This window comes from Aphelocoma coerulescens (assembly GCF_041296385.1).
Source record: "Aphelocoma coerulescens isolate FSJ_1873_10779 chromosome Z unlocalized genomic scaffold, UR_Acoe_1.0 ChrZ, whole genome shotgun sequence".
NCBI classification, from domain to species: Eukaryota; Metazoa; Chordata; class Aves; order Passeriformes; family Corvidae; genus Aphelocoma; species Aphelocoma coerulescens.
The window spans coordinates 50619933-50764111 of NW_027184085.1; positions in this window are offsets into that span (position 1 = coordinate 50619933).

The following is a 144179-nucleotide window of genomic DNA, read 5'->3' on the forward strand; positions in this document are numbered from 1 at the left end:
CTACTTTTACTGTCAAATAAAATACATCAATTTTTTGGCATCGACATTTAATCTCGTTTGGTTTTAATCTCATATCTGGCAATATTTTGAACCTTCTAAGTTCTTTCTGGTTTATGCTCAGAGACTTCGCCTGCTTTGCTTTTCTGGGTCTGAACCGGATCGTAACACTTTATTGGCATAGTCAGCAGGATCCCCGTAAAATGAGAGTGTTGTTTCCAAAAAATGCATGAATTGCTAATTCTTATGATTGGGTCATTTTAGGAAAATAAAACAACGTACCTTTCTACATTTCCTAACACCTCTCTACCTTTCTTACTCTGTCTTACTCTTTTGTTTGTTTGTTTGTTTGCTTGCTTGTGTGTTTGCACATGCACCTGAGCTAAAACGGTGCTCCCGAGGCCCAGGGTCTGGGAAATTGGCACTCCTGTAGGTAAAAGACCCGGGAGTTTGGAAAGTAATTTTGAGACTTGTAACTTTGGTAAACACTAGGTGCTCTCGAGGTGTAAGGAGTAGGACCTCAGAAACCATTTTGTAAGGGGTGTCCCTCAAGAGAGACTACTCCAGTGTTTGTAACTTTCTTTGGTTTGGCAGAAGAGGAACCTTCCCAGAGTGCAGGGGTGAGACTTCTGTAAATTTACTTTACGCTGGGCATCCTCTAGGAATGATCACTCCGACATTTGTAAGTAACATGGGACATCATACACAAGCTTTGTTTACTTTGTTGGATGAATTTGGTGCCAGGCCATCTCCTCCAGGGACGGACTGGGCACAAAACTATTGGTATAATATCCAAGCACTCGTTGATCGAGTCTCTGTCCTGCGCACAGGAGCGAGACTCAAAAAAGGTAAAGCACAACCAGTGGTATGTTCTGTCTTAGCTGCTGCTGTGCTAGCTGCAGTAGAACACAGAGAGCACCAGCAGAAAGCTGATATGGAAATTACTGCTTCATTACAGCATTTGGTTAAAGCATTGCAATTTCAGCTGGAGCTAACACCCACCTCCTCCAGGAAGAGATAAGGAATGAAAAGGCTACTGTCTGTGTGCTCCGAGAGGAGCTGTTTGCAAGATCAGCAAATGAGGGAAAAAAGGAGTCAGAGCTGGAACTATCTAAAGAAGCGTACCCCCTCTCGGACTTAGAATCCTTGCGTAATCACTCAGAAAAGCCCTCAGCCTCGCTCCGTCCCTTCATTAAAACAGAATACACCCATGAGGCTTCAGACGACGACACACCTGACATAACCACAAAAGAAATCCCATCTACAGCTACTGAATTGGCCAAACTAAAGGAAGGATAGAGCCAAAGTCCCAAAGAATCTGAAACTGAATGTGTTTGGAGACTCTCTCTCACACGGGCTGACCAAATTCTGTTCTCAGAAAAAGAGGCAGAAGGGTACTGGAGGGGCAGGAGTCTTCCTTACCACAGGAGATAACCGTGCTCCTTGGTCCCTCCCCAGAGAGCTGCTGATTGGGCTGGCAGACTCAGTCCTGCAGAAAGAGGAGATCCCCTGGCTATAGTAAGGAATGTCAATCAGACTGTAGAAAGTGTACAGAAAGCGGCTCGTTTACAAATGATGCATGATAGGAAATTAACACCACGAGGTGAATCTCCAGTGATGGTGCCTGTGGATCCTGAGAGAATGATACCTCTTATCAGAGGCCTCCCTGAAGCTGTGAAACCCATAGGCATGCAGCTAAAAGGACAAATAGAAAGTCTCCCAATTGCAGAAAGAGCTGTAGCCACCTTGGAGGCAGCAGCTATTTCCCTCAGTCTTAACCGGGCAAAAGGGAAGGTTTGGACCTGGGGGGGAAGGTGGCACAAGAATTAATTAATTACGGGAGAAAATATGGCCCAATTCCTTCAAATACAACTGATTCTAGATCAATTCGGCGCACAGAGTGCAGAACCCTGTCCCCAGCAAAACTCCAAAAGGTAAGGTTCTCCCCTGGGCTGGGTAGACAAACAAATACAGGGGAAGAACGCAAGGAGAAAAGAAATGCCCTGTGGATTGCGGGCTTACAAAAGGGAGTCCCAAGGACCCTAATGGATGGCCAGCCCACTAATAAATTAGAACTATTCATCCAAGAGTGGCCAGCAAAAGAGGAACCATTAAAAGCTGTCCCTGCTACAGCCCCTCCCCTGGAGGAACCACAAGAAAGGGAAGGTGACAGAAAACCCTTATCTTTGCAGAAGGTAAGCCAGGGGGCGAAGGGTGGATTCACATCAGGCGCCTTTCTAACAATTCCAGAGGAGACCCGTTAATAACCTGTCCTACTGGTCCCCACAAAGCCCCGGTAACTTTTTTAGTAGATACTGGTGCTCAGGTGTCTGCCCTTAAAATTGAAGATGCCTCCTCACGTGGAATCACTCCCTCACGTAAGAGTATACGTGTCACAGATGTTTTTGAGAATAGCCAAGCCCAGATGACAGCAAAGGTAAGACGCTGGTTACCGGCAGAAGAGAAAGCAGTTGACACCCTAATGATTACAGGTGAATTTCCTACAAATTCACTGGGTCTGGACCTCCTAAAGGGAAGGCCTTGGACCAATGAAGAAGGAAAAATAGGGACTTTGGGGCAGGAAACCTCCCATTTGTGTTTGTTAAGTTCTGCTCCTGCTCTTCCCCCCCTCCCTAGTAACCAATGTCAAACCTTACCCCTTGCCTTTAGGAGCCAGAGAAGGAATCACACCAATTATTGCACATTTGAAAGAAAAAGGAATAGTGATTGCAACACGTTCCCCTTACAATGCTCCTGTGTGGCCAGTCCGCAAGCCTAATGGCAACTGGAGACTGACAGGAGACTATCGGCGGCTTAACTCAAATACAGGGCCTCTCACTGCTGCAGTCCCAAACATTGCTGAGCTGAGAGCTACTAGACAAGAACAAGCTCATCAAATTATGGCCACTATTGATGTCAAGGACATGTTTTTTATGGTCCCCTCGCAGGAACAAGATCAGGAGCGTTTTGCTTTCACGGGGGAGGGCCAGCAATATACTTTCACTCGCCTCCCACAAGGATTCAAACACTCACCCACTCTAGCACATCATGCACTAGCACAAGAATTGTCACTCATTCCTCCTGCACCAGGAGTAAGAGTATACCAATACATTGATGGCATTTTGGTGGCAGGAGATGAGATTACACCTGTACAAACAACACAAACAAACATCATTAAACATCTAGAATCCCCGGGCTTACGTATTCCTCCTGAAAAAGTACAACTCCCTTCCCTAGAAGTAAAATTCTTGGGAATCTGGTGGAAAGGAGGAATGGTGTGTATAGCCCCATTCACCCTCAGCCACCTAGACCAAATTGAAACCCCAGAGACTAAAAAAGACCTGCAGCATGCTTTAGGCCTGCTAATTTTTTGGAGGAAACACATTCCTGACTTTTCAATAATTGCAAGGCCCCTGTATGATTTGCTAGGAAAAAAAGCAAAGTGGGATTGGACTCCCTTGCACGATGAGGCCCTACAACTCCTAATTTTTGAAGCTAACACATACCAATCCCTAGCTCCTATACATCCCACTGATCCAGTACACATGGAATGGCGATTTGCAAGCTCTGGACTGTCTATACATTTATGGCAGAAAGGACCCGATGGTCCTACCAGACCCATAGGCTTTTACTCACGCAGTTTTAAAGATGCAGAAAAACGATATTCTACCTGGGAAAAAAGTTTATTCGTGGTCAGCACTGCTTTTCAGGAAGCAGAGAAAACTACCCACAAACAACCCCTGATTTTAAGGGAACCTTTTCAAGTCATCAAGTCAGTTTTGGCAGGAATCCCACCCCCTGACGGGGTGGCCCAACGTGCCTCTGTTTGCAAACGGTATGCTCAAATGGAACATTATTGCACCATTTTTCAAGTAACAGAAGGAGCTCGCAAAAATCTTCCTCTACAAGATGAGGTAACCCTAAATAGCACCACTGACTTTTCACCTTCTATGATCCAAGTTGCTCCCCCCGTACTCAGAACGATTGCAGAATGCGTGGTTTACGGATGCATCAGCAAAGCGAGAAGGTAAGGTTTGGAAATGTGGTGCTGTAGCCTTACAAATAAATACAGGCAAGCAAATTGTAACAGAAGGGGAAGGTAGTGCACAAGTGGGAGAACTGGCAGCAGTCTGGAGTGTATTTAACCATGCATCTGAAACCTCAGACTCTGTATATGTTTACACTGATTCTTTTGCTGTGTTCAAAGGGTGTACTGAATGGCTCCCCTTCTGGGACAAAAAGGACTGGGAAGTAAACAGGGTCCCTGCTTGGCAAAAGGAAAAATGGCAAGAAATTCTTGCTGTAGCAAAAAAGGGGAATTTTTTAGTTGGCTGGGTAGCCTCTCATCAAGAAAAGGAAACCCCAACTAGCCACTGGAATCACAAAGTAGATGAGAGGGCCAGATTAGCCCCACTAAGTAGAAAACCTCCAAGAGAAAACTGGGATCCATTATTAGAATGGTTGCACTTAAAGCGACAGCACACCGGGGCACAAGACCTATACAAGGAAGCAGCGAGCAGAGGATGGCCGGGGACTCGGGAAATGTGCCGTACCTGCAGATCTTCATGCGAGCAGTGCCGGACCCGATCAGAGCGTCACCCTTTAGAACAACCCCCCTCACATATCAGAGACAGGAAAGGGACTGTGGGACACATGGCAAGTAGATGATATTGGACCTTTTGGAAAGTCTGAGGGCAAACAACACGTGTCGGTAGAAGCCAGGTCAGGACTAGTCCAAGCAGGAGCCTTCTCTCGGGCAACTAGTGCAAACACATTAGAAGCCCTTAAAATGTGGTTCAGTTTCTTTCCAAAACCTGTACCTATCCAATCCGACAACGGGGCACATTTCACAGCGACCATCGTCCAAAAATGGGCCAAAGAAGAAGGCATCCAGTGGATATTTCACACACCCCATTATCCACAAGCAAATGGCATCGTCGAGAGAACAAATGGCCTGCTTAAGCGATTTCTGAAACCTCAACATTCTAATTGGACTGAACGACTATGGGATGCTGTGAAAACAGTACATGAGCAATGGGGAGTAAATGGATGTCCCAGACTCACAGCTTTTTATCTGCAGCCTCCCTCCTTGATACCAGCAACATCTAAACCTACAGGTAATCAAAAACCCGCACGCTTCCCAGGACAGCCTGTATGGGTGGAACTGCCTACCGCAGGAGCTGTACCCATGGTACTCACTACTCCTTTGAACATGCATACCTGGAAAGCAAACGATGCTTATGGCAAAGAACACAAAATAAGCTCTCGCTGGCTTATTCCTACATTTTAATATTAGCCCTGAAAGGGGCTGGACAGACTTTTTCTTGTCTTTCACAGGTAACTGAACAACAGGAGAAAAAAATATTCAGGACTGTGCATGAAAAACCTCAGCTACGAACTATGCTTCGGTTTACTGGTAATTGTGATTGTAACATGTTAGCTCTATTTTTATGCTTATTTACCTTGTGCATGTGCTCAGCAGAGCTAGCTAGCAGAGCTAGATCAAAGGAACCTTGCCTGGAAATTAGGAAAAGGGTTTGCAAAAATATGGAATCCTACTGATCAAGGTGTATGTGTAACATTACCTGATTCTGCTGAACCAGGATTGCCATCTTACATAGTACCCTTGAATTTATCTTTTGTCCTCAATATGACTAGTGTGGCAGCTCCATTGCCTCTACCTGAACAGTGGACAAGTAAGAAAAATGGAGCCCAAGTTGAGTGCAGAGGTACCCCTATAGTACATAACCTTTACCAAACATATGACCCACCTTCTGATGCACCTCATGAAGGACAGTTGCACCAGAAATATTGTAGAACTAGGCGTCCAAAGGTAAATAGAACCATCTTATCTCAAATTGAATCCCCTCACCCAGCCATCAAATTAGATAAAAGTAAATTCAGCCCTGAGACAATAACCTTTGAGGAATATAATGCTAAACAGCCCTGCCTTGTTTACCCATGGGATCCACGGTTTGACCCACTCTACACACCAGATGTAGATGAAGGCAAATATAGCACAGTTTTTAACCCTTCCTGCTGTGGTCAACTTCCGAACATAACGAATAGAACCCCAATCGACTGACAACATTTAATGTGGGCATGCTCTGTACAAACAGTTCTTAAAGGTAAATTTAGAGACTAAAAAAAAAGACTACAAAAGAAGATAGTCCTCTATTCAATTGCTCAAAGGTGATAACATGCAAAGAAGGACCAGGAGATCCTCCAGAAACATGGTTTTCACTTAGAATTTGAACATTAGGAACTGATGTGTGTACTTGCTGGGGATACCTCTCAAAAGGCTGGAGAAATCAAGATGAGTCCTGTAACTCCTCCTACAAATACCTTCTCAACCCATGTGGAGTTCCTTTTAGCCACTACCCAGTCCGTGGGACTCCAATCAATACTAAGCCAAAAATCACCGTCCTTGATTATGCAGATGCAACTAAGTGGAAAACTGCAAAATATATAGCCCCTCTTGGAATGGCTTGGGGATGCTCTGATGAGATATTTTATTCACATTTGTCATTAGAACAACATGCTGGACTTAGGTGTGGAATTGGAATTCCCTCCCTTTGCCCCAGACGTATTTTTACTTTCACCAAAGTGTCTAAAGAACGTCACTGTCGTAGTGTTCCCTCTTCAAAGGCAACACAAAGAGCAGAATGGGCAATTCAAGGAGTTGACATTCCAGATTACTATACCACTGGACAAAAAGTATCTCTATTTCTGGAAAATTTCTTTACTCCCTATGTTACCTTTAAAAGACACCAGTTCGTATTAGAAGATATTACCTGGCAATTAAGTATATGAAGCAATTGGACACAAGATGCATTTGGAGAATTATACACCCAAGTCCAGCAAAATACTAAAATGACTCTGCAAAATAGATTAGCTTTAGATATGGTATTGTTAAAAGAACAAGGAGTTTGTGGGATGTTCAATAGAACAGAAACTGAGGGTTGTATTACAATTCATAATGCCTCTAGCTCCGCTGAGGAGGCATGAGCTAAGATGAGAGAAATAAGTAATCATACTAGAAATTTGTTTCATGCAATGCAACCGCGAGAAGTATTTGATAGTTCATGGGTCACTACCATCCTAAAGTATTTTGGGCTCACAGGGTGGGGAAAATGGTTAGCACAACTTGCAATAACAATTGCTACTGGAATTGCATTGCTAATCGTTGGTATTGGCTGCGTTAAATGCATGATACAACACTTACTCCTTTCCTTCTCCCCCTCTGTACGCTGTATTCAAATCACCACCACCGAAGAAGGCTGACCCTTGCCTCTCCCCCCCCCCCCCCCCCCACCACCACCACCGCTGCCTGCTGCGAGACACTCTGAGGCCTCCTGGAGCTGACGCCGCCCGCCTGAGGAGAACCCCCCGAACCTGCAGCCCTGGAGCGGAACCACGAGTGAGTTGTGGAACCCCTCCCCTGCTGCTGCGTGCCGTGCTGAGAGCACCGGGAGTGGGCCAAGGCTCGGCTGCAGCGACCGGGCACCGCGCCTGCAACTCGGAGGACGGGCGGCCGCCTTGCAGCCAAACTGCTCCCAAGATCAGAGGAGGCAGATAAGACGCTTCCAACTGCTTCGCTCCCCCCACCCCATCTCGGCGGCACTAAAGGTAGCACAGTGAGCTGCTGCTCAGACGGACCTTCCCTTCTCTTTTTTTTTTTTTCTTTTTCCTTTTTTGTAATTGGGAGACATTGCCAGCATGGGCGCAGAGTTTCAGCACCAGAAGACCCCGTACTACAGGTATGGACTTGCTTTTTAACAAAAAAAGGCATAAAATACGACCAACAGGCTTTAACAGCCTTAAGCACATGGTGTAAGAGCCACAGACTAGACGGCTCCGAGGGGACTGCCCTGGGCTTGGAAAGGCTGAAGCAGGCTGCTAAAATTCGAATCGAAGTGGCTCCCACAGGAGATGAGACAGCTATGAATGTGCTAAAGCCTTGGAGGCTCCTTTAAAAAGGAGAATAATGCAAGGATGACGGTGGGAACACGGCGGGCGCCGCCCACTGAGGCCGGCAGCGAGGAGAGGGCGCCGGGAGAGGCAGCGGGAGGCGTGGCCGCAGCACCGGGCGCGCAAGAGAGCACCGCGGCCGAGCAGCCTTTCCGCCAACTGCACATCCCGGTCCCTCTCGCCCTGGGAAATGCGTGTGGGGGCTGGGGCCAGGGGGGCTCCGTCCCTCTCAGCCCTGGGGTGACCGCCCCGAGTATCTCCCGCCATGACTTGGACAGAGATCCCCCCAGTCCCGATCGTTCCCCGACAGGAGAGGCCTGAAGACACCACAGGACCCCCCAGGATGCAGAGGGACGGAGACAGCCCCGGGCCATGCGTGCTCCTCACCCCAGCTGAGGCCGGGGGGGCTCCGGCCTCCTCTCCCACGGGGAAGGCGGGGGCTTTGGGATTTGTTTGCATCGCAAGCCACTCGCTGGGAGAGCAAAGATCACTCAAGGCATTTGATGTGTTTTTTGCCAATTTTATTTTGTTTTACCGTGTTTTACCTGGCATTACCTGATTTTACCTGGTATTACCTGATTTTACCGTGTTTTACCTGTATTAGATAATATTAGATGGTATTAGCTGGTATTACCGTGTTTTACCTGGTATTACCGTGTTTTACCTGGTATTACATGGTATTACCTGATTTTACCTTTGGTGGGCTTCGGGTGGTGTCCGAACTCTTCCGATTTTGTCCCTCGTTGCCCCGGCGCTGCTGGGGCCCTGCCTTTGCCGAGCCGGGCTTGCTGTCCCTCGTTGCCCCGGCAGTTGCCCGTCCCTGCCTTTGCCGAGCTGGGGTGCGGTCCCTCGTTGCCCCGGTAGTTGCCCGTCCCTGCCTTTGCCGAGCTGGGGTGCGGTCCCTCGTTGCCGCGGTAGTTGCCCGTCCCTGCCTTTGCCGAGCCGGGGTTGCTGGCGCTCCCACTGCCATCTGGAGGGGCCGGCGCAGGTACCTGAGAAAAGTGGCAGAGAGAAAAGGCGCATTGGCGGCGAGAAGCGGCGCAGCGAACCATCCCATCTCCCTCCCAGCCACCCCCTCACACCCGCCCCGGCCCGGGGCTCCAGGGCCGCGGCGCTGAGGGCCGGGCCGCTCCCAGAGCTCCGGCCTCGGGGCTTCCGCTCCTCTCCGCCCGCTCCGCTCCGCTGCTGCCGCCTCCACGCCGGGACTGCAACTGAAGCCCCGCCACCGCCGCCGCCTTATATAGGCAGCCTAAGCCCCGCCCCCCCGGGCGGCAGCCAATGGGAATCGAGCGCCAAGGTTCCTCATTGTGAGGAAACAATGAGCGGCGGGGCCAGAACGTAGCGGAGCGATCTGATTGGTCGAGAGGCAGCGGGTCAATGACATCACACCCCGGGCATTACCAAAGCTTAGCAAAAATGAAACCCTATAAAATAGAAAAATTACATTTAAAACGCCACTGGAGTGTGGCATTCAGCAGCGGCCGCTCTTTATTGGGGCCAGGTGCACCAGGGGATTTCTCCTCTGAAATATCCTGTGTGCCGAGGGCTCCAAAGCTCCTGTTCACACGCTGTGCTTTGCATCCTTTTGCATTGCTATCATTCGATTCAACGCTGCCCTTAACTCCCCGCTGGACGCTGCAAAGAGCGGTCTCAGAGCTGCTGAGCCACTACTAGCAGGCATCCTGTGACCATGCCTGGCAGTGCTGGCCGCAAATTTTCTGTGGAAACAGAGCGTCCTGCAGCTGTATCCAACGCGCCTGCACAGCCATCACAAAAACGCTCGCCCAAGACAGACACGCTATCAGAAGCGGCCGATCCATGCTTAAGCATCGTGCCTGGAAATAGCGGCTGGCCAGGAAGTCCTAATGTCGCCGCTGCCCTTTGTGACAACTCTGCGGCCCAGGCGGCGGGGCCACGACGTCTCCGGGCGACGACACTGCCCCAGAGGCAGGGGGCTCGGGGACGGCCAGTGCCAGCACCGCACCGAGCCCGCTGATTGCTCCACAGGCCGCGGCCTCTGTGACACGCGGGGACAGCGCCTGGCTCGCAGCGCAGGGAGGCAGGGCCGGCATCAGGGCGGGCTGGGGGAGGGGTCGGCGTTGAAGCCCCACTTGGGCTGCCTTTGGCTGCCATTGCGGCTCAGGCCGGCCTTAGGGCTGGCCCTGCCCTTAGGGCTAACGGTGGCCTTGAGCTTGGAGCCTGCCTTGGGCTAGGGAGTGCACCTGGGGCACTGGCCTTAACTCCATGAATGGTTGGCCTTAGGGCAGCAGTTGGGGCTGAGTTTGGGAGTTAGAGCTAAAGGCGGCATTGGAGTGTGGGCTGGGGCTGGGCTCGAAGCTGGACTTAGGGCTTCAGTTGGGATTGGTGTTGGGCTTGATCTTAAGAGTTGCAGTTGGGGCTGGCTTTGGCCTTCGAGCTCACCGTTGTTATAAACGAGGCTGAGACTTTTTTTAAAAGAGAAAAGCCAACTCGTTTGTTTATTCATTAACAACTGAGAGCGAGAACCCAGGATAAGCCCAGGCTCCGCACGACAAGCCAGAGTAAAGCAGCACACAAAAAGGACAGTGTGACCCACTGGGTGCAACCTTGGACCCCAAGTTCCGCAGGAGCTCCCCGGATAAAGTCCCAGGTCCGTTCTTATGCCCTCGGTCCGTTCACAATTGGTGGATTTTGGATTCTTCTTCTGATTGGCTTGCTTCCAGGGGTTCTATTGGTCTTTATCAAGATGCATTTTTGTCCAATCATTTCCCGAGGGTGTCGAATGATTGGCTAAGCGATCCAAGATGTTGACATCACCTGCATGAGGTCATTTTCTAGTCCATCACGTCATCACATCCCCAACTGCGTCTCCACCTAGTGCTCACACTCCAATATTACACCCAGACAGTCTCGCAATATCCTCCGTTAACATGCCCATGTATCCAACTATCAACTCCCCTCTTTTCTATCTCATCCAAACAGTAAAAATCAACACCCTGAAACCAATTCATTTATTACACCGTTGCATTTGGTTTAGGGCTGAGCATTTAGCAAGGGGCTGGAATTAGGAGAGGCCTCGGCGTTAGGGCTGGGTTTTACATTACAGCTACCATTGGCGTGAAGGCTAAATGTGGCGTTTGCCTTCAGCCTGGCCTTGGTATTGGCTCTGGGGCTGCACGGGTCTGCCACTGGCATGGGATGAAATCCAGGACTGTGAGCGTGTCTAAACATGGAGTGAGACTGAGATCAGAATGGGCGTCCGCTTTGGGACCGAGCGCACGCCCAGTGGAAAAGAGAAGACGTCACTGCGGGATGTCCCTGGCATCGTCCCCGCCCTGCTCAGGCACCACCAAACCTGGCGGCAGCTGCCTTGGCCAAGATGCAGGTGCTCCCAGCTCTGGCTGCTCCCGCTTCCGGGTGCTCCCAGCCCCCCTCCAGCTCTGCTGGAGCCCCTTTAGGCACTGCAAGGGTGATTGGCCCCAAACTGGGCCCTACTTTTACTGTCAAATAAAATACATCAATTTTTTGGCATCGACATTTAATCTCGTTTGGTTTTAATCTCATATCTGGCAATATTTTGAACCTTCTAAGTTCTTTCTGGTTTATGCTCAGAGACTTCGCCTGCTTTGCTTTTCTGGGTCTGAACCGGATCGTAACACTTTATTGGCATAGTCGGCAGGATCCCCGTAAAATGAGAGTGTTGTTTCCAAAAAATGCATGAATTGCTAATTCTTATGATTGGGTCATTTTAGGAAAATAAAACAACGTACCTTTCTACATTTCCTAACACCTCTCTACCTTTCTTACTCTGTCTTACTCTTTTGTTTGTTTGTTTGTTTGCTTGCTTGTGTGTTTGCACATGCACCTGAGCTAAAACGGTGCTCCCGAGGCCCAGGGTCTGGGAAATTGGCACTCCTGTAGGTAAAAGACCCGGGAGTTTGGAAAGTAATTTTGAGACTTGTAACTTTGGTAAACACTAGGTGCTCTCGAGGTGTAAGGAGTAGGACCTCAGAAACCATTTTGTAAGGGGTGTCCCTCAAGAGAGACTACTCCAGTGTTTGTAACTTTCTTTGGTTTGGCAGAAGAGGAACCTTCCCAGAGTGCAGGGGTGAGACTTCTGTAAATTTACTTTACGCTGGGCATCCTCTAGGAATGATCACTCCGACATTTGTAAGTAACATGGGACATCATACACAAGCTTTGTTTACTTTGTTGGATGAATTTGGTGCCAGGCCATCTCCTCCAGGGACGGACTGGGCACAAAACTATTGGTATAATATCCAAGCACTCGTTGATCGAGTCTCTGTCCTGCGCACAGGAGCGAGACTCAAAAAAGGTAAAGCACAACCAGTGGTATGTTCTGTCTTAGCTGCTGCTGTGCTAGCTGCAGTAGAACACAGAGAGCACCAGCAGAAAGCTGATATGGAAATTACTGCTTCATTACAGCATTTGGTTAAAGCATTGCAATTTCAGCTGGAGCTAACACCCACCTCCTCCAGGAAGAGATAAGGAATGAAAAGGCTACTGTCTGTGTGCTCCGAGAGGAGCTGTTTGCAAGATCAGCAAATGAGGGAAAAAAGGAGTCAGAGCTGGAACTATCTAAAGAAGCGTACCCCCTCTCGGACTTAGAATCCTTGCGTAATCACTCAGAAAAGCCCTCAGCCTCGCTCCGTCCCTTCATTAAAACAGAATACACCCATGAGGCTTCAGACGACGACACACCTGACATAACCACAAAAGAAATCCCATCTACAGCTACTGAATTGGCCAAACTAAAGGAAGGATAGAGCCAAAGTCCCAAAGAATCTGAAACTGAATGTGTTTGGAGACTCTCTCTCACACGGGCTGACCAAATTCTGTTCTCAGAAAAAGAGGCAGAAGGGTACTGGAGGGGCAGGAGTCTTCCTTACCACAGGAGATAACCGTGCTCCTTGGTCCCTCCCCAGAGAGCTGCTGATTGGGCTGGCAGACTCAGTCCTTCAGAAAGAGGAGATCCCCTGGCTATAGTAAGGAATGTCAATCAGACTGTAGAAAGTGTACAGAAAGCGGCTCGTTTACAAATGATGCATGATAGGAAATTAACACCACGAGGTGAATCTCCAGTGATGGTGCCTGTGGATCCTGAGAGAATGATACCTCTTATCAGAGGCCTCCCTGAAGCTGTGAAACCCATAGGCATGCAGCTAAAAGGACAAATAGAAAGTCTCCCAATTGCAGAAAGAGCTGTAGCCACCTTGGAGGCAGCAGCTATTTCCCTCAGTCTTAACCGGGCAAAAGGGAAGGTTTGGACCTGGGGGGGAAGGTGGCACAAGAATTAATTAATTACGGGAGAAAATATGGCCCAATTCCTTCAAATACAACTGATTCTAGATCAATTCGGCGCACAGAGTGCAGAACCCTGTCCCCAGCAAAACTCCAAAAGGTAAGGTTCTCCCCTGGGCTGGGTAGACAAACAAATACAGGGGAAGAACGCAAGGAGAAAAGAAATGCCCTGTGGATTGCGGGCTTACAAAAGGGAGTCCCAAGGACCCTAATGGATGGCCAGCCCACTAATAAATTAGAACTATTCATCCAAGAGTGGCCAGCAAAAGAGGAACCATTAAAAGCTGTCCCTGCTACAGCCCCTCCCCTGGAGGAACCACAAGAAAGGGAAGGTGACAGAAAACCCTTATCTTTGCAGAAGGTAAGCCAGGGGGCGAAGGGTGGATTCACATCAGGCGCCTTTCTAACAATTCCAGAGGAGACCCGTTAATAACCTGTCCTACTGGTCCCCACAAAGCCCCGGTAACTTTTTTAGTAGATACTGGTGCTCAGGTGTCTGCCCTTAAAATTGAAGATGCCTCCTCACGTGGAATCACTCCCTCACGTAAGAGTATACGTGTCACAGATGTTTTTGAGAATAGCCAAGCCCAGATGACAGCAAAGGTAAGACGCTGGTTACCGGCAGAAGAGAAAGCAGTTGACACCCTAATGATTACAGGTGAATTTCCTACAAATTCACTGGGTCTGGACCTCCTAAAGGGAAGGCCTTGGACCAATGAAGAAGGAAAAATAGGGACTTTGGGGCAGGAAACCTCCCATTTGTGTTTGTTAAGTTCTGCTCCTGCTCTTCCCCCCCTCCCTAGTAACCAATGACAAACCTTACCCCTTGCCTTTAGGAGCCAGAGAAGGAATCACACCAATTATTGCACATTTGAAAGAAAAAGGAATAGTGATTGCAACACGTTCCCCTTACAATGCTCCTGTGTGGCCAGTCCGCAAGCCTAATGGCAACTGGAGACTGACAGGAGACTATCGGCGGCTTAACTCAAATACAGGGCCTCTCACTGCTGCAGTCCCAAACATTGCTGAGCTGAGAGCTACTAGACAAGAACAAGCTCATCAAATTATGGCCACTATTGATGTCAAGGACATGTTTTTTATGGTCCCCTCGCAGGAACAAGATCAGGAGCGTTTTGCTTTCACGGGGGAGGGCCAGCAATATACTTTCACTCGCCTCCCACAAGGATTCAAACACTCACCCACTCTAGCACATCATGCACTAGCACAAGAATTGTCACTCATTCCTCCTGCACCAGGAGTAAGAGTATACCAATACATTGATGGCATTTTGGTGGCAGGAGATGAGATTACACCTGTACAAACAACACAAACAAACATCATTAAACATCTAGAATCCCCGGGCTTACGTATTCCTCCTGAAAAAGTACAACTCCCTTCCCTAGAAGTAAAATTCTTGGGAATCTGGTGGAAAGGAGGAATGGTGTGTATAGCCCCATTCACCCTCAGCCACCTAGACCAAATTGAAACCCCAGAGACTAAAAAAGACCTGCAGCATGCTTTAGGCCTGCTAATTTTTTGGAGGAAACACATTCCTGACTTTTCAATAATTGCAAGGCCCCTGTATGATTTGCTAGGAAAAAAAGCAAAGTGGGATTGGACTCCCTTGCACGATGAGGCCCTACAACTCCTAATTTTTGAAGCTAACACATACCAATCCCTAGCTCCTATACATCCCACTGATCCAGTACACATGGAATGGCGATTTGCAAGCTCTGGACTGTCTATACATTTATGGCAGAAAGGACCCGATGGTCCTACCAGACCCATAGGCTTTTACTCACGCAGTTTTAAAGATGCAGAAAAACGATATTCTACCTGGGAAAAAAGTTTATTCGTGGTCAGCACTGCTTTTCAGGAAGCAGAGAAAACTACCCACAAACAACCCCTGATTTTAAGGGAACCTTTTCAAGTCATCAAGTCAGTTTTGGCAGGAATCCCACCCCCTGACGGGGTGGCCCAACGTGCCTCTGTTTGCAAACGGTATGCTCAAATGGAACATTATTGCACCATTTTTCAAGTAACAGAAGGAGCTCGCAAAAATCTTCCTCTACAAGATGAGGTAACCCTAAATAGCACCACTGACTTTTCACCTTCTATGATCCAAGTTGCTCCCCCCGTACTCAGAACGATTGCAGAATGCGTGGTTTACGGATGCATCAGCAAAGCGAGAAGGTAAGGTTTGGAAATGTGGTGCTGTAGCCTTACAAATAAATACAGGCAAGCAAATTGTAACAGAAGGGGAAGGTAGTGCACAAGTGGGAGAACTGGCAGCAGTCTGGAGTGTATTTAACCATGCATCTGAAACCTCAGACTCTGTATATGTTTACACTGATTCTTTTGCTGTGTTCAAAGGGTGTACTGAATGGCTCCCCTTCTGGGACAAAAAGGACTGGGAAGTAAACAGGGTCCCTGCTTGGCAAAAGGAAAAATGGCAAGAAATTCTTGCTGTAGCAAAAAAGGGGAATTTTTTAGTTGGCTGGGTAGCCTCTCATCAAGAAAAGGAAACCCCAACTAGCCACTGGAATCACAAAGTAGATGAGAGGGCCAGATTAGCCCCACTAAGTAGAAAACCTCCAAGAGAAAACTGGGATCCATTATTAGAATGGTTGCACTTAAAGCGACAGCACACCGGGGCACAAGACCTATACAAGGAAGCAGCGAGCAGAGGATGGCCGGGGACTCGGGAAATGTGCCGTACCTGCAGATCTTCATGCGAGCAGTGCCGGACCCGATCAGAGCGTCACCCTTTAGAACAACCCCCCTCACATATCAGAGACAGGAAAGGGACTGTGGGACACATGGCAAGTAGATGATATTGGACCTTTTGGAAAGTCTGAGGGCAAACAACACGTGTCGGTAGAAGCCAGGTCAGGACTAGTCCAAGCAGGAGCCTTCTCTCGGGCAACTAGTGCAAACACATTAGAAGCCCTTAAAATGTGGTTCAGTTTCTTTCCAAAACCTGTACCTATCCAATCCGACAACGGGGCACATTTCACAGCGACCATCGTCCAAAAATGGGCCAAAGAAGAAGGCATCCAGTGGATATTTCACACACCCCATTATCCACAAGCAAATGGCATCGTCGAGAGAACAAATGGCCTGCTTAAGCGATTTCTGAAACCTCAACATTCTAATTGGACTGAACGACTATGGGATGCTGTGAAAACAGTACATGAGCAATGGGGAGTAAATGGATGTCCCAGACTCACAGCTTTTTATCTGCAGCCTCCCTCCTTGATACCAGCAACATCTAAACCTACAGGTAATCAAAAACCCGCACGCTTCCCAGGACAGCCTGTATGGGTGGAACTGCCTACCGCAGGAGCTGTACCCATGGTACTCACTACTCCTTTGAACATGCATACCTGGAAAGCAAACGATGCTTATGGCAAAGAACACAAAATAAGCTCTCGCTGGCTTATTCCTACATTTTAATATTAGCCCTGAAAGGGGCTGGACAGACTTTTTCTTGTCTTTCACAGGTAACTGAACAACAGGAGAAAAAAATATTCAGGACTGTGCATGAAAAACCTCAGCTACGAACTATGCTTCGGTTTACTGGTAATTGTGATTGTAACATGTTAGCTCTATTTTTATGCTTATTTACCTTGTGCATGTGCTCAGCAGAGCTAGCTAGCAGAGCTAGATCAAAGGAACCTTGCCTGGAAATTAGGAAAAGGGTTTGCAAAAATATGGAATCCTACTGATCAAGGTGTATGTGTAACATTACCTGATTCTGCTGAACCAGGATTGCCATCTTACATAGTACCCTTGAATTTATCTTTTGTCCTCAATATGACTAGTGTGGCAGCTCCATTGCCTCTACCTGAACAGTGGACAAGTAAGAAAAATGGAGCCCAAGTTGAGTGCAGAGGTACCCCTATAGTACATAACCTTTACCAAACATATGACCCACCTTCTGATGCACCTCATGAAGGACAGTTGCACCAGAAATATTGTAGAACTAGGCGTCCAAAGGTAAATAGAACCATCTTATCTCAAATTGAATCCCCTCACCCAGCCATCAAATTAGATAAAAGTAAATTCAGCCCTGAGACAATAACCTTTGAGGAATATAATGCTAAACAGCCCTGCCTTGTTTACCCATGGGATCCACGGTTTGACCCACTCTACACACCAGATGTAGATGAAGGCAAATATAGCACAGTTTTTAACCCTTCCTGCTGTGGTCAACTTCCGAACATAACGAATAGAACCCCAATCGACTGACAACATTTAATGTGGGCATGCTCTGTACAAACAGTTCTTAAAGGTAAATTTAGAGACTAAAAAAAAAGACTACAAAAGAAGATAGTCCTCTATTCAATTGCTCAAAGGTGATAACATGCAAAGAAGGACCAGGAGATCCTCCAGAAACATGGTTTTCACTTAGAATTTGAACATTAGGAACTGATGTGTGTACTTGCTGGGGATACCTCTCAAAAGGCTGGAGAAATCAAGATGAGTCCTGTAACTCCTCCTACAAATACCTTCTCAACCCATGTGGAGTTCCTTTTAGCCACTACCCAGTCCGTGGGACTCCAATCAATACTAAGCCAAAAATCACCGTCCTTGATTATGCAGATGCAACTAAGTGGAAAACTGCAAAATATATAGCCCCTCTTGGAATGGCTTGGGGATGCTCTGATGAGATATTTTATTCACATTTGTCATTAGAACAACATGCTGGACTTAGGTGTGGAATTGGAATTCCCTCCCTTTGCCCCAGACGTATTTTTACTTTCACCAAAGTGTCTAAAGAACGTCACTGTCGTAGTGTTCCCTCTTCAAAGGCAACACAAAGAGCAGAATGGGCAATTCAAGGAGTTGACATTCCAGATTACTATACCACTGGACAAAAAGTATCTCTATTTCTGGAAAATTTCTTTACTCCCTATGTTACCTTTAAAAGACACCAGTTCGTATTAGAAGATATTACCTGGCAATTAAGTATATGAAGCAATTGGACACAAGATGCATTTGGAGAATTATACACCCAAGTCCAGCAAAATACTAAAATGACTCTGCAAAATAGATTAGCTTTAGATATGGTATTGTTAAAAGAACAAGGAGTTTGTGGGATGTTCAATAGAACAGAAACTGAGGGTTGTATTACAATTCATAATGCCTCTAGCTCCGCTGAGGAGGCATGAGCTAAGATGAGAGAAATAAGTAATCATACTAGAAATTTGTTTCATGCAATGCAACCGCGAGAAGTATTTGATAGTTCATGGGTCACTACCATCCTAAAGTATTTTGGGCTCACAGGGTGGGGAAAATGGTTAGCACAACTTGCAATAACAATTGCTACTGGAATTGCATTGCTAATCGTTGGTATTGGCTGCGTTAAATGCATGATACAACACTTACTCCTTTCCTTCTCCCCCTCTGTACGCTGTATTCAAATCACCACCACCGAAGAAGGCTGACCCTTGCCTCTCCCCCCCCCCCCCCCCCCACCACCACCACCGCTGCCTGCTGCGAGACACTCTGAGGCCTCCTGGAGCTGACGCCGCCCGCCTGAGGAGAACCCCCCGAACCTGCAGCCCTGGAGCGGAACCACGAGTGAGTTGTGGAACCCCTCCCCTGCTGCTGCGTGCCGTGCTGAGAGCACCGGGAGTGGGCCAAGGCTCGGCTGCAGCGACCGGGCACCGCGCCTGCAACTCGGAGGACGGGCGGCCGCCTTGCAGCCAAACTGCTCCCAAGATCAGAGGAGGCAGATAAGACGCTTCCAACTGCTTCGCTCCCCCCACCCCATCTCGGCGGCACTAAAGGTAGCACAGTGAGCTGCTGCTCAGACGGACCTTCCCTTCTCTTTTTTTTTTTTTCTTTTTCCTTTTTTGTAATTGGGAGACATTGCCAGCATGGGCGCAGAGTTTCAGCACCAGAAGACCCCGTACTACAGGTATGGACTTGCTTTTTAACAAAAAAAGGCATAAAATACGACCAACAGGCTTTAACAGCCTTAAGCACATGGTGTAAGAGCCACAGACTAGACGGCTCCGAGGGGACTGCCCTGGGCTTGGAAAGGCTGAAGCAGGCTGCTAAAATTCGAATCGAAGTGGCTCCCACAGGAGATGAGACAGCTATGAATGTGCTAAAGCCTTGGAGGCTCCTTTAAAAAGGAGAATAATGCAAGGATGACGGTGGGAACACGGCGGGCGCCGCCCACTGAGGCCGGCAGCGAGGAGAGGGCGCCGGGAGAGGCAGCGGGAGGCGTGGCCGCAGCACCGGGCGCGCAAGAGAGCACCGCGGCCGAGCAGCCTTTCCGCCAACTGCACATCCCGGTCCCTCTCGCCCTGGGAAATGCGTGTGGGGGCTGGGGCCAGGGGGGCTCCGTCCCTCTCAGCCCTGGGGTGACCGCCCCGAGTATCTCCCGCCATGACTTGGACAGAGATCCCCCCAGTCCCGATCGTTCCCCGACAGGAGAGGCCTGAAGACACCACAGGACCCCCCAGGATGCAGAGGGACGGAGACAGCCCCGGGCCATGCGTGCTCCTCACCCCAGCTGAGGCCGGGGGGGCTCCGGCCTCCTCTCCCACGGGGAAGGCGGGGGCTTTGGGATTTGTTTGCATCGCAAGCCACTCGCTGGGAGAGCAAAGATCACTCAAGGCATTTGATGTGTTTTTTGCCAATTTTATTTTGTTTTACCGTGTTTTACCTGGCATTACCTGATTTTACCTGGTATTACCTGATTTTACCGTGTTTTACCTGTATTAGATAATATTAGATGGTATTAGCTGGTATTACCGTGTTTTACCTGGTATTACCGTGTTTTACCTGGTATTACATGGTATTACCTGATTTTACCTTTGGTGGGCTTCGGGTGGTGTCCGAACTCTTCCGATTTTGTCCCTCGTTGCCCCGGCGCTGCTGGGGCCCTGCCTTTGCCGAGCCGGGCTTGCTGTCCCTCGTTGCCCCGGCAGTTGCCCGTCCCTGCCTTTGCCGAGCTGGGGTGCGGTCCCTCGTTGCCCCGGTAGTTGCCCGTCCCTGCCTTTGCCGAGCTGGGGTGCGGTCCCTCGTTGCCGCGGTAGTTGCCCGTCCCTGCCTTTGCCGAGCCGGGGTTGCTGGCGCTCCCACTGCCATCTGGAGGGGCCGGCGCAGGTACCTGAGAAAAGTGGCAGAGAGAAAAGGCGCATTGGCGGCGAGAAGCGGCGCAGCGAACCATCCCATCTCCCTCCCAGCCACCCCCTCACACCCGCCCCGGCCCGGGGCTCCAGGGCCGCGGCGCTGAGGGCCGGGCCGCTCCCAGAGCTCCGGCCTCGGGGCTTCCGCTCCTCTCCGCCCGCTCCGCTCCGCTGCTGCCGCCTCCACGCCGGGACTGCAACTGAAGCCCCGCCACCGCCGCCGCCTTATATAGGCAGCCTAAGCCCCGCCCCCCCGGGCGGCAGCCAATGGGAATCGAGCGCCAAGGTTCCTCATTGTGAGGAAACAATGAGCGGCGGGGCCAGAACGTAGCGGAGCGATCTGATTGGTCGAGAGGCAGCGGGTCAATGACATCACACCCCGGGCATTACCAAAGCTTAGCAAAAATGAAACCCTATAAAATAGAAAAATTACATTTAAAACGCCACTGGAGTGTGGCATTCAGCAGCGGCCGCTCTTTATTGGGGCCAGGTGCACCAGGGGATTTCTCCTCTGAAATATCCTGTGTGCCGAGGGCTCCAAAGCTCCTGTTCACACGCTGTGCTTTGCATCCTTTTGCATTGCTATCATTCGATTCAACGCTGCCCTTAACTCCCCGCTGGATGCTGCAAAGAGCGGTCTCAGAGCTGCTGAGCCACTACTAGCAGGCATCCTGTGACCATGCCTGGCAGTGCTGGCCGCAAATTTTCTGTGGAAACAGAGCGTCCTGCAGCTGTATCCAACGCGCCTGCACAGCCATCACAAAAACGCTCGCCCAAGACAGACACGCTATCAGAAGCGGCCGATCCATGCTTAAGCATCATGCCTGGAAATAGCGGCTGGCCAGGAAGTCCTAATGTCGCCGCTGCCCTTTGTGACAACTCTGCGGCCCAGGCGGCGGGGCCACGACGTCTCCGGGCGACGACACTGCCCCAGAGGCAGGGGGCTCGGGGACGGCCAGTGCCAGCACCGCACCGAGCCCGCTGATTGCTCCACAGGCCGCGGCCTCTGTGACACGCGGGGACAGCGCCTGGCTCGCAGCGCAGGGAGGCAGGGCCGGCATCAGGGCGGGCTGGGGGAGGGGTCGGCGTTGAAGCCCCACTTGGGCTGCCTTTGGCTGCCATTGCGGCTCAGGCCGGCCTTAGGGCTGGCCCTGCCCTTAGGGCTAACGGTGGCCTTGAGCTTGGAGCCTGCCTTGGGCTAGGGAGTGCACCTGGGGCACTGGCCTTAACTCCATGAATGGTTGGCCTTAGGGCAGCAGTTGGGGCTGAGTTTGGGAGTTAGAGCTAAAGGCGGCATTGGAGTGTGGGCTGGGGCTGGGCTCGAAGCTGGACTTAGGGCTTCAGTTGGGATTGGTGTTGGGCTTGATCTTAAGAGTTGCAGTTGGGGCTGGCTTTGGCCTTCGAGCTCACCGTTGTTATAAACGAGGCTGAGACTTTTTTTAAAAGAGAAAAGCCAACTCGTTTGTTTATTCATTAACAACTGAGAGCGAGAACCCAGGATAAGCCCAGGCTCCGCACGACAAGCCAGAGTAAAGCAGCACACAAAAAGGACAGTGTGACCCACTGGGTGCAACCTTGGACCCCAAGTTCCGCAGGAGCTCCCCGGATAAAGTCCCAGGTCCGTTCTTATGCCCTCGGTCCGTTCACAATTGGTGGATTTTGGATTCTTCTTCTGATTGGCTTGCTTCCAGGGGTTCTATTGGTCTTTATCAAGATGCATTTTTGTCCAATCATTTCCCGAGGGTGTCGAATGATTGGCTAAGCGGTCCAAGATGTTGACATCACCTGCATGAGGTCATTTTCTAGTCCATCACGTCATCACATCCCCAACTGCGTCTCCACCTAGTGCTCACACTCCAATATTACACCCAGACAGTCTCGCAATATCCTCCGTTAACATGCCCATGTATCCAACTATCAACTCCCCTCTTTTCTATCTCATCCAAACAGTAAAAATCAACACCCTGAAACCAATTCATTTATTACACCGTTGCATTTGGTTTAGGGCTGAGCATTTAGCAAGGGGCTGGAATTAGGAGAGGCCTCGGCGTTAGGGCTGGGTTTTACATTACAGCTACCATTGGCGTGAAGGCTAAATGTGGCGTTTGCCTTCAGCCTGGCCTTGGTATTGGCTCTGGGGCTGCACGGGTCTGCCACTGGCATGGGATGAAATCCAGGACTGTGAGCGTGTCTAAACATGGAGTGAGACTGAGATCAGAATGGGCGTCCGCTTTGGGACCGAGCGCACGCCCAGTGGAAAAGAGAAGACGTCACTGCGGGATGTCCCTGGCATCGTCCCCGCCCTGCTCAGGCACCACCAAACCTGGCGGCAGCTGCCTTGGCCAAGATGCAGGTGCTCCCAGCTCTGGCTGCTCCCGCTTCCGGGTGCTCCCAGCCCCCCTCCAGCTCTGCTGGAGCCCCTTTAGGCACTGCAAGGGTGATTGGCCCCAAACTGGGCCCTACTTTTACTGTCAAATAAAATACATCAATTTTTTGGCATCGACATTTAATCTCGTTTGGTTTTAATCTCATATCTGGCAATATTTTGAACCTTCTAAGTTCTTTCTGGTTTATGCTCAGAGACTTCGCCTGCTTTGCTTTTCTGGGTCTGAACCGGATCGTAACACTTTATTGGCATAGTCAGCAGGATCCCCGTAAAATGAGAGTGTTGTTTCCAAAAAATGCATGAATTGCTAATTCTTATGATTGGGTCATTTTAGGAAAATAAAACAACGTACCTTTCTACATTTCCTAACACCTCTCTACCTTTCTTACTCTGTCTTACTCTTTTGTTTGTTTGTTTGTTTGCTTGCTTGTGTGTTTGCACATGCACCTGAGCTAAAACGGTGCTCCCGAGGCCCAGGGTCTGGGAAATTGGCACTCCTGTAGGTAAAAGACCCGGGAGTTTGGAAAGTAATTTTGAGACTTGTAACTTTGGTAAACACTAGGTGCTCTCGAGGTGTAAGGAGTAGGACCTCAGAAACCATTTTGTAAGGGGTGTCCCTCAAGAGAGACTACTCCAGTGTTTGTAACTTTCTTTGGTTTGGCAGAAGAGGAACCTTCCCAGAGTGCAGGGGTGAGACTTCTGTAAATTTACTTTACGCTGGGCATCCTCTAGGAATGATCACTCCGACATTTGTAAGTAACATGGGACATCATACACAAGCTTTGTTTACTTTGTTGGATGAATTTGGTGCCAGGCCATCTCCTCCAGGGACGGACTGGGCACAAAACTATTGGTATAATATCCAAGCACTCGTTGATCGAGTCTCTGTCCTGCGCACAGGAGCGAGACTCAAAAAAGGTAAAGCACAACCAGTGGTATGTTCTGTCTTAGCTGCTGCTGTGCTAGCTGCAGTAGAACACAGAGAGCACCAGCAGAAAGCTGATATGGAAATTACTGCTTCATTACAGCATTTGGTTAAAGCATTGCAATTTCAGCTGGAGCTAACACCCACCTCCTCCAGGAAGAGATAAGGAATGAAAAGGCTACTGTCTGTGTGCTCCGAGAGGAGCTGTTTGCAAGATCAGCAAATGAGGGAAAAAAGGAGTCAGAGCTGGAACTATCTAAAGAAGCGTACCCCCTCTCGGACTTAGAATCCTTGCGTAATCACTCAGAAAAGCCCTCAGCCTCGCTCCGTCCCTTCATTAAAACAGAATACACCCATGAGGCTTCAGACGACGACACACCTGACATAACCACAAAAGAAATCCCATCTACAGCTACTGAATTGGCCAAACTAAAGGAAGGATAGAGCCAAAGTCCCAAAGAATCTGAAACTGAATGTGTTTGGAGACTCTCTCTCACACGGGCTGACCAAATTCTGTTCTCAGAAAAAGAGGCAGAAGGGTACTGGAGGGGCAGGAGTCTTCCTTACCACAGGAGATAACCGTGCTCCTTGGTCCCTCCCCAGAGAGCTGCTGATTGGGCTGGCAGACTCAGTCCTGCAGAAAGAGGAGATCCCCTGGCTATAGTAAGGAATGTCAATCAGACTGTAGAAAGTGTACAGAAAGCGGCTCGTTTACAAATGATGCATGATAGGAAATTAACACCACGAGGTGAATCTCCAGTGATGGTGCCTGTGGATCCTGAGAGAATGATACCTCTTATCAGAGGCCTCCCTGAAGCTGTGAAACCCATAGGCATGCAGCTAAAAGGACAAATAGAAAGTCTCCCAATTGCAGAAAGAGCTGTAGCCACCTTGGAGGCAGCAGCTATTTCCCTCAGTCTTAACCGGGCAAAAGGGAAGGTTTGGACCTGGGGGGGAAGGTGGCACAAGAATTAATTAATTACGGGAGAAAATATGGCCCAATTCCTTCAAATACAACTGATTCTAGATCAATTCGGCGCACAGAGTGCAGAACCCTGTCCCCAGCAAAACTCCAAAAGGTAAGGTTCTCCCCTGGGCTGGGTAGACAAACAAATACAGGGGAAGAACGCAAGGAGAAAAGAAATGCCCTGTGGATTGCGGGCTTACAAAAGGGAGTCCCAAGGACCCTAATGGATGGCCAGCCCACTAATAAATTAGAACTATTCATCCAAGAGTGGCCAGCAAAAGAGGAACCATTAAAAGCTGTCCCTGCTACAGCCCCTCCCCTGGAGGAACCACAAGAAAGGGAAGGTGACAGAAAACCCTTATCTTTGCAGAAGGTAAGCCAGGGGGCGAAGGGTGGATTCACATCAGGCGCCTTTCTAACAATTCCAGAGGAGACCCGTTAATAACCTGTCCTACTGGTCCCCACAAAGCCCCGGTAACTTTTTTAGTAGATACTGGTGCTCAGGTGTCTGCCCTTAAAATTGAAGATGCCTCCTCACGTGGAATCACTCCCTCACGTAAGAGTATACGTGTCACAGATGTTTTTGAGAATAGCCAAGCCCAGATGACAGCAAAGGTAAGACGCTGGTTACCGGCAGAAGAGAAAGCAGTTGACACCCTAATGATTACAGGTGAATTTCCTACAAATTCACTGGGTCTGGACCTCCTAAAGGGAAGGCCTTGGACCAATGAAGAAGGAAAAATAGGGACTTTGGGGCAGGAAACCTCCCATTTGTGTTTGTTAAGTTCTGCTCCTGCTCTTCCCCCCCTCCCTAGTAACCAATGTCAAACCTTACCCCTTGCCTTTAGGAGCCAGAGAAGGAATCACACCAATTATTGCACATTTGAAAGAAAAAGGAATAGTGATTGCAACACGTTCCCCTTACAATGCTCCTGTGTGGCCAGTCCGCAAGCCTAATGGCAACTGGAGACTGACAGGAGACTATCGGCGGCTTAACTCAAATACAGGGCCTCTCACTGCTGCAGTCCCAAACATTGCTGAGCTGAGAGCTACTAGACAAGAACAAGCTCATCAAATTATGGCCACTATTGATGTCAAGGACATGTTTTTTATGGTCCCCTCGCAGGAACAAGATCAGGAGCGTTTTGCTTTCACGGGGGAGGGCCAGCAATATACTTTCACTCGCCTCCCACAAGGATTCAAACACTCACCCACTCTAGCACATCATGCACTAGCACAAGAATTGTCACTCATTCCTCCTGCACCAGGAGTAAGAGTATACCAATACATTGATGGCATTTTGGTGGCAGGAGATGAGATTACACCTGTACAAACAACACAAACAAACATCATTAAACATCTAGAATCCCCGGGCTTACGTATTCCTCCTGAAAAAGTACAACTCCCTTCCCTAGAAGTAAAATTCTTGGGAATCTGGTGGAAAGGAGGAATGGTGTGTATAGCCCCATTCACCCTCAGCCACCTAGACCAAATTGAAACCCCAGAGACTAAAAAAGACCTGCAGCATGCTTTAGGCCTGCTAATTTTTTGGAGGAAACACATTCCTGACTTTTCAATAATTGCAAGGCCCCTGTATGATTTGCTAGGAAAAAAAGCAAAGTGGGATTGGACTCCCTTGCACGATGAGGCCCTACAACTCCTAATTTTTGAAGCTAACACATACCAATCCCTAGCTCCTATACATCCCACTGATCCAGTACACATGGAATGGCGATTTGCAAGCTCTGGACTGTCTATACATTTATGGCAGAAAGGACCCGATGGTCCTACCAGACCCATAGGCTTTTACTCACGCAGTTTTAAAGATGCAGAAAAACGATATTCTACCTGGGAAAAAAGTTTATTCGTGGTCAGCACTGCTTTTCAGGAAGCAGAGAAAACTACCCACAAACAACCCCTGATTTTAAGGGAACCTTTTCAAGTCATCAAGTCAGTTTTGGCAGGAATCCCACCCCCTGACGGGGTGGCCCAACGTGCCTCTGTTTGCAAACGGTATGCTCAAATGGAACATTATTGCACCATTTTTCAAGTAACAGAAGGAGCTCGCAAAAATCTTCCTCTACAAGATGAGGTAACCCTAAATAGCACCACTGACTTTTCACCTTCTATGATCCAAGTTGCTCCCCCCGTACTCAGAACGATTGCAGAATGCGTGGTTTACGGATGCATCAGCAAAGCGAGAAGGTAAGGTTTGGAAATGTGGTGCTGTAGCCTTACAAATAAATACAGGCAAGCAAATTGTAACAGAAGGGGAAGGTAGTGCACAAGTGGGAGAACTGGCAGCAGTCTGGAGTGTATTTAACCATGCATCTGAAACCTCAGACTCTGTATATGTTTACACTGATTCTTTTGCTGTGTTCAAAGGGTGTACTGAATGGCTCCCCTTCTGGGACAAAAAGGACTGGGAAGTAAACAGGGTCCCTGCTTGGCAAAAGGAAAAATGGCAAGAAATTCTTGCTGTAGCAAAAAAGGGGAATTTTTTAGTTGGCTGGGTAGCCTCTCATCAAGAAAAGGAAACCCCAACTAGCCACTGGAATCACAAAGTAGATGAGAGGGCCAGATTAGCCCCACTAAGTAGAAAACCTCCAAGAGAAAACTGGGATCCATTATTAGAATGGTTGCACTTAAAGCGACAGCACACCGGGGCACAAGACCTATACAAGGAAGCAGCGAGCAGAGGATGGCCGGGGACTCGGGAAATGTGCCGTACCTGCAGATCTTCATGCGAGCAGTGCCGGACCCGATCAGAGCGTCACCCTTTAGAACAACCCCCCTCACATATCAGAGACAGGAAAGGGACTGTGGGACACATGGCAAGTAGATGATATTGGACCTTTTGGAAAGTCTGAGGGCAAACAACACGTGTCGGTAGAAGCCAGGTCAGGACTAGTCCAAGCAGGAGCCTTCTCTCGGGCAACTAGTGCAAACACATTAGAAGCCCTTAAAATGTGGTTCAGTTTCTTTCCAAAACCTGTACCTATCCAATCCGACAACGGGGCACATTTCACAGCGACCATCGTCCAAAAATGGGCCAAAGAAGAAGGCATCCAGTGGATATTTCACACACCCCATTATCCACAAGCAAATGGCATCGTCGAGAGAACAAATGGCCTGCTTAAGCGATTTCTGAAACCTCAACATTCTAATTGGACTGAACGACTATGGGATGCTGTGAAAACAGTACATGAGCAATGGGGAGTAAATGGATGTCCCAGACTCACAGCTTTTTATCTGCAGCCTCCCTCCTTGATACCAGCAACATCTAAACCTACAGGTAATCAAAAACCCGCACGCTTCCCAGGACAGCCTGTATGGGTGGAACTGCCTACCGCAGGAGCTGTACCCATGGTACTCACTACTCCTTTGAACATGCATACCTGGAAAGCAAACGATGCTTATGGCAAAGAACACAAAATAAGCTCTCGCTGGCTTATTCCTACATTTTAATATTAGCCCTGAAAGGGGCTGGACAGACTTTTTCTTGTCTTTCACAGGTAACTGAACAACAGGAGAAAAAAATATTCAGGACTGTGCATGAAAAACCTCAGCTACGAACTATGCTTCGGTTTACTGGTAATTGTGATTGTAACATGTTAGCTCTATTTTTATGCTTATTTACCTTGTGCATGTGCTCAGCAGAGCTAGCTAGCAGAGCTAGATCAAAGGAACCTTGCCTGGAAATTAGGAAAAGGGTTTGCAAAAATATGGAATCCTACTGATCAAGGTGTATGTGTAACATTACCTGATTCTGCTGAACCAGGATTGCCATCTTACATAGTACCCTTGAATTTATCTTTTGTCCTCAATATGACTAGTGTGGCAGCTCCATTGCCTCTACCTGAACAGTGGACAAGTAAGAAAAATGGAGCCCAAGTTGAGTGCAGAGGTACCCCTATAGTACATAACCTTTACCAAACATATGACCCACCTTCTGATGCACCTCATGAAGGACAGTTGCACCAGAAATATTGTAGAACTAGGCGTCCAAAGGTAAATAGAACCATCTTATCTCAAATTGAATCCCCTCACCCAGCCATCAAATTAGATAAAAGTAAATTCAGCCCTGAGACAATAACCTTTGAGGAATATAATGCTAAACAGCCCTGCCTTGTTTACCCATGGGATCCACGGTTTGACCCACTCTACACACCAGATGTAGATGAAGGCAAATATAGCACAGTTTTTAACCCTTCCTGCTGTGGTCAACTTCCGAACATAACGAATAGAACCCCAATCGACTGACAACATTTAATGTGGGCATGCTCTGTACAAACAGTTCTTAAAGGTAAATTTAGAGACTAAAAAAAAAGACTACAAAAGAAGATAGTCCTCTATTCAATTGCTCAAAGGTGATAACATGCAAAGAAGGACCAGGAGATCCTCCAGAAACATGGTTTTCACTTAGAATTTGAACATTAGGAACTGATGTGTGTACTTGCTGGGGATACCTCTCAAAAGGCTGGAGAAATCAAGATGAGTCCTGTAACTCCTCCTACAAATACCTTCTCAACCCATGTGGAGTTCCTTTTAGCCACTACCCAGTCCGTGGGACTCCAATCAATACTAAGCCAAAAATCACCGTCCTTGATTATGCAGATGCAACTAAGTGGAAAACTGCAAAATATATAGCCCCTCTTGGAATGGCTTGGGGATGCTCTGATGAGATATTTTATTCACATTTGTCATTAGAACAACATGCTGGACTTAGGTGTGGAATTGGAATTCCCTCCCTTTGCCCCAGACGTATTTTTACTTTCACCAAAGTGTCTAAAGAACGTCACTGTCGTAGTGTTCCCTCTTCAAAGGCAACACAAAGAGCAGAATGGGCAATTCAAGGAGTTGACATTCCAGATTACTATACCACTGGACAAAAAGTATCTCTATTTCTGGAAAATTTCTTTACTCCCTATGTTACCTTTAAAAGACACCAGTTCGTATTAGAAGATATTACCTGGCAATTAAGTATATGAAGCAATTGGACACAAGATGCATTTGGAGAATTATACACCCAAGTCCAGCAAAATACTAAAATGACTCTGCAAAATAGATTAGCTTTAGATATGGTATTGTTAAAAGAACAAGGAGTTTGTGGGATGTTCAATAGAACAGAAACTGAGGGTTGTATTACAATTCATAATGCCTCTAGCTCCGCTGAGGAGGCATGAGCTAAGATGAGAGAAATAAGTAATCATACTAGAAATTTGTTTCATGCAATGCAACCGCGAGAAGTATTTGATAGTTCATGGGTCACTACCATCCTAAAGTATTTTGGGCTCACAGGGTGGGGAAAATGGTTAGCACAACTTGCAATAACAATTGCTACTGGAATTGCATTGCTAATCGTTGGTATTGGCTGCGTTAAATGCATGATACAACACTTACTCCTTTCCTTCTCCCCCTCTGTACGCTGTATTCAAATCACCACCACCGAAGAAGGCTGACCCTTGCCTCTCCCCCCCCCCCCCCCCCCCCCCACCACCACCGCTGCCTGCTGCGAGACACTCTGAGGCCTCCTGGAGCTGACGCCGCCCGCCTGAGGAGAACCCCCCGAACCTGCAGCCCTGGAGCGGAACCACGAGTGAGTTGTGGAACCCCTCCCCTGCTGCTGCGTGCCGTGCTGAGAGCACCGGGAGTGGGCCAAGGCTCGGCTGCAGCGACCGGGCACTGCGCCTGCAACTCGGAGGACGGGCGGCCGCCTTGCAGCCAAACTGCTCCCAAGATCAGAGGAGGCAGATAAGACGCTTCCAACTGCTTCGCTCCCCCCACCCCATCTCGGCGGCACTAAAGGTAGCACAGTGAGCTGCTGCTCAGACGGACCTTCCCTTCTCTTTTTTTTTTTTTCTTTTTCCTTTTTTGTAATTGGGAGACATTGCCAGCATGGGCGCAGAGTTTCAGCACCAGAAGACCCCGTACTACAGGTATGGACTTGCTTTTTAACAAAAAAAGGCATAAAATACGACCAACAGGCTTTAACAGCCTTAAGCACATGGTGTAAGAGCCACAGACTAGACGGCTCCGAGGGGACTGCCCTGGGCTTGGAAAGGCTGAAGCAGGCTGCTAAAATTCGAATCGAAGTGGCTCCCACAGGAGATGAGACAGCTATGAATGTGCTAAAGCCTTGGAGGCTCCTTTAAAAAGGAGAATAATGCAAGGATGACGGTGGGAACACGGCGGGCGCCGCCCACTGAGGCCGGCAGCGAGGAGAGGGCGCCGGGAGAGGCAGCGGGAGGCGTGGCCGCAGCACCGGGCGCGCAAGAGAGCACCGCGGCCGAGCAGCCTTTCCGCCAACTGCACATCCCGGTCCCTCTCGCCCTGGGAAATGCGTGTGGGGGCTGGGGCCAGGGGGGCTCCGTCCCTCTCAGCCCTGGGGTGACCGCCCCGAGTATCTCCCGCCATGACTTGGACAGAGATCCCCCCAGTCCCGATCGTTCCCCGACAGGAGAGGCCTGAAGACACCACAGGACCCCCCAGGATGCAGAGGGACGGAGACAGCCCCGGGCCATGCGTGCTCCTCACCCCAGCTGAGGCCGGGGGGGCTCCGGCCTCCTCTCCCACGGGGAAGGCGGGGGCTTTGGGATTTGTTTGCATCGCAAGCCACTCGCTGGGAGAGCAAAGATCACTCAAGGCATTTGATGTGTTTTTTGCCAATTTTATTTTGTTTTACCGTGTTTTACCTGGCATTACCTGATTTTACCTGGTATTACCTGATTTTACCGTGTTTTACCTGTATTAGATAATATTAGATGGTATTAGCTGGTATTACCGTGTTTTACCTGGTATTACCGTGTTTTACCTGGTATTACATGGTATTACCTGATTTTACCTTTGGTGGGCTTCGGGTGGTGTCCGAACTCTTCCGATTTTGTCCCTCGTTGCCCCGGCGCTGCTGGGGCCCTGCCTTTGCCGAGCCGGGCTTGCTGTCCCTCGTTGCCCCGGCAGTTGCCCGTCCCTGCCTTTGCCGAGCTGGGGTGCGGTCCCTCGTTGCCCCGGTAGTTGCCCGTCCCTGCCTTTGCCGAGCTGGGGTGCGGTCCCTCGTTGCCGCGGTAGTTGCCCGTCCCTGCCTTTGCCGAGCCGGGGTTGCTGGCGCTCCCACTGCCATCTGGAGGGGCCGGCGCAGGTACCTGAGAAAAGTGGCAGAGAGAAAAGGCGCATTGGCGGCGAGAAGCGGCGCAGCGAACCATCCCATCTCCCTCCCAGCCACCCCCTCACACCCGCCCCGGCCCGGGGCTCCAGGGCCGCGGCGCTGAGGGCCGGGCCGCTCCCAGAGCTCCGGCCTCGGGGCTTCCGCTCCTCTCCGCCCGCTCCGCTCCGCTGCTGCCGCCTCCACGCCGGGACTGCAACTGAAGCCCCGCCACCGCCGCCGCCTTATATAGGCAGCCTAAGCCCCGCCCCCCCGGGCGGCAGCCAATGGGAATCGAGCGCCAAGGTTCCTCATTGTGAGGAAACAATGAGCGGCGGGGCCAGAACGTAGCGGAGCGATCTGATTGGTCGAGAGGCAGCGGGTCAATGACATCACACCCCGGGCATTACCAAAGCTTAGCAAAAATGAAACCCTATAAAATAGAAAAATTACATTTAAAACGCCACTGGAGTGTGGCATTCAGCAGCGGCCGCTCTTTATTGGGGCCAGGTGCACCAGGGGATTTCTCCTCTGAAATATCCTGTGTGCCGAGGGCTCCAAAGCTCCTGTTCACACGCTGTGCTTTGCATCCTTTTGCATTGCTATCATTCGATTCAACGCTGCCCTTAACTCCCCGCTGGACGCTGCAAAGAGCGGTCTCAGAGCTGCTGAGCCACTACTAGCAGGCATCCTGTGACCATGCCTGGCAGTGCTGGCCGCAAATTTTCTGTGGAAACAGAGCGTCCTGCAGCTGTATCCAACGCGCCTGCACAGCCATCACAAAAACGCTCGCCCAAGACAGACACGCTATCAGAAGCGGCCGATCCATGCTTAAGCATCATGCCTGGAAATAGCGGCTGGCCAGGAAGTCCTAATGTCGCCGCTGCCCTTTGTGACAACTCTGCGGCCCAGGCGGCGGGGCCACGACGTCTCCGGGCGACGACACTGCCCCAGAGGCAGGGGGCTCGGGGACGGCCAGTGCCAGCACCGCACCGAGCCCGCTGATTGCTCCACAGGCCGCGGCCTCTGTGACACGCGGGGACAGCGCCTGGCTCGCAGCGCAGGGAGGCAGGGCCGGCATCAGGGCGGGCTGGGGGAGGGGTCGGCGTTGAAGCCCCACTTGGGCTGCCTTTGGCTGCCATTGCGGCTCAGGCCGGCCTTAGGGCTGGCCCTGCCCTTAGGGCTAACGGTGGCCTTGAGCTTGGAGCCTGCCTTGGGCTAGGGAGTGCACCTGGGGCACTGGCCTTAACTCCATGAATGGTTGGCCTTAGGGCAGCAGTTGGGGCTGAGTTTGGGAGTTAGAGCTAAAGGCGGCATTGGAGTGTGGGCTGGGGCTGGGCTCGAAGCTGGACTTAGGGCTTCAGTTGGGATTGGTGTTGGGCTTGATCTTAAGAGTTGCAGTTGGGGCTGGCTTTGGCCTTCGAGCTCACCGTTGTTATAAACGAGGCTGAGACTTTTTTTAAAAGAGAAAAGCCAACTCGTTTGTTTATTCATTAACAACTGAGAGCGAGAACCCAGGATAAGCCCAGGCTCCGCACGACAAGCCAGAGTAAAGCAGCACACAAAAAGGACAGTGTGACCCACTGGGTGCAACCTTGGACCCCAAGTTCCGCAGGAGCTCCCCGGATAAAGTCCCAGGTCCGTTCTTATGCCCTCGGTCCGTTCACAATTGGTGGATTTTGGATTCTTCTTCTGATTGGCTTGCTTCCAGGGGTTCTATTGGTCTTTATCAAGATGCATTTTTGTCCAATCATTTCCCGAGGGTGTCGAATGATTGGCTAAGCGGTCCAAGATGTTGACATCACCTGCATGAGGTCATTTTCTAGTCCATCACGTCATCACATCCCCAACTGCGTCTCCACCTAGTGCTCACACTCCGATATTACACCCAGACAGTCTCGCAATATCCTCCGTTAACATGCCCATTTATCCAACTGTCAACTCCCCTCTTTTCTATCTCATCCAAACAGTAAAAATCAACACCCTGAAACCAATTCATTTATTACACCGTTGCATTTGGTTTAGGGCTGAGCATTTAGCAAGGGGCTGGAATTAGGAGAGGCCTCGGCGTTAGGGCTGGGTTTTACATTACAGCTACCATTGGCGTGAAGGCTAAATGTGGCGTTTGCCTTCAGCCTGGCCTTGGTATTGGCTCTGGGGCTGCACGGGTCTGCCACTGGCATGGGATGAAATCCAGGACTGTGAGCGTGTCTAAACATGGAGTGAGACTGAGATCAGAATGGGCGTCCGCTTTGGGACCGAGCGCACGCCCAGTGGAAAAGAGAAGACGTCACTGCGGGATGTCCCTGGCATCGTCCCCGCCCTGCTCAGGCACCACCAAACCTGGCGGCAGCTGCCTTGGCCAAGATGCAGGTGCTCCCAGCTCTGGCTGCTCCCGCTTCCGGGTGCTCCCAGCCCCCCTCCAGCTCTGCTGGAGCCCCTTTAGGCACTGCAAGGGTGATTGGCCCCAAACTGGGCCCTACTTTTACTGTCAAATAAAATACATCAATTTTTTGGCATCGACATTTAATCTCGTTTGGTTTTAATCTCATATCTGGCAATATTTTGAACCTTCTAAGTTCTTTCTGGTTTATGCTCAGAGACTTCGCCTGCTTTGCTTTTCTGGGTCTGAACCGGATCGTAACACTTTATTGGCATAGTCGGCAGGATCCCCGTAAAATGAGAGTGTTGTTTCCAAAAAATGCATGAATTGCTAATTCTTATGATTGGGTCATTTTAGGAAAATAAAACAACGTACCTTTCTACATTTCCTAACACCTCTCTACCTTTCTTACTCTGTCTTACTCTTTTGTTTGTTTGTTTGTTTGCTTGCTTGTGTGTTTGCACATGCACCTGAGCTAAAACGGTGCTCCCGAGGCCCAGGGTCTGGGAAATTGGCACTCCTGTAGGTAAAAGACCCGGGAGTTTGGAAAGTAATTTTGAGACTTGTAACTTTGGTAAACACTAGGTGCTCTCGAGGTGTAAGGAGTAGGACCTCAGAAACCATTTTGTAAGGGGTGTCCCTCAAGAGAGACTACTCCAGTGTTTGTAACTTTCTTTGGTTTGGCAGAAGAGGAACCTTCCCAGAGTGCAGGGGTGAGACTTCTGTAAATTTACTTTACGCTGGGCATCCTCTAGGAATGATCACTCCGACATTTGTAAGTAACATGGGACATCATACACAAGCTTTGTTTACTTTGTTGGATGAATTTGGTGCCAGGCCATCTCCTCCAGGGACGGACTGGGCACAAAACTATTGGTATAATATCCAAGCACTCGTTGATCGAGTCTCTGTCCTGCGCACAGGAGCGAGACTCAAAAAAGGTAAAGCACAACCAGTGGTATGTTCTGTCTTAGCTGCTGCTGTGCTAGCTGCAGTAGAACACAGAGAGCACCAGCAGAAAGCTGATATGGAAATTACTGCTTCATTACAGCATTTGGTTAAAGCATTGCAATTTCAGCTGGAGCTAACACCCACCTCCTCCAGGAAGAGATAAGGAATGAAAAGGCTACTGTCTGTGTGCTCCGAGAGGAGCTGTTTGCAAGATCAGCAAATGAGGGAAAAAAGGAGTCAGAGCTGGAACTATCTAAAGAAGCGTACCCCCTCTCGGACTTAGAATCCTTGCGTAATCACTCAGAAAAGCCCTCAGCCTCGCTCCGTCCCTTCATTAAAACAGAATACACCCATGAGGCTTCAGACGACGACACACCTGACATAACCACAAAAGAAATCCCATCTACAGCTACTGAATTGGCCAAACTAAAGGAAGGATAGAGCCAAAGTCCCAAAGAATCTGAAACTGAATGTGTTTGGAGACTCTCTCTCACACGGGCTGACCAAATTCTGTTCTCAGAAAAAGAGGCAGAAGGGTACTGGAGGGGCAGGAGTCTTCCTTACCACAGGAGATAACCGTGCTCCTTGGTCCCTCCCCAGAGAGCTGCTGATTGGGCTGGCAGACTCAGTCCTTCAGAAAGAGGAGATCCCCTGGCTATAGTAAGGAATGTCAATCAGACTGTAGAAAGTGTACAGAAAGCGGCTCGTTTACAAATGATGCATGATAGGAAATTAACACCACGAGGTGAATCTCCAGTGATGGTGCCTGTGGATCCTGAGAGAATGATACCTCTTATCAGAGGCCTCCCTGAAGCTGTGAAACCCATAGGCATGCAGCTAAAAGGACAAATAGAAAGTCTCCCAATTGCAGAAAGAGCTGTAGCCACCTTGGAGGCAGCAGCTATTTCCCTCAGTCTTAACCGGGCAAAAGGGAAGGTTTGGACCTGGGGGGGAAGGTGGCACAAGAATTAATTAATTACGGGAGAAAATATGGCCCAATTCCTTCAAATACAACTGATTCTAGATCAATTCGGCGCACAGAGTGCAGAACCCTGTCCCCAGCAAAACTCCAAAAGGTAAGGTTCTCCCCTGGGCTGGGTAGACAAACAAATACAGGGGAAGAACGCAAGGAGAAAAGAAATGCCCTGTGGATTGCGGGCTTACAAAAGGGAGTCCCAAGGACCCTAATGGATGGCCAGCCCACTAATAAATTAGAACTATTCATCCAAGAGTGGCCAGCAAAAGAGGAACCATTAAAAGCTGTCCCTGCTACAGCCCCTCCCCTGGAGGAACCACAAGAAAGGGAAGGTGACAGAAAACCCTTATCTTTGCAGAAGGTAAGCCAGGGGGCGAAGGGTGGATTCACATCAGGCGCCTTTCTAACAATTCCAGAGGAGACCCGTTAATAACCTGTCCTACTGGTCCCCACAAAGCCCCGGTAACTTTTTTAGTAGATACTGGTGCTCAGGTGTCTGCCCTTAAAATTGAAGATGCCTCCTCACGTGGAATCACTCCCTCACGTAAGAGTATACGTGTCACAGATGTTTTTGAGAATAGCCAAGCCCAGATGACAGCAAAGGTAAGACGCTGGTTACCGGCAGAAGAGAAAGCAGTTGACACCCTAATGATTACAGGTGAATTTCCTACAAATTCACTGGGTCTGGACCTCCTAAAGGGAAGGCCTTGGACCAATGAAGAAGGAAAAATAGGGACTTTGGGGCAGGAAACCTCCCATTTGTGTTTGTTAAGTTCTGCTCCTGCTCTTCCCCCCCTCCCTAGTAACCAATGTCAAACCTTACCCCTTGCCTTTAGGAGCCAGAGAAGGAATCACACCAATTATTGCACATTTGAAAGAAAAAGGAATAGTGATTGCAACACGTTCCCCTTACAATGCTCCTGTGTGGCCAGTCCGCAAGCCTAATGGCAACTGGAGACTGACAGGAGACTATCGGCGGCTTAACTCAAATACAGGGCCTCTCACTGCTGCAGTCCCAAACATTGCTGAGCTGAGAGCTACTAGACAAGAACAAGCTCATCAAATTATGGCCACTATTGATGTCAAGGACATGTTTTTTATGGTCCCCTCGCAGGAACAAGATCAGGAGCGTTTTGCTTTCACGGGGGAGGGCCAGCAATATACTTTCACTCGCCTCCCACAAGGATTCAAACACTCACCCACTCTAGCACATCATGCACTAGCACAAGAATTGTCACTCATTCCTCCTGCACCAGGAGTAAGAGTATACCAATACATTGATGGCATTTTGGTGGCAGGAGATGAGATTACACCTGTACAAACAACACAAACAAACATCATTAAACATCTAGAATCCCCGGGCTTACGTATTCCTCCTGAAAAAGTACAACTCCCTTCCCTAGAAGTAAAATTCTTGGGAATCTGGTGGAAAGGAGGAATGGTGTGTATAGCCCCATTCACCCTCAGCCACCTAGACCAAATTGAAACCCCAGAGACTAAAAAAGACCTGCAGCATGCTTTAGGCCTGCTAATTTTTTGGAGGAAACACATTCCTGACTTTTCAATAATTGCAAGGCCCCTGTATGATTTGCTAGGAAAAAAAGCAAAGTGGGATTGGACTCCCTTGCACGATGAGGCCCTACAACTCCTAATTTTTGAAGCTAACACATACCAATCCCTAGCTCCTATACATCCCACTGATCCAGTACACATGGAATGGCGATTTGCAAGCTCTGGACTGTCTATACATTTATGGCAGAAAGGACCCGATGGTCCTACCAGACCCATAGGCTTTTACTCACGCAGTTTTAAAGATGCAGAAAAACGATATTCTACCTGGGAAAAAAGTTTATTCGTGGTCAGCACTGCTTTTCAGGAAGCAGAGAAAACTACCCACAAACAACCCCTGATTTTAAGGGAACCTTTTCAAGTCATCAAGTCAGTTTTGGCAGGAATCCCACCCCCTGACGGGGTGGCCCAACGTGCCTCTGTTTGCAAACGGTATGCTCAAATGGAACATTATTGCACCATTTTTCAAGTAACAGAAGGAGCTCGCAAAAATCTTCCTCTACAAGATGAGGTAACCCTAAATAGCACCACTGACTTTTCACCTTCTCTGATCCAAGTTGCTCCCCCCGTACTCAGAACGATTGCAGAATGCGTGGTTTACGGATGCATCAGCAAAGCGAGAAGGTAAGGTTTGGAAATGTGGTGCTGTAGCCTTACAAATAAATACAGGCAAGCAAATTGTAACAGAAGGGGAAGGTAGTGCACAAGTGGGAGAACTGGCAGCAGTCTGGAGTGTATTTAACCATGCATCTGAAACCTCAGACTCTGTATATGTTTACACTGATTCTTTTGCTGTGTTCAAAGGGTGTACTGAATGGCTCCCCTTCTGGGACAAAAAGGACTGGGAAGTAAACAGGGTCCCTGCTTGGCAAAAGGAAAAATGGCAAGAAATTCTTGCTGTAGCAAAAAAGGGGAATTTTTTAATTGGCTGGGTAGCCTCTCATCAAGAAAAGGAAACCCCAACTAGCCACTGGAATCACAAAGTAGATGAGAGGGCCAGATTAGCCCCACTAAGTAGAAAACCTCCAAGAGAAAACTGGGATCCATTATTAGAATGGTTGCACTTAAAGCGACAGCACACCGGGGCACAAGACCTATACAAGGAAGCAGCGAGCAGAGGATGGCCGGGGACTCGGGAAATGTGCCGTACCTGCAGATCTTCATGCGAGCAGTGCCGGACCCGATCAGAGCGTCACCCTTTAGAACAACCCCCCTCACATATCAGAGACAGGAAAGGGACTGTGGGACACATGGCAAGTAGATGATATTGGACCTTTTGGAAAGTCTGAGGGCAAACAACACGTGTCGGTAGAAGCCAGGTCAGGACTAGTCCAAGCAGGAGCCTTCTCTCGGGCAACTAGTGCAAACACATTAGAAGCCCTTAAAATGTGGTTCAGTTTCTTTCCAAAACCTGTACCTATCCAATCCGACAACGGGGCACATTTCACAGCGACCATCGTCCAAAAATGGGCCAAAGAAGAAGGCATCCAGTGGATATTTCACACACCCCATTATCCACAAGCAAATGGCATCGTCGAGAGAACAAATGGCCTGCTTAAGCGATTTCTGAAACCTCAACATTCTAATTGGACTGAACGACTATGGGATGCTGTGAAAACAGTACATGAGCAATGGGGAGTAAATGGATGTCCCAGACTCACAGCTTTTTATCTGCAGCCTCCCTCCTTGATACCAGCAACATCTAAACCTACAGGTAATCAAAAACCCGCACGCTTCCCAGGACAGCCTGTATGGGTGGAACTGCCTACCGCAGGAGCTGTACCCATGGTACTCACTACTCCTTTGAACATGCATACCTGGAAAGCAAACGATGCTTATGGCAAAGAACACAAAATAAGCTCTCGCTGGCTTATTCCTACATTTTAATATTAGCCCTGAAAGGGGCTGGACAGACTTTTTCTTGTCTTTCACAGGTAACTGAACAACAGGAGAAAAAAATATTCAGGACTGTGCATGAAAAACCTCAGCTACGAACTATGCTTCGGTTTACTGGTAATTGTGATTGTAACATGTTAGCTCTATTTTTATGCTTATTTACCTTGTGCATGTGCTCAGCAGAGCTAGCTAGCAGAGCTAGATCAAAGGAACCTTGCCTGGAAATTAGGAAAAGGGTTTGCAAAAATATGGAATCCTACTGATCAAGGTGTATGTGTAACATTACCTGATTCTGCTGAACCAGGATTGCCATCTTACATAGTACCCTTGAATTTATCTTTTGTCCTCAATATGACTAGTGTGGCAGCTCCATTGCCTCTACCTGAACAGTGGACAAGTAAGAAAAATGGAGCCCAAGTTGAGTGCAGAGGTACCCCTATAGTACATAACCTTTACCAAACATATGACCCACCTTCTGATGCACCTCATGAAGGACAGTTGCACCAGAAATATTGTAGAACTAGGCGTCCAAAGGTAAATAGAACCATCTTATCTCAAATTGAATCCCCTCACCCAGCCATCAAATTAGATAAAAGTAAATTCATCCCTGAGACAATAACCTTTGAGGAATATAATGCTAAACAGCCCTGCCTTGTTTACCCATGGGATCCACGGTTTGACCCACTCTACACACCAGATGTAGATGAAGGCAAATATAGCACAGTTTTTAACCCTTCCTGCTGTGGTCAACTTCCGAACATAACGAATAGAACCCCAATCGACTGACAACATTTAATGTGGGCATGCTCTGTACAAACAGTTCTTAAAGGTAAATTTAGAGACTAAAAAAAAAGACTACAAAAGAAGATAGTCCTCTATTCAATTGCTCAAAGGTGATAACATGCAAAGAAGGACCAGGAGATCCTCCAGAAACATGGTTTTCACTTAGAATTTGAACATTAGGAACTGATGTGTGTACTTGCTGGGGATACCTCTCAAAAGGCTGGAGAAATCAAGATGAGTCCTGTAACTCCTCCTACAAATACCTTCTCAACCCATGTGGAGTTCCTTTTAGCCACTACCCAGTCCGTGGGACTCCAATCAATACTAAGCCAAAAATCACCGTCCTTGATTATGCAGATGCAACTAAGTGGAAAACTGCAAAATATATAGCCCCTCTTGGAATGGCTTGGGGATGCTCTGATGAGATATTTTATTCACATTTGTCATTAGAACAACATGCTGGACTTAGGTGTGGAATTGGAATTCCCTCCCTTTGCCCCAGATGTATTTTTACTTTCACCAAAGTGTCTAAAGAACGTCACTGTCGTAGTGTTCCCTCTTCAAAGGCAACACAAAGAGCAGAATGGGCAATTCAAGGAGTTGACATTCCAGATTACTATACCACTGGACAAAAAGTATCTCTATTTCTGGAAAATTTCTTTACTCCCTATGTTACCTTTAAAAGACACCAGTTCGTATTAGAAGATATTACCTGGCAATTAAGTATATGAAGCAATTGGACACAAGATGCATTTGGAGAATTATACACCCAAGTCCAGCAAAATACTAAAATGACTCTGCAAAATAGATTAGCTTTAGATATGGTATTGTTAAAAGAACAAGGAGTTTGTGGGATGTTCAATAGAACAGAAACTGAGGGTTGTATTACAATTCATAATGCCTCTAGCTCCGCTGAGGAGGCATGAGCTAAGATGAGAGAAATAAGTAATCATACTAGAAATTTGTTTCATGCAATGCAACCGCGAGAAGTATTTGATAGTTCATGGGTCACTACCATCCTAAAGTATTTTGGGCTCACAGGGTGGGGAAAATGGTTAGCACAACTTGCAATAACAATTGCTACTGGAATTGCATTGCTAATCGTTGGTATTGGCTGCGTTAAATGCATGATACAACACTTACTCCTTTCCTTCTCCCCCTCTGTACGCTGTATTCAAATCACCACCACCGAAGAAGGCTGACCCTTGCCTCTCCCCCCCCCCCCCCCCCCCACCACCACCACCGCTGCCTGCTGCGAGACACTCTGAGGCCTCCTGGAGCTGACGCCGCCCGCCTGAGGAGAACCCCCCGAACCTGCAGCCCTGGAGCGGAACCACGAGTGAGTTGTGGAACCCCTCCCCTGCTGCTGCGTGCCGTGCTGAGAGCACCGGGAGTGGGCCAAGGCTCGGCTGCAGCGACCGGGCACCGCGCCTGCAACTCGGAGGACGGGCGGCCGCCTTGCAGCCAAACTGCTCCCAAGATCAGAGGAGGCAGATAAGACGCTTCCAACTGCTTCGCTCCCCCCACCCCATCTCGGCGGCACTAAAGGTAGCACAGTGAGCTGCTGCTCAGACGGACCTTCCCTTCTCTTTTTTTTTTTTTCTTTTTCCTTTTTTGTAATTGGGAGACATTGCCAGCATGGGCGCAGAGTTTCAGCACCAGAAGACCCCGTACTACAGGTATGGACTTGCTTTTTAACAAAAAAAGGCATAAAATACGACCAACAGGCTTTAACAGCCTTAAGCACATGGTGTAAGAGCCACAGACTAGACGGCTCCGAGGGGACTGCCCTGGGCTTGGAAAGGCTGAAGCAGGCTGCTAAAATTCGAATCGAAGTGGCTCCCACAGGAGATGAGACAGCTATGAATGTGCTAAAGCCTTGGAGGCTCCTTTAAAAAGGAGAATAATGCAAGGATGACGGTGGGAACACGGCGGGCGCCGCCCACTGAGGCCGGCAGCGAGGAGAGGGCGCCGGGAGAGGCAGCGGGAGGCGTGGCCGCAGCACCGGGCGCGCAAGAGAGCACCGCGGCCGAGCAGCCTTTCCGCCAACTGCACATCCCGGTCCCTCTCGCCCTGGGAAATGCGTGTGGGGGCTGGGGCCAGGGGGGCTCCGTCCCTCTCAGCCCTGGGGTGACCGCCCCGAGTATCTCCCGCCATGACTTGGACAGAGATCCCCCCAGTCCCGATCGTTCCCCGACAGGAGAGGCCTGAAGACACCACAGGACCCCCCAGGATGCAGAGGGACGGAGACAGCCCCGGGCCATGCGTGCTCCTCACCCCAGCTGAGGCCGGGGGGGCTCCGGCCTCCTCTCCCACGGGGAAGGCGGGGGCTTTGGGATTTGTTTGCATCGCAAGCCACTCGCTGGGAGAGCAAAGATCACTCAAGGCATTTGATGTGTTTTTTGCCAATTTTATTTTGTTTTACCGTGTTTTACCTGGCATTACCTGATTTTACCTGGTATTACCTGATTTTACCGTGTTTTACCTGTATTAGATAATATTAGATGGTATTAGCTGGTATTACCGTGTTTTACCTGGTATTACCGTGTTTTACCTGGTATTACATGGTATTACCTGATTTTACCTTTGGTGGGCTTCGGGTGGTGTCCGAACTCTTCCGATTTTGTCCCTCGTTGCCCCGGCGCTGCTGGGGCCCTGCCTTTGCCGAGCCGGGCTTGCTGTCCCTCGTTGCCCCGGCAGTTGCCCGTCCCTGCCTTTGCCGAGCTGGGGTGCGGTCCCTCGTTGCCCCGGTAGTTGCCCGTCCCTGCCTTTGCCGAGCTGGGGTGCGGTCCCTCGTTGCCGCGGTAGTTGCCCGTCCCTGCCTTTGCCGAGCCGGGGTTGCTGGCGCTCCCACTGCCATCTGGAGGGGCCGGCGCAGGTACCTGAGAAAAGTGGCAGAGAGAAAAGGCGCATTGGCGGCGAGAAGCGGCGCAGCGAACCATCCCATCTCCCTCCCAGCCACCCCCTCACACCCGCCCCGGCCCGGGGCTCCAGGGCCGCGGCGCTGAGGGCCGGGCCGCTCCCAGAGCTCCGGCCTCGGGGCTTCCGCTCCTCTCCGCCCGCTCCGCTCCGCTGCTGCCGCCTCCACGCCGGGACTGCAACTGAAGCCCCGCCACCGCCGCCGCCTTATATAGGCAACCTAAGCCCCGCCCCCCCGGGCGGCAGCCAATGGGAATCGAGCGCCAAGGTTCCTCATTGTGAGGAAACAATGAGCGGCGGGGCCAGAACGTAGCGGAGCGATCTGATTGGTCGAGAGGCAGCGGGTCAATGACATCACACCCCGGGCATTACCAAAGCTTAGCAAAAATGAAACCCTATAAAATAGAAAAATTACATTTAAAACGCCACTGGAGTGTGGCATTCAGCAGCGGCCGCTCTTTATTGGGGCCAGGTGCACCAGGGGATTTCTCCTCTGAAATATCCTGTGTGCCGAGGGCTCCAAAGCTCCTGTTCACACGCTGTGCTTTGCATCCTTTTGCATTGCTATCATTCGATTCAACGCTGCCCTTAACTCCCCGCTGGACGCTGCAAAGAGCGGTCTCAGAGCTGCTGAGCCACTACTAGCAGGCATCCTGTGACCATGCCTGGCAGTGCTGGCCGCAAATTTTCTGTGGAAACAGAGCGTCCTGCAGCTGTATCCAACGCGCCTGCACAGCCATCACAAAAACGCTCGCCCAAGACAGACACGCTATCAGAAGCGGCCGATCCATGCTTAAGCATCATGCCTGGAAATAGCGGCTGGCCAGGAAGTCCTAATGTCGCCGCTGCCCTTTGTGACAACTCTGCGGCCCAGGCGGCGGGGCCACGACGTCTCCGGGCGACGACACTGCCCCAGAGGCAGGGGGCTCGGGGACGGCCAGTGCCAGCACCGCACCGAGCCCGCTGATTGCTCCACAGGCCGCGGCCTCTGTGACACGCGGGGACAGCGCCTGGCTCGCAGCGCAGGGAGGCAGGGCCGGCATCAGGGCGGGCTGGGGGAGGGGTCGGCGTTGAAGCCCCACTTGGGCTGCCTTTGGCTGCCATTGCGGCTCAGGCCGGCCTTAGGGCTGGCCCTGCCCTTAGGGCTAACGGTGGCCTTGAGCTTGGAGCCTGCCTTGGGCTAGGGAGTGCACCTGGGGCACTGGCCTTAACTCCATGAATGGTTGGCCTTAGGGCAGCAGTTGGGGCTGAGTTTGGGAGTTAGAGCTAAAGGCGGCATTGGAGTGTGGGCTGGGGCTGGGCTCGAAGCTGGACTTAGGGCTTCAGTTGGGATTGGTGTTGGGCTTGATCTTAAGAGTTGCAGTTGGGGCTGGCTTTGGCCTTCGAGCTCACCGTTGTTATAAACGAGGCTGAGACTTTTTTTAAAAGAGAAAAGCCAACTCGTTTGTTTATTCATTAACAACTGAGAGCGAGAACCCAGGATAAGCCCAGGCTCCGCACGACAAGCCAGAGTAAAGCAGCACACAAAAAGGACAGTGTGACCCACTGGGTGCAACCTTGGACCCCAAGTTCCGCAGGAGCTCCCCGGATAAAGTCCCAGGTCCGTTCTTATGCCCTCGGTCCGTTCACAATTGGTGGATTTTGGATTCTTCTTCTGATTGGCTTGCTTCCAGGGGTTCTATTGGTCTTTATCAAGATGCATTTTTGTCCAATCATTTCCCGAGGGTGTCGAATGATTGGCTAAGCGGTCCAAGATGTTGACATCACCTGCATGAGGTCATTTTCTAGTCCACCACGTCATCACATCCCCAACTGCGTCTCCACCTAGTGCTCACACTCCAATATTACACCCAGACAGTCTCGCAATATCCTCCGTTAACATGCCCATGTATCCAACTATCAACTCCCCTCTTTTCTATCTCATCCAAACAGTAAAAATCAACACCCTGAAACCAATTCATTTATTACACCGTTGCATTTGGTTTAGGGCTGAGCATTTAGCAAGGGGCTGGAATTAGGAGAGGCCTCGGCGTTAGGGCTGGGTTTTACATTACAGCTACCATTGGCGTGAAGGCTAAATGTGGCGTTTGCCTTCAGCCTGGCCTTGGTATTGGCTCTGGGGCTGCACGGGTCTGCCACTGGCATGGGATGAAATCCAGGACTGTGAGCGTGTCTAAACATGGAGTGAGACTGAGATCAGAATGGGCGTCCGCTTTGGGACCGAGCGCACGCCCAGTGGAAAAGAGAAGACGTCACTGCGGGATGTCCCTGGCATCGTCCCCGCCCTGCTCAGGCACCACCAAACCTGGCGGCAGCTGCCTTGGCCAAGATGCAGGTGCTCCCAGCTCTGGCTGCTCCCGCTTCCGGGTGCTCCCAGCCCCCCTCCAGCTCTGCTGGAGCCCCTTTAGGCACTGCAAGGGTGATTGGCCCCAAACTGGGCCCTACTTTTACTGTCAAATAAAATACATCAATTTTTTGGCATCGACATTTAATCTCGTTTGGTTTTAATCTCATATCTGGCAATATTTTGAACCTTCTAAGTTCTTTCTGGTTTATGCTCAGAGACTTCGCCTGCTTTGCTTTTCTGGGTCTGAACCGGATCGTAACACTTTATTGGCATAGTCGGCAGGATCCCCGTAAAATGAGAGTGTTGTTTCCAAAAAATGCATGAATTGCTAATTCTTATGATTGGGTCATTTTAGGAAAATAAAACAACGTACCTTTCTACATTTCCTAACACCTCTCTACCTTTCTTACTCTGTCTTACTCTTTTGTTTGTTTGTTTGTTTGCTTGCTTGTGTGTTTGCACATGCACCTGAGCTAAAACGGTGCTCCCGAGGCCCAGGGTCTGGGAAATTGGCACTCCTGTAGGTAAAAGACCCGGGAGTTTGGAAAGTAATTTTGAGACTTGTAACTTTGGTAAACACTAGGTGCTCTCGAGGTGTAAGGAGTAGGACCTCAGAAACCATTTTGTAAGGGGTGTCCCTCAAGAGAGACTACTCCAGTGTTTGTAACTTTCTTTGGTTTGGCAGAAGAGGAACCTTCCCAGAGTGCAGGGGTGAGACTTCTGTAAATTTACTTTACGCTGGGCATCCTCTAGGAATGATCACTCCGACATTTGTAAGTAACATGGGACATCATACACAAGCTTTGTTTACTTTGTTGGATGAATTTGGTGCCAGGCCATCTCCTCCAGGGACGGACTGGGCACAAAACTATTGGTATAATATCCAAGCACTCGTTGATCGAGTCTCTGTCCTGCGCACAGGAGCGAGACTCAAAAAAGGTAAAGCACAACCAGTGGTATGTTCTGTCTTAGCTGCTGCTGTGCTAGCTGCAGTAGAACACAGAGAGCACCAGCAGAAAGCTGATATGGAAATTACTGCTTCATTACAGCATTTGGTTAAAGCATTGCAATTTCAGCTGGAGCTAACACCCACCTCCTCCAGGAAGAGATAAGGAATGAAAAGGCTACTGTCTGTGTGCTCCGAGAGGAGCTGTTTGCAAGATCAGCAAATGAGGGAAAAAAGGAGTCAGAGCTGGAACTATCTAAAGAAGCGTACCCCCTCTCGGACTTAGAATCCTTGCGTAATCACTCAGAAAAGCCCTCAGCCTCGCTCCGTCCCTTCATTAAAACAGAATACACCCATGAGGCTTCAGACGACGACACACCTGACATAACCACAAAAGAAATCCCATCTACAGCTACTGAATTGGCCAAACTAAAGGAAGGATAGAGCCAAAGTCCCAAAGAATCTGAAACTGAATGTGTTTGGAGACTCTCTCTCACACGGGCTGACCAAATTCTGTTCTCAGAAAAAGAGGCAGAAGGGTACTGGAGGGGCAGGAGTCTTCCTTACCACAGGAGATAACCGTGCTCCTTGGTCCCTCCCCAGAGAGCTGCTGATTGGGCTGGCAGACTCAGTCCTTCAGAAAGAGGAGATCCCCTGGCTATAGTAAGGAATGTCAATCAGACTGTAGAAAGTGTACAGAAAGCGGCTCGTTTACAAATGATGCATGATAGGAAATTAACACCACGAGGTGAATCTCCAGTGATGGTGCCTGTGGATCCTGAGAGAATGATACCTCTTATCAGAGGCCTCCCTGAAGCTGTGAAACCCATAGGCATGCAGCTAAAAGGACAAATAGAAAGTCTCCCAATTGCAGAAAGAGCTGTAGCCACCTTGGAGGCAGCAGCTATTTCCCTCAGTCTTAACCGGGCAAAAGGGAAGGTTTGGACCTGGGGGGGAAGGTGGCACAAGAATTAATTAATTACGGGAGAAAATATGGCCCAATTCCTTCAAATACAACTGATTCTAGATCAATTCGGCGCACAGAGTGCAGAACCCTGTCCCCAGCAAAACTCCAAAAGGTAAGGTTCTCCCCTGGGCTGGGTAGACAAACAAATACAGGGGAAGAACGCAAGGAGAAAAGAAATGCCCTGTGGATTGCGGGCTTACAAAAGGGAGTCCCAAGGACCCTAATGGATGGCCAGCCCACTAATAAATTAGAACTATTCATCCAAGAGTGGCCAGCAAAAGAGGAACCATTAAAAGCTGTCCCTGCTACAGCCCCTCCCCTGGAGGAACCACAAGAAAGGGAAGGTGACAGAAAACCCTTATCTTTGCAGAAGGTAAGCCAGGGGGCGAAGGGTGGATTCACATCAGGCGCCTTTCTAACAATTCCAGAGGAGACCCGTTAATAACCTGTCCTACTGGTCCCCACAAAGCCCCGGTAACTTTTTTAGTAGATACTGGTGCTCAGGTGTCTGCCCTTAAAATTGAAGATGCCTCCTCACGTGGAATCACTCCCTCACGTAAGAGTATACGTGTCACAGATGTTTTTGAGAATAGCCAAGCCCAGATGACAGCAAAGGTAAGACGCTGGTTACCGGCAGAAGAGAAAGCAGTTGACACCCTAATGATTACAGGTGAATTTCCTACAAATTCACTGGGTCTGGACCTCCTAAAGGGAAGGCCTTGGACCAATGAAGAAGGAAAAATAGGGACTTTGGGGCAGGAAACCTCCCATTTGTGTTTGTTAAGTTCTGCTCCTGCTCTTCCCCCCCTCCCTAGTAACCAATGTCAAACCTTACCCCTTGCCTTTAGGAGCCAGAGAAGGAATCACACCAATTATTGCACATTTGAAAGAAAAAGGAATAGTGATTGCAACACGTTCCCCTTACAATGCTCCTGTGTGGCCAGTCCGCAAGCCTAATGGCAACTGGAGACTGACAGGAGACTATCGGCGGCTTAACTCAAATACAGGGCCTCTCACTGCTGCAGTCCCAAACATTGCTGAGCTGAGAGCTACTAGACAAGAACAAGCTCATCAAATTATGGCCACTATTGATGTCAAGGACATGTTTTTTATGGTCCCCTCGCAGGAACAAGATCAGGAGCGTTTTGCTTTCACGGGGGAGGGCCAGCAATATACTTTCACTCGCCTCCCACAAGGATTCAAACACTCACCCACTCTAGCACATCATGCACTAGCACAAGAATTGTCACTCATTCCTCCTGCACCAGGAGTAAGAGTATACCAATACATTGATGGCATTTTGGTGGCAGGAGATGAGATTACACCTGTACAAACAACACAAACAAACATCATTAAACATCTAGAATCCCCGGGCTTACGTATTCCTCCTGAAAAAGTACAACTCCCTTCCCTAGAAGTAAAATTCTTGGGAATCTGGTGGAAAGGAGGAATGGTGTGTATAGCCCCATTCACCCTCAGCCACCTAGACCAAATTGAAACCCCAGAGACTAAAAAAGACCTGCAGCATGCTTTAGGCCTGCTAATTTTTTGGAGGAAACACATTCCTGACTTTTCAATAATTGCAAGGCCCCTGTATGATTTGCTAGGAAAAAAAGCAAAGTGGGATTGGACTCCCTTGCACGATGAGGCCCTACAACTCCTAATTTTTGAAGCTAACACATACCAATCCCTAGCTCCTATACATCCCACTGATCCAGTACACATGGAATGGCGATTTGCAAGCTCTGGACTGTCTATACATTTATGGCAGAAAGGACCCGATGGTCCTACCAGACCCATAGGCTTTTACTCACGCAGTTTTAAAGATGCAGAAAAACGATATTCTACCTGGGAAAAAAGTTTATTCGTGGTCAGCACTGCTTTTCAGGAAGCAGAGAAAACTACCCACAAACAACCCCTGATTTTAAGGGAACCTTTTCAAGTCATCAAGTCAGTTTTGGCAGGAATCCCACCCCCTGACGGGGTGGCCCAACGTGCCTCTGTTTGCAAACGGTATGCTCAAATGGAACATTATTGCACCATTTTTCAAGTAACAGAAGGAGCTCGCAAAAATCTTCCTCTACAAGATGAGGTAACCCTAAATAGCACCACTGACTTTTCACCTTCTATGATCCAAGTTGCTCCCCCCGTACTCAGAACGATTGCAGAATGCGTGGTTTACGGATGCATCAGCAAAGCGAGAAGGTAAGGTTTGGAAATGTGGTGCTGTAGCCTTACAAATAAATACAGGCAAGCAAATTGTAACAGAAGGGGAAGGTAGTGCACAAGTGGGAGAACTGGCAGCAGTCTGGAGTGTATTTAACCATGCATCTGAAACCTCAGACTCTGTATATGTTTACACTGATTCTTTTGCTGTGTTCAAAGGGTGTACTGAATGGCTCCCCTTCTGGGACAAAAAGGACTGGGAAGTAAACAGGGTCCCTGCTTGGCAAAAGGAAAAATGGCAAGAAATTCTTGCTGTAGCAAAAAAGGGGAATTTTTTAGTTGGCTGGGTAGCCTCTCATCAAGAAAAGGAAACCCCAACTAGCCACTGGAATCACAAAGTAGATGAGAGGGCCAGATTAGCCCCACTAAGTAGAAAACCTCCAAGAGAAAACTGGGATCCATTATTAGAATGGTTGCACTTAAAGCGACAGCACACCGGGGCACAAGACCTATACAAGGAAGCAGCGAGCAGAGGATGGCCGGGGACTCGGGAAATGTGCCGTACCTGCAGATCTTCATGCGAGCAGTGCCGGACCCGATCAGAGCGTCACCCTTTAGAACAACCCCCCTCACATATCAGAGACAGGAAAGGGACTGTGGGACACATGGCAAGTAGATGATATTGGACCTTTTGGAAAGTCTGAGGGCAAACAACACGTGTCGGTAGAAGCCAGGTCAGGACTAGTCCAAGCAGGAGCCTTCTCTCGGGCAACTAGTGCAAACACATTAGAAGCCCTTAAAATGTGGTTCAGTTTCTTTCCAAAACCTGTACCTATCCAATCCGACAACGGGGCACATTTCACAGCGACCATCGTCCAAAAATGGGCCAAAGAAGAAGGCATCCAGTGGATATTTCACACACCCCATTATCCACAAGCAAATGGCATCGTCGAGAGAACAAATGGCCTGCTTAAGCGATTTCTGAAACCTCAACATTCTAATTGGACTGAACGACTATGGGATGCTGTGAAAACAGTACATGAGCAATGGGGAGTAAATGGATGTCCCAGACTCACAGCTTTTTATCTGCAGCCTCCCTCCTTGATACCAGCAACATCTAAACCTACAGGTAATCAAAAACCCGCACGCTTCCCAGGACAGCCTGTATGGGTGGAACTGCCTACCGCAGGAGCTGTACCCATGGTACTCACTACTCCTTTGAACATGCATACCTGGAAAGCAAACGATGCTTATGGCAAAGAACACAAAATAAGCTCTCGCTGGCTTATTCCTACATTTTAATATTAGCCCTGAAAGGGGCTGGACAGACTTTTTCTTGTCTTTCACAGGTAACTGAACAACAGGAGAAAAAAATATTCAGGACTGTGCATGAAAAACCTCAGCTACGAACTATGCTTCGGTTTACTGGTAATTGTGATTGTAACATGTTAGCTCTATTTTTATGCTTATTTACCTTGTGCATGTGCTCAGCAGAGCTAGCTAGCAGAGCTAGATCAAAGGAACCTTGCCTGGAAATTAGGAAAAGGGTTTGCAAAAATATGGAATCCTACTGATCAAGGTGTATGTGTAACATTACCTGATTCTGCTGAACCAGGATTGCCATCTTACATAGTACCCTTGAATTTATCTTTTGTCCTCAATATGACTAGTGTGGCAGCTCCATTGCCTCTACCTGAACAGTGGACAAGTAAGAAAAATGGAGCCCAAGTTGAGTGCAGAGGTACCCCTATAGTACATAACCTTTACCAAACATATGACCCACCTTCTGATGCACCTCATGAAGGACAGTTGCACCAGAAATATTGTAGAACTAGGCGTCCAAAGGTAAATAGAACCATCTTATCTCAAATTGAATCCCCTCACCCAGCCATCAAATTAGATAAAAGTAAATTCATCCCTGAGACAATAACCTTTGAGGAATATAATGCTAAACAGCCCTGCCTTGTTTACCCATGGGATCCACGGTTTGACCCACTCTACACACCAGATGTAGATGAAGGCAAATATAGCACAGTTTTTAACCCTTCCTGCTGTGGTCAACTTCCGAACATAACGAATAGAACCCCAATCGACTGACAACATTTAATGTGGGCATGCTCTGTACAAACAGTTCTTAAAGGTAAATTTAGAGACTAAAAAAAAAGACTACAAAAGAAGATAGTCCTCTATTCAATTGCTCAAAGGTGATAACATGCAAAGAAGGACCAGGAGATCCTCCAGAAACATGGTTTTCACTTAGAATTTGAACATTAGGAACTGATGTGTGTACTTGCTGGGGATACCTCTCAAAAGGCTGGAGAAATCAAGATGAGTCCTGTAACTCCTCCTACAAATACCTTCTCAACCCATGTGGAGTTCCTTTTAGCCACTACCCAGTCCGTGGGACTCCAATCAATACTAAGCCAAAAATCACCGTCCTTGATTATGCAGATGCAACTAAGTGGAAAACTGCAAAATATATAGCCCCTCTTGGAATGGCTTGGGGATGCTCTGATGAGATATTTTATTCACATTTGTCATTAGAACAACATGCTGGACTTAGGTGTGGAATTGGAATTCCCTCCCTTTGCCCCAGACGTATTTTTACTTTCACCAAAGTGTCTAAAGAACGTCACTGTCGTAGTGTTCCCTCTTCAAAGGCAACACAAAGAGCAGAATGGGCAATTCAAGGAGTTGACATTCCAGATTACTATACCACTGGACAAAAAGTATCTCTATTTCTGGAAAATTTCTTTACTCCCTATGTTACCTTTAAAAGACACCAGTTCGTATTAGAAGATATTACCTGGCAATTAAGTATATGAAGCAATTGGACACAAGATGCATTTGGAGAATTATACACCCAAGTCCAGCAAAATACTAAAATGACTCTGCAAAATAGATTAGCTTTAGATATGGTATTGTTAAAAGAACAAGGAGTTTGTGGGATGTTCAATAGAACAGAAACTGAGGGTTGTATTACAATTCATAATGCCTCTAGCTCCGCTGAGGAGGCATGAGCTAAGATGAGAGAAATAAGTAATCATACTAGAAATTTGTTTCATGCAATGCAACCGCGAGAAGTATTTGATAGTTCATGGGTCACTACCATCCTAAAGTATTTTGGGCTCACAGGGTGGGGAAAATGGTTAGCACAACTTGCAATAACAATTGCTACTGGAATTGCATTGCTAATCGTTGGTATTGGCTGCGTTAAATGCATGATACAACACTTACTCCTTTCCTTCTCCCCCTCTGTACGCTGTATTCAAATCACCACCACCGAAGAAGGCTGACCCTTGCCTCTCCCCCCCCCCCCCCCACCACCACCACCGCTGCCTGCTGCGAGACACTCTGAGGCCTCCTGGAGCTGACGCCGCCCGCCTGAGGAGAACCCCCCGAACCTGCAGCCCTGGAGCGGAACCACGAGTGAGTTGTGGAACCCCTCCCCTGCTGCTGCGTGCCGTGCTGAGAGCACCGGGAGTGGGCCAAGGCTCGGCTGCAGCGACCGGGCACCGCGCCTGCAACTCGGAGGACGGGCGGCCGCCTTGCAGCCAAACTGCTCCCAAGATCAGAGGAGGCAGATAAGACGCTTCCAACTGCTTCGCTCCCCCCACCCCATCTCGGCGGCACTAAAGGTAGCACAGTGAGCTGCTGCTCAGACGGACCTTCCCTTCTCTTTTTTTTTTTTTCTTTTTCCTTTTTTGTAATTGGGAGACATTGCCAGCATGGGCGCAGAGTTTCAGCACCAGAAGACCCCGTACTACAGGTATGGACTTGCTTTTTAACAAAAAAAGGCATAAAATACGACCAACAGGCTTTAACAGCCTTAAGCACATGGTGTAAGAGCCACAGACTAGACGGCTCCGAGGGGACTGCCCTGGGCTTGGAAAGGCTGAAGCAGGCTGCTAAAATTCGAATCGAAGTGGCTCCCACAGGAGATGAGACAGCTATGAATGTGCTAAAGCCTTGGAGGCTCCTTTAAAAAGGAGAATAATGCAAGGATGACGGTGGGAACACGGCGGGCGCCGCCCACTGAGGCCGGCAGCGAGGAGAGGGCGCCGGGAGAGGCAGCGGGAGGCGTGGCCGCAGCACCGGGCGCGCAAGAGAGCACCGCGGCCGAGCAGCCTTGCCGCCAACTGCACATCCCGGTCCCTCTCGCCCTGGGAAATGCGTGTGGGGGCTGGGGCCAGGGGGGCTCCGTCCCTCTCAGCCCTGGGGTGACCGCCCCGAGTATCTCCCGCCATGACTTGGACAGAGATCCCCCCAGTCCCGATCGTTCCCCGACAGGAGAGGCCTGAAGACACCACAGGACCCCCCAGGATGCAGAGGGACGGAGACAGCCCCGGGCCATGCGTGCTCCTCACCCCAGCTGAGGCCGGGGGGGCTCCGGCCTCCTCTCCCACGGGGAAGGCGGGGGCTTTGGGATTTGTTTGCATCGCAAGCCACTCGCTGGGAGAGCAAAGATCACTCAAGGCATTTGATGTGTTTTTTGCCAATTTTATTTTGTTTTACCGTGTTTTACCTGGCATTACCTGATTTTACCTGGTATTACCTGATTTTACCGTGTTTTACCTGTATTAGATAATATTAGATGGTATTAGCTGGTATTACCGTGTTTTACCTGGTATTACCGTGTTTTACCTGGTATTACATGGTATTACCTGATTTTACCTTTGGTGGGCTTCGGGTGGTGTCCGAACTCTTCCGATTTTGTCCCTCGTTGCCCCGGCGCTGCTGGGGCCCTGCCTTTGCCGAGCCGGGCTTGCTGTCCCTCGTTGCCCCGGCAGTTGCCCGTCCCTGCCTTTGCCGAGCTGGGGTGCGGTCCCTCGTTGCCCCGGTAGTTGCCCGTCCCTGCCTTTGCCGAGCTGGGGTGCGGTCCCTCGTTGCCGCGGTAGTTGCCCGTCCCTGCCTTTGCCGAGCCGGGGTTGCTGGCGCTCCCACTGCCATCTGGAGGGGCCGGCGCAGGTACCTGAGAAAAGTGGCAGAGAGAAAAGGCGCATTGGCGGCGAGAAGCGGCGCAGCGAACCATCCCATCTCCCTCCCAGCCACCCCCTCACACCCGCCCCGGCCCGGGGCTCCAGGGCCGCGGCGCTGAGGGCCGGGCCGCTCCCAGAGCTCCGGCCTCGGGGCTTCCGCTCCTCTCCGCCCGCTCCGCTCCGCTGCTGCCGCCTCCACGCCGGGACTGCAACTGAAGCCCCGCCACCGCCGCCGCCTTATATAGGCAGCCTAAGCCCCGCCCCCCCGGGCGGCAGCCAATGGGAATCGAGCGCCAAGGTTCCTCATTGTGAGGAAACAATGAGCGGCGGGGCCAGAACGTAGCGGAGCGATCTGATTGGTCGAGAGGCAGCGGGTCAATGACATCACACCCCGGGCATTACCAAAGCTTAGCAAAAATGAAACCCTATAAAATAGAAAAATTACATTTAAAACGCCACTGGAGTGTGGCATTCAGCAGCGGCCGCTCTTTATTGGGGCCAGGTGCACCAGGGGATTTCTCCTCTGAAATATCCTGTGTGCCGAGGGCTCCAAAGCTCCTGTTCACACGCTGTGCTTTGCATCCTTTTGCATTGCTATCATTCGATTCAACGCTGCCCTTAACTCCCCGCTGGACGCTGCAAAGAGCGGTCTCAGAGCTGCTGAGCCACTACTAGCAGGCATCCTGTGACCATGCCTGGCAGTGCTGGCCGCAAATTTTCTGTGGAAACAGAGCGTCCTGCAGCTGTATCCAACGCGCCTGCACAGCCATCACAAAAACGCTCGCCCAAGACAGACACGCTATCAGAAGCGGCCGATCCATGCTTAAGCATCGTGCCTGGAAATAGCGGCTGGCCAGGAAGTCCTAATGTCGCCGCTGCCCTTTGTGACAACTCTGCGGCGCAGGCGGCGGGGCCACGACGTCTCCGGGCGACGACACTGCCCCAGAGGCAGGGGGCTCGGGGACGGCCAGTGCCAGCACCGCACCGAGCCCGCTGATTGCTCCACAGGCCGCGGCCTCTGTGACACGCGGGGACAGCGCCTGGCTCGCAGCGCAGGGAGGCAGGGCCGGCATCAGGGCGGGCTGGGGGAGGGGTCGGCGTTGAAGCCCCACTTGGGCTGCCTTTGGCTGCCATTGCGGCTCAGGCCAGCCTTAGGGCTGGCCCTGCCCTTAGGGCTAACGGTGGCCTTGAGCTTGGAGCCTGCCTTGGGCTAGGGAGTGCACCTGGGGCACTGGCCTTAACTCCATGAATGGTTGGCCTTAGGGCAGCAGTTGGGGCTGAGTTTGGGAGTTAGAGCTAAAGGCGGCATTGGAGTGTGGGCTGGGGCTGGGCTCGAAGCTGGACTTAGGGCTTCAGTTGGGATTGGTGTTGGGCTTGATCTTAAGAGTTGCAGTTGGGGCTGGCTTTGGCCTTCGAGCTCACCGTTGTTATAAACGAGGCTGAGACTTTTTTTAAAAGAGAAAAGCCAACTCGTTTGTTTATTCATTAACAACTGAGAGCGAGAACCCAGGATAAGCCCAGGCTCCGCACGACAAGCCAGAGTAAAGCAGCACACAAAAAGGACAGTGTGACCCACTGGGTGCAACCTTGGACCCCAAGTTCCGCAGGAGCTCCCCGGATAAAGTCCCAGGTCCGTTCTTATGCCCTCGGTCCGTTCACAATTGGTGGATTTTGGATTCTTCTTCTGATTGGCTTGCTTCCAGGGGTTCTATTGGTCTTTATCAAGATGCATTTTTGTCCAATCATTTCCCGAGGGTGTCGAATGATTGGCTAAGCGGTCCAAGATGTTGACATCACCTGCATGAGGTCATTTTCTAGTCCACCACGTCATCACATCCCCAACTGCGTCTCCACCTAGTGCTCACACTCCAATATTACACCCAGACAGTCTCGCAATATCCTCCGTTAACATGCCCATGTATCCAACTATCAACTCCCCTCTTTTCTATCTCATCCAAACAGTAAAAATCAACACCCTGAAACCAATTCATTTATTACACCGTTGCATTTGGTTTAGGGCTGAGCATTTAGCAAGGGGCTGGAATTAGGAGAGGCCTCGGCGTTAGGGCTGGGTTTTACATTACAGCTACCATTGGCGTGAAGGCTAAATGTGGCGTTTGCCTTCAGCCTGGCCTTGGTATTGGCTCTGGGGCTGCACGGGTCTGCCACTGGCATGGGATGAAATCCAGGACTGTGAGCGTGTCTAAACATGGAGTGAGACTGAGATCAGAATGGGCGTCCGCTTTGGGACCGAGCGCACGCCCAGTGGAAAAGAGAAGACGTCACTGCGGGATGTCCCTGGCATCGTCCCCGCCCTGCTCAGGCACCACCAAACCTGGCGGCAGCTGCCTTGGCCAAGATGCAGGTGCTCCCAGCTCTGGCTGCTCCCGCTTCCGGGTGCTCCCAGCCCCCCTCCAGCTCTGCTGGAGCCCCTTTAGGCACTGCAAGGGTGATTGGCCCCAAACTGGGCCCTACTTTTACTGTCAAATAAAATACATCAATTTTTTGGCATCGACATTTAATCTCGTTTGGTTTTAATCTCATATCTGGCAATATTTTGAACCTTCTAAGTTCTTTCTGGTTTATGCTCAGAGACTTCGCCTGCTTTGCTTTTCTGGGTCTGAACCGGATCGTAACACTTTATTGGCATAGTCGGCAGGATCCCCGTAAAATGAGAGTGTTGTTTCCAAAAAATGCATGAATTGCTAATTCTTATGATTGGGTCATTTTAGGAAAATAAAACAACGTACCTTTCTACATTTCCTAACACCTCTCTACCTTTCTTACTCTGTCTTACTCTTTTGTTTGTTTGTTTGTTTGCTTGCTTGTGTGTTTGCACATGCACCTGAGCTAAAACGGTGCTCCCGAGGCCCAGGGTCTGGGAAATTGGCACTCCTGTAGGTAAAAGACCCGGGAGTTTGGAAAGTAATTTTGAGACTTGTAACTTTGGTAAACACTAGGTGCTCTCGAGGTGTAAGGAGTAGGACCTCAGAAACCATTTTGTAAGGGGTGTCCCTCAAGAGAGACTACTCCAGTGTTTGTAACTTTCTTTGGTTTGGCAGAAGAGGAACCTTCCCAGAGTGCAGGGGTGAGACTTCTGTAAATTTACTTTACGCTGGGCATCCTCTAGGAATGATCACTCCGACATTTGTAAGTAACATGGGACATCATACACAAGCTTTGTTTACTTTGTTGGATGAATTTGGTGCCAGGCCATCTCCTCCAGGGACGGACTGGGCACAAAACTATTGGTATAATATCCAAGCACTCGTTGATCGAGTCTCTGTCCTGCGCACAGGAGCGAGACTCAAAAAAGGTAAAGCACAACCAGTGGTATGTTCTGTCTTAGCTGCTGCTGTGCTAGCTGCAGTAGAACACAGAGAGCACCAGCAGAAAGCTGATATGGAAATTACTGCTTCATTACAGCATTTGGTTAAAGCATTGCAATTTCAGCTGGAGCTAACACCCACCTCCTCCAGGAAGAGATAAGGAATGAAAAGGCTACTGTCTGTGTGCTCCGAGAGGAGCTGTTTGCAAGATCAGCAAATGAGGGAAAAAAGGAGTCAGAGCTGGAACTATCTAAAGAAGCGTACCCCCTCTCGGACTTAGAATCCTTGCGTAATCACTCAGAAAAGCCCTCAGCCTCGCTCCGTCCCTTCATTAAAACAGAATACACCCATGAGGCTTCAGACGACGACACACCTGACATAACCACAAAAGAAATCCCATCTACAGCTACTGAATTGGCCAAACTAAAGGAAGGATAGAGCCAAAGTCCCAAAGAATCTGAAACTGAATGTGTTTGGAGACTCTCTCTCACACGGGCTGACCAAATTCTGTTCTCAGAAAAAGAGGCAGAAGGGTACTGGAGGGGCAGGAGTCTTCCTTACCACAGGAGATAACCGTGCTCCTTGGTCCCTCCCCAGAGAGCTGCTGATTGGGCTGGCAGACTCAGTCCTTCAGAAAGAGGAGATCCCCTGGCTATAGTAAGGAATGTCAATCAGACTGTAGAAAGTGTACAGAAAGCGGCTCGTTTACAAATGATGCATGATAGGAAATTAACACCACGAGGTGAATCTCCAGTGATGGTGCCTGTGGATCCTGAGAGAATGATACCTCTTATCAGAGGCCTCCCTGAAGCTGTGAAACCCATAGGCATGCAGCTAAAAGGACAAATAGAAAGTCTCCCAATTGCAGAAAGAGCTGTAGCCACCTTGGAGGCAGCAGCTATTTCCCTCAGTCTTAACCGGGCAAAAGGGAAGGTTTGGACCTGGGGGGGAAGGTGGCACAAGAATTAATTAATTACGGGAGAAAATATGGCCCAATTCCTTCAAATACAACTGATTCTAGATCAATTCGGCGCACAGAGTGCAGAACCCTGTCCCCAGCAAAACTCCAAAAGGTAAGGTTCTCCCCTGGGCTGGGTAGACAAACAAATACAGGGGAAGAACGCAAGGAGAAAAGAAATGCCCTGTGGATTGCGGGCTTACAAAAGGGAGTCCCAAGGACCCTAATGGATGGCCAGCCCACTAATAAATTAGAACTATTCATCCAAGAGTGGCCAGCAAAAGAGGAACCATTAAAAGCTGTCCCTGCTACAGCCCCTCCCCTGGAGGAACCACAAGAAAGGGAAGGTGACAGAAAACCCTTATCTTTGCAGAAGGTAAGCCAGGGGGCGAAGGGTGGATTCACATCAGGCGCCTTTCTAACAATTCCAGAGGAGACCCGTTAATAACCTGTCCTACTGGTCCCCACAAAGCCCCGGTAACTTTTTTAGTAGATACTGGTGCTCAGGTGTCTGCCCTTAAAATTGAAGATGCCTCCTCACGTGGAATCACTCCCTCACGTAAGAGTATACGTGTCACAGATGTTTTTGAGAATAGCCAAGCCCAGATGACAGCAAAGGTAAGACGCTGGTTACCGGCAGAAGAGAAAGCAGTTGACACCCTAATGATTACAGGTGAATTTCCTACAAATTCACTGGGTCTGGACCTCCTAAAGGGAAGGCCTTGGACCAATGAAGAAGGAAAAATAGGGACTTTGGGGCAGGAAACCTCCCATTTGTGTTTGTTAAGTTCTGCTCCTGCTCTTCCCCCCCTCCCTAGTAACCAATGTCAAACCTTACCCCTTGCCTTTAGGAGCCAGAGAAGGAATCACACCAATTATTGCACATTTGAAAGAAAAAGGAATAGTGATTGCAACACGTTCCCCTTACAATGCTCCTGTGTGGCCAGTCCGCAAGCCTAATGGCAACTGGAGACTGACAGGAGACTATCGGCGGCTTAACTCAAATACAGGGCCTCTCACTGCTGCAGTCCCAAACATTGCTGAGCTGAGAGCTACTAGACAAGAACAAGCTCATCAAATTATGGCCACTATTGATGTCAAGGACATGTTTTTTATGGTCCCCTCGCAGGAACAAGATCAGGAGCGTTTTGCTTTCACGGGGGAGGGCCAGCAATATACTTTCACTCGCCTCCCACAAGGATTCAAACACTCACCCACTCTAGCACATCATGCACTAGCACAAGAATTGTCACTCATTCCTCCTGCACCAGGAGTAAGAGTATACCAATACATTGATGGCATTTTGGTGGCAGGAGATGAGATTACACCTGTACAAACAACACAAACAAACATCATTAAACATCTAGAATCCCCGGGCTTACGTATTCCTCCTGAAAAAGTACAACTCCCTTCCCTAGAAGTAAAATTCTTGGGAATCTGGTGGAAAGGAGGAATGGTGTGTATAGCCCCATTCACCCTCAGCCACCTAGACCAAATTGAAACCCCAGAGACTAAAAAAGACCTGCAGCATGCTTTAGGCCTGCTAATTTTTTGGAGGAAACACATTCCTGACTTTTCAATAATTGCAAGGCCCCTGTATGATTTGCTAGGAAAAAAAGCAAAGTGGGATTGGACTCCCTTGCACGATGAGGCCCTACAACTCCTAATTTTTGAAGCTAACACATACCAATCCCTAGCTCCTATACATCCCACTGATCCAGTACACATGGAATGGCGATTTGCAAGCTCTGGACTGTCTATACATTTATGGCAGAAAGGACCCGATGGTCCTACCAGACCCATAGGCTTTTACTCACGCAGTTTTAAAGATGCAGAAAAACGATATTCTACCTGGGAAAAAAGTTTATTCGTGGTCAGCACTGCTTTTCAGGAAGCAGAGAAAACTACCCACAAACAACCCCTGATTTTAAGGGAACCTTTTCAAGTCATCAAGTCAGTTTTGGCAGGAATCCCACCCCCTGACGGGGTGGCCCAACGTGCCTCTGTTTGCAAACGGTATGCTCAAATGGAACATTATTGCACCATTTTTCAAGTAACAGAAGGAGCTCGCAAAAATCTTCCTCTACAAGATGAGGTAACCCTAAATAGCACCACTGACTTTTCACCTTCTATGATCCAAGTTGCTCCCCCCGTACTCAGAACGATTGCAGAATGCGTGGTTTACGGATGCATCAGCAAAGCGAGAAGGTAAGGTTTGGAAATGTGGTGCTGTAGCCTTACAAATAAATACAGGCAAGCAAATTGTAACAGAAGGGGAAGGTAGTGCACAAGTGGGAGAACTGGCAGCAGTCTGGAGTGTATTTAACCATGCATCTGAAACCTCAGACTCTGTATATGTTTACACTGATTCTTTTGCTGTGTTCAAAGGGTGTACTGAATGGCTCCCCTTCTGGGACAAAAAGGACTGGGAAGTAAACAGGGTCCCTGCTTGGCAAAAGGAAAAATGGCAAGAAATTCTTGCTGTAGCAAAAAAGGGGAATTTTTTAGTTGGCTGGGTAGCCTCTCATCAAGAAAAGGAAACCCCAACTAGCCACTGGAATCACAAAGTAGATGAGAGGGCCAGATTAGCCCCACTAAGTAGAAAACCTCCAAGAGAAAACTGGGATCCATTATTAGAATGGTTGCACTTAAAGCGACAGCACACCGGGGCACAAGACCTATACAAGGAAGCAGCGAGCAGAGGATGGCCGGGGACTCGGGAAATGTGCCGTACCTGCAGATCTTCATGCGAGCAGTGCCGGACCCGATCAGAGCGTCACCCTTTAGAACAACCCCCCTCACATATCAGAGACAGGAAAGGGACTGTGGGACACATGGCAAGTAGATGATATTGGACCTTTTGGAAAGTCTGAGGGCAAACAACACGTGTCGGTAGAAGCCAGGTCAGGACTAGTCCAAGCAGGAGCCTTCTCTCGGGCAACTAGTGCAAACACATTAGAAGCCCTTAAAATGTGGTTCAGTTTCTTTCCAAAACCTGTACCTATCCAATCCGACAACGGGGCACATTTCACAGCGACCATCGTCCAAAAATGGGCCAAAGAAGAAGGCATCCAGTGGATATTTCACACACCCCATTATCCACAAGCAAATGGCATCGTCGAGAGAACAAATGGCCTGCTTAAGCGATTTCTGAAACCTCAACATTCTAATTGGACTGAACGACTATGGGATGCTGTGAAAACAGTACATGAGCAATGGGGAGTAAATGGATGTCCCAGACTCACAGCTTTTTATCTGCAGCCTCCCTCCTTGATACCAGCAACATCTAAACCTACAGGTAATCAAAAACCCGCACGCTTCCCAGGACAGCCTGTATGGGTGGAACTGCCTACCGCAGGAGCTGTACCCATGGTACTCACTACTCCTTTGAACATGCATACCTGGAAAGCAAACGATGCTTATGGCAAAGAACACAAAATAAGCTCTCGCTGGCTTATTCCTACATTTTAATATTAGCCCTGAAAGGGGCTGGACAGACTTTTTCTTGTCTTTCACAGGTAACTGAACAACAGGAGAAAAAAATATTCAGGACTGTGCATGAAAAACCTCAGCTACGAACTATGCTTCGGTTTACTGGTAATTGTGATTGTAACATGTTAGCTCTATTTTTATGCTTATTTACCTTGTGCATGTGCTCAGCAGAGCTAGCTAGCAGAGCTAGATCAAAGGAACCTTGCCTGGAAATTAGGAAAAGGGTTTGCAAAAATATGGAATCCTACTGATCAAGGTGTATGTGTAACATTACCTGATTCTGCTGAACCAGGATTGCCATCTTACATAGTACCCTTGAATTTATCTTTTGTCCTCAATATGACTAGTGTGGCAGCTCCATTGCCTCTACCTGAACAGTGGACAAGTAAGAAAAATGGAGCCCAAGTTGAGTGCAGAGGTACCCCTATAGTACATAACCTTTACCAAACATATGACCCACCTTCTGATGCACCTCATGAAGGACAGTTGCACCAGAAATATTGTAGAACTAGGCGTCCAAAGGTAAATAGAACCATCTTATCTCAAATTGAATCCCCTCACCCAGCCATCAAATTAGATAAAAGTAAATTCATCCCTGAGACAATAACCTTTGAGGAATATAATGCTAAACAGCCCTGCCTTGTTTACCCATGGGATCCACGGTTTGACCCACTCTACACACCAGATGTAGATGAAGGCAAATATAGCACAGTTTTTAACCCTTCCTGCTGTGGTCAACTTCCGAACATAACGAATAGAACCCCAATCGACTGACAACATTTAATGTGGGCATGCTCTGTACAAACAGTTCTTAAAGGTAAATTTAGAGACTAAAAAAAAAGACTACAAAAGAAGATAGTCCTCTATTCAATTGCTCAAAGGTGATAACATGCAAAGAAGGACCAGGAGATCCTCCAGAAACATGGTTTTCACTTAGAATTTGAACATTAGGAACTGATGTGTGTACTTGCTGGGGATACCTCTCAAAAGGCTGGAGAAATCAAGATGAGTCCTGTAACTCCTCCTACAAATACCTTCTCAACCCATGTGGAGTTCCTTTTAGCCACTACCCAGTCCGTGGGACTCCAATCAATACTAAGCCAAAAATCACCGTCCTTGATTATGCAGATGCAACTAAGTGGAAAACTGCAAAATATATAGCCCCTCTTGGAATGGCTTGGGGATGCTCTGATGAGATATTTTATTCACATTTGTCATTAGAACAACATGCTGGACTTAGGTGTGGAATTGGAATTCCCTCCCTTTGCCCCAGACGTATTTTTACTTTCACCAAAGTGTCTAAAGAACGTCACTGTCGTAGTGTTCCCTCTTCAAAGGCAACACAAAGAGCAGAATGGGCAATTCAAGGAGTTGACATTCCAGATTACTATACCACTGGACAAAAAGTATCTCTATTTCTGGAAAATTTCTTTACTCCCTATGTTACCTTTAAAAGACACCAGTTCGTATTAGAAGATATTACCTGGCAATTAAGTATATGAAGCAATTGGACACAAGATGCATTTGGAGAATTATACACCCAAGTCCAGCAAAATACTAAAATGACTCTGCAAAATAGATTAGCTTTAGATATGGTATTGTTAAAAGAACAAGGAGTTTGTGGGATGTTCAATAGAACAGAAACTGAGGGTTGTATTACAATTCATAATGCCTCTAGCTCCGCTGAGGAGGCATGAGCTAAGATGAGAGAAATAAGTAATCATACTAGAAATTTGTTTCATGCAATGCAACCGCGAGAAGTATTTGATAGTTCATGGGTCACTACCATCCTAAAGTATTTTGGGCTCACAGGGTGGGGAAAATGGTTAGCACAACTTGCAATAACAATTGCTACTGGAATTGCATTGCTAATCGTTGGTATTGGCTGCGTTAAATGCATGATACAACACTTACTCCTTTCCTTCTCCCCCTCTGTACGCTGTATTCAAATCACCACCACCGAAGAAGGCTGACCCTTGCCTCTCCCCCCCCCCCCCCCCCCCCCACCACCACCGCTGCCTGCTGCGAGACACTCTGAGGCCTCCTGGAGCTGACGCCGCCCGCCTGAGGAGAACCCCCCGAACCTGCAGCCCTGGAGCGGAACCACGAGTGAGTTGTGGAACCCCTCCCCTGCTGCTGCGTGCCGTGCTGAGAGCACCGGGAGTGGGCCAAGGCTCGGCTGCAGCGACCGGGCACCGCGCCTGCAACTCGGAGGACGGGCGGCCGCCTTGCAGCCAAACTGCTCCCAAGATCAGAGGAGGCAGATAAGACGCTTCCAACTGCTTCGCTCCCCCCACCCCATCTCGGCGGCACTAAAGGTAGCACAGTGAGCTGCTGCTCAGACGGACCTTCCCTTCTCTTTTTTTTTTTTTCTTTTTCCTTTTTTGTAATTGGGAGACATTGCCAGCATGGGCGCAGAGTTTCAGCACCAGAAGACCCCGTACTACAGGTATGGACTTGCTTTTTAACAAAAAAAGGCATAAAATACGACCAACAGGCTTTAACAGCCTTAAGCACATGGTGTAAGAGCCACAGACTAGACGGCTCCGAGGGGACTGCCCTGGGCTTGGAAAGGCTGAAGCAGGCTGCTAAAATTCGAATCGAAGTGGCTCCCACAGGAGATGAGACAGCTATGAATGTGCTAAAGCCTTGGAGGCTCCTTTAAAAAGGAGAATAATGCAAGGATGACGGTGGGAACACGGCGGGCGCCGCCCACTGAGGCCGGCAGCGAGGAGACGGCGCCGGGAGAGGCAGCGGGAGGCGTGGCCGCAGCACCGGGCGCGCAAGAGAGCACCGCGGCCGAGCAGCCTTTCCGCCAACTGCACATCCCGGTCCCTCTCGCCCTGGGAAATGCGTGTGGGGGCTGGGGCCAGGGGGGCTCCGTCCCTCTCAGCCCTGGGGTGACCGCCCCGAGTATCTCCCGCCATGACTTGGACAGAGATCCCCCCAGTCCCGATCGTTCCCCGACAGGAGAGGCCTGAAGACACCACAGGACCCCCCAGGATGCAGAGGGACGGAGACAGCCCCGGGCCATGCGTGCTCCTCACCCCAGCTGAGGCCGGGGGGGCTCCGGCCTCCTCTCCCACGGGGAAGGCGGGGGCTTTGGGATTTGTTTGCATCGCAAGCCACTCGCTGGGAGAGCAAAGATCACTCAAGGCATTTGATGTGTTTTTTGCCAATTTTATTTTGTTTTACCGTGTTTTACCTGGCATTACCTGATTTTACCTGGTATTACCTGATTTTACCGTGTTTTACCTGTATTAGATAATATTAGATGGTATTAGCTGGTATTACCGTGTTTTACCTGGTATTACCGTGTTTTACCTGGTATTACATGGTATTACCTGATTTTACCTTTGGTGGGCTTCGGGTGGTGTCCGAACTCTTCCGATTTTGTCCCTCGTTGCCCCGGCGCTGCTGGGGCCCTGCCTTTGCCGAGCCGGGCTTGCTGTCCCTCGTTGCCCCGGCAGTTGCCCGTCCCTGCCTTTGCCGAGCTGGGGTGCGGTCCCTCGTTGCCCCGGTAGTTGCCCGTCCCTGCCTTTGCCGAGCTGGGGTGCGGTCCCTCGTTGCCGCGGTAGTTGCCCGTCCCTGCCTTTGCCGAGCCGGGGTTGCTGGCGCTCCCACTGCCATCTGGAGGGGCCGGCGCAGGTACCTGAGAAAAGTGGCAGAGAGAAAAGGCGCATTGGCGGCGAGAAGCGGCGCAGCGAACCATCCCATCTCCCTCCCAGCCACCCCCTCACACCCGCCCCGGCCCGGGGCTCCAGGGCCGCGGCGCTGAGGGCCGGGCCGCTCCCAGAGCTCCGGCCTCGGGGCTTCCGCTCCTCTCCGCCCGCTCCGCTCCGCTGCTGCCGCCTCCACGCCGGGACTGCAACTGAAGCCCCGCCACCGCCGCCGCCTTATATAGGCAACCTAAGCCCCGCCCCCCCGGGCGGCAGCCAATGGGAATCGAGCGCCAAGGTTCCTCATTGTGAGGAAACAATGAGCGGCGGGGCCAGAACGTAGCGGAGCGATCTGATTGGTCGAGAGGCAGCGGGTCAATGACATCACACCCCGGGCATTACCAAAGCTTAGCAAAAATGAAACCCTATAAAATAGAAAAATTACATTTAAAACGCCACTGGAGTGTGGCATTCAGCAGCGGCCGCTCTTTATTGGGGCCAGGTGCACCAGGGGATTTCTCCTCTGAAATATCCTGTGTGCCGAGGGCTCCAAAGCTCCTGTTCACACGCTGTGCTTTGCATCCTTTTGCATTGCTATCATTCGATTCAACGCTGCCCTTAACTCCCCGCTGGACGCTGCAAAGAGCGGTCTCAGAGCTGCTGAGCCACTACTAGCAGGCATCCTGTGACCATGCCTGGCAGTGCTGGCCGCAAATTTTCTGTGGAAACAGAGCGTCCTGCAGCTGTATCCAACGCGCCTGCACAGCCATCACAAAAACGCTCGCCCAAGACAGACACGCTATCAGAAGCGGCCGATCCATGCTTAAGCATCGTGCCTGGAAATAGCGGCTGGCCAGGAAGTCCTAATGTCGCCGCTGCCCTTTGTGACAACTCTGCGGCGCAGGCGGCGGGGCCACGACGTCTCCGGGCGACGACACTGCCCCAGAGGCAGGGGGCTCGGGGACGGCCAGTGCCAGCACCGCACCGAGCCCGCTGATTGCTCCACAGGCCGCGGCCTCTGTGACACGCGGGGACAGCGCCTGGCTCGCAGCGCAGGGAGGCAGGGCCGGCATCAGGGCGGGCTGGGGGAGGGGTCGGCGTTGAAGCCCCACTTGGGCTGCCTTTGGCTGCCATTGCGGCTCAGGCCGGCCTTAGGGCTGGCCCTGCCCTTAGGGCTAACGGTGGCCTTGAGCTTGGAGCCTGCCTTGGGCTAGGGAGTGCACCTGGGGCACTGGCCTTAACTCCATGAATGGTTGGCCTTAGGGCAGCAGTTGGGGCTGAGTTTGGGAGTTAGAGCTAAAGGCGGCATTGGAGTGTGGGCTGGGGCTGGGCTCGAAGCTGGACTTAGGGCTTCAGTTGGGATTGGTGTTGGGCTTGATCTTAAGAGTTGCAGTTGGGGCTGGCTTTGGCCTTCGAGCTCACCGTTGTTATAAACGAGGCTGAGACTTTTTTTAAAAGAGAAAAGCCAACTCGTTTGTTTATTCATTAACAACTGAGAGCGAGAACCCAGGATAAGCCCAGGCTCCGCACGACAAGCCAGAGTAAAGCAGCACACAAAAAGGACAGTGTGACCCACTGGGTGCAACCTTGGACCCCAAGTTCCGCAGGAGCTCCCCGGATAAAGTCCCAGGTCCGTTCTTATGCCCTCGGTCCGTTCACAATTGGTGGATTTTGGATTCTTCTTCTGATTGGCTTGCTTCCAGGGGTTCTATTGGTCTTTATCAAGATGCATTTTTGTCCAATCATTTCCCGAGGGTGTCGAATGATTGGCTAAGCGGTCCAAGATGTTGACATCACCTGCATGAGGTCATTTTCTAGTCCATCACGTCATCACATCCCCAACTGCGTCTCCACCTAGTGCTCACACTCCAATATTACACCCAGACAGTCTCGCAATATCCTCCGTTAACATGCCCATTTATCCAACTATCAACTCCCCTCTTTTCTATCTCATCCAAACAGTAAAAATCAACACCCTGAAACCAATTCATTTATTACACCGTTGCATTTGGTTTAGGGCTGAGCATTTAGCAAGGGGCTGGAATTAGGAGAGGCCTCGGCGTTAGGGCTGGGTTTTACATTACAGCTACCATTGGCGTGAAGGCTAAATGTGGCGTTTGCCTTCAGCCTGGCCTTGGTATTGGCTCTGGGGCTGCACGGGTCTGCCACTGGCATGGGATGAAATCCAGGACTGTGAGCGTGTCTAAACATGGAGTGAGACTGAGATCAGAATGGGCGTCCGCTTTGGGACCGAGCGCACGCCCAGTGGAAAAGAGAAGACGTCACTGCGGGATGTCCCTGGCATCGTCCCCGCCCTGCTCAGGCACCACCAAACCTGGCGGCAGCTGCCTTGGCCAAGATGCAGGTGCTCCCAGCTCTGGCTGCTCCCGCTTCCGGGTGCTCCCAGCCCCCCTCCAGCTCTGCTGGAGCCCCTTTAGGCACTGCAAGGGTGATTGGCCCCAAACTGGGCCCTACTTTTACTGTCAAATAAAATACATCAATTTTTTGGCATCGACATTTAATCTCGTTTGGTTTTAATCTCATATCTGGCAATATTTTGAACCTTCTAAGTTCTTTCTGGTTTATGCTCAGAGACTTCGCCTGCTTTGCTTTTCTGGGTCTGAACCGGATCGTAACACTTTATTGGCATAGTCGGCAGGATCCCCGTAAAATGAGAGTGTTGTTTCCAAAAAATGCATGAATTGCTAATTCTTATGATTGGGTCATTTTAGGAAAATAAAACAACGTACCTTTCTACATTTCCTAACACCTCTCTACCTTTCTTACTCTGTCTTACTCTTTTGTTTGTTTGTTTGTTTGCTTGCTTGTGTGTTTGCACATGCACCTGAGCTAAAACGGTGCTCCCGAGGCCCAGGGTCTGGGAAATTGGCACTCCTGTAGGTAAAAGACCCGGGAGTTTGGAAAGTAATTTTGAGACTTGTAACTTTGGTAAACACTAGGTGCTCTCGAGGTGTAAGGAGTAGGACCTCAGAAACCATTTTGTAAGGGGTGTCCCTCAAGAGAGACTACTCCAGTGTTTGTAACTTTCTTTGGTTTGGCAGAAGAGGAACCTTCCCAGAGTGCAGGGGTGAGACTTCTGTAAATTTACTTTACGCTGGGCATCCTCTAGGAATGATCACTCCGACATTTGTAAGTAACATGGGACATCATACACAAGCTTTGTTTACTTTGTTGGATGAATTTGGTGCCAGGCCATCTCCTCCAGGGACGGACTGGGCACAAAACTATTGGTATAATATCCAAGCACTCGTTGATCGAGTCTCTGTCCTGCGCACAGGAGCGAGACTCAAAAAAGGTAAAGCACAACCAGTGGTATGTTCTGTCTTAGCTGCTGCTGTGCTAGCTGCAGTAGAACACAGAGAGCACCAGCAGAAAGCTGATATGGAAATTACTGCTTCATTACAGCATTTGGTTAAAGCATTGCAATTTCAGCTGGAGCTAACACCCACCTCCTCCAGGAAGAGATAAGGAATGAAAAGGCTACTGTCTGTGTGCTCCGAGAGGAGCTGTTTGCAAGATCAGCAAATGAGGGAAAAAAGGAGTCAGAGCTGGAACTATCTAAAGAAGCGTACCCCCTCTCGGACTTAGAATCCTTGCGTAATCACTCAGAAAAGCCCTCAGCCTCGCTCCGTCCCTTCATTAAAACAGAATACACCCATGAGGCTTCAGACGACGACACACCTGACATAACCACAAAAGAAATCCCATCTACAGCTACTGAATTGGCCAAACTAAAGGAAGGATAGAGCCAAAGTCCCAAAGAATCTGAAACTGAATGTGTTTGGAGACTCTCTCTCACACGGGCTGACCAAATTCTGTTCTCAGAAAAAGAGGCAGAAGGGTACTGGAGGGGCAGGAGTCTTCCTTACCACAGGAGATAACCGTGCTCCTTGGTCCCTCCCCAGAGAGCTGCTGATTGGGCTGGCAGACTCAGTCCTTCAGAAAGAGGAGATCCCCTGGCTATAGTAAGGAATGTCAATCAGACTGTAGAAAGTGTACAGAAAGCGGCTCGTTTACAAATGATGCATGATAGGAAATTAACACCACGAGGTGAATCTCCAGTGATGGTGCCTGTGGATCCTGAGAGAATGATACCTCTTATCAGAGGCCTCCCTGAAGCTGTGAAACCCATAGGCATGCAGCTAAAAGGACAAATAGAAAGTCTCCCAATTGCAGAAAGAGCTGTAGCCACCTTGGAGGCAGCAGCTATTTCCCTCAGTCTTAACCGGGCAAAAGGGAAGGTTTGGACCTGGGGGGGAAGGTGGCACAAGAATTAATTAATTACGGGAGAAAATATGGCCCAATTCCTTCAAATACAACTGATTCTAGATCAATTCGGCGCACAGAGTGCAGAACCCTGTCCCCAGCAAAACTCCAAAAGGTAAGGTTCTCCCCTGGGCTGGGTAGACAAACAAATACAGGGGAAGAACGCAAGGAGAAAAGAAATGCCCTGTGGATTGCGGGCTTACAAAAGGGAGTCCCAAGGACCCTAATGGATGGCCAGCCCACTAATAAATTAGAACTATTCATCCAAGAGTGGCCAGCAAAAGAGGAACCATTAAAAGCTGTCCCTGCTACAGCCCCTCCCCTGGAGGAACCACAAGAAAGGGAAGGTGACAGAAAACCCTTATCTTTGCAGAAGGTAAGCCAGGGGGCGAAGGGTGGATTCACATCAGGCGCCTTTCTAACAATTCCAGAGGAGACCCGTTAATAACCTGTCCTACTGGTCCCCACAAAGCCCCGGTAACTTTTTTAGTAGATACTGGTGCTCAGGTGTCTGCCCTTAAAATTGAAGATGCCTCCTCACGTGGAATCACTCCCTCACGTAAGAGTATACGTGTCACAGATGTTTTTGAGAATAGCCAAGCCCAGATGACAGCAAAGGTAAGACGCTGGTTACCGGCAGAAGAGAAAGCAGTTGACACCCTAATGATTACAGGTGAATTTCCTACAAATTCACTGGGTCTGGACCTCCTAAAGGGAAGGCCTTGGACCAATGAAGAAGGAAAAATAGGGACTTTGGGGCAGGAAACCTCCCATTTGTGTTTGTTAAGTTCTGCTCCTGCTCTTCCCCCCCTCCCTAGTAACCAATGTCAAACCTTACCCCTTGCCTTTAGGAGCCAGAGAAGGAATCACACCAATTATTGCACATTTGAAAGAAAAAGGAATAGTGATTGCAACACGTTCCCCTTACAATGCTCCTGTGTGGCCAGTCCGCAAGCCTAATGGCAACTGGAGACTGACAGGAGACTATCGGCGGCTTAACTCAAATACAGGGCCTCTCACTGCTGCAGTCCCAAACATTGCTGAGCTGAGAGCTACTAGACAAGAACAAGCTCATCAAATTATGGCCACTATTGATGTCAAGGACATGTTTTTTATGGTCCCCTCGCAGGAACAAGATCAGGAGCGTTTTGCTTTCACGGGGGAGGGCCAGCAATATACTTTCACTCGCCTCCCACAAGGATTCAAACACTCACCCACTCTAGCACATCATGCACTAGCACAAGAATTGTCACTCATTCCTCCTGCACCAGGAGTAAGAGTATACCAATACATTGATGGCATTTTGGTGGCAGGAGATGAGATTACACCTGTACAAACAACACAAACAAACATCATTAAACATCTAGAATCCCCGGGCTTACGTATTCCTCCTGAAAAAGTACAACTCCCTTCCCTAGAAGTAAAATTCTTGGGAATCTGGTGGAAAGGAGGAATGGTGTGTATAGCCCCATTCACCCTCAGCCACCTAGACCAAATTGAAACCCCAGAGACTAAAAAAGACCTGCAGCATGCTTTAGGCCTGCTAATTTTTTGGAGGAAACACATTCCTGACTTTTCAATAATTGCAAGGCCCCTGTATGATTTGCTAGGAAAAAAAGCAAAGTGGGATTGGACTCCCTTGCACGATGAGGCCCTACAACTCCTAATTTTTGAAGCTAACACATACCAATCCCTAGCTCCTATACATCCCACTGATCCAGTACACATGGAATGGCGATTTGCAAGCTCTGGACTGTCTATACATTTATGGCAGAAAGGACCCGATGGTCCTACCAGACCCATAGGCTTTTACTCACGCAGTTTTAAAGATGCAGAAAAACGATATTCTACCTGGGAAAAAAGTTTATTCGTGGTCAGCACTGCTTTTCAGGAAGCAGAGAAAACTACCCACAAACAACCCCTGATTTTAAGGGAACCTTTTCAAGTCATCAAGTCAGTTTTGGCAGGAATCCCACCCCCTGACGGGGTGGCCCAACGTGCCTCTGTTTGCAAACGGTATGCTCAAATGGAACATTATTGCACCATTTTTCAAGTAACAGAAGGAGCTCGCAAAAATCTTCCTCTACAAGATGAGGTAACCCTAAATAGCACCACTGACTTTTCACCTTCTATGATCCAAGTTGCTCCCCCCGTACTCAGAACGATTGCAGAATGCGTGGTTTACGGATGCATCAGCAAAGCGAGAAGGTAAGGTTTGGAAATGTGGTGCTGTAGCCTTACAAATAAATACAGGCAAGCAAATTGTAACAGAAGGGGAAGGTAGTGCACAAGTGGGAGAACTGGCAGCAGTCTGGAGTGTATTTAACCATGCATCTGAAACCTCAGACTCTGTATATGTTTACACTGATTCTTTTGCTGTGTTCAAAGGGTGTACTGAATGGCTCCCCTTCTGGGACAAAAAGGACTGGGAAGTAAACAGGGTCCCTGCTTGGCAAAAGGAAAAATGGCAAGAAATTCTTGCTGTAGCAAAAAAGGGGAATTTTTTAGTTGGCTGGGTAGCCTCTCATCAAGAAAAGGAAACCCCAACTAGCCACTGGAATCACAAAGTAGATGAGAGGGCCAGATTAGCCCCACTAAGTAGAAAACCTCCAAGAGAAAACTGGGATCCATTATTAGAATGGTTGCACTTAAAGCGACAGCACACCGGGGCACAAGACCTATACAAGGAAGCAGCGAGCAGAGGATGGCCGGGGACTCGGGAAATGTGCCGTACCTGCAGATCTTCATGCGAGCAGTGCCGGACCCGATCAGAGCGTCACCCTTTAGAACAACCCCCCTCACATATCAGAGACAGGAAAGGGACTGTGGGACACATGGCAAGTAGATGATATTGGACCTTTTGGAAAGTCTGAGGGCAAACAACACGTGTCGGTAGAAGCCAGGTCAGGACTAGTCCAAGCAGGAGCCTTCTCTCGGGCAACTAGTGCAAACACATTAGAAGCCCTTAAAATGTGGTTCAGTTTCTTTCCAAAACCTGTACCTATCCAATCCGACAACGGGGCACATTTCACAGCGACCATCGTCCAAAAATGGGCCAAAGAAGAAGGCATCCAGTGGATATTTCACACACCCCATTATCCACAAGCAAATGGCATCGTCGAGAGAACAAATGGCCTGCTTAAGCGATTTCTGAAACCTCAACATTCTAATTGGACTGAACGACTATGGGATGCTGTGAAAACAGTACATGAGCAATGGGGAGTAAATGGATGTCCCAGACTCACAGCTTTTTATCTGCAGCCTCCCTCCTTGATACCAGCAACATCTAAACCTACAGGTAATCAAAAACCCGCACGCTTCCCAGGACAGCCTGTATGGGTGGAACTGCCTACCGCAGGAGCTGTACCCATGGTACTCACTACTCCTTTGAACATGCATACCTGGAAAGCAAACGATGCTTATGGCAAAGAACACAAAATAAGCTCTCGCTGGCTTATTCCTACATTTTAATATTAGCCCTGAAAGGGGCTGGACAGACTTTTTCTTGTCTTTCACAGGTAACTGAACAACAGGAGAAAAAAATATTCAGGACTGTGCATGAAAAACCTCAGCTACGAACTATGCTTCGGTTTACTGGTAATTGTGATTGTAACATGTTAGCTCTATTTTTATGCTTATTTACCTTGTGCATGTGCTCAGCAGAGCTAGCTAGCAGAGCTAGATCAAAGGAACCTTGCCTGGAAATTAGGAAAAGGGTTTGCAAAAATATGGAATCCTACTGATCAAGGTGTATGTGTAACATTACCTGATTCTGCTGAACCAGGATTGCCATCTTACATAGTACCCTTGAATTTATCTTTTGTCCTCAATATGACTAGTGTGGCAGCTCCATTGCCTCTACCTGAACAGTGGACAAGTAAGAAAAATGGAGCCCAAGTTGAGTGCAGAGGTACCCCTATAGTACATAACCTTTACCAAACATATGACCCACCTTCTGATGCACCTCATGAAGGACAGTTGCACCAGAAATATTGTAGAACTAGGCGTCCAAAGGTAAATAGAACCATCTTATCTCAAATTGAATCCCCTCACCCAGCCATCAAATTAGATAAAAGTAAATTCATCCCTGAGACAATAACCTTTGAGGAATATAATGCTAAACAGCCCTGCCTTGTTTACCCATGGGATCCACGGTTTGACCCACTCTACACACCAGATGTAGATGAAGGCAAATATAGCACAGTTTTTAACCCTTCCTGCTGTGGTCAACTTCCGAACATAACGAATAGAACCCCAATCGACTGACAACATTTAATGTGGGCATGCTCTGTACAAACAGTTCTTAAAGGTAAATTTAGAGACTAAAAAAAAAGACTACAAAAGAAGATAGTCCTCTATTCAATTGCTCAAAGGTGATAACATGCAAAGAAGGACCAGGAGATCCTCCAGAAACATGGTTTTCACTTAGAATTTGAACATTAGGAACTGATGTGTGTACTTGCTGGGGATACCTCTCAAAAGGCTGGAGAAATCAAGATGAGTCCTGTAACTCCTCCTACAAATACCTTCTCAACCCATGTGGAGTTCCTTTTAGCCACTACCCAGTCCGTGGGACTCCAATCAATACTAAGCCAAAAATCACCGTCCTTGATTATGCAGATGCAACTAAGTGGAAAACTGCAAAATATATAGCCCCTCTTGGAATGGCTTGGGGATGCTCTGATGAGATATTTTATTCACATTTGTCATTAGAACAACATGCTGGACTTAGGTGTGGAATTGGAATTCCCTCCCTTTGCCCCAGACGTATTTTTACTTTCACCAAAGTGTCTAAAGAACGTCACTGTCGTAGTGTTCCCTCTTCAAAGGCAACACAAAGAGCAGAATGGGCAATTCAAGGAGTTGACATTCCAGATTACTATACCACTGGACAAAAAGTATCTCTATTTCTGGAAAATTTCTTTACTCCCTATGTTACCTTTAAAAGACACCAGTTCGTATTAGAAGATATTACCTGGCAATTAAGTATATGAAGCAATTGGACACAAGATGCATTTGGAGAATTATACACCCAAGTCCAGCAAAATACTAAAATGACTCTGCAAAATAGATTAGCTTTAGATATGGTATTGTTAAAAGAACAAGGAGTTTGTGGGATGTTCAATAGAACAGAAACTGAGGGTTGTATTACAATTCATAATGCCTCTAGCTCCGCTGAGGAGGCATGAGCTAAGATGAGAGAAATAAGTAATCATACTAGAAATTTGTTTCATGCAATGCAACCGCGAGAAGTATTTGATAGTTCATGGGTCACTACCATCCTAAAGTATTTTGGGCTCACAGGGTGGGGAAAATGGTTAGCACAACTTGCAATAACAATTGCTACTGGAATTGCATTGCTAATCGTTGGTATTGGCTGCGTTAAATGCATGATACAACACTTACTCCTTTCCTTCTCCCCCTCTGTACGCTGTATTCAAATCACCACCACCGAAGAAGGCTGACCCTTGCCTCTCCCCCCCCCCCCCCCCCCCCACCACCACCGCTGCCTGCTGCGAGACACTCTGAGGCCTCCTGGAGCTGACGCCGCCCGCCTGAGGAGAACCCCCCGAACCTGCAGCCCTGGAGCGGAACCACGAGTGAGTTGTGGAACCCCTCCCCTGCTGCTGCGTGCCGTGCTGAGAGCACCGGGAGTGGGCCAAGGCTCGGCTGCAGCGACCGGGCACCGCGCCTGCAACTCGGAGGACGGGCGGCCGCCTTGCAGCCAAACTGCTCCCAAGATCAGAGGAGGCAGATAAGACGCTTCCAACTGCTTCGCTCCCCCCACCCCATCTCGGCGGCACTAAAGGTAGCACAGTGAGCTGCTGCTCAGACGGACCTTCCCTTCTCTTTTTTTTTTTTTCTTTTTCCTTTTTTGTAATTGGGAGACATTGCCAGCATGGGCGCAGAGTTTCAGCACCAGAAGACCCCGTACTACAGGTATGGACTTGCTTTTTAACAAAAAAAGGCATAAAATACGACCAACAGGCTTTAACAGCCTTAAGCACATGGTGTAAGAGCCACAGACTAGACGGCTCCGAGGGGACTGCCCTGGGCTTGGAAAGGCTGAAGCAGGCTGCTAAAATTCGAATCGAAGTGGCTCCCACAGGAGATGAGACAGCTATGAATGTGCTAAAGCCTTGGAGGCTCCTTTAAAAAGGAGAATAATGCAAGGATGACGGTGGGAACACGGCGGGCGCCGCCCACTGAGGCCGGCAGCGAGGAGAGGGCGCCGGGAGAGGCAGCGGGAGGCGTGGCCGCAGCACCGGGCGCGCAAGAGAGCACCGCGGCCGAGCAGCCTTTCCGCCAACTGCACATCCCGGTCCCTCTCGCCCTGGGAAATGCGTGTGGGGGCTGGGGCCAGGGGGGCTCCGTCCCTCTCAGCCCTGGGGTGACCGCCCCGAGTATCTCCCGCCATGACTTGGACAGAGATCCCCCCAGTCCCGATCGTTCCCCGACAGGAGAGGCCTGAAGACACCACAGGACCCCCCAGGATGCAGAGGGACGGAGACAGCCCCGGGCCATGCGTGCTCCTCACCCCAGCTGAGGCCGGGGGGGCTCCGGCCTCCTCTCCCACGGGGAAGGCGGGGGCTTTGGGATTTGTTTGCATCGCAAGCCACTCGCTGGGAGAGCAAAGATCACTCAAGGCATTTGATGTGTTTTTTGCCAATTTTATTTTGTTTTACCGTGTTTTACCTGGCATTACCTGATTTTACCTGGTATTACCTGATTTTACCGTGTTTTACCTGTATTAGATAATATTAGATGGTATTAGCTGGTATTACCGTGTTTTACCTGGTATTACCGTGTTTTACCTGGTATTACATGGTATTACCTGATTTTACCTTTGGTGGGCTTCGGGTGGTGTCCGAACTCTTCCGATTTTGTCCCTCGTTGCCCCGGCGCTGCTGGGGCCCTGCCTTTGCCGAGCCGGGCTTGCTGTCCCTCGTTGCCCCGGCAGTTGCCCGTCCCTGCCTTTGCCGAGCTGGGGTGCGGTCCCTCGTTGCCCCGGTAGTTGCCCGTCCCTGCCTTTGCCGAGCTGGGGTGCGGTCCCTCGTTGCCGCGGTAGTTGCCCGTCCCTGCCTTTGCCGAGCCGGGGTTGCTGGCGCTCCCACTGCCATCTGGAGGGGCCGGCGCAGGTACCTGAGAAAAGTGGCAGAGAGAAAAGGCGCATTGGCGGCGAGAAGCGGCGCAGCGAACCATCCCATCTCCCTCCCAGCCACCCCCTCACACCCGCCCCGGCCCGGGGCTCCAGGGCCGCGGCGCTGAGGGCCGGGCCGCTCCCAGAGCTCCGGCCTCGGGGCTTCCGCTCCTCTCCGCCCGCTCCGCTCCGCTGCTGCCGCCTCCACGCCGGGACTGCAACTGAAGCCCCGCCACCGCCGCCGCCTTATATAGGCAACCTAAGCCCCGCCCCCCCGGGCGGCAGCCAATGGGAATCGAGCGCCAAGGTTCCTCATTGTGAGGAAACAATGAGCGGCGGGGCCAGAACGTAGCGGAGCGATCTGATTGGTCGAGAGGCAGCGGGTCAATGACATCACACCCCGGGCATTACCAAAGCTTAGCAAAAATGAAACCCTATAAAATAGAAAAATTACATTTAAAACGCCACTGGAGTGTGGCATTCAGCAGCGGCCGCTCTTTATTGGGGCCAGGTGCACCAGGGGATTTCTCCTCTGAAATATCCTGTGTGCCGAGGGCTCCAAAGCTCCTGTTCACACGCTGTGCTTTGCATCCTTTTGCATTGCTATCATTCGATTCAACGCTGCCCTTAACTCCCCGCTGGACGCTGCAAAGAGCGGTCTCAGAGCTGCTGAGCCACTACTAGCAGGCATCCTGTGACCATGCCTGGCAGTGCTGGCCGCAAATTTTCTGTGGAAACAGAGCGTCCTGCAGCTGTATCCAACGCGCCTGCACAGCCATCACAAAAACGCTCGCCCAAGACAGACACGCTATCAGAAGCGGCCGATCCATGCTTAAGCATCATGCCTGGAAATAGCGGCTGGCCAGGAAGTCCTAATGTCGCCGCTGCCCTTTGTGACAACTCTGCGGCCCAGGCGGCGGGGCCACGACGTCTCCGGGCGACGACACTGCCCCAGAGGCAGGGGGCTCGGGGACGGCCAGTGCCAGCACCGCACCGAGCCCGCTGATTGCTCCACAGGCCGCGGCCTCTGTGACACGCGGGGACAGCGCCTGGCTCGCAGCGCAGGGAGGCAGGGCCGGCATCAGGGCGGGCTGGGGGAGGGGTCGGCGTTGAAGCCCCACTTGGGCTGCCTTTGGCTGCCATTGCGGCTCAGGCCGGCCTTAGGGCTGGCCCTGCCCTTAGGGCTAACGGTGGCCTTGAGCTTGGAGCCTGCCTTGGGCTAGGGAGTGCACCTGGGGCACTGGCCTTAACTCCATGAATGGTTGGCCTTAGGGCAGCAGTTGGGGCTGAGTTTGGGAGTTAGAGCTAAAGGCGGCATTGGAGTGTGGGCTGGGGCTGGGCTCGAAGCTGGACTTAGGGCTTCAGTTGGGATTGGTGTTGGGCTTGATCTTAAGAGTTGCAGTTGGGGCTGGCTTTGGCCTTCGAGCTCACCGTTGTTATAAACGAGGCTGAGACTTTTTTTAAAAGAGAAAAGCCAACTCGTTTGTTTATTCATTAACAACTGAGAGCGAGAACCCAGGATAAGCCCAGGCTCCGCACGACAAGCCAGAGTAAAGCAGCACACAAAAAGGACAGTGTGACCCACTGGGTGCAACCTTGGACCCCAAGTTCCGCAGGAGCTCCCCGGATAAAGTCCCAGGTCCGTTCTTATGCCCTCGGTCCGTTCACAATTGGTGGATTTTGGATTCTTCTTCTGATTGGCTTGCTTCCAGGGGTTCTATTGGTCTTTATCAAGATGCATTTTTGTCCAATCATTTCCCGAGGGTGTCGAATGATTGGCTAAGCGGTCCAAGATGTTGACATCACCTGCATGAGGTCATTTTCTAGTCCACCACGTCATCACATCCCCAACTGCGTCTCCACCTAGTGCTCACACTCCAATATTACACCCAGACAGTCTCGCAATATCCTCCGTTAACATGCCCATGTATCCAACTATCAACTCCCCTCTTTTCTATCTCATCCAAACAGTAAAAATCAACACCCTGAAACCAATTCATTTATTACACCGTTGCATTTGGTTTAGGGCTGAGCATTTAGCAAGGGGCTGGAATTAGGAGAGGCCTCGGCGTTAGGGCTGGGTTTTACATTACAGCTACCATTGGCGTGAAGGCTAAATGTGGCGTTTGCCTTCAGCCTGGCCTTGGTATTGGCTCTGGGGCTGCACGGGTCTGCCACTGGCATGGGATGAAATCCAGGACTGTGAGCGTGTCTAAACATGGAGTGAGACTGAGATCAGAATGGGCGTCCGCTTTGGGACCGAGCGCACGCCCAGTGGAAAAGAGAAGACGTCACTGCGGGATGTCCCTGGCATCGTCCCCGCCCTGCTCAGGCACCACCAAACCTGGCGGCAGCTGCCTTGGCCAAGATGCAGGTGCTCCCAGCTCTGGCTGCTCCCGCTTCCGGGTGCTCCCAGCCCCCCTCCAGCTCTGCTGGAGCCCCTTTAGGCACTGCAAGGGTGATTGGCCCCAAACTGGGCCCTACTTTTACTGTCAAATAAAATACATCAATTTTTTGGCATCGACATTTAATCTCGTTTGGTTTTAATCTCATATCTGGCAATATTTTGAACCTTCTAAGTTCTTTCTGGTTTATGCTCAGAGACTTCGCCTGCTTTGCTTTTCTGGGTCTGAACCGGATCGTAACACTTTATTGGCATAGTCGGCAGGATCCCCGTAAAATGAGAGTGTTGTTTCCAAAAAATGCATGAATTGCTAATTCTTATGATTGGGTCATTTTAGGAAAATAAAACAACGTACCTTTCTACATTTCCTAACACCTCTCTACCTTTCTTACTCTGTCTTACTCTTTTGTTTGTTTGTTTGTTTGCTTGCTTGTGTGTTTGCACATGCACCTGAGCTAAAACGGTGCTCCCGAGGCCCAGGGTCTGGGAAATTGGCACTCCTGTAGGTAAAAGACCCGGGAGTTTGGAAAGTAATTTTGAGACTTGTAACTTTGGTAAACACTAGGTGCTCTCGAGGTGTAAGGAGTAGGACCTCAGAAACCATTTTGTAAGGGGTGTCCCTCAAGAGAGACTACTCCAGTGTTTGTAACTTTCTTTGGTTTGGCAGAAGAGGAACCTTCCCAGAGTGCAGGGGTGAGACTTCTGTAAATTTACTTTACGCTGGGCATCCTCTAGGAATGATCACTCCGACATTTGTAAGTAACATGGGACATCATACACAAGCTTTGTTTACTTTGTTGGATGAATTTGGTGCCAGGCCATCTCCTCCAGGGACGGACTGGGCACAAAACTATTGGTATAATATCCAAGCACTCGTTGATCGAGTCTCTGTCCTGCGCACAGGAGCGAGACTCAAAAAAGGTAAAGCACAACCAGTGGTATGTTCTGTCTTAGCTGCTGCTGTGCTAGCTGCAGTAGAACACAGAGAGCACCAGCAGAAAGCTGATATGGAAATTACTGCTTCATTACAGCATTTGGTTAAAGCATTGCAATTTCAGCTGGAGCTAACACCCACCTCCTCCAGGAAGAGATAAGGAATGAAAAGGCTACTGTCTGTGTGCTCCGAGAGGAGCTGTTTGCAAGATCAGCAAATGAGGGAAAAAAGGAGTCAGAGCTGGAACTATCTAAAGAAGCGTACCCCCTCTCGGACTTAGAATCCTTGCGTAATCACTCAGAAAAGCCCTCAGCCTCGCTCCGTCCCTTCATTAAAACAGAATACACCCATGAGGCTTCAGACGACGACACACCTGACATAACCACAAAAGAAATCCCATCTACAGCTACTGAATTGGCCAAACTAAAGGAAGGATAGAGCCAAAGTCCCAAAGAATCTGAAACTGAATGTGTTTGGAGACTCTCTCTCACACGGGCTGACCAAATTCTGTTCTCAGAAAAAGAGGCAGAAGGGTACTGGAGGGGCAGGAGTCTTCCTTACCACAGGAGATAACCGTGCTCCTTGGTCCCTCCCCAGAGAGCTGCTGATTGGGCTGGCAGACTCAGTCCTTCAGAAAGAGGAGATCCCCTGGCTATAGTAAGGAATGTCAATCAGACTGTAGAAAGTGTACAGAAAGCGGCTCGTTTACAAATGATGCATGATAGGAAATTAACACCACGAGGTGAATCTCCAGTGATGGTGCCTGTGGATCCTGAGAGAATGATACCTCTTATCAGAGGCCTCCCTGAAGCTGTGAAACCCATAGGCATGCAGCTAAAAGGACAAATAGAAAGTCTCCCAATTGCAGAAAGAGCTGTAGCCACCTTGGAGGCAGCAGCTATTTCCCTCAGTCTTAACCGGGCAAAAGGGAAGGTTTGGACCTGGGGGGGAAGGTGGCACAAGAATTAATTAATTACGGGAGAAAATATGGCCCAATTCCTTCAAATACAACTGATTCTAGATCAATTCGGCGCACAGAGTGCAGAACCCTGTCCCCAGCAAAACTCCAAAAGGTAAGGTTCTCCCCTGGGCTGGGTAGACAAACAAATACAGGGGAAGAACGCAAGGAGAAAAGAAATGCCCTGTGGATTGCGGGCTTACAAAAGGGAGTCCCAAGGACCCTAATGGATGGCCAGCCCACTAATAAATTAGAACTATTCATCCAAGAGTGGCCAGCAAAAGAGGAACCATTAAAAGCTGTCCCTGCTACAGCCCCTCCCCTGGAGGAACCACAAGAAAGGGAAGGTGACAGAAAACCCTTATCTTTGCAGAAGGTAAGCCAGGGGGCGAAGGGTGGATTCACATCAGGCGCCTTTCTAACAATTCCAGAGGAGACCCGTTAATAACCTGTCCTACTGGTCCCCACAAAGCCCCGGTAACTTTTTTAGTAGATACTGGTGCTCAGGTGTCTGCCCTTAAAATTGAAGATGCCTCCTCACGTGGAATCACTCCCTCACGTAAGAGTATACGTGTCACAGATGTTTTTGAGAATAGCCAAGCCCAGATGACAGCAAAGGTAAGACGCTGGTTACCGGCAGAAGAGAAAGCAGTTGACACCCTAATGATTACAGGTGAATTTCCTACAAATTCACTGGGTCTGGACCTCCTAAAGGGAAGGCCTTGGACCAATGAAGAAGGAAAAATAGGGACTTTGGGGCAGGAAACCTCCCATTTGTGTTTGTTAAGTTCTGCTCCTGCTCTTCCCCCCCTCCCTAGTAACCAATGTCAAACCTTACCCCTTGCCTTTAGGAGCCAGAGAAGGAATCACACCAATTATTGCACATTTGAAAGAAAAAGGAATAGTGATTGCAACACGTTCCCCTTACAATGCTCCTGTGTGGCCAGTCCGCAAGCCTAATGGCAACTGGAGACTGACAGGAGACTATCGGCGGCTTAACTCAAATACAGGGCCTCTCACTGCTGCAGTCCCAAACATTGCTGAGCTGAGAGCTACTAGACAAGAACAAGCTCATCAAATTATGGCCACTATTGATGTCAAGGACATGTTTTTTATGGTCCCCTCGCAGGAACAAGATCAGGAGCGTTTTGCTTTCACGGGGGAGGGCCAGCAATATACTTTCACTCGCCTCCCACAAGGATTCAAACACTCACCCACTCTAGCACATCATGCACTAGCACAAGAATTGTCACTCATTCCTCCTGCACCAGGAGTAAGAGTATACCAATACATTGATGGCATTTTGGTGGCAGGAGATGAGATTACACCTGTACAAACAACACAAACAAACATCATTAAACATCTAGAATCCCCGGGCTTACGTATTCCTCCTGAAAAAGTACAACTCCCTTCCCTAGAAGTAAAATTCTTGGGAATCTGGTGGAAAGGAGGAATGGTGTGTATAGCCCCATTCACCCTCAGCCACCTAGACCAAATTGAAACCCCAGAGACTAAAAAAGACCTGCAGCATGCTTTAGGCCTGCTAATTTTTTGGAGGAAACACATTCCTGACTTTTCAATAATTGCAAGGCCCCTGTATGATTTGCTAGGAAAAAAAGCAAAGTGGGATTGGACTCCCTTGCACGATGAGGCCCTACAACTCCTAATTTTTGAAGCTAACACATACCAATCCCTAGCTCCTATACATCCCACTGATCCAGTACACATGGAATGGCGATTTGCAAGCTCTGGACTGTCTATACATTTATGGCAGAAAGGACCCGATGGTCCTACCAGACCCATAGGCTTTTACTCACGCAGTTTTAAAGATGCAGAAAAACGATATTCTACCTGGGAAAAAAGTTTATTCGTGGTCAGCACTGCTTTTCAGGAAGCAGAGAAAACTACCCACAAACAACCCCTGATTTTAAGGGAACCTTTTCAAGTCATCAAGTCAGTTTTGGCAGGAATCCCACCCCCTGACGGGGTGGCCCAACGTGCCTCTGTTTGCAAACGGTATGCTCAAATGGAACATTATTGCACCATTTTTCAAGTAACAGAAGGAGCTCGCAAAAATCTTCCTCTACAAGATGAGGTAACCCTAAATAGCACCACTGACTTTTCACCTTCTATGATCCAAGTTGCTCCCCCCGTACTCAGAACGATTGCAGAATGCGTGGTTTACGGATGCATCAGCAAAGCGAGAAGGTAAGGTTTGGAAATGTGGTGCTGTAGCCTTACAAATAAATACAGGCAAGCAAATTGTAACAGAAGGGGAAGGTAGTGCACAAGTGGGAGAACTGGCAGCAGTCTGGAGTGTATTTAACCATGCATCTGAAACCTCAGACTCTGTATATGTTTACACTGATTCTTTTGCTGTGTTCAAAGGGTGTACTGAATGGCTCCCCTTCTGGGACAAAAAGGACTGGGAAGTAAACAGGGTCCCTGCTTGGCAAAAGGAAAAATGGCAAGAAATTCTTGCTGTAGCAAAAAAGGGGAATTTTTTAGTTGGCTGGGTAGCCTCTCATCAAGAAAAGGAAACCCCAACTAGCCACTGGAATCACAAAGTAGATGAGAGGGCCAGATTAGCCCCACTAAGTAGAAAACCTCCAAGAGAAAACTGGGATCCATTATTAGAATGGTTGCACTTAAAGCGACAGCACACCGGGGCACAAGACCTATACAAGGAAGCAGCGAGCAGAGGATGGCCGGGGACTCGGGAAATGTGCCGTACCTGCAGATCTTCATGCGAGCAGTGCCGGACCCGATCAGAGCGTCACCCTTTAGAACAACCCCCCTCACATATCAGAGACAGGAAAGGGACTGTGGGACACATGGCAAGTAGATGATATTGGACCTTTTGGAAAGTCTGAGGGCAAACAACACGTGTCGGTAGAAGCCAGGTCAGGACTAGTCCAAGCAGGAGCCTTCTCTCGGGCAACTAGTGCAAACACATTAGAAGCCCTTAAAATGTGGTTCAGTTTCTTTCCAAAACCTGTACCTATCCAATCCGACAACGGGGCACATTTCACAGCGACCATCGTCCAAAAATGGGCCAAAGAAGAAGGCATCCAGTGGATATTTCACACACCCCATTATCCACAAGCAAATGGCATCGTCGAGAGAACAAATGGCCTGCTTAAGCGATTTCTGAAACCTCAACATTCTAATTGGACTGAACGACTATGGGATGCTGTGAAAACAGTACATGAGCAATGGGGAGTAAATGGATGTCCCAGACTCACAGCTTTTTATCTGCAGCCTCCCTCCTTGATACCAGCAACATCTAAACCTACAGGTAATCAAAAACCCGCACGCTTCCCAGGACAGCCTGTATGGGTGGAACTGCCTACCGCAGGAGCTGTACCCATGGTACTCACTACTCCTTTGAACATGCATACCTGGAAAGCAAACGATGCTTATGGCAAAGAACACAAAATAAGCTCTCGCTGGCTTATTCCTACATTTTAATATTAGCCCTGAAAGGGGCTGGACAGACTTTTTCTTGTCTTTCACAGGTAACTGAACAACAGGAGAAAAAAATATTCAGGACTGTGCATGAAAAACCTCAGCTACGAACTATGCTTCGGTTTACTGGTAATTGTGATTGTAACATGTTAGCTCTATTTTTATGCTTATTTACCTTGTGCATGTGCTCAGCAGAGCTAGCTAGCAGAGCTAGATCAAAGGAACCTTGCCTGGAAATTAGGAAAAGGGTTTGCAAAAATATGGAATCCTACTGATCAAGGTGTATGTGTAACATTACCTGATTCTGCTGAACCAGGATTGCCATCTTACATAGTACCCTTGAATTTATCTTTTGTCCTCAATATGACTAGTGTGGCAGCTCCATTGCCTCTACCTGAACAGTGGACAAGTAAGAAAAATGGAGCCCAAGTTGAGTGCAGAGGTACCCCTATAGTACATAACCTTTACCAAACATATGACCCACCTTCTGATGCACCTCATGAAGGACAGTTGCACCAGAAATATTGTAGAACTAGGCGTCCAAAGGTAAATAGAACCATCTTATCTCAAATTGAATCCCCTCACCCAGCCATCAAATTAGATAAAAGTAAATTCATCCCTGAGACAATAACCTTTGAGGAATATAATGCTAAACAGCCCTGCCTTGTTTACCCATGGGATCCACGGTTTGACCCACTCTACACACCAGATGTAGATGAAGGCAAATATAGCACAGTTTTTAACCCTTCCTGCTGTGGTCAACTTCCGAACATAACGAATAGAACCCCAATCGACTGACAACATTTAATGTGGGCATGCTCTGTACAAACAGTTCTTAAAGGTAAATTTAGAGACTAAAAAAAAAGACTACAAAAGAAGATAGTCCTCTATTCAATTGCTCAAAGGTGATAACATGCAAAGAAGGACCAGGAGATCCTCCAGAAACATGGTTTTCACTTAGAATTTGAACATTAGGAACTGATGTGTGTACTTGCTGGGGATACCTCTCAAAAGGCTGGAGAAATCAAGATGAGTCCTGTAACTCCTCCTACAAATACCTTCTCAACCCATGTGGAGTTCCTTTTAGCCACTACCCAGTCCGTGGGACTCCAATCAATACTAAGCCAAAAATCACCGTCCTTGATTATGCAGATGCAACTAAGTGGAAAACTGCAAAATATATAGCCCCTCTTGGAATGGCTTGGGGATGCTCTGATGAGATATTTTATTCACATTTGTCATTAGAACAACATGCTGGACTTAGGTGTGGAATTGGAATTCCCTCCCTTTGCCCCAGACGTATTTTTACTTTCACCAAAGTGTCTAAAGAACGTCACTGTCGTAGTGTTCCCTCTTCAAAGGCAACACAAAGAGCAGAATGGGCAATTCAAGGAGTTGACATTCCAGATTACTATACCACTGGACAAAAAGTATCTCTATTTCTGGAAAATTTCTTTACTCCCTATGTTACCTTTAAAAGACACCAGTTCGTATTAGAAGATATTACCTGGCAATTAAGTATATGAAGCAATTGGACACAAGATGCATTTGGAGAATTATACACCCAAGTCCAGCAAAATACTAAAATGACTCTGCAAAATAGATTAGCTTTAGATATGGTATTGTTAAAAGAACAAGGAGTTTGTGGGATGTTCAATAGAACAGAAACTGAGGGTTGTATTACAATTCATAATGCCTCTAGCTCCGCTGAGGAGGCATGAGCTAAGATGAGAGAAATAAGTAATCATACTAGAAATTTGTTTCATGCAATGCAACCGCGAGAAGTATTTGATAGTTCATGGGTCACTACCATCCTAAAGTATTTTGGGCTCACAGGGTGGGGAAAATGGTTAGCACAACTTGCAATAACAATTGCTACTGGAATTGCATTGCTAATCGTTGGTATTGGCTGCGTTAAATGCATGATACAACACTTACTCCTTTCCTTCTCCCCCTCTGTACGCTGTATTCAAATCACCACCACCGAAGAAGGCTGACCCTTGCCTCTTCCCCCCCCCCCCCCCCCCCCCACCACCACCGCTGCCTGCTGCGAGACACTCTGAGGCCTCCTGGAGCTGACGCCGCCCGCCTGAGGAGAACCCCCCGAACCTGCAGCCCTGGAGCGGAACCACGAGTGAGTTGTGGAACCCCTCCCCTGCTGCTGCGTGCCGTGCTGAGAGCACCGGGAGTGGGCCAAGGCTCGGCTGCAGCGACCGGGCACCGCGCCTGCAACTCGGAGGACGGGCGGCCGCCTTGCAGCCAAACTGCTCCCAAGATCAGAGGAGGCAGATAAGACGCTTCCAACTGCTTCGCTCCCCCCACCCCATCTCGGCGGCACTAAAGGTAGCACAGTGAGCTGCTGCTCAGACGGACCTTCCCTTCTCTTTTTTTTTTTTTCTTTTTCCTTTTTTGTAATTGGGAGACATTGCCAGCATGGGCGCAGAGTTTCAGCACCAGAAGACCCCGTACTACAGGTATGGACTTGCTTTTTAACAAAAAAAGGCATAAAATACGACCAACAGGCTTTAACAGCCTTAAGCACATGGTGTAAGAGCCACAGACTAGACGGCTCCGAGGGGACTGCCCTGGGCTTGGAAAGGCTGAAGCAGGCTGCTAAAATTCGAATCGAAGTGGCTCCCACAGGAGATGAGACAGCTATGAATGTGCTAAAGCCTTGGAGGCTCCTTTAAAAAGGAGAATAATGCAAGGATGACGGTGGGAACACGGCGGGCGCCGCCCACTGAGGCCGGCAGCGAGGAGAGGGCGCCGGGAGAGGCAGCGGGAGGCGTGGCCGCAGCACCGGGCGCGCAAGAGAGCACCGCGGCCGAGCAGCCTTTCCGCCAACTGCACATCCCGGTCCCTCTCGCCCTGGGAAATGCGTGTGGGGGCTGGGGCCAGGGGGGCTCCGTCCCTCTCAGCCCTGGGGTGACCGCCCCGAGTATCTCCCGCCATGACTTGGACAGAGATCCCCCCAGTCCCGATCGTTCCCCGACAGGAGAGGCCTGAAGACACCACAGGACCCCCCAGGATGCAGAGGGACGGAGACAGCCCCGGGCCATGCGTGCTCCTCACCCCAGCTGAGGCCGGGGGGGCTCCGGCCTCCTCTCCCACGGGGAAGGCGGGGGCTTTGGGATTTGTTTGCATCGCAAGCCACTCGCTGGGAGAGCAAAGATCACTCAAGGCATTTGATGTGTTTTTTGCCAATTTTATTTTGTTTTACCGTGTTTTACCTGGCATTACCTGATTTTACCTGGTATTACCTGATTTTACCGTGTTTTACCTGTATTAGATAATATTAGATGGTATTAGCTGGTATTACCGTGTTTTACCTGGTATTACCGTGTTTTACCTGGTATTACATGGTATTACCTGATTTTACCTTTGGTGGGCTTCGGGTGGTGTCCGAACTCTTCCGATTTTGTCCCTCGTTGCCCCGGCGCTGCTGGGGCCCTGCCTTTGCCGAGCCGGGCTTGCTGTCCCTCGTTGCCCCGGCAGTTGCCCGTCCCTGCCTTTGCCGAGCTGGGGTGCGGTCCCTCGTTGCCCCGGTAGTTGCCCGTCCCTGCCTTTGCCGAGCTGGGGTGCGGTCCCTCGTTGCCGCGGTAGTTGCCCGTCCCTGCCTTTGCCGAGCCGGGGTTGCTGGCGCTCCCACTGCCATCTGGAGGGGCCGGCGCAGGTACCTGAGAAAAGTGGCAGAGAGAAAAGGCGCATTGGCGGCGAGAAGCGGCGCAGCGAACCATCCCATCTCCCTCCCAGCCACCCCCTCACACCCGCCCCGGCCCGGGGCTCCAGGGCCGCGGCGCTGAGGGCCGGGCCGCTCCCAGAGCTCCGGCCTCGGGGCTTCCGCTCCTCTCCGCCCGCTCCGCTCCGCTGCTGCCGCCTCCACGCCGGGACTGCAACTGAAGCCCCGCCACCGCCGCCGCCTTATATAGGCAACCTAAGCCCCGCCCCCCCGGGCGGCAGCCAATGGGAATCGAGCGCCAAGGTTCCTCATTGTGAGGAAACAATGAGCGGCGGGGCCAGAACGTAGCGGAGCGATCTGATTGGTCGAGAGGCAGCGGGTCAATGACATCACACCCCGGGCATTACCAAAGCTTAGCAAAAATGAAACCCTATAAAATAGAAAAATTACATTTAAAACGCCACTGGAGTGTGGCATTCAGCAGCGGCCGCTCTTTATTGGGGCCAGGTGCACCAGGGGATTTCTCCTCTGAAATATCCTGTGTGCCGAGGGCTCCAAAGCTCCTGTTCACACGCTGTGCTTTGCATCCTTTTGCATTGCTATCATTCGATTCAACGCTGCCCTTAACTCCCCGCTGGACGCTGCAAAGAGCGGTCTCAGAGCTGCTGAGCCACTACTAGCAGGCATCCTGTGACCATGCCTGGCAGTGCTGGCCGCAAATTTTCTGTGGAAACAGAGCGTCCTGCAGCTGTATCCAACGCGCCTGCACAGCCATCACAAAAACGCTCGCCCAAGACAGACACGCTATCAGAAGCGGCCGATCCATGCTTAAGCATCGTGCCTGGAAATAGCGGCTGGCCAGGAAGTCCTAATGTCGCCGCTGCCCTTTGTGACAACTCTGCGGCGCAGGCGGCGGGGCCACGACGTCTCCGGGCGACGACACTGCCCCAGAGGCAGGGGGCTCGGGGACGGCCAGTGCCAGCACCGCACCGAGCCCGCTGATTGCTCCACAGGCCGCGGCCTCTGTGACACGCGGGGACAGCGCCTGGCTCGCAGCGCAGGGAGGCAGGGCCGGCATCAGGGCGGGCTGGGGGAGGGGTCGGCGTTGAAGCCCCACTTGGGCTGCCTTTGGCTGCCATTGCGGCTCAGGCCGGCCTTAGGGCTGGCCCTGCCCTTAGGGCTAACGGTGGCCTTGAGCTTGGAGCCTGCCTTGGGCTAGGGAGTGCACCTGGGGCACTGGCCTTAACTCCATGAATGGTTGGCCTTAGGGCAGCAGTTGGGGCTGAGTTTGGGAGTTAGAGCTAAAGGCGGCATTGGAGTGTGGGCTGGGGCTGGGCTCGAAGCTGGACTTAGGGCTTCAGTTGGGATTGGTGTTGGGCTTGATCTTAAGAGTTGCAGTTGGGGCTGGCTTTGGCCTTCGAGCTCACCGTTGTTATAAACGAGGCTGAGACTTTTTTTAAAAGAGAAAAGCCAACTCGTTTGTTTATTCATTAACAACTGAGAGCGAGAACCCAGGATAAGCCCAGGCTCCGCACGACAAGCCAGAGTAAAGCAGCACACAAAAAGGACAGTGTGACCCACTGGGTGCAACCTTGGACCCCAAGTTCCGCAGGAGCTCCCCGGATAAAGTCCCAGGTCCGTTCTTATGCCCTCGGTCCGTTCACAATTGGTGGATTTTGGATTCTTCTTCTGATTGGCTTGCTTCCAGGGGTTCTATTGGTCTTTATCAAGATGCATTTTTGTCCAATCATTTCCCGAGGGTGTCGAATGATTGGCTAAGCGGTCCAAGATGTTGACATCACCTGCATGAGGTCATTTTCTAGTCCATCACGTCATCACATCCCCAACTGCGTCTCCACCTAGTGCTCACACTCCAATATTACACCCAGACAGTCTCGCAATATCCTCCGTTAACATGCCCATTTATCCAACTATCAACTCCCCTCTTTTCTATCTCATCCAAACAGTAAAAATCAACACCCTGAAACCAATTCATTTATTACACCGTTGCATTTGGTTTAGGGCTGAGCATTTAGCAAGGGGCTGGAATTAGGAGAGGCCTCGGCGTTAGGGCTGGGTTTTACATTACAGCTACCATTGGCGTGAAGGCTAAATGTGGCGTTTGCCTTCAGCCTGGCCTTGGTATTGGCTCTGGGGCTGCACGGGTCTGCCACTGGCATGGGATGAAATCCAGGACTGTGAGCGTGTCTAAACATGGAGTGAGACTGAGATCAGAATGGGCGTCCGCTTTGGGACCGAGCGCACGCCCAGTGGAAAAGAGAAGACGTCACTGCGGGATGTCCCTGGCATCGTCCCCGCCCTGCTCAGGCACCACCAAACCTGGCGGCAGCTGCCTTGGCCAAGATGCAGGTGCTCCCAGCTCTGGCTGCTCCCGCTTCCGGGTGCTCCCAGCCCCCCTCCAGCTCTGCTGGAGCCCCTTTAGGCACTGCAAGGGTGATTGGCCCCAAACTGGGCCCTACTTTTACTGTCAAATAAAATACATCAATTTTTTGGCATCGACATTTAATCTCGTTTGGTTTTAATCTCATATCTGGCAATATTTTGAACCTTCTAAGTTCTTTCTGGTTTATGCTCAGAGACTTCGCCTGCTTTGCTTTTCTGGGTCTGAACCGGATCGTAACACTTTATTGGCATAGTCGGCAGGATCCCCGTAAAATGAGAGTGTTGTTTCCAAAAAATGCATGAATTGCTAATTCTTATGATTGGGTCATTTTAGGAAAATAAAACAACGTACCTTTCTACATTTCCTAACACCTCTCTACCTTTCTTACTCTGTCTTACTCTTTTGTTTGTTTGTTTGTTTGCTTGCTTGTGTGTTTGCACATGCACCTGAGCTAAAACGGTGCTCCCGAGGCCCAGGGTCTGGGAAATTGGCACTCCTGTAGGTAAAAGACCCGGGAGTTTGGAAAGTAATTTTGAGACTTGTAACTTTGGTAAACACTAGGTGCTCTCGAGGTGTAAGGAGTAGGACCTCAGAAACCATTTTGTAAGGGGTGTCCCTCAAGAGAGACTACTCCAGTGTTTGTAACTTTCTTTGGTTTGGCAGAAGAGGAACCTTCCCAGAGTGCAGGGGTGAGACTTCTGTAAATTTACTTTACGCTGGGCATCCTCTAGGAATGATCACTCCGACATTTGTAAGTAACATGGGACATCATACACAAGCTTTGTTTACTTTGTTGGATGAATTTGGTGCCAGGCCATCTCCTCCAGGGACGGACTGGGCACAAAACTATTGGTATAATATCCAAGCACTCGTTGATCGAGTCTCTGTCCTGCGCACAGGAGCGAGACTCAAAAAAGGTAAAGCACAACCAGTGGTATGTTCTGTCTTAGCTGCTGCTGTGCTAGCTGCAGTAGAACACAGAGAGCACCAGCAGAAAGCTGATATGGAAATTACTGCTTCATTACAGCATTTGGTTAAAGCATTGCAATTTCAGCTGGAGCTAACACCCACCTCCTCCAGGAAGAGATAAGGAATGAAAAGGCTACTGTCTGTGTGCTCCGAGAGGAGCTGTTTGCAAGATCAGCAAATGAGGGAAAAAAGGAGTCAGAGCTGGAACTATCTAAAGAAGCGTACCCCCTCTCGGACTTAGAATCCTTGCGTAATCACTCAGAAAAGCCCTCAGCCTCGCTCCGTCCCTTCATTAAAACAGAATACACCCATGAGGCTTCAGACGACGACACACCTGACATAACCACAAAAGAAATCCCATCTACAGCTACTGAATTGGCCAAACTAAAGGAAGGATAGAGCCAAAGTCCCAAAGAATCTGAAACTGAATGTGTTTGGAGACTCTCTCTCACACGGGCTGACCAAATTCTGTTCTCAGAAAAAGAGGCAGAAGGGTACTGGAGGGGCAGGAGTCTTCCTTACCACAGGAGATAACCGTGCTCCTTGGTCCCTCCCCAGAGAGCTGCTGATTGGGCTGGCAGACTCAGTCCTTCAGAAAGAGGAGATCCCCTGGCTATAGTAAGGAATGTCAATCAGACTGTAGAAAGTGTACAGAAAGCGGCTCGTTTACAAATGATGCATGATAGGAAATTAACACCACGAGGTGAATCTCCAGTGATGGTGCCTGTGGATCCTGAGAGAATGATACCTCTTATCAGAGGCCTCCCTGAAGCTGTGAAACCCATAGGCATGCAGCTAAAAGGACAAATAGAAAGTCTCCCAATTGCAGAAAGAGCTGTAGCCACCTTGGAGGCAGCAGCTATTTCCCTCAGTCTTAACCGGGCAAAAGGGAAGGTTTGGACCTGGGGGGGAAGGTGGCACAAGAATTAATTAATTACGGGAGAAAATATGGCCCAATTCCTTCAAATACAACTGATTCTAGATCAATTCGGCGCACAGAGTGCAGAACCCTGTCCCCAGCAAAACTCCAAAAGGTAAGGTTCTCCCCTGGGCTGGGTAGACAAACAAATACAGGGGAAGAACGCAAGGAGAAAAGAAATGCCCTGTGGATTGCGGGCTTACAAAAGGGAGTCCCAAGGACCCTAATGGATGGCCAGCCCACTAATAAATTAGAACTATTCATCCAAGAGTGGCCAGCAAAAGAGGAACCATTAAAAGCTGTCCCTGCTACAGCCCCTCCCCTGGAGGAACCACAAGAAAGGGAAGGTGACAGAAAACCCTTATCTTTGCAGAAGGTAAGCCAGGGGGCGAAGGGTGGATTCACATCAGGCGCCTTTCTAACAATTCCAGAGGAGACCCGTTAATAACCTGTCCTACTGGTCCCCACAAAGCCCCGGTAACTTTTTTAGTAGATACTGGTGCTCAGGTGTCTGCCCTTAAAATTGAAGATGCCTCCTCACGTGGAATCACTCCCTCACGTAAGAGTATACGTGTCACAGATGTTTTTGAGAATAGCCAAGCCCAGATGACAGCAAAGGTAAGACGCTGGTTACCGGCAGAAGAGAAAGCAGTTGACACCCTAATGATTACAGGTGAATTTCCTACAAATTCACTGGGTCTGGACCTCCTAAAGGGAAGGCCTTGGACCAATGAAGAAGGAAAAATAGGGACTTTGGGGCAGGAAACCTCCCATTTGTGTTTGTTAAGTTCTGCTCCTGCTCTTCCCCCCCTCCCTAGTAACCAATGTCAAACCTTACCCCTTGCCTTTAGGAGCCAGAGAAGGAATCACACCAATTATTGCACATTTGAAAGAAAAAGGAATAGTGATTGCAACACGTTCCCCTTACAATGCTCCTGTGTGGCCAGTCCGCAAGCCTAATGGCAACTGGAGACTGACAGGAGACTATCGGCGGCTTAACTCAAATACAGGGCCTCTCACTGCTGCAGTCCCAAACATTGCTGAGCTGAGAGCTACTAGACAAGAACAAGCTCATCAAATTATGGCCACTATTGATGTCAAGGACATGTTTTTTATGGTCCCCTCGCAGGAACAAGATCAGGAGCGTTTTGCTTTCACGGGGGAGGGCCAGCAATATACTTTCACTCGCCTCCCACAAGGATTCAAACACTCACCCACTCTAGCACATCATGCACTAGCACAAGAATTGTCACTCATTCCTCCTGCACCAGGAGTAAGAGTATACCAATACATTGATGGCATTTTGGTGGCAGGAGATGAGATTACACCTGTACAAACAACACAAACAAACATCATTAAACATCTAGAATCCCCGGGCTTACGTATTCCTCCTGAAAAAGTACAACTCCCTTCCCTAGAAGTAAAATTCTTGGGAATCTGGTGGAAAGGAGGAATGGTGTGTATAGCCCCATTCACCCTCAGCCACCTAGACCAAATTGAAACCCCAGAGACTAAAAAAGACCTGCAGCATGCTTTAGGCCTGCTAATTTTTTGGAGGAAACACATTCCTGACTTTTCAATAATTGCAAGGCCCCTGTATGATTTGCTAGGAAAAAAAGCAAAGTGGGATTGGACTCCCTTGCACGATGAGGCCCTACAACTCCTAATTTTTGAAGCTAACACATACCAATCCCTAGCTCCTATACATCCCACTGATCCAGTACACATGGAATGGCGATTTGCAAGCTCTGGACTGTCTATACATTTATGGCAGAAAGGACCCGATGGTCCTACCAGACCCATAGGCTTTTACTCACGCAGTTTTAAAGATGCAGAAAAACGATATTCTACCTGGGAAAAAAGTTTATTCGTGGTCAGCACTGCTTTTCAGGAAGCAGAGAAAACTACCCACAAACAACCCCTGATTTTAAGGGAACCTTTTCAAGTCATCAAGTCAGTTTTGGCAGGAATCCCACCCCCTGACGGGGTGGCCCAACGTGCCTCTGTTTGCAAACGGTATGCTCAAATGGAACATTATTGCACCATTTTTCAAGTAACAGAAGGAGCTCGCAAAAATCTTCCTCTACAAGATGAGGTAACCCTAAATAGCACCACTGACTTTTCACCTTCTATGATCCAAGTTGCTCCCCCCGTACTCAGAACGATTGCAGAATGCGTGGTTTACGGATGCATCAGCAAAGCGAGAAGGTAAGGTTTGGAAATGTGGTGCTGTAGCCTTACAAATAAATACAGGCAAGCAAATTGTAACAGAAGGGGAAGGTAGTGCACAAGTGGGAGAACTGGCAGCAGTCTGGAGTGTATTTAACCATGCATCTGAAACCTCAGACTCTGTATATGTTTACACTGATTCTTTTGCTGTGTTCAAAGGGTGTACTGAATGGCTCCCCTTCTGGGACAAAAAGGACTGGGAAGTAAACAGGGTCCCTGCTTGGCAAAAGGAAAAATGGCAAGAAATTCTTGCTGTAGCAAAAAAGGGGAATTTTTTAGTTGGCTGGGTAGCCTCTCATCAAGAAAAGGAAACCCCAACTAGCCACTGGAATCACAAAGTAGATGAGAGGGCCAGATTAGCCCCACTAAGTAGAAAACCTCCAAGAGAAAACTGGGATCCATTATTAGAATGGTTGCACTTAAAGCGACAGCACACCGGGGCACAAGACCTATACAAGGAAGCAGCGAGCAGAGGATGGCCGGGGACTCGGGAAATGTGCCGTACCTGCAGATCTTCATGCGAGCAGTGCCGGACCCGATCAGAGCGTCACCCTTTAGAACAACCCCCCTCACATATCAGAGACAGGAAAGGGACTGTGGGACACATGGCAAGTAGATGATATTGGACCTTTTGGAAAGTCTGAGGGCAAACAACACGTGTCGGTAGAAGCCAGGTCAGGACTAGTCCAAGCAGGAGCCTTCTCTCGGGCAACTAGTGCAAACACATTAGAAGCCCTTAAAATGTGGTTCAGTTTCTTTCCAAAACCTGTACCTATCCAATCCGACAACGGGGCACATTTCACAGCGACCATCGTCCAAAAATGGGCCAAAGAAGAAGGCATCCAGTGGATATTTCACACACCCCATTATCCACAAGCAAATGGCATCGTCGAGAGAACAAATGGCCTGCTTAAGCGATTTCTGAAACCTCAACATTCTAATTGGACTGAACGACTATGGGATGCTGTGAAAACAGTACATGAGCAATGGGGAGTAAATGGATGTCCCAGACTCACAGCTTTTTATCTGCAGCCTCCCTCCTTGATACCAGCAACATCTAAACCTACAGGTAATCAAAAACCCGCACGCTTCCCAGGACAGCCTGTATGGGTGGAACTGCCTACCGCAGGAGCTGTACCCATGGTACTCACTACTCCTTTGAACATGCATACCTGGAAAGCAAACGATGCTTATGGCAAAGAACACAAAATAAGCTCTCGCTGGCTTATTCCTACATTTTAATATTAGCCCTGAAAGGGGCTGGACAGACTTTTTCTTGTCTTTCACAGGTAACTGAACAACAGGAGAAAAAAATATTCAGGACTGTGCATGAAAAACCTCAGCTACGAACTATGCTTCGGTTTACTGGTAATTGTGATTGTAACATGTTAGCTCTATTTTTATGCTTATTTACCTTGTGCATGTGCTCAGCAGAGCTAGCTAGCAGAGCTAGATCAAAGGAACCTTGCCTGGAAATTAGGAAAAGGGTTTGCAAAAATATGGAATCCTACTGATCAAGGTGTATGTGTAACATTACCTGATTCTGCTGAACCAGGATTGCCATCTTACATAGTACCCTTGAATTTATCTTTTGTCCTCAATATGACTAGTGTGGCAGCTCCATTGCCTCTACCTGAACAGTGGACAAGTAAGAAAAATGGAGCCCAAGTTGAGTGCAGAGGTACCCCTATAGTACATAACCTTTACCAAACATATGACCCACCTTCTGATGCACCTCATGAAGGACAGTTGCACCAGAAATATTGTAGAACTAGGCGTCCAAAGGTAAATAGAACCATCTTATCTCAAATTGAATCCCCTCACCCAGCCATCAAATTAGATAAAAGTAAATTCATCCCTGAGACAATAACCTTTGAGGAATATAATGCTAAACAGCCCTGCCTTGTTTACCCATGGGATCCACGGTTTGACCCACTCTACACACCAGATGTAGATGAAGGCAAATATAGCACAGTTTTTAACCCTTCCTGCTGTGGTCAACTTCCGAACATAACGAATAGAACCCCAATCGACTGACAACATTTAATGTGGGCATGCTCTGTACAAACAGTTCTTAAAGGTAAATTTAGAGACTAAAAAAAAAGACTACAAAAGAAGATAGTCCTCTATTCAATTGCTCAAAGGTGATAACATGCAAAGAAGGACCAGGAGATCCTCCAGAAACATGGTTTTCACTTAGAATTTGAACATTAGGAACTGATGTGTGTACTTGCTGGGGATACCTCTCAAAAGGCTGGAGAAATCAAGATGAGTCCTGTAACTCCTCCTACAAATACCTTCTCAACCCATGTGGAGTTCCTTTTAGCCACTACCCAGTCCGTGGGACTCCAATCAATACTAAGCCAAAAATCACCGTCCTTGATTATGCAGATGCAACTAAGTGGAAAACTGCAAAATATATAGCCCCTCTTGGAATGGCTTGGGGATGCTCTGATGAGATATTTTATTCACATTTGTCATTAGAACAACATGCTGGACTTAGGTGTGGAATTGGAATTCCCTCCCTTTGCCCCAGACGTATTTTTACTTTCACCAAAGTGTCTAAAGAACGTCACTGTCGTAGTGTTCCCTCTTCAAAGGCAACACAAAGAGCAGAATGGGCAATTCAAGGAGTTGACATTCCAGATTACTATACCACTGGACAAAAAGTATCTCTATTTCTGGAAAATTTCTTTACTCCCTATGTTACCTTTAAAAGACACCAGTTCGTATTAGAAGATATTACCTGGCAATTAAGTATATGAAGCAATTGGACACAAGATGCATTTGGAGAATTATACACCCAAGTCCAGCAAAATACTAAAATGACTCTGCAAAATAGATTAGCTTTAGATATGGTATTGTTAAAAGAACAAGGAGTTTGTGGGATGTTCAATAGAACAGAAACTGAGGGTTGTATTACAATTCATAATGCCTCTAGCTCCGCTGAGGAGGCATGAGCTAAGATGAGAGAAATAAGTAATCATACTAGAAATTTGTTTCATGCAATGCAACCGCGAGAAGTATTTGATAGTTCATGGGTCACTACCATCCTAAAGTATTTTGGGCTCACAGGGTGGGGAAAATGGTTAGCACAACTTGCAATAACAATTGCTACTGGAATTGCATTGCTAATCGTTGGTATTGGCTGCGTTAAATGCATGATACAACACTTACTCCTTTCCTTCTCCCCCTCTGTACGCTGTATTCAAATCACCACCACCGAAGAAGGCTGACCCTTGCCTCTTCCCCCCCCCCCCCCCCCCCCCACCACCACCGCTGCCTGCTGCGAGACACTCTGAGGCCTCCTGGAGCTGACGCCGCCCGCCTGAGGAGAACCCCCCGAACCTGCAGCCCTGGAGCGGAACCACGAGTGAGTTGTGGAACCCCTCCCCTGCTGCTGCGTGCCGTGCTGAGAGCACCGGGAGTGGGCCAAGGCTCGGCTGCAGCGACCGGGCACCGCGCCTGCAACTCGGAGGACGGGCGGCCGCCTTGCAGCCAAACTGCTCCCAAGATCAGAGGAGGCAGATAAGACGCTTCCAACTGCTTCGCTCCCCCCACCCCATCTCGGCGGCACTAAAGGTAGCACAGTGAGCTGCTGCTCAGACGGACCTTCCCTTCTCTTTTTTTTTTTTTCTTTTTCCTTTTTTGTAATTGGGAGACATTGCCAGCATGGGCGCAGAGTTTCAGCACCAGAAGACCCCGTACTACAGGTATGGACTTGCTTTTTAACAAAAAAAGGCATAAAATACGACCAACAGGCTTTAACAGCCTTAAGCACATGGTGTAAGAGCCACAGACTAGACGGCTCCGAGGGGACTGCCCTGGGCTTGGAAAGGCTGAAGCAGGCTGCTAAAATTCGAATCGAAGTGGCTCCCACAGGAGATGAGACAGCTATGAATGTGCTAAAGCCTTGGAGGCTCCTTTAAAAAGGAGAATAATGCAAGGATGACGGTGGGAACACGGCGGGCGCCGCCCACTGAGGCCGGCAGCGAGGAGAGGGCGCCGGGAGAGGCAGCGGGAGGCGTGGCCGCAGCACCGGGCGCGCAAGAGAGCACCGCGGCCGAGCAGCCTTTCCGCCAACTGCACATCCCGGTCCCTCTCGCCCTGGGAAATGCGTGTGGGGGCTGGGGCCAGGGGGGCTCCGTCCCTCTCAGCCCTGGGGTGACCGCCCCGAGTATCTCCCGCCATGACTTGGACAGAGATCCCCCCAGTCCCGATCGTTCCCCGACAGGAGAGGCCTGAAGACACCACAGGACCCCCCAGGATGCAGAGGGACGGAGACAGCCCCGGGCCATGCGTGCTCCTCACCCCAGCTGAGGCCGGGGGGGCTCCGGCCTCCTCTCCCACGGGGAAGGCGGGGGCTTTGGGATTTGTTTGCATCGCAAGCCACTCGCTGGGAGAGCAAAGATCACTCAAGGCATTTGATGTGTTTTTTGCCAATTTTATTTTGTTTTACCGTGTTTTACCTGGCATTACCTGATTTTACCTGGTATTACCTGATTTTACCGTGTTTTACCTGTATTAGATAATATTAGATGGTATTAGCTGGTATTACCGTGTTTTACCTGGTATTACCGTGTTTTACCTGGTATTACATGGTATTACCTGATTTTACCTTTGGTGGGCTTCGGGTGGTGTCCGAACTCTTCCGATTTTGTCCCTCGTTGCCCCGGCGCTGCTGGGGCCCTGCCTTTGCCGAGCCGGGCTTGCTGTCCCTCGTTGCCCCGGCAGTTGCCCGTCCCTGCCTTTGCCGAGCTGGGGTGCGGTCCCTCGTTGCCCCGGTAGTTGCCCGTCCCTGCCTTTGCCGAGCTGGGGTGCGGTCCCTCGTTGCCGCGGTAGTTGCCCGTCCCTGCCTTTGCCGAGCCGGGGTTGCTGGCGCTCCCACTGCCATCTGGAGGGGCCGGCGCAGGTACCTGAGAAAAGTGGCAGAGAGAAAAGGCGCATTGGCGGCGAGAAGCGGCGCAGCGAACCATCCCATCTCCCTCCCAGCCACCCCCTCACACCCGCCCCGGCCCGGGGCTCCAGGGCCGCGGCGCTGAGGGCCGGGCCGCTCCCAGAGCTCCGGCCTCGGGGCTTCCGCTCCTCTCCGCCCGCTCCGCTCCGCTGCTGCCGCCTCCACGCCGGGACTGCAACTGAAGCCCCGCCACCGCCGCCGCCTTATATAGGCAACCTAAGCCCCGCCCCCCCGGGCGGCAGCCAATGGGAATCGAGCGCCAAGGTTCCTCATTGTGAGGAAACAATGAGCGGCGGGGCCAGAACGTAGCGGAGCGATCTGATTGGTCGAGAGGCAGCGGGTCAATGACATCACACCCCGGGCATTACCAAAGCTTAGCAAAAATGAAACCCTATAAAATAGAAAAATTACATTTAAAACGCCACTGGAGTGTGGCATTCAGCAGCGGCCGCTCTTTATTGGGGCCAGGTGCACCAGGGGATTTCTCCTCTGAAATATCCTGTGTGCCGAGGGCTCCAAAGCTCCTGTTCACACGCTGTGCTTTGCATCCTTTTGCATTGCTATCATTCGATTCAACGCTGCCCTTAACTCCCCGCTGGACGCTGCAAAGAGCGGTCTCAGAGCTGCTGAGCCACTACTAGCAGGCATCCTGTGACCATGCCTGGCAGTGCTGGCCGCAAATTTTCTGTGGAAACAGAGCGTCCTGCAGCTGTATCCAACGCGCCTGCACAGCCATCACAAAAACGCTCGCCCAAGACAGACACGCTATCAGAAGCGGCCGATCCATGCTTAAGCATCGTGCCTGGAAATAGCGGCTGGCCAGGAAGTCCTAATGTCGCCGCTGCCCTTTGTGACAACTCTGCGGCGCAGGCGGCGGGGCCACGACGTCTCCGGGCGACGACACTGCCCCAGAGGCAGGGGGCTCGGGGACGGCCAGTGCCAGCACCGCACCGAGCCCGCTGATTGCTCCACAGGCCGCGGCCTCTGTGACACGCGGGGACAGCGCCTGGCTCGCAGCGCAGGGAGGCAGGGCCGGCATCAGGGCGGGCTGGGGGAGGGGTCGGCGTTGAAGCCCCACTTGGGCTGCCTTTGGCTGCCATTGCGGCTCAGGCCGGCCTTAGGGCTGGCCCTGCCCTTAGGGCTAACGGTGGCCTTGAGCTTGGAGCCTGCCTTGGGCTAGGGAGTGCACCTGGGGCACTGGCCTTAACTCCATGAATGGTTGGCCTTAGGGCAGCAGTTGGGGCTGAGTTTGGGAGTTAGAGCTAAAGGCGGCATTGGAGTGTGGGCTGGGGCTGGGCTCGAAGCTGGACTTAGGGCTTCAGTTGGGATTGGTGTTGGGCTTGATCTTAAGAGTTGCAGTTGGGGCTGGCTTTGGCCTTCGAGCTCACCGTTGTTATAAACGAGGCTGAGACTTTTTTTAAAAGAGAAAAGCCAACTCGTTTGTTTATTCATTAACAACTGAGAGCGAGAACCCAGGATAAGCCCAGGCTCCGCACGACAAGCCAGAGTAAAGCAGCACACAAAAAGGACAGTGTGACCCACTGGGTGCAACCTTGGACCCCAAGTTCCGCAGGAGCTCCCCGGATAAAGTCCCAGGTCCGTTCTTATGCCCTCGGTCCGTTCACAATTGGTGGATTTTGGATTCTTCTTCTGATTGGCTTGCTTCCAGGGGTTCTATTGGTCTTTATCAAGATGCATTTTTGTCCAATCATTTCCCGAGGGTGTCGAATGATTGGCTAAGCGGTCCAAGATGTTGACATCACCTGCATGAGGTCATTTTCTAGTCCATCACGTCATCACATCCCCAACTGCGTCTCCACCTAGTGCTCACACTCCAATATTACACCCAGACAGTCTCGCAATATCCTCCGTTAACATGCCCATTTATCCAACTATCAACTCCCCTCTTTTCTATCTCATCCAAACAGTAAAAATCAACACCCTGAAACCAATTCATTTATTACACCGTTGCATTTGGTTTAGGGCTGAGCATTTAGCAAGGGGCTGGAATTAGGAGAGGCCTCGGCGTTAGGGCTGGGTTTTACATTACAGCTACCATTGGCGTGAAGGCTAAATGTGGCGTTTGCCTTCAGCCTGGCCTTGGTATTGGCTCTGGGGCTGCACGGGTCTGCCACTGGCATGGGATGAAATCCAGGACTGTGAGCGTGTCTAAACATGGAGTGAGACTGAGATCAGAATGGGCGTCCGCTTTGGGACCGAGCGCACGCCCAGTGGAAAAGAGAAGACGTCACTGCGGGATGTCCCTGGCATCGTCCCCGCCCTGCTCAGGCACCACCAAACCTGGCGGCAGCTGCCTTGGCCAAGATGCAGGTGCTCCCAGCTCTGGCTGCTCCCGCTTCCGGGTGCTCCCAGCCCCCCTCCAGCTCTGCTGGAGCCCCTTTAGGCACTGCAAGGGTGATTGGCCCCAAACTGGGCCCTACTTTTACTGTCAAATAAAATACATCAATTTTTTGGCATCGACATTTAATCTCGTTTGGTTTTAATCTCATATCTGGCAATATTTTGAACCTTCTAAGTTCTTTCTGGTTTATGCTCAGAGACTTCGCCTGCTTTGCTTTTCTGGGTCTGAACCGGATCGTAACACTTTATTGGCATAGTCGGCAGGATCCCCGTAAAATGAGAGTGTTGTTTCCAAAAAATGCATGAATTGCTAATTCTTATGATTGGGTCATTTTAGGAAAATAAAACAACGTACCTTTCTACATTTCCTAACACCTCTCTACCTTTCTTACTCTGTCTTACTCTTTTGTTTGTTTGTTTGTTTGCTTGCTTGTGTGTTTGCACATGCACCTGAGCTAAAACGGTGCTCCCGAGGCCCAGGGTCTGGGAAATTGGCACTCCTGTAGGTAAAAGACCCGGGAGTTTGGAAAGTAATTTTGAGACTTGTAACTTTGGTAAACACTAGGTGCTCTCGAGGTGTAAGGAGTAGGACCTCAGAAACCATTTTGTAAGGGGTGTCCCTCAAGAGAGACTACTCCAGTGTTTGTAACTTTCTTTGGTTTGGCAGAAGAGGAACCTTCCCAGAGTGCAGGGGTGAGACTTCTGTAAATTTACTTTACGCTGGGCATCCTCTAGGAATGATCACTCCGACATTTGTAAGTAACATGGGACATCATACACAAGCTTTGTTTACTTTGTTGGATGAATTTGGTGCCAGGCCATCTCCTCCAGGGACGGACTGGGCACAAAACTATTGGTATAATATCCAAGCACTCGTTGATCGAGTCTCTGTCCTGCGCACAGGAGCGAGACTCAAAAAAGGTAAAGCACAACCAGTGGTATGTTCTGTCTTAGCTGCTGCTGTGCTAGCTGCAGTAGAACACAGAGAGCACCAGCAGAAAGCTGATATGGAAATTACTGCTTCATTACAGCATTTGGTTAAAGCATTGCAATTTCAGCTGGAGCTAACACCCACCTCCTCCAGGAAGAGATAAGGAATGAAAAGGCTACTGTCTGTGTGCTCCGAGAGGAGCTGTTTGCAAGATCAGCAAATGAGGGAAAAAAGGAGTCAGAGCTGGAACTATCTAAAGAAGCGTACCCCCTCTCGGACTTAGAATCCTTGCGTAATCACTCAGAAAAGCCCTCAGCCTCGCTCCGTCCCTTCATTAAAACAGAATACACCCATGAGGCTTCAGACGACGACACACCTGACATAACCACAAAAGAAATCCCATCTACAGCTACTGAATTGGCCAAACTAAAGGAAGGATAGAGCCAAAGTCCCAAAGAATCTGAAACTGAATGTGTTTGGAGACTCTCTCTCACACGGGCTGACCAAATTCTGTTCTCAGAAAAAGAGGCAGAAGGGTACTGGAGGGGCAGGAGTCTTCCTTACCACAGGAGATAACCGTGCTCCTTGGTCCCTCCCCAGAGAGCTGCTGATTGGGCTGGCAGACTCAGTCCTTCAGAAAGAGGAGATCCCCTGGCTATAGTAAGGAATGTCAATCAGACTGTAGAAAGTGTACAGAAAGCGGCTCGTTTACAAATGATGCATGATAGGAAATTAACACCACGAGGTGAATCTCCAGTGATGGTGCCTGTGGATCCTGAGAGAATGATACCTCTTATCAGAGGCCTCCCTGAAGCTGTGAAACCCATAGGCATGCAGCTAAAAGGACAAATAGAAAGTCTCCCAATTGCAGAAAGAGCTGTAGCCACCTTGGAGGCAGCAGCTATTTCCCTCAGTCTTAACCGGGCAAAAGGGAAGGTTTGGACCTGGGGGGGAAGGTGGCACAAGAATTAATTAATTACGGGAGAAAATATGGCCCAATTCCTTCAAATACAACTGATTCTAGATCAATTCGGCGCACAGAGTGCAGAACCCTGTCCCCAGCAAAACTCCAAAAGGTAAGGTTCTCCCCTGGGCTGGGTAGACAAACAAATACAGGGGAAGAACGCAAGGAGAAAAGAAATGCCCTGTGGATTGCGGGCTTACAAAAGGGAGTCCCAAGGACCCTAATGGATGGCCAGCCCACTAATAAATTAGAACTATTCATCCAAGAGTGGCCAGCAAAAGAGGAACCATTAAAAGCTGTCCCTGCTACAGCCCCTCCCCTGGAGGAACCACAAGAAAGGGAAGGTGACAGAAAACCCTTATCTTTGCAGAAGGTAAGCCAGGGGGCGAAGGGTGGATTCACATCAGGCGCCTTTCTAACAATTCCAGAGGAGACCCGTTAATAACCTGTCCTACTGGTCCCCACAAAGCCCCGGTAACTTTTTTAGTAGATACTGGTGCTCAGGTGTCTGCCCTTAAAATTGAAGATGCCTCCTCACGTGGAATCACTCCCTCACGTAAGAGTATACGTGTCACAGATGTTTTTGAGAATAGCCAAGCCCAGATGACAGCAAAGGTAAGACGCTGGTTACCGGCAGAAGAGAAAGCAGTTGACACCCTAATGATTACAGGTGAATTTCCTACAAATTCACTGGGTCTGGACCTCCTAAAGGGAAGGCCTTGGACCAATGAAGAAGGAAAAATAGGGACTTTGGGGCAGGAAACCTCCCATTTGTGTTTGTTAAGTTCTGCTCCTGCTCTTCCCCCCCTCCCTAGTAACCAATGTCAAACCTTACCCCTTGCCTTTAGGAGCCAGAGAAGGAATCACACCAATTATTGCACATTTGAAAGAAAAAGGAATAGTGATTGCAACACGTTCCCCTTACAATGCTCCTGTGTGGCCAGTCCGCAAGCCTAATGGCAACTGGAGACTGACAGGAGACTATCGGCGGCTTAACTCAAATACAGGGCCTCTCACTGCTGCAGTCCCAAACATTGCTGAGCTGAGAGCTACTAGACAAGAACAAGCTCATCAAATTATGGCCACTATTGATGTCAAGGACATGTTTTTTATGGTCCCCTCGCAGGAACAAGATCAGGAGCGTTTTGCTTTCACGGGGGAGGGCCAGCAATATACTTTCACTCGCCTCCCACAAGGATTCAAACACTCACCCACTCTAGCACATCATGCACTAGCACAAGAATTGTCACTCATTCCTCCTGCACCAGGAGTAAGAGTATACCAATACATTGATGGCATTTTGGTGGCAGGAGATGAGATTACACCTGTACAAACAACACAAACAAACATCATTAAACATCTAGAATCCCCGGGCTTACGTATTCCTCCTGAAAAAGTACAACTCCCTTCCCTAGAAGTAAAATTCTTGGGAATCTGGTGGAAAGGAGGAATGGTGTGTATAGCCCCATTCACCCTCAGCCACCTAGACCAAATTGAAACCCCAGAGACTAAAAAAGACCTGCAGCATGCTTTAGGCCTGCTAATTTTTTGGAGGAAACACATTCCTGACTTTTCAATAATTGCAAGGCCCCTGTATGATTTGCTAGGAAAAAAAGCAAAGTGGGATTGGACTCCCTTGCACGATGAGGCCCTACAACTCCTAATTTTTGAAGCTAACACATACCAATCCCTAGCTCCTATACATCCCACTGATCCAGTACACATGGAATGGCGATTTGCAAGCTCTGGACTGTCTATACATTTATGGCAGAAAGGACCCGATGGTCCTACCAGACCCATAGGCTTTTACTCACGCAGTTTTAAAGATGCAGAAAAACGATATTCTACCTGGGAAAAAAGTTTATTCGTGGTCAGCACTGCTTTTCAGGAAGCAGAGAAAACTACCCACAAACAACCCCTGATTTTAAGGGAACCTTTTCAAGTCATCAAGTCAGTTTTGGCAGGAATCCCACCCCCTGACGGGGTGGCCCAACGTGCCTCTGTTTGCAAACGGTATGCTCAAATGGAACATTATTGCACCATTTTTCAAGTAACAGAAGGAGCTCGCAAAAATCTTCCTCTACAAGATGAGGTAACCCTAAATAGCACCACTGACTTTTCACCTTCTATGATCCAAGTTGCTCCCCCCGTACTCAGAACGATTGCAGAATGCGTGGTTTACGGATGCATCAGCAAAGCGAGAAGGTAAGGTTTGGAAATGTGGTGCTGTAGCCTTACAAATAAATACAGGCAAGCAAATTGTAACAGAAGGGGAAGGTAGTGCACAAGTGGGAGAACTGGCAGCAGTCTGGAGTGTATTTAACCATGCATCTGAAACCTCAGACTCTGTATATGTTTACACTGATTCTTTTGCTGTGTTCAAAGGGTGTACTGAATGGCTCCCCTTCTGGGACAAAAAGGACTGGGAAGTAAACAGGGTCCCTGCTTGGCAAAAGGAAAAATGGCAAGAAATTCTTGCTGTAGCAAAAAAGGGGAATTTTTTAGTTGGCTGGGTAGCCTCTCATCAAGAAAAGGAAACCCCAACTAGCCACTGGAATCACAAAGTAGATGAGAGGGCCAGATTAGCCCCACTAAGTAGAAAACCTCCAAGAGAAAACTGGGATCCATTATTAGAATGGTTGCACTTAAAGCGACAGCACACCGGGGCACAAGACCTATACAAGGAAGCAGCGAGCAGAGGATGGCCGGGGACTCGGGAAATGTGCCGTACCTGCAGATCTTCATGCGAGCAGTGCCGGACCCGATCAGAGCGTCACCCTTTAGAACAACCCCCCTCACATATCAGAGACAGGAAAGGGACTGTGGGACACATGGCAAGTAGATGATATTGGACCTTTTGGAAAGTCTGAGGGCAAACAACACGTGTCGGTAGAAGCCAGGTCAGGACTAGTCCAAGCAGGAGCCTTCTCTCGGGCAACTAGTGCAAACACATTAGAAGCCCTTAAAATGTGGTTCAGTTTCTTTCCAAAACCTGTACCTATCCAATCCGACAACGGGGCACATTTCACAGCGACCATCGTCCAAAAATGGGCCAAAGAAGAAGGCATCCAGTGGATATTTCACACACCCCATTATCCACAAGCAAATGGCATCGTCGAGAGAACAAATGGCCTGCTTAAGCGATTTCTGAAACCTCAACATTCTAATTGGACTGAACGACTATGGGATGCTGTGAAAACAGTACATGAGCAATGGGGAGTAAATGGATGTCCCAGACTCACAGCTTTTTATCTGCAGCCTCCCTCCTTGATACCAGCAACATCTAAACCTACAGGTAATCAAAAACCCGCACGCTTCCCAGGACAGCCTGTATGGGTGGAACTGCCTACCGCAGGAGCTGTACCCATGGTACTCACTACTCCTTTGAACATGCATACCTGGAAAGCAAACGATGCTTATGGCAAAGAACACAAAATAAGCTCTCGCTGGCTTATTCCTACATTTTAATATTAGCCCTGAAAGGGGCTGGACAGACTTTTTCTTGTCTTTCACAGGTAACTGAACAACAGGAGAAAAAAATATTCAGGACTGTGCATGAAAAACCTCAGCTACGAACTATGCTTCGGTTTACTGGTAATTGTGATTGTAACATGTTAGCTCTATTTTTATGCTTATTTACCTTGTGCATGTGCTCAGCAGAGCTAGCTAGCAGAGCTAGATCAAAGGAACCTTGCCTGGAAATTAGGAAAAGGGTTTGCAAAAATATGGAATCCTACTGATCAAGGTGTATGTGTAACATTACCTGATTCTGCTGAACCAGGATTGCCATCTTACATAGTACCCTTGAATTTATCTTTTGTCCTCAATATGACTAGTGTGGCAGCTCCATTGCCTCTACCTGAACAGTGGACAAGTAAGAAAAATGGAGCCCAAGTTGAGTGCAGAGGTACCCCTATAGTACATAACCTTTACCAAACATATGACCCACCTTCTGATGCACCTCATGAAGGACAGTTGCACCAGAAATATTGTAGAACTAGGCGTCCAAAGGTAAATAGAACCATCTTATCTCAAATTGAATCCCCTCACCCAGCCATCAAATTAGATAAAAGTAAATTCATCCCTGAGACAATAACCTTTGAGGAATATAATGCTAAACAGCCCTGCCTTGTTTACCCATGGGATCCACGGTTTGACCCACTCTACACACCAGATGTAGATGAAGGCAAATATAGCACAGTTTTTAACCCTTCCTGCTGTGGTCAACTTCCGAACATAACGAATAGAACCCCAATCGACTGACAACATTTAATGTGGGCATGCTCTGTACAAACAGTTCTTAAAGGTAAATTTAGAGACTAAAAAAAAAGACTACAAAAGAAGATAGTCCTCTATTCAATTGCTCAAAGGTGATAACATGCAAAGAAGGACCAGGAGATCCTCCAGAAACATGGTTTTCACTTAGAATTTGAACATTAGGAACTGATGTGTGTACTTGCTGGGGATACCTCTCAAAAGGCTGGAGAAATCAAGATGAGTCCTGTAACTCCTCCTACAAATACCTTCTCAACCCATGTGGAGTTCCTTTTAGCCACTACCCAGTCCGTGGGACTCCAATCAATACTAAGCCAAAAATCACCGTCCTTGATTATGCAGATGCAACTAAGTGGAAAACTGCAAAATATATAGCCCCTCTTGGAATGGCTTGGGGATGCTCTGATGAGATATTTTATTCACATTTGTCATTAGAACAACATGCTGGACTTAGGTGTGGAATTGGAATTCCCTCCCTTTGCCCCAGACGTATTTTTACTTTCACCAAAGTGTCTAAAGAACGTCACTGTCGTAGTGTTCCCTCTTCAAAGGCAACACAAAGAGCAGAATGGGCAATTCAAGGAGTTGACATTCCAGATTACTATACCACTGGACAAAAAGTATCTCTATTTCTGGAAAATTTCTTTACTCCCTATGTTACCTTTAAAAGACACCAGTTCGTATTAGAAGATATTACCTGGCAATTAAGTATATGAAGCAATTGGACACAAGATGCATTTGGAGAATTATACACCCAAGTCCAGCAAAATACTAAAATGACTCTGCAAAATAGATTAGCTTTAGATATGGTATTGTTAAAAGAACAAGGAGTTTGTGGGATGTTCAATAGAACAGAAACTGAGGGTTGTATTACAATTCATAATGCCTCTAGCTCCGCTGAGGAGGCATGAGCTAAGATGAGAGAAATAAGTAATCATACTAGAAATTTGTTTCATGCAATGCAACCGCGAGAAGTATTTGATAGTTCATGGGTCACTACCATCCTAAAGTATTTTGGGCTCACAGGGTGGGGAAAATGGTTAGCACAACTTGCAATAACAATTGCTACTGGAATTGCATTGCTAATCGTTGGTATTGGCTGCGTTAAATGCATGATACAACACTTACTCCTTTCCTTCTCCCCCTCTGTACGCTGTATTCAAATCACCACCACCGAAGAAGGCTGACCCTTGCCTCTCCCCCCCCCCCCACCACCACCACCACTGCCTGCTGCGAGACACTCTGAGGCCTCCTGGAGCTGACGCCGCCCGCCTGAGGAGAACCCCCCGAACCTGCAGCCCTGGAGCGGAACCACGAGTGAGTTGTGGAACCCCTCCCCTGCTGCTGCGTGCCGTGCTGAGAGCACCGGGAGTGGGCCAAGGCTCGGCTGCAGCGACCGGGCACCGCGCCTGCAACTCGGAGGACGGGCGGCCGCCTTGCAGCCAAACTGCTCCCAAGATCAGAGGAGGCAGATAAGACGCTTCCAACTGCTTCGCTCCCCCCACCCCATCTCGGCGGCACTAAAGGTAGCACAGTGAGCTGCTGCTCAGACGGACCTTCCCTTCTCTTTTTTTTTTTTTCTTTTTCCTTTTTTGTAATTGGGAGACATTGCCAGCATGGGCGCAGAGTTTCAGCACCAGAAGACCCCGTACTACAGGTATGGACTTGCTTTTTAACAAAAAAAGGCATAAAATACGACCAACAGGCTTTAACAGCCTTAAGCACATGGTGTAAGAGCCACAGACTAGACGGCTCCGAGGGGACTGCCCTGGGCTTGGAAAGGCTGAAGCAGGCTGCTAAAATTCGAATCGAAGTGGCTCCCACAGGAGATGAGACAGCTATGAATGTGCTAAAGCCTTGGAGGCTCCTTTAAAAAGGAGAATAATGCAAGGATGACGGTGGGAACACGGCGGGCGCCGCCCACTGAGGCCGGCAGCGAGGAGAGGGCGCCGGGAGAGGCAGCGGGAGGCGTGGCCGCAGCACCGGGCGCGCAAGAGAGCACCGCGGCCGAGCAGCCTTTCCGCCAACTGCACATCCCGGTCCCTCTCGCCCTGGGAAATGCGTGTGGGGGCTGGGGCCAGGGGGGCTCCGTCCCTCTCAGCCCTGGGGTGACCGCCCCGAGTATCTCCCGCCATGACTTGGACAGAGATCCCCCCAGTCCCGATCGTTCCCCGACAGGAGAGGCCTGAAGACACCACAGGACCCCCCAGGATGCAGAGGGACGGAGACAGCCCCGGGCCATGCGTGCTCCTCACCCCAGCTGAGGCCGGGGGGGCTCCGGCCTCCTCTCCCACGGGGAAGGCGGGGGCTTTGGGATTTGTTTGCATCGCAAGCCACTCGCTGGGAGAGCAAAGATCACTCAAGGCATTTGATGTGTTTTTTGCCAATTTTATTTTGTTTTACCGTGTTTTACCTGGCATTACCTGATTTTACCTGGTATTACCTGATTTTACCGTGTTTTACCTGTATTAGATAATATTAGATGGTATTAGCTGGTATTACCGTGTTTTACCTGGTATTACCGTGTTTTACCTGGTATTACATGGTATTACCTGATTTTACCTTTGGTGGGCTTCGGGTGGTGTCCGAACTCTTCCGATTTTGTCCCTCGTTGCCCCGGCGCTGCTGGGGCCCTGCCTTTGCCGAGCCGGGCTTGCTGTCCCTCGTTGCCCCGGCAGTTGCCCGTCCCTGCCTTTGCCGAGCTGGGGTGCGGTCCCTCGTTGCCCCGGTAGTTGCCCGTCCCTGCCTTTGCCGAGCTGGGGTGCGGTCCCTCGTTGCCGCGGTAGTTGCCCGTCCCTGCCTTTGCCGAGCCGGGGTTGCTGGCGCTCCCACTGCCATCTGGAGGGGCCGGCGCAGGTACCTGAGAAAAGTGGCAGAGAGAAAAGGCGCATTGGCGGCGAGAAGCGGCGCAGCGAACCATCCCATCTCCCTCCCAGCCACCCCCTCACACCCGCCCCGGCCCGGGGCTCCAGGGCCGCGGCGCTGAGGGCCGGGCCGCTCCCAGAGCTCCGGCCTCGGGGCTTCCGCTCCTCTCCGCCCGCTCCGCTCCGCTGCTGCCGCCTCCACGCCGGGACTGCAACTGAAGCCCCGCCACCGCCGCCGCCTTATATAGGCAGCCTAAGCCCCGCCCCCCCGGGCGGCAGCCAATGGGAATCGAGCGCCAAGGTTCCTCATTGTGAGGAAACAATGAGCGGCGGGGCCAGAACGTAGCGGAGCGATCTGATTGGTCGAGAGGCAGCGGGTCAATGACATCACACCCCGGGCATTACCAAAGCTTAGCAAAAATGAAACCCTATAAAATAGAAAAATTACATTTAAAACGCCACTGGAGTGTGGCATTCAGCAGCGGCCGCTCTTTATTGGGGCCAGGTGCACCAGGGGATTTCTCCTCTGAAATATCCTGTGTGCCGAGGGCTCCAAAGCTCCTGTTCACACGCTGTGCTTTGCATCCTTTTGCATTGCTATCATTCGATTCAACGCTGCCCTTAACTCCCCGCTGGACGCTGCAAAGAGCGGTCTCAGAGCTGCTGAGCCACTACTAGCAGGCATCCTGTGACCATGCCTGGCAGTGCTGGCCGCAAATTTTCTGTGGAAACAGAGCGTCCTGCAGCTGTATCCAACGCGCCTGCACAGCCATCACAAAAACGCTCGCCCAAGACAGACACGCTATCAGAAGCGGCCGATCCATGCTTAAGCATCGTGCCTGGAAATAGCGGCTGGCCAGGAAGTCCTAATGTCGCCGCTGCCCTTTGTGACAACTCTGCGGCGCAGGCGGCGGGGCCACGACGTCTCCGGGCGACGACACTGCCCCAGAGGCAGGGGGCTCGGGGACGGCCAGTGCCAGCACCGCACCGAGCCCGCTGATTGCTCCACAGGCCGCGGCCTCTGTGACACGCGGGGACAGCGCCTGGCTCGCAGCGCAGGGAGGCAGGGCCGGCATCAGGGCGGGCTGGGGGAGGGGTCGGCGTTGAAGCCCCACTTGGGCTGCCTTTGGCTGCCATTGCGGCTCAGGCCAGCCTTAGGGCTGGCCCTGCCCTTAGGGCTAACGGTGGCCTTGAGCTTGGAGCCTGCCTTGGGCTAGGGAGTGCACCTGGGGCACTGGCCTTAACTCCATGAATGGTTGGCCTTAGGGCAGCAGTTGGGGCTGAGTTTGGGAGTTAGAGCTAAAGGCGGCATTGGAGTGTGGGCTGGGGCTGGGCTCGAAGCTGGACTTAGGGCTTCAGTTGGGATTGGTGTTGGGCTTGATCTTAAGAGTTGCAGTTGGGGCTGGCTTTGGCCTTCGAGCTCACCGTTGTTATAAACGAGGCTGAGACTTTTTTTAAAAGAGAAAAGCCAACTCGTTTGTTTATTCATTAACAACTGAGAGCGAGAACCCAGGATAAGCCCAGGCTCCGCACGACAAGCCAGAGTAAAGCAGCACACAAAAAGGACAGTGTGACCCACTGGGTGCAACCTTGGACCCCAAGTTCCGCAGGAGCTCCCCGGATAAAGTCCCAGGTCCGTTCTTATGCCCTCGGTCCGTTCACAATTGGTGGATTTTGGATTCTTCTTCTGATTGGCTTGCTTCCAGGGGTTCTATTGGTCTTTATCAAGATGCATTTTTGTCCAATCATTTCCCGAGGGTGTCGAATGATTGGCTAAGCGGTCCAAGATGTTGACATCACCTGCATGAGGTCATTTTCTAGTCCATCACGTCATCACATCCCCAACTGCGTCTCCACCTAGTGCTCACACTCCGATATTACACCCAGACAGTCTCGCAATATCCTCCGTTAACATGCCCATGTATCCAACTATCAACTCCCCTCTTTTCTATCTCATCCAAACAGTAAAAATCAACACCCTGAAACCAATTCATTTATTACACCGTTGCATTTGGTTTAGGGCTGAGCATTTAGCAAGGGGCTGGAATTAGGAGAGGCCTCGGCGTTAGGGCTGGGTTTTACATTACAGCTACCATTGGCGTGAAGGCTAAATGTGGCGTTTGCCTTCAGCCTGGCCTTGGTATTGGCTCTGGGGCTGCACGGGTCTGCCACTGGCATGGGATGAAATCCAGGACTGTGAGCGTGTCTAAACATGGAGTGAGACTGAGATCAGAATGGGCGTCCGCTTTGGGACCGAGCGCACGCCCAGTGGAAAAGAGAAGACGTCACTGCGGGATGTCCCTGGCATCGTCCCCGCCCTGCTCAGGCACCACCAAACCTGGCGGCAGCTGCCTTGGCCAAGATGCAGGTGCTCCCAGCTCTGGCTGCTCCCGCTTCCGGGTGCTCCCAGCCCCCCTCCAGCTCTGCTGGAGCCCCTTTAGGCACTGCAAGGGTGATTGGCCCCAAACTGGGCCCTACTTTTACTGTCAAATAAAATACATCAATTTTTTGGCATCGACATTTAATCTCGTTTGGTTTTAATCTCATATCTGGCAATATTTTGAACCTTCTAAGTTCTTTCTGGTTTATGCTCAGAGACTTCGCCTGCTTTGCTTTTCTGGGTCTGAACCGGATCGTAACACTTTATTGGCATAGTCGGCAGGATCCCCGTAAAATGAGAGTGTTGTTTCCAAAAAATGCATGAATTGCTAATTCTTATGATTGGGTCATTTTAGGAAAATAAAACAACGTACCTTTCTACATTTCCTAACACCTCTCTACCTTTCTTACTCTGTCTTACTCTTTTGTTTGTTTGTTTGTTTGCTTGCTTGTGTGTTTGCACATGCACCTGAGCTAAAACGGTGCTCCCGAGGCCCAGGGTCTGGGAAATTGGCACTCCTGTAGGTAAAAGACCCGGGAGTTTGGAAAGTAATTTTGAGACTTGTAACTTTGGTAAACACTAGGTGCTCTCGAGGTGTAAGGAGTAGGACCTCAGAAACCATTTTGTAAGGGGTGTCCCTCAAGAGAGACTACTCCAGTGTTTGTAACTTTCTTTGGTTTGGCAGAAGAGGAACCTTCCCAGAGTGCAGGGGTGAGACTTCTGTAAATTTACTTTACGCTGGGCATCCTCTAGGAATGATCACTCCGACATTTGTAAGTAACATGGGACATCATACACAAGCTTTGTTTACTTTGTTGGATGAATTTGGTGCCAGGCCATCTCCTCCAGGGACGGACTGGGCACAAAACTATTGGTATAATATCCAAGCACTCGTTGATCGAGTCTCTGTCCTGCGCACAGGAGCGAGACTCAAAAAAGGTAAAGCACAACCAGTGGTATGTTCTGTCTTAGCTGCTGCTGTGCTAGCTGCAGTAGAACACAGAGAGCACCAGCAGAAAGCTGATATGGAAATTACTGCTTCATTACAGCATTTGGTTAAAGCATTGCAATTTCAGCTGGAGCTAACACCCACCTCCTCCAGGAAGAGATAAGGAATGAAAAGGCTACTGTCTGTGTGCTCCGAGAGGAGCTGTTTGCAAGATCAGCAAATGAGGGAAAAAAGGAGTCAGAGCTGGAACTATCTAAAGAAGCGTACCCCCTCTCGGACTTAGAATCCTTGCGTAATCACTCAGAAAAGCCCTCAGCCTCGCTCCGTCCCTTCATTAAAACAGAATACACCCATGAGGCTTCAGACGACGACACACCTGACATAACCACAAAAGAAATCCCATCTACAGCTACTGAATTGGCCAAACTAAAGGAAGGATAGAGCCAAAGTCCCAAAGAATCTGAAACTGAATGTGTTTGGAGACTCTCTCTCACACGGGCTGACCAAATTCTGTTCTCAGAAAAAGAGGCAGAAGGGTACTGGAGGGGCAGGAGTCTTCCTTACCACAGGAGATAACCGTGCTCCTTGGTCCCTCCCCAGAGAGCTGCTGATTGGGCTGGCAGACTCAGTCCTTCAGAAAGAGGAGATCCCCTGGCTATAGTAAGGAATGTCAATCAGACTGTAGAAAGTGTACAGAAAGCGGCTCGTTTACAAATGATGCATGATAGGAAATTAACACCACGAGGTGAATCTCCAGTGATGGTGCCTGTGGATCCTGAGAGAATGATACCTCTTATCAGAGGCCTCCCTGAAGCTGTGAAACCCATAGGCATGCAGCTAAAAGGACAAATAGAAAGTCTCCCAATTGCAGAAAGAGCTGTAGCCACCTTGGAGGCAGCAGCTATTTCCCTCAGTCTTAACCGGGCAAAAGGGAAGGTTTGGACCTGGGGGGGAAGGTGGCACAAGAATTAATTAATTACGGGAGAAAATATGGCCCAATTCCTTCAAATACAACTGATTCTAGATCAATTCGGCGCACAGAGTGCAGAACCCTGTCCCCAGCAAAACTCCAAAAGGTAAGGTTCTCCCCTGGGCTGGGTAGACAAACAAATACAGGGGAAGAACGCAAGGAGAAAAGAAATGCCCTGTGGATTGCGGGCTTACAAAAGGGAGTCCCAAGGACCCTAATGGATGGCCAGCCCACTAATAAATTAGAACTATTCATCCAAGAGTGGCCAGCAAAAGAGGAACCATTAAAAGCTGTCCCTGCTACAGCCCCTCCCCTGGAGGAACCACAAGAAAGGGAAGGTGACAGAAAACCCTTATCTTTGCAGAAGGTAAGCCAGGGGGCGAAGGGTGGATTCACATCAGGCGCCTTTCTAACAATTCCAGAGGAGACCCGTTAATAACCTGTCCTACTGGTCCCCACAAAGCCCCGGTAACTTTTTTAGTAGATACTGGTGCTCAGGTGTCTGCCCTTAAAATTGAAGATGCCTCCTCACGTGGAATCACTCCCTCACGTAAGAGTATACGTGTCACAGATGTTTTTGAGAATAGCCAAGCCCAGATGACAGCAAAGGTAAGACGCTGGTTACCGGCAGAAGAGAAAGCAGTTGACACCCTAATGATTACAGGTGAATTTCCTACAAATTCACTGGGTCTGGACCTCCTAAAGGGAAGGCCTTGGACCAATGAAGAAGGAAAAATAGGGACTTTGGGGCAGGAAACCTCCCATTTGTGTTTGTTAAGTTCTGCTCCTGCTCTTCCCCCCCTCCCTAGTAACCAATGTCAAACCTTACCCCTTGCCTTTAGGAGCCAGAGAAGGAATCACACCAATTATTGCACATTTGAAAGAAAAAGGAATAGTGATTGCAACACGTTCCCCTTACAATGCTCCTGTGTGGCCAGTCCGCAAGCCTAATGGCAACTGGAGACTGACAGGAGACTATCGGCGGCTTAACTCAAATACAGGGCCTCTCACTGCTGCAGTCCCAAACATTGCTGAGCTGAGAGCTACTAGACAAGAACAAGCTCATCAAATTATGGCCACTATTGATGTCAAGGACATGTTTTTTATGGTCCCCTCGCAGGAACAAGATCAGGAGCGTTTTGCTTTCACGGGGGAGGGCCAGCAATATACTTTCACTCGCCTCCCACAAGGATTCAAACACTCACCCACTCTAGCACATCATGCACTAGCACAAGAATTGTCACTCATTCCTCCTGCACCAGGAGTAAGAGTATACCAATACATTGATGGCATTTTGGTGGCAGGAGATGAGATTACACCTGTACAAACAACACAAACAAACATCATTAAACATCTAGAATCCCCGGGCTTACGTATTCCTCCTGAAAAAGTACAACTCCCTTCCCTAGAAGTAAAATTCTTGGGAATCTGGTGGAAAGGAGGAATGGTGTGTATAGCCCCATTCACCCTCAGCCACCTAGACCAAATTGAAACCCCAGAGACTAAAAAAGACCTGCAGCATGCTTTAGGCCTGCTAATTTTTTGGAGGAAACACATTCCTGACTTTTCAATAATTGCAAGGCCCCTGTATGATTTGCTAGGAAAAAAAGCAAAGTGGGATTGGACTCCCTTGCACGATGAGGCCCTACAACTCCTAATTTTTGAAGCTAACACATACCAATCCCTAGCTCCTATACATCCCACTGATCCAGTACACATGGAATGGCGATTTGCAAGCTCTGGACTGTCTATACATTTATGGCAGAAAGGACCCGATGGTCCTACCAGACCCATAGGCTTTTACTCACGCAGTTTTAAAGATGCAGAAAAACGATATTCTACCTGGGAAAAAAGTTTATTCGTGGTCAGCACTGCTTTTCAGGAAGCAGAGAAAACTACCCACAAACAACCCCTGATTTTAAGGGAACCTTTTCAAGTCATCAAGTCAGTTTTGGCAGGAATCCCACCCCCTGACGGGGTGGCCCAACGTGCCTCTGTTTGCAAACGGTATGCTCAAATGGAACATTATTGCACCATTTTTCAAGTAACAGAAGGAGCTCGCAAAAATCTTCCTCTACAAGATGAGGTAACCCTAAATAGCACCACTGACTTTTCACCTTCTATGATCCAAGTTGCTCCCCCCGTACTCAGAACGATTGCAGAATGCGTGGTTTACGGATGCATCAGCAAAGCGAGAAGGTAAGGTTTGGAAATGTGGTGCTGTAGCCTTACAAATAAATACAGGCAAGCAAATTGTAACAGAAGGGGAAGGTAGTGCACAAGTGGGAGAACTGGCAGCAGTCTGGAGTGTATTTAACCATGCATCTGAAACCTCAGACTCTGTATATGTTTACACTGATTCTTTTGCTGTGTTCAAAGGGTGTACTGAATGGCTCCCCTTCTGGGACAAAAAGGACTGGGAAGTAAACAGGGTCCCTGCTTGGCAAAAGGAAAAATGGCAAGAAATTCTTGCTGTAGCAAAAAAGGGGAATTTTTTAGTTGGCTGGGTAGCCTCTCATCAAGAAAAGGAAACCCCAACTAGCCACTGGAATCACAAAGTAGATGAGAGGGCCAGATTAGCCCCACTAAGTAGAAAACCTCCAAGAGAAAACTGGGATCCATTATTAGAATGGTTGCACTTAAAGCGACAGCACACCGGGGCACAAGACCTATACAAGGAAGCAGCGAGCAGAGGATGGCCGGGGACTCGGGAAATGTGCCGTACCTGCAGATCTTCATGCGAGCAGTGCCGGACCCGATCAGAGCGTCACCCTTTAGAACAACCCCCCTCACATATCAGAGACAGGAAAGGGACTGTGGGACACATGGCAAGTAGATGATATTGGACCTTTTGGAAAGTCTGAGGGCAAACAACACGTGTCGGTAGAAGCCAGGTCAGGACTAGTCCAAGCAGGAGCCTTCTCTCGGGCAACTAGTGCAAACACATTAGAAGCCCTTAAAATGTGGTTCAGTTTCTTTCCAAAACCTGTACCTATCCAATCCGACAACGGGGCACATTTCACAGCGACCATCGTCCAAAAATGGGCCAAAGAAGAAGGCATCCAGTGGATATTTCACACACCCCATTATCCACAAGCAAATGGCATCGTCGAGAGAACAAATGGCCTGCTTAAGCGATTTCTGAAACCTCAACATTCTAATTGGACTGAACGACTATGGGATGCTGTGAAAACAGTACATGAGCAATGGGGAGTAAATGGATGTCCCAGACTCACAGCTTTTTATCTGCAGCCTCCCTCCTTGATACCAGCAACATCTAAACCTACAGGTAATCAAAAACCCGCACGCTTCCCAGGACAGCCTGTATGGGTGGAACTGCCTACCGCAGGAGCTGTACCCATGGTACTCACTACTCCTTTGAACATGCATACCTGGAAAGCAAACGATGCTTATGGCAAAGAACACAAAATAAGCTCTCGCTGGCTTATTCCTACATTTTAATATTAGCCCTGAAAGGGGCTGGACAGACTTTTTCTTGTCTTTCACAGGTAACTGAACAACAGGAGAAAAAAATATTCAGGACTGTGCATGAAAAACCTCAGCTACGAACTATGCTTCGGTTTACTGGTAATTGTGATTGTAACATGTTAGCTCTATTTTTATGCTTATTTACCTTGTGCATGTGCTCAGCAGAGCTAGCTAGCAGAGCTAGATCAAAGGAACCTTGCCTGGAAATTAGGAAAAGGGTTTGCAAAAATATGGAATCCTACTGATCAAGGTGTATGTGTAACATTACCTGATTCTGCTGAACCAGGATTGCCATCTTACATAGTACCCTTGAATTTATCTTTTGTCCTCAATATGACTAGTGTGGCAGCTCCATTGCCTCTACCTGAACAGTGGACAAGTAAGAAAAATGGAGCCCAAGTTGAGTGCAGAGGTACCCCTATAGTACATAACCTTTACCAAACATATGACCCACCTTCTGATGCACCTCATGAAGGACAGTTGCACCAGAAATATTGTAGAACTAGGCGTCCAAAGGTAAATAGAACCATCTTATCTCAAATTGAATCCCCTCACCCAGCCATCAAATTAGATAAAAGTAAATTCATCCCTGAGACAATAACCTTTGAGGAATATAATGCTAAACAGCCCTGCCTTGTTTACCCATGGGATCCACGGTTTGACCCACTCTACACACCAGATGTAGATGAAGGCAAATATAGCACAGTTTTTAACCCTTCCTGCTGTGGTCAACTTCCGAACATAACGAATAGAACCCCAATCGACTGACAACATTTAATGTGGGCATGCTCTGTACAAACAGTTCTTAAAGGTAAATTTAGAGACTAAAAAAAAAGACTACAAAAGAAGATAGTCCTCTATTCAATTGCTCAAAGGTGATAACATGCAAAGAAGGACCAGGAGATCCTCCAGAAACATGGTTTTCACTTAGAATTTGAACATTAGGAACTGATGTGTGTACTTGCTGGGGATACCTCTCAAAAGGCTGGAGAAATCAAGATGAGTCCTGTAACTCCTCCTACAAATACCTTCTCAACCCATGTGGAGTTCCTTTTAGCCACTACCCAGTCCGTGGGACTCCAATCAATACTAAGCCAAAAATCACCGTCCTTGATTATGCAGATGCAACTAAGTGGAAAACTGCAAAATATATAGCCCCTCTTGGAATGGCTTGGGGATGCTCTGATGAGATATTTTATTCACATTTGTCATTAGAACAACATGCTGGACTTAGGTGTGGAATTGGAATTCCCTCCCTTTGCCCCAGACGTATTTTTACTTTCACCAAAGTGTCTAAAGAACGTCACTGTCGTAGTGTTCCCTCTTCAAAGGCAACACAAAGAGCAGAATGGGCAATTCAAGGAGTTGACATTCCAGATTACTATACCACTGGACAAAAAGTATCTCTATTTCTGGAAAATTTCTTTACTCCCTATGTTACCTTTAAAAGACACCAGTTCGTATTAGAAGATATTACCTGGCAATTAAGTATATGAAGCAATTGGACACAAGATGCATTTGGAGAATTATACACCCAAGTCCAGCAAAATACTAAAATGACTCTGCAAAATAGATTAGCTTTAGATATGGTATTGTTAAAAGAACAAGGAGTTTGTGGGATGTTCAATAGAACAGAAACTGAGGGTTGTATTACAATTCATAATGCCTCTAGCTCCGCTGAGGAGGCATGAGCTAAGATGAGAGAAATAAGTAATCATACTAGAAATTTGTTTCATGCAATGCAACCGCGAGAAGTATTTGATAGTTCATGGGTCACTACCATCCTAAAGTATTTTGGGCTCACAGGGTGGGGAAAATGGTTAGCACAACTTGCAATAACAATTGCTACTGGAATTGCATTGCTAATCGTTGGTATTGGCTGCGTTAAATGCATGATACAACACTTACTCCTTTCCTTCTCCCCCTCTGTACGCTGTATTCAAATCACCACCACCGAAGAAGGCTGACCCTTGCCTCTCCCCCCCCCCCCCCCACCACCACCACCGCTGCCTGCTGCGAGACACTCTGAGGCCTCCTGGAGCTGACGCCGCCCGCCTGAGGAGAACCCCCCGAACCTGCAGCCCTGGAGCGGAACCACGAGTGAGTTGTGGAACCCCTCCCCTGCTGCTGCGTGCCGTGCTGAGAGCACCGGGAGTGGGCCAAGGCTCGGCTGCAGCGACCGGGCACCGCGCCTGCAACTCGGAGGACGGGCGGCCGCCTTGCAGCCAAACTGCTCCCAAGATCAGAGGAGGCAGATAAGACGCTTCCAACTGCTTCGCTCCCCCCACCCCATCTCGGCGGCACTAAAGGTAGCACAGTGAGCTGCTGCTCAGACGGACCTTCCCTTCTCTTTTTTTTTTCTTTTTCCTTTTTTGTAATTGGGAGACATTGCCAGCATGGGCGCAGAGTTTCAGCACCAGAAGACCCCGTACTACAGGTATGGACTTGCTTTTTAACAAAAAAAGGCATAAAATACGACCAACAGGCTTTAACAGCCTTAAGCACATGGTGTAAGAGCCACAGACTAGACGGCTCCGAGGGGACTGCCCTGGGCTTGGAAAGGCTGAAGCAGGCTGCTAAAATTCGAATCGAAGTGGCTCCCACAGGAGATGAGACAGCTATGAATGTGCTAAAGCCTTGGAGGCTCCTTTAAAAAGGAGAATAATGCAAGGATGACGGTGGGAACACGGCGGGCGCCGCCCACTGAGGCCGGCAGCGAGGAGAGGGCGCCGGGAGAGGCAGCGGGAGGCGTGGCCGCAGCACCGGGCGCGCAAGAGAGCACCGCGGCCGAGCAGCCTTTCCGCCAACTGCACATCCCGGTCCCTCTCGCCCTGGGAAATGCGTGTGGGGGCTGGGGCCAGGGGGGCTCCGTCCCTCTCAGCCCTGGGGTGACCGCCCCGAGTATCTCCCGCCATGACTTGGACAGAGATCCCCCCAGTCCCGATCGTTCCCCGACAGGAGAGGCCTGAAGACACCACAGGACCCCCCAGGATGCAGAGGGACGGAGACAGCCCCGGGCCATGCGTGCTCCTCACCCCAGCTGAGGCCGGGGGGGCTCCGGCCTCCTCTCCCACGGGGAAGGCGGGGGCTTTGGGATTTGTTTGCATCGCAAGCCACTCGCTGGGAGAGCAAAGATCACTCAAGGCATTTGATGTGTTTTTTGCCAATTTTATTTTGTTTTACCGTGTTTTACCTGGCATTACCTGATTTTACCTGGTATTACCTGATTTTACCGTGTTTTACCTGTATTAGATAATATTAGATGGTATTAGCTGGTATTACCGTGTTTTACCTGGTATTACCGTGTTTTACCTGGTATTACATGGTATTACCTGATTTTACCTTTGGTGGGCTTCGGGTGGTGTCCGAACTCTTCCGATTTTGTCCCTCGTTGCCCCGGCGCTGCTGGGGCCCTGCCTTTGCCGAGCCGGGCTTGCTGTCCCTCGTTGCCCCGGCAGTTGCCCGTCCCTGCCTTTGCCGAGCTGGGGTGCGGTCCCTCGTTGCCCCGGTAGTTGCCCGTCCCTGCCTTTGCCGAGCTGGGGTGCGGTCCCTCGTTGCCGCGGTAGTTGCCCGTCCCTGCCTTTGCCGAGCCGGGGTTGCTGGCGCTCCCACTGCCATCTGGAGGGGCCGGCGCAGGTACCTGAGAAAAGTGGCAGAGAGAAAAGGCGCATTGGCGGCGAGAAGCGGCGCAGCGAACCATCCCATCTCCCTCCCAGCCACCCCCTCACACCCGCCCCGGCCCGGGGCTCCAGGGCCGCGGCGCTGAGGGCCGGGCCGCTCCCAGAGCTCCGGCCTCGGGGCTTCCGCTCCTCTCCGCCCGCTCCGCTCCGCTGCTGCCGCCTCCACGCCGGGACTGCAACTGAAGCCCCGCCACCGCCGCCGCCTTATATAGGCAGCCTAAGCCCCGCCCCCCCGGGCGGCAGCCAATGGGAATCGAGCGCCAAGGTTCCTCATTGTGAGGAAACAATGAGCGGCGGGGCCAGAACGTAGCGGAGCGATCTGATTGGTCGAGAGGCAGCGGGTCAATGACATCACACCCCGGGCATTACCAAAGCTTAGCAAAAATGAAACCCTATAAAATAGAAAAATTACATTTAAAACGCCACTGGAGTGTGGCATTCAGCAGCGGCCGCTCTTTATTGGGGCCAGGTGCACCAGGGGATTTCTCCTCTGAAATATCCTGTGTGCCGAGGGCTCCAAAGCTCCTGTTCACACGCTGTGCTTTGCATCCTTTTGCATTGCTATCATTCGATTCAACGCTGCCCTTAACTCCCCGCTGGACGCTGCAAAGAGCGGTCTCAGAGCTGCTGAGCCACTACTAGCAGGCATCCTGTGACCATGCCTGGCAGTGCTGGCCGCAAATTTTCTGTGGAAACAGAGCGTCCTGCAGCTGTATCCAACGCGCCTGCACAGCCATCACAAAAACGCTCGCCCAAGACAGACACGCTATCAGAAGCGGCCGATCCATGCTTAAGCATCGTGCCTGGAAATAGCGGCTGGCCAGGAAGTCCTAATGTCGCCGCTGCCCTTTGTGACAACTCTGCGGCGCAGGCGGCGGGGCCACGACGTCTCCGGGCGACGACACTGCCCCAGAGGCAGGGGGCTCGGGGACGGCCAGTGCCAGCACCGCACCGAGCCCGCTGATTGCTCCACAGGCCGCGGCCTCTGTGACACGCGGGGACAGCGCCTGGCTCGCAGCGCAGGGAGGCAGGGCCGGCATCAGGGCGGGCTGGGGGAGGGGTCGGCGTTGAAGCCCCACTTGGGCTGCCTTTGGCTGCCATTGCGGCTCAGGCCAGCCTTAGGGCTGGCCCTGCCCTTAGGGCTAACGGTGGCCTTGAGCTTGGAGCCTGCCTTGGGCTAGGGAGTGCACCTGGGGCACTGGCCTTAACTCCATGAATGGTTGGCCTTAGGGCAGCAGTTGGGGCTGAGTTTGGGAGTTAGAGCTAAAGGCGGCATTGGAGTGTGGGCTGGGGCTGGGCTCGAAGCTGGACTTAGGGCTTCAGTTGGGATTGGTGTTGGGCTTGATCTTAAGAGTTGCAGTTGGGGCTGGCTTTGGCCTTCGAGCTCACCGTTGTTATAAACGAGGCTGAGACTTTTTTTAAAAGAGAAAAGCCAACTCGTTTGTTTATTCATTAACAACTGAGAGCGAGAACCCAGGATAAGCCCAGGCTCCGCACGACAAGCCAGAGTAAAGCAGCACACAAAAAGGACAGTGTGACCCACTGGGTGCAACCTTGGACCCCAAGTTCCGCAGGAGCTCCCCGGATAAAGTCCCAGGTCCGTTCTTATGCCCTCGGTCCGTTCACAATTGGTGGATTTTGGATTCTTCTTCTGATTGGCTTGCTTCCAGGGGTTCTATTGGTCTTTATCAAGATGCATTTTTGTCCAATCATTTCCCGAGGGTGTCGAATGATTGGCTAAGCGGTCCAAGATGTTGACATCACCTGCATGAGGTCATTTTCTAGTCCATCACGTCATCACATCCCCAACTGCGTCTCCACCTAGTGCTCACACTCCGATATTACACCCAGACAGTCTCGCAATATCCTCCGTTAACATGCCCATGTATCCAACTATCAACTCCCCTCTTTTCTATCTCATCCAAACAGTAAAAATCAACACCCTGAAACCAATTCATTTATTACACCGTTGCATTTGGTTTAGGGCTGAGCATTTAGCAAGGGGCTGGAATTAGGAGAGGCCTCGGCGTTAGGGCTGGGTTTTACATTACAGCTACCATTGGCGTGAAGGCTAAATGTGGCGTTTGCCTTCAGCCTGGCCTTGGTATTGGCTCTGGGGCTGCACGGGTCTGCCACTGGCATGGGATGAAATCCAGGACTGTGAGCGTGTCTAAACATGGAGTGAGACTGAGATCAGAATGGGCGTCCGCTTTGGGACCGAGCGCACGCCCAGTGGAAAAGAGAAGACGTCACTGCGGGATGTCCCTGGCATCGTCCCCGCCCTGCTCAGGCACCACCAAACCTGGCGGCAGCTGCCTTGGCCAAGATGCAGGTGCTCCCAGCTCTGGCTGCTCCCGCTTCCGGGTGCTCCCAGCCCCCCTCCAGCTCTGCTGGAGCCCCTTTAGGCACTGCAAGGGTGATTGGCCCCAAACTGGGCCCTACTTTTACTGTCAAATAAAATACATCAATTTTTTGGCATCGACATTTAATCTCGTTTGGTTTTAATCTCATATCTGGCAATATTTTGAACCTTCTAAGTTCTTTCTGGTTTATGCTCAGAGACTTCGCCTGCTTTGCTTTTCTGGGTCTGAACCGGATCGTAACACTTTATTGGCATAGTCGGCAGGATCCCCGTAAAATGAGAGTGTTGTTTCCAAAAAATGCATGAATTGCTAATTCTTATGATTGGGTCATTTTAGGAAAATAAAACAACGTACCTTTCTACATTTCCTAACACCTCTCTACCTTTCTTACTCTGTCTTACTCTTTTGTTTGTTTGTTTGTTTGCTTGCTTGTGTGTTTGCACATGCACCTGAGCTAAAACGGTGCTCCCGAGGCCCAGGGTCTGGGAAATTGGCACTCCTGTAGGTAAAAGACCCGGGAGTTTGGAAAGTAATTTTGAGACTTGTAACTTTGGTAAACACTAGGTGCTCTCGAGGTGTAAGGAGTAGGACCTCAGAAACCATTTTGTAAGGGGTGTCCCTCAAGAGAGACTACTCCAGTGTTTGTAACTTTCTTTGGTTTGGCAGAAGAGGAACCTTCCCAGAGTGCAGGGGTGAGACTTCTGTAAATTTACTTTACGCTGGGCATCCTCTAGGAATGATCACTCCGACATTTGTAAGTAACATGGGACATCATACACAAGCTTTGTTTACTTTGTTGGATGAATTTGGTGCCAGGCCATCTCCTCCAGGGACGGACTGGGCACAAAACTATTGGTATAATATCCAAGCACTCGTTGATCGAGTCTCTGTCCTGCGCACAGGAGCGAGACTCAAAAAAGGTAAAGCACAACCAGTGGTATGTTCTGTCTTAGCTGCTGCTGTGCTAGCTGCAGTAGAACACAGAGAGCACCAGCAGAAAGCTGATATGGAAATTACTGCTTCATTACAGCATTTGGTTAAAGCATTGCAATTTCAGCTGGAGCTAACACCCACCTCCTCCAGGAAGAGATAAGGAATGAAAAGGCTACTGTCTGTGTGCTCCGAGAGGAGCTGTTTGCAAGATCAGCAAATGAGGGAAAAAAGGAGTCAGAGCTGGAACTATCTAAAGAAGCGTACCCCCTCTCGGACTTAGAATCCTTGCGTAATCACTCAGAAAAGCCCTCAGCCTCGCTCCGTCCCTTCATTAAAACAGAATACACCCATGAGGCTTCAGACGACGACACACCTGACATAACCACAAAAGAAATCCCATCTACAGCTACTGAATTGGCCAAACTAAAGGAAGGATAGAGCCAAAGTCCCAAAGAATCTGAAACTGAATGTGTTTGGAGACTCTCTCTCACACGGGCTGACCAAATTCTGTTCTCAGAAAAAGAGGCAGAAGGGTACTGGAAGGACAGGAGTCTTCCTTACCACAGGAGATAACCGTGCTCCTTGGTCCCTCCCCAGAGAGCTGCTGATTGGGCTGGCAGACTCAGTCCTTCAGAAAGAGGAGATCCCCTGGCTATAGTAAGGAATGTCAATCAGACTGTAGAAAGTGTACAGAAAGCGGCTCGTTTACAAATGATGCATGATAGGAAATTAACACCACGAGGTGAATCTCCAGTGATGGTGCCTGTGGATCCTGAGAGAATGATACCTCTTATCAGAGGCCTCCCTGAAGCTGTGAAACCCATAGGCATGCAGCTAAAAGGACAAATAGAAAGTCTCCCAATTGCAGAAAGAGCTGTAGCCACCTTGGAGGCAGCAGCTATTTCCCTCAGTCTTAACCGGGCAAAAGGGAAGGTTTGGACCTGGGGGGGAAGGTGGCACAAGAATTAATTAATTACGGGAGAAAATATGGCCCAATTCCTTCAAATACAACTGATTCTAGATCAATTCGGCGCACAGAGTGCAGAACCCTGTCCCCAGCAAAACTCCAAAAGGTAAGGTTCTCCCCTGGGCTGGGTAGACAAACAAATACAGGGGAAGAACGCAAGGAGAAAAGAAATGCCCTGTGGATTGCGGGCTTACAAAAGGGAGTCCCAAGGACCCTAATGGATGGCCAGCCCACTAATAAATTAGAACTATTCATCCAAGAGTGGCCAGCAAAAGAGGAACCATTAAAAGCTGTCCCTGCTACAGCCCCTCCCCTGAAGGAACCACAAGAAAGGGAAGGTGACAGAAAACCCTTATCTTTGCAGAAGGTAAGCCAGGGGGCGAAGGGTGGATTCACATCAGGCGCCTTTCTAACAATTCCAGAGGAGACCCGTTAATAACCTGTCCTACTGGTCCCCACAAAGCCCCGGTAACTTTTTTAGTAGATACTGGTGCTCAGGTGTCTGCCCTTAAAATTGAAGATGCCTCCTCACGTGGAATCACTCCCTCACGTAAGAGTATACGTGTCACAGATGTTTTTGAGAATAGCCAAGCCCAGATGACAGCAAAGGTAAGACGCTGGTTACCGGCAGAAGAGAAAGCAGTTGACACCCTAATGATTACAGGTGAATTTCCTACAAATTCACTGGGTCTGGACCTCCTAAAGGGAAGGCCTTGGACCAATGAAGAAGGAAAAATAGGGACTTTGGGGCAGGAAACCTCCCATTTGTGTTTGTTAAGTTCTGCTCCTGCTCTTCCCCCCCTCCCTAGTAACCAATGTCAAACCTTACCCCTTGCCTTTAGGAGCCAGAGAAGGAATCACACCAATTATTGCACATTTGAAAGAAAAAGGAATAGTGATTGCAACACGTTCCCCTTACAATGCTCCTGTGTGGCCAGTCCGCAAGCCTAATGGCAACTGGAGACTGACAGGAGACTATCGGCGGCTTAACTCAAATACAGGGCCTCTCACTGCTGCAGTCCCAAACATTGCTGAGCTGAGAGCTACTAGACAAGAACAAGCTCATCAAATTATGGCCACTATTGATGTCAAGGACATGTTTTTTATGGTCCCCTCGCAGGAACAAGATCAGGAGCGTTTTGCTTTCACGGGGGAGGGCCAGCAATATACTTTCACTCGCCTCCCACAAGGATTCAAACACTCACCCACTCTAGCACATCATGCACTAGCACAAGAATTGTCACTCATTCCTCCTGCACCAGGAGTAAGAGTATACCAATACATTGATGGCATTTTGGTGGCAGGAGATGAGATTACACCTGTACAAACAACACAAACAAACATCATTAAACATCTAGAATCCCCGGGCTTACGTATTCCTCCTGAAAAAGTACAACTCCCTTCCCTAGAAGTAAAATTCTTGGGAATCTGGTGGAAAGGAGGAATGGTGTGTATAGCCCCATTCACCCTCAGCCACCTAGACCAAATTGAAACCCCAGAGACTAAAAAAGACCTGCAGCATGCTTTAGGCCTGCTAATTTTTTGGAGGAAACACATTCCTGACTTTTCAATAATTGCAAGGCCCCTGTATGATTTGCTAGGAAAAAAAGCAAAGTGGGATTGGACTCCCTTGCACGATGAGGCCCTACAACTCCTAATTTTTGAAGCTAACACATACCAATCCCTAGCTCCTATACATCCCACTGATCCAGTACACATGGAATGGCGATTTGCAAGCTCTGGACTGTCTATACATTTATGGCAGAAAGGACCCGATGGTCCTACCAGACCCATAGGCTTTTACTCACGCAGTTTTAAAGATGCAGAAAAACGATATTCTACCTGGGAAAAAAGTTTATTCGTGGTCAGCACTGCTTTTCAGGAAGCAGAGAAAACTACCCACAAACAACCCCTGATTTTAAGGGAACCTTTTCAAGTCATCAAGTCAGTTTTGGCAGGAATCCCACCCCCTGACGGGGTGGCCCAACGTGCCTCTGTTTGCAAACGGTATGCTCAAATGGAACATTATTGCACCATTTTTCAAGTAACAGAAGGAGCTCGCAAAAATCTTCCTCTACAAGATGAGGTAACCCTAAATAGCACCACTGACTTTTCACCTTCTATGATCCAAGTTGCTCCCCCCGTACTCAGAACGATTGCAGAATGCGTGGTTTACGGATGCATCAGCAAAGCGAGAAGGTAAGGTTTGGAAATGTGGTGCTGTAGCCTTACAAATAAATACAGGCAAGCAAATTGTAACAGAAGGGGAAGGTAGTGCACAAGTGGGAGAACTGGCAGCAGTCTGGAGTGTATTTAACCATGCATCTGAAACCTCAGACTCTGTATATGTTTACACTGATTCTTTTGCTGTGTTCAAAGGGTGTACTGAATGGCTCCCCTTCTGGGACAAAAAGGACTGGGAAGTAAACAGGGTCCCTGCTTGGCAAAAGGAAAAATGGCAAGAAATTCTTGCTGTAGCAAAAAAGGGGAATTTTTTAATTGGCTGGGTAGCCTCTCATCAAGAAAAGGAAACCCCAACTAGCCACTGGAATCACAAAGTAGATGAGAGGGCCAGATTAGCCCCACTAAGTAGAAAACCTCCAAGAGAAAACTGGGATCCATTATTAGAATGGTTGCACTTAAAGCGACAGCACACCGGGGCACAAGACCTATACAAGGAAGCAGCGAGCAGAGGATGGCCGGGGACTCGGGAAATGTGCCGTACCTGCAGATCTTCATGCGAGCAGTGCCGGACCCGATCAGAGCGTCACCCTTTAGAACAACCCCCCTCACATATCAGAGACAGGAAAGGGACTGTGGGACACATGGCAAGTAGATGATATTGGACCTTTTGGAAAGTCTGAGGGCAAACAACACGTGTCGGTAGAAGCCAGGTCAGGACTAGTCCAAGCAGGAGCCTTCTCTCGGGCAACTAGTGCAAACACATTAGAAGCCCTTAAAATGTGGTTCAGTTTCTTTCCAAAACCTGTACCTATCCAATCCGACAACGGGGCACATTTCACAGCGACCATCGTCCAAAAATGGGCCAAAGAAGAAGGCATCCAGTGGATATTTCACACACCCCATTATCCACAAGCAAATGGCATCGTCGAGAGAACAAATGGCCTGCTTAAGCGATTTCTGAAACCTCAACATTCTAATTGGACTGAACGACTATGGGATGCTGTGAAAACAGTACATGAGCAATGGGGAGTAAATGGATGTCCCAGACTCACAGCTTTTTATCTGCAGCCTCCCTCCTTGATACCAGCAACATCTAAACCTACAGGTAATCAAAAACCCGCACGCTTCCCAGGACAGCCTGTATGGGTGGAACTGCCTACCGCAGGAGCTGTACCCATGGTACTCACTACTCCTTTGAACATGCATACCTGGAAAGCAAACGATGCTTATGGCAAAGAACACAAAATAAGCTCTCGCTGGCTTATTCCTACATTTTAATATTAGCCCTGAAAGGGGCTGGACAGACTTTTTCTTGTCTTTCACAGGTAACTGAACAACAGGAGAAAAAAATATTCAGGACTGTGCATGAAAAACCTCAGCTACGAACTATGCTTCGGTTTACTGGTAATTGTGATTGTAACATGTTAGCTCTATTTTTATGCTTATTTACCTTGTGCATGTGCTCAGCAGAGCTAGCTAGCAGAGCTAGATCAAAGGAACCTTGCCTGGAAATTAGGAAAAGGGTTTGCAAAAATATGGAATCCTACTGATCAAGGTGTATGTGTAACATTACCTGATTCTGCTGAACCAGGATTGCCATCTTACATAGTACCCTTGAATTTATCTTTTGTCCTCAATATGACTAGTGTGGCAGCTCCATTGCCTCTACCTGAACAGTGGACAAGTAAGAAAAATGGAGCCCAAGTTGAGTGCAGAGGTACCCCTATAGTACATAACCTTTACCAAACATATGACCCACCTTCTGATGCACCTCATGAAGGACAGTTGCACCAGAAATATTGTAGAACTAGGCGTCCAAAGGTAAATAGAACCATCTTATCTCAAATTGAATCCCCTCACCCAGCCATCAAATTAGATAAAAGTAAATTCAGCCCTGAGACAATAACCTTTGAGGAATATAATGCTAAACAGCCCTGCCTTGTTTACCCATGGGATCCACGGTTTGACCCACTCTACACACCAGATGTAGATGAAGGCAAATATAGCACAGTTTTTAACCCTTCCTGCTGTGGTCAACTTCCGAACATAACGAATAGAACCCCAATCGACTGACAACATTTAATGTGGGCATGCTCTGTACAAACAGTTCTTAAAGGTAAATTTAGAGACTAAAAAAAAAGACTACAAAAGAAGATAGTCCTCTATTCAATTGCTCAAAGGTGATAACATGCAAAGAAGGACCAGGAGATCCTCCAGAAACATGGTTTTCACTTAGAATTTGAACATTAGGAACTGATGTGTGTACTTGCTGGGGATACCTCTCAAAAGGCTGGAGAAATCAAGATGAGTCCTGTAACTCCTCCTACAAATACCTTCTCAACCCATGTGGAGTTCCTTTTAGCCACTACCCAGTCCGTGGGACTCCAATCAATACTAAGCCAAAAATCACCGTCCTTGATTATGCAGATGCAACTAAGTGGAAAACTGCAAAATATATAGCCCCTCTTGGAATGGCTTGGGGATGCTCTGATGAGATATTTTATTCACATTTGTCATTAGAACAACATGCTGGACTTAGGTGTGGAATTGGAATTCCCTCCCTTTGCCCCAGACGTATTTTTACTTTCACCAAAGTGTCTAAAGAACGTCACTGTCGTAGTGTTCCCTCTTCAAAGGCAACACAAAGAGCAGAATGGGCAATTCAAGGAGTTGACATTCCAGATTACTATACCACTGGACAAAAAGTATCTCTATTTCTGGAAAATTTCTTTACTCCCTATGTTACCTTTAAAAGACACCAGTTCGTATTAGAAGATATTACCTGGCAATTAAGTATATGAAGCAATTGGACACAAGATGCATTTGGAGAATTATACACCCAAGTCCAGCAAAATACTAAAATGACTCTGCAAAATAGATTAGCTTTAGATATGGTATTGTTAAAAGAACAAGGAGTTTGTGGGATGTTCAATAGAACAGAAACTGAGGGTTGTATTACAATTCATAATGCCTCTAGCTCCGCTGAGGAGGCATGAGCTAAGATGAGAGAAATAAGTAATCATACTAGAAATTTGTTTCATGCAATGCAACCGCGAGAAGTATTTGATAGTTCATGGGTCACTACCATCCTAAAGTATTTTGGGCTCACAGGGTGGGGAAAATGGTTAGCACAACTTGCAATAACAATTGCTACTGGAATTGCATTGCTAATCGTTGGTATTGGCTGCGTTAAATGCATGATACAACACTTACTCCTTTCCTTCTCCCCCTCTGTACGCTGTATTCAAATCACCACCACCGAAGAAGGCTGACCCTTGCCTCTCCCCCCCCCCCCCCCCCCCCACCACCACCACCGCTGCCTGCTGCGAGACACTCTGAGGCCTCCTGGAGCTGACGCCGCCCGCCTGAGGAGAACCCCCCGAACCTGCAGCCCTGGAGCGGAACCACGAGTGAGTTGTGGAACCCCTCCCCTGCTGCTGCGTGCCGTGCTGAGAGCACCGGGAGTGGGCCAAGGCTCGGCTGCAGCGACCGGGCACCGCGCCTGCAACTCGGAGGACGGGCGGCCGCCTTGCAGCCAAACTGCTCCCAAGATCAGAGGAGGCAGATAAGACGCTTCCAACTGCTTCGCTCCCCCCACCCCATCTCGGCGGCACTAAAGGTAGCACAGTGAGCTGCTGCTCAGACGGACCTTCCCTTCTCTTTTTTTTTTTTTCTTTTTCCTTTTTTGTAATTGGGAGACATTGCCAGCATGGGCGCAGAGTTTCAGCACCAGAAGACCCCGTACTACAGGTATGGACTTGCTTTTTAACAAAAAAAGGCATAAAATACGACCAACAGGCTTTAACAGCCTTAAGCACATGGTGTAAGAGCCACAGACTAGACGGCTCCGAGGGGACTGCCCTGGGCTTGGAAAGGCTGAAGCAGGCTGCTAAAATTCGAATCGAAGTGGCTCCCACAGGAGATGAGACAGCTATTAATGTGCTAAAGCCTTGGAGGCTCCTTTAAAAAGGAGAATAATGCAAGGATGACGGTGGGAACACGGCGGGCGCCGCCCACTGAGGCCGGCAGCGAGGAGAGGGCGCCGGGAGAGGCAGCGGGAGGCGTGGCCGCAGCACCGGGCGCGCAAGAGAGCACCGCGGCCGAGCAGCCTTTCCGCCAACTGCACATCCCGGTCCCTCTCGCCCTGGGAAATGCGTGTGGGGGCTGGGGCCAGGGGGGCTCCGTCCCTCTCAGCCCTGGGGTGACCGCCCCGAGTATCTCCCGCCATGACTTGGACAGAGATCCCCCCAGTCCCGATCGTTCCCCGACAGGAGAGGCCTGAAGACACCACAGGACCCCCCAGGATGCAGAGGGACGGAGACAGCCCCGGGCCATGCGTGCTCCTCACCCCAGCTGAGGCCGGGGGGGCTCCGGCCTCCTCTCCCACGGGGAAGGCGGGGGCTTTGGGATTTGTTTGCATCGCAAGCCACTCGCTGGGAGAGCAAAGATCACTCAAGGCATTTGATGTGTTTTTTGCCAATTTTATTTTGTTTTACCGTGTTTTACCTGGCATTACCTGATTTTACCTGGTATTACCTGATTTTACCGTGTTTTACCTGTATTAGATAATATTAGATGGTATTAGCTGGTATTACCGTGTTTTACCTGGTATTACCGTGTTTTACCTGGTATTACATGGTATTACCTGATTTTACCTTTGGTGGGCTTCGGGTGGTGTCCGAACTCTTCCGATTTTGTCCCTCGTTGCCCCGGCGCTGCTGGGGCCCTGCCTTTGCCGAGCCGGGCTTGCTGTCCCTCGTTGCCCCGGCAGTTGCCCGTCCCTGCCTTTGCCGAGCTGGGGTGCGGTCCCTCGTTGCCCCGGTAGTTGCCCGTCCCTGCCTTTGCCGAGCTGGGGTGCGGTCCCTCGTTGCCGCGGTAGTTGCCCGTCCCTGCCTTTGCCGAGCCGGGGTTGCTGGCGCTCCCACTGCCATCTGGAGGGGCCGGCGCAGGTACCTGAGAAAAGTGGCAGAGAGAAAAGGCGCATTGGCGGCGAGAAGCGGCGCAGCGAACCATCCCATCTCCCTCCCAGCCACCCCCTCACACCCGCCCCGGCCCGGGGCTCCAGGGCCGCGGCGCTGAGGGCCGGGCCGCTCCCAGAGCTCCGGCCTCGGGGCTTCCGCTCCTCTCCGCCCGCTCCGCTCCGCTGCTGCCGCCTCCACGCCGGGACTGCAACTGAAGCCCCGCCACCGCCGCCGCCTTATATAGGCAACCTAAGCCCCGCCCCCCCGGGCGGCAGCCAATGGGAATCGAGCGCCAAGGTTCCTCATTGTGAGGAAACAATGAGCGGCGGGGCCAGAACGTAGCGGAGCGATCTGATTGGTCGAGAGGCAGCGGGTCAATGACATCACACCCCGGGCATTACCAAAGCTTAGCAAAAATGAAACCCTATAAAATAGAAAAATTACATTTAAAACGCCACTGGAGTGTGGCATTCAGCAGCGGCCACTCTTTATTGGGGCCAGGTGCACCAGGGGATTTCTCCTCTGAAATATCCTGTGTGCCGAGGGCTCCAAAGCTCCTGTTCACACGCTGTGCTTTGCATCCTTTTGCATTGCTATCATTCGATTCAACGCTGCCCTTAACTCCCCGCTGGACGCTGCAAAGAGCGGTCTCAGAGCTGCTGAGCCACTACTAGCAGGCATCCTGTGACCATGCCTGGCAGTGCTGGCCGCAAATTTTCTGTGGAAACAGAGCGTCCTGCAGCTGTATCCAACGCGCCTGCACAGCCATCACAAAAACGCTCGCCCAAGACAGACACGCTATCAGAAGCGGCCGATCCATGCTTAAGCATCATGCCTGGAAATAGCGGCTGGCCAGGAAGTCCTAATGTCGCCGCTGCCCTTTGTGACAACTCTGCGGCCCAGGCGGCGGGGCCACGACGTCTCCGGGCGACGACACTGCCCCAGAGGCAGGGGGCTCGGGGACGGCCAGTGCCAGCACCGCACCGAGCCCGCTGATTGCTCCACAGGCCGCGGCCTCTGTGACACGCGGGGACAGCGCCTGGCTCGCAGCGCAGGGAGGCAGGGCCGGCATCAGGGCGGGCTGGGGGAGGGGTCGGCGTTGAAGCCCCACTTGGGCTGCCTTTGGCTGCCATTGCGGCTCAGGCCGGCCTTAGGGCTGGCCCTGCCCTTAGGGCTAACGGTGGCCTTGAGCTTGGAGCCTGCCTTGGGCTAGGGAGTGCACCTGGGGCACTGGCCTTAACTCCATGAATGGTTGGCCTTAGGGCAGCAGTTGGGGCTGAGTTTGGGAGTTAGAGCTAAAGGCGGCATTGGAGTGTGGGCTGGGGCTGGGCTCGAAGCTGGACTTAGGGCTTCAGTTGGGATTGGTGTTGGGCTTGATCTTAAGAGTTGCAGTTGGGGCTGGCTTTGGCCTTCGAGCTCACCGTTGTTATAAACGAGGCTGAGACTTTTTTTAAAAGAGAAAAGCCAACTCGTTTGTTTATTCATTAACAACTGAGAGCGAGAACCCAGGATAAGCCCAGGCTCCGCACGACAAGCCAGAGTAAAGCAGCACACAAAAAGGACAGTGTGACCCACTGGGTGCAACCTTGGACCCCAAGTTCCGCAGGAGCTCCCCGGATAAAGTCCCAGGTCCGTTCTTATGCCCTCGGTCCGTTCACAATTGGTGGATTTTGGATTCTTCTTCTGATTGGCTTGCTTCCAGGGGTTCTATTGGTCTTTATCAAGATGCATTTTTGTCCAATCATTTCCCGAGGGTGTCGAATGATTGGCTAAGCGGTCCAAGATGTTGACATCACCTGCATGAGGTCATTTTCTAGTCCATCACGTCATCACATCCCCAACTGCGTCTCCACCTAGTGCTCACACTCCGATATTACACCCAGACAGTCTCGCAATATCCTCCGTTAACATGCCCATTTATCCAACTGTCAACTCCCCTCTTTTCTATCTCATCCAAACAGTAAAAATCAACACCCTGAAACCAATTCATTTATTACACCGTTGCATTTGGTTTAGGGCTGAGCATTTAGCAAGGGGCTGGAATTAGGAGAGGCCTCGGCGTTAGGGCTGGGTTTTACATTACAGCTACCATTGGCGTGAAGGCTAAATGTGGCGTTTGCCTTCAGCCTGGCCTTGGTATTGGCTCTGGGGCTGCACGGGTCTGCCACTGGCATGGGGTGAAATCCAGGACTGTGAGCGTGTCTAAACATGGAGTGAGACTGAGATCAGAATGGGCGTGCGCTTTGGGACCGAGCGCACGCCCAGTGGAAAAGAGAAGACGTCACTGCGGGATGTCCCTGGCATCGTCCCCGCCCTGCTCAGGCACCACCAAACCTGGCGGCAGCTGCCTTGGCCAAGATGCAGGTGCTCCCAGCTCTGGCTGCTCCCGCTTCCGGGTGCTCCCAGCCCCCCTCCAGCTCTGCTGGAGCCCCTTTAGGCACTGCAAGGGTGATTGGCCCCAAACTGGGCCCTACTTTTACTGTCAAATAAAATACATCAATTTTTTGGCATCGACATTTAATCTCGTTTGGTTTTAATCTCATATCTGGCAATATTTTGAACCTTCTAAGTTCTTTCTGGTTTATGCTCAGAGACTTCGCCTGCTTTGCTTTTCTGGGTCTGAACCGGATCGTAACACTTTATTGGCATAGTCGGCAGGATCCCCGTAAAATGAGAGTGTTGTTTCCAAAAAATGCATGAATTGCTAATTCTTATGATTGGGTCATTTTAGGAAAATAAAACAACGTACCTTTCTACATTTCCTAACACCTCTCTACCTTTCTTACTCTGTCTTACTCTTTTGTTTGTTTGTTTGTTTGCTTGCTTGTGTGTTTGCACATGCACCTGAGCTAAAACGGTGCTCCCGAGGCCCAGGGTCTGGGAAATTGGCACTCCTGTAGGTAAAAGACCCGGGAGTTTGGAAAGTAATTTTGAGACTTGTAACTTTGGTAAACACTAGGTGCTCTCGAGGTGTAAGGAGTAGGACCTCAGAAACCATTTTGTAAGGGGTGTCCCTCAAGAGAGACTACTCCAGTGTTTGTAACTTTCTTTGGTTTGGCAGAAGAGGAACCTTCCCAGAGTGCAGGGGTGAGACTTCTGTAAATTTACTTTACGCTGGGCATCCTCTAGGAATGATCACTCCGACATTTGTAAGTAACATGGGACATCATACACAAGCTTTGTTTACTTTGTTGGATGAATTTGGTGCCAGGCCATCTCCTCCAGGGACGGACTGGGCACAAAACTATTGGTATAATATCCAAGCACTCGTTGATCGAGTCTCTGTCCTGCGCACAGGAGCGAGACTCAAAAAAGGTAAAGCACAACCAGTGGTATGTTCTGTCTTAGCTGCTGCTGTGCTAGCTGCAGTAGAACACAGAGAGCACCAGCAGAAAGCTGATATGGAAATTACTGCTTCATTACAGCATTTGGTTAAAGCATTGCAATTTCAGCTGGAGCTAACACCCACCTCCTCCAGGAAGAGATAAGGAATGAAAAGGCTACTGTCTGTGTGCTCCGAGAGGAGCTGTTTGCAAGATCAGCAAATGAGGGAAAAAAGGAGTCAGAGCTGGAACTATCTAAAGAAGCGTACCCCCTCTCGGACTTAGAATCCTTGCGTAATCACTCAGAAAAGCCCTCAGCCTCGCTCCGTCCCTTCATTAAAACAGAATACACCCATGAGGCTTCAGACGACGACACACCTGACATAACCACAAAAGAAATCCCATCTACAGCTACTGAATTGGCCAAACTAAAGGAAGGATAGAGCCAAAGTCCCAAAGAATCTGAAACTGAATGTGTTTGGAGACTCTCTCTCACACGGGCTGACCAAATTCTGTTCTCAGAAAAAGAGGCAGAAGGGTACTGGAGGGGCAGGAGTCTTCCTTACCACAGGAGATAACCGTGCTCCTTGGTCCCTCCCCAGAGAGCTGCTGATTGGGCTGGCAGACTCAGTCCTTCAGAAAGAGGAGATCCCCTGGCTATAGTAAGGAATGTCAATCAGACTGTAGAAAGTGTACAGAAAGCGGCTCGTTTACAAATGATGCATGATAGGAAATTAACACCACGAGGTGAATCTCCAGTGATGGTGCCTGTGGATCCTGAGAGAATGATACCTCTTATCAGAGGCCTCCCTGAAGCTGTGAAACCCATAGGCATGCAGCTAAAAGGACAAATAGAAAGTCTCCCAATTGCAGAAAGAGCTGTAGCCACCTTGGAGGCAGCAGCTATTTCCCTCAGTCTTAACCGGGCAAAAGGGAAGGTTTGGACCTGGGGGGGAAGGTGGCACAAGAATTAATTAATTACGGGAGAAAATATGGCCCAATTCCTTCAAATACAACTGATTCTAGATCAATTCGGCGCACAGAGTGCAGAACCCTGTCCCCAGCAAAACTCCAAAAGGTAAGGTTCTCCCCTGGGCTGGGTAGACAAACAAATACAGGGGAAGAACGCAAGGAGAAAAGAAATGCCCTGTGGATTGCGGGCTTACAAAAGGGAGTCCCAAGGACCCTAATGGATGGCCAGCCCACTAATAAATTAGAACTATTCATCCAAGAGTGGCCAGCAAAAGAGGAACCATTAAAAGCTGTCCCTGCTACAGCCCCTCCCCTGGAGGAACCACAAGAAAGGGAAGGTGACAGAAAACCCTTATCTTTGCAGAAGGTAAGCCAGGGGGCGAAGGGTGGATTCACATCAGGCGCCTTTCTAACAATTCCAGAGGAGACCCGTTAATAACCTGTCCTACTGGTCCCCACAAAGCCCCGGTAACTTTTTTAGTAGATACTGGTGCTCAGGTGTCTGCCCTTAAAATTGAAGATGCCTCCTCACGTGGAATCACTCCCTCACGTAAGAGTATACGTGTCACAGATGTTTTTGAGAATAGCCAAGCCCAGATGACAGCAAAGGTAAGACGCTGGTTACCGGCAGAAGAGAAAGCAGTTGACACCCTAATGATTACAGGTGAATTTCCTACAAATTCACTGGGTCTGGACCTCCTAAAGGGAAGGCCTTGGACCAATGAAGAAGGAAAAATAGGGACTTTGGGGCAGGAAACCTCCCATTTGTGTTTGTTAAGTTCTGCTCCTGCTCTTCCCCCCCTCCCTAGTAACCAATGTCAAACCTTACCCCTTGCCTTTAGGAGCCAGAGAAGGAATCACACCAATTATTGCACATTTGAAAGAAAAAGGAATAGTGATTGCAACACGTTCCCCTTACAATGCTCCTGTGTGGCCAGTCCGCAAGCCTAATGGCAACTGGAGACTGACAGGAGACTATCGGCGGCTTAACTCAAATACAGGGCCTCTCACTGCTGCAGTCCCAAACATTGCTGAGCTGAGAGCTACTAGACAAGAACAAGCTCATCAAATTATGGCCACTATTGATGTCAAGGACATGTTTTTTATGGTCCCCTCGCAGGAACAAGATCAGGAGCGTTTTGCTTTCACGGGGGAGGGCCAGCAATATACTTTCACTCGCCTCCCACAAGGATTCAAACACTCACCCACTCTAGCACATCATGCACTAGCACAAGAATTGTCACTCATTCCTCCTGCACCAGGAGTAAGAGTATACCAATACATTGATGGCATTTTGGTGGCAGGAGATGAGATTACACCTGTACAAACAACACAAACAAACATCATTAAACATCTAGAATCCCCGGGCTTACGTATTCCTCCTGAAAAAGTACAACTCCCTTCCCTAGAAGTAAAATTCTTGGGAATCTGGTGGAAAGGAGGAATGGTGTGTATAGCCCCATTCACCCTCAGCCACCTAGACCAAATTGAAACCCCAGAGACTAAAAAAGACCTGCAGCATGCTTTAGGCCTGCTAATTTTTTGGAGGAAACACATTCCTGACTTTTCAATAATTGCAAGGCCCCTGTATGATTTGCTAGGAAAAAAAGCAAAGTGGGATTGGACTCCCTTGCACGATGAGGCCCTACAACTCCTAATTTTTGAAGCTAACACATACCAATCCCTAGCTCCTATACATCCCACTGATCCAGTACACATGGAATGGCGATTTGCAAGCTCTGGACTGTCTATACATTTATGGCAGAAAGGACCCGATGGTCCTACCAGACCCATAGGCTTTTACTCACGCAGTTTTAAAGATGCAGAAAAACGATATTCTACCTGGGAAAAAAGTTTATTCGTGGTCAGCACTGCTTTTCAGGAAGCAGAGAAAACTACCCACAAACAACCCCTGATTTTAAGGGAACCTTTTCAAGTCATCAAGTCAGTTTTGGCAGGAATCCCACCCCCTGACGGGGTGGCCCAACGTGCCTCTGTTTGCAAACGGTATGCTCAAATGGAACATTATTGCACCATTTTTCAAGTAACAGAAGGAGCTCGCAAAAATCTTCCTCTACAAGATGAGGTAACCCTAAATAGCACCACTGACTTTTCACCTTCTATGATCCAAGTTGTTCCCCCCGTACTCAGAACGATTGCAGAATGCGTGGTTTACGGATGCATCAGCAAAGCGAGAAGGTAAGGTTTGGAAATGTGGTGCTGTAGCCTTACAAATAAATACAGGCAAGCAAATTGTAACAGAAGGGGAAGGTAGTGCACAAGTGGGAGAACTGGCAGCAGTCTGGAGTGTATTTAACCATGCATCTGAAACCTCAGACTCTGTATATGTTTACACTGATTCTTTTGCTGTGTTCAAAGGGTGTACTGAATGGCTCCCCTTCTGGGACAAAAAGGACTGGGAAGTAAACAGGGTCCCTGCTTGGCAAAAGGAAAAATGGCAAGAAATTCTTGCTGTAGCAAAAAAGGGGAATTTTTTAATTGGCTGGGTAGCCTCTCATCAAGAAAAGGAAACCCCAACTAGCCACTGGAATCACAAAGTAGATGAGAGGGCCAGATTAGCCCCACTAAGTAGAAAACCTCCAAGAGAAAACTGGGATCCATTATTAGAATGGTTGCACTTAAAGCGACAGCACACCGGGGCACAAGACCTATACAAGGAAGCAGCGAGCAGAGGATGGCCGGGGACTCGGGAAATGTGCCGTACCTGCAGATCTTCATGCGAGCAGTGCCGGACCCGATCAGAGCGTCACCCTTTAGAACAACCCCCCTCACATATCAGAGACAGGAAAGGGACTGTGGGACACATGGCAAGTAGATGATATTGGACCTTTTGGAAAGTCTGAGGGCAAACAACACGTGTCGGTAGAAGCCAGGTCAGGACTAGTCCAAGCAGGAGCCTTCTCTCGGGCAACTAGTGCAAACACATTAGAAGCCCTTAAAATGTGGTTCAGTTTCTTTCCAAAACCTGTACCTATCCAATCCGACAACGGGGCACATTTCACAGCGACCATCGTCCAAAAATGGGCCAAAGAAGAAGGCATCCAGTGGATATTTCACACACCCCATTATCCACAAGCAAATGGCATCGTCGAGAGAACAAATGGCCTGCTTAAGCGATTTCTGAAACCTCAACATTCTAATTGGACTGAACGACTATGGGATGCTGTGAAAACAGTACATGAGCAATGGGGAGTAAATGGATGTCCCAGACTCACAGCTTTTTATCTGCAGCCTCCCTCCTTGATACCAGCAACATCTAAACCTACAGGTAATCAAAAACCCGCACGCTTCCCAGGACAGCCTGTATGGGTGGAACTGCCTACCGCAGGAGCTGTACCCATGGTACTCACTACTCCTTTGAACATGCATACCTGGAAAGCAAACGATGCTTATGGCAAAGAACACAAAATAAGCTCTCGCTGGCTTATTCCTACATTTTAATATTAGCCCTGAAAGGGGCTGGACAGACTTTTTCTTGTCTTTCACAGGTAACTGAACAACAGGAGAAAAAAATATTCAGGACTGTGCATGAAAAACCTCAGCTACGAACTATGCTTCGGTTTACTGGTAATTGTGATTGTAACATGTTAGCTCTATTTTTATGCTTATTTACCTTGTGCATGTGCTCAGCAGAGCTAGCTAGCAGAGCTAGATCAAAGGAACCTTGCCTGGAAATTAGGAAAAGGGTTTGCAAAAATATGGAATCCTACTGATCAAGGTGTATGTGTAACATTACCTGATTCTGCTGAACCAGGATTGCCATCTTACATAGTACCCTTGAATTTATCTTTTGTCCTCAATATGACTAGTGTGGCAGCTCCATTGCCTCTACCTGAACAGTGGACAAGTAAGAAAAATGGAGCCCAAGTTGAGTGCAGAGGTACCCCTATAGTACATAACCTTTACCAAACATATGACCCACCTTCTGATGCACCTCATGAAGGACAGTTGCACCAGAAATATTGTAGAACTAGGCGTCCAAAGGTAAATAGAACCATCTTATCTCAAATTGAATCCCCTCACCCAGCCATCAAATTAGATAAAAGTAAATTCATCCCTGAGACAATAACCTTTGAGGAATATAATGCTAAACAGCCCTGCCTTGTTTACCCATGGGATCCACGGTTTGACCCACTCTACACACCAGATGTAGATGAAGGCAAATATAGCACAGTTTTTAACCCTTCCTGCTGTGGTCAACTTCCGAACATAACGAATAGAACCCCAATCGACTGACAACATTTAATGTGGGCATGCTCTGTACAAACAGTTCTTAAAGGTAAATTTAGAGACTAAAAAAAAAGACTACAAAAGAAGATAGTCCTCTATTCAATTGCTCAAAGGTGATAACATGCAAAGAAGGACCAGGAGATCCTCCAGAAACATGGTTTTCACTTAGAATTTGAACATTAGGAACTGATGTGTGTACTTGCTGGGGATACCTCTCAAAAGGCTGGAGAAATCAAGATGAGTCCTGTAACTCCTCCTACAAATACCTTCTCAACCCATGTGGAGTTCCTTTTAGCCACTACCCAGTCCGTGGGACTCCAATCAATACTAAGCCAAAAATCACCGTCCTTGATTATGCAGATGCAACTAAGTGGAAAACTGCAAAATATATAGCCCCTCTTGGAATGGCTTGGGGATGCTCTGATGAGATATTTTATTCACATTTGTCATTAGAACAACATGCTGGACTTAGGTGTGGAATTGGAATTCCCTCCCTTTGCCCCAGACGTATTTTTACTTTCACCAAAGTGTCTAAAGAACGTCACTGTCGTAGTGTTCCCTCTTCAAAGGCAACACAAAGAGCAGAATGGGCAATTCAAGGAGTTGACATTCCAGATTACTATACCACTGGACAAAAAGTATCTCTATTTCTGGAAAATTTCTTTACTCCCTATGTTACCTTTAAAAGACACCAGTTCGTATTAGAAGATATTACCTGGCAATTAAGTATATGAAGCAATTGGACACAAGATGCATTTGGAGAATTATACACCCAAGTCCAGCAAAATACTAAAATGACTCTGCAAAATAGATTAGCTTTAGATATGGTATTGTTAAAAGAACAAGGAGTTTGTGGG